General features: G+C 41.2%; 3 protein-coding genes and 3 long non-coding RNA genes across 16 annotated transcripts in view; 3 read left to right on the top strand and 3 right to left on the bottom strand.

The window, feature by feature from the left end:
- ARB2A (ARB2 cotranscriptional regulator A) overlaps positions 1 to 26,421 on the top strand; it is a 262,882-nt gene extending 236,461 nt beyond the window's left edge. For 6 of the 7 annotated variants that reach the window (XM_021541557.3, XM_021541554.3, XM_031507505.2 and 3 more), the window contains one exon: positions 24,315 to 26,421. In XM_021541557.3, the coding sequence (XP_021397232.1) occupies positions 24,315 to 24,457 (143 nt within the window). In that variant the 3' untranslated portion in view covers positions 24,458 to 26,421. The remainder of the gene's footprint in view (positions 1 to 24,314) is intronic. The other variant, XM_077790119.1, reaches the window with a different exon arrangement.
- Positions 26,422 to 39,147: 12,726 nt separating this feature from the next.
- Positions 39,148 to 59,975, bottom strand: NR2F1 (nuclear receptor subfamily 2 group F member 1). Of its 4 annotated transcripts, XM_077790091.1 has the most exons (6): positions 59,456 to 59,975; positions 55,862 to 56,389; positions 50,621 to 50,808; positions 41,516 to 41,640; positions 39,961 to 40,011; positions 39,148 to 39,351 (listed from the first exon to the last, which is right to left on the bottom strand). In XM_077790091.1, the coding sequence occupies exons 1-5, from the start codon at positions 59,904 to 59,906 to the stop codon at positions 39,984 to 39,986; spliced, it is 1,320 nt and encodes a 439-aa protein (XP_077646217.1). In that variant the 5' UTR covers positions 59,907 to 59,975; the 3' UTR covers positions 39,148 to 39,351; positions 39,961 to 39,983. The 4 variants fall into 4 exon arrangements, with proteins under 4 accessions (XP_077646217.1, XP_021397237.2, XP_021397236.2 ...); XM_021541562.2 differs by lacking the exons at positions 39,148 to 39,351; positions 39,961 to 40,011; positions 41,516 to 41,640 and adding an exon at positions 47,420 to 50,536; XM_021541561.2 differs by lacking the exons at positions 39,148 to 39,351; positions 39,961 to 40,011; positions 41,516 to 41,640 and having other exon boundaries at positions 47,420 to 50,808.
- Positions 59,976 to 60,450: 475 nt separating this feature from the next.
- LOC116184593 (uncharacterized) lies at positions 60,451 to 61,690 on the bottom strand. Its single transcript, XR_004149353.2, has 2 exons — positions 61,602 to 61,690; positions 60,451 to 61,294 (listed from the first exon to the last, which is right to left on the bottom strand). It is a non-coding gene; the product is annotated as an uncharacterized LOC116184593 (long non-coding RNA).
- Positions 61,691 to 62,857: 1,167 nt separating this feature from the next.
- LOC144248191 (uncharacterized) lies at positions 62,858 to 64,256 on the top strand. Its single transcript, XR_013341584.1, has 2 exons — positions 62,858 to 63,298; positions 63,595 to 64,256. It is a non-coding gene; the product is annotated as an uncharacterized LOC144248191 (long non-coding RNA).
- A 7-nt stretch (positions 64,257 to 64,263) lies between these two features.
- LOC116184592 (uncharacterized) lies at positions 64,264 to 133,574 on the top strand. The gene is made up of 5 exons (XM_077790426.1): positions 64,264 to 64,267; positions 64,312 to 64,525; positions 73,008 to 73,058; positions 91,122 to 91,258; positions 128,635 to 133,574. Exons 1-5 carry the CDS (start codon positions 64,264 to 64,266, stop codon positions 128,694 to 128,696), a joined length of 468 nt encoding a protein of 155 aa, XP_077646552.1. The 3' UTR covers positions 128,697 to 133,574.
- LOC144248192 (uncharacterized) lies at positions 65,602 to 71,657 on the bottom strand. Of its 2 annotated transcripts, XR_013341586.1 has the most exons (4): positions 71,579 to 71,657; positions 70,388 to 70,533; positions 69,821 to 69,912; positions 65,602 to 65,721 (listed from the first exon to the last, which is right to left on the bottom strand). It is a non-coding gene; the product is annotated as an uncharacterized LOC144248192 (long non-coding RNA). The 2 variants fall into 2 exon arrangements; XR_013341585.1 differs by lacking the exon at positions 71,579 to 71,657 and having other exon boundaries at positions 70,388 to 70,535.
- Positions 133,575 to 144,179: the final 10,605 nt, after the last annotated feature.

Raw genomic sequence — 144,179 nt, 5'->3', positions numbered from 1 at the left:
TAATATTTTTTCTTATTTTAAATAGCTGTATATTACGTGTTTGTTTGGTGCCTACAGTTATTAAGAGTCCTACAGTTATTAAGAGTTGCTTGGAGGATGGGCAGTGATGGCAGTTGCATCCCTACCTTTCTAATCTGCCCTGGCCCCTCCAAGCAAATGTTAGTACAAGTGACAGAAATGGAGACAAGACAGTGATCAATGGGGCTTAGGGAAATAGCATCAATGGTAGGGTGGGAAAAGACCAGGGAAAGGAAAATACGTCTTTCTGAAATCAGCTGCAAGCAAGAGTCACTGCCTCCAGAAAGCCTTCCTCAGGAATCTATCAGTGGAGGGGCCTAATCTGCTGATGCTGAGAAGGAAGCATTGTAGTGCTGGATTACCAAACTTCTGACATTTAATACAAGATTTTTACTGGTGGCAGTCTGCATCATCCTTTCCATTTCAAGAATGCAGAGAAAAATCTCTGCAATAGCAGAGTGGTTGTTACAGTGCACAAAAACTTGTCAGAAATAGGCATGTATAAAATGCCAAATCTAGCAATAAAACATCTGTCTTTGCTTTTTAGCAGTATGATGATTTTGGTGGTTTAATCTACAGAAATGCCTTTGAGATCTTGACTATTCGACGGAACTGTGCTGTACCATGCTTCACTGCTTTTCACTGTGGGAAAGAGTGTGAGTGGTGCCTGTGGACCAATAAAAGTTTCTCTTCATAATGAGATATAAGCTGAAGGCAAGCACTGCTTTATCTTTACAGATGACTTTCACACTGCAATGTTTGAGGCTGATTTTCATCACAAATCAAGTTTGTGGATTATTTTACCAGTGCTATTGCATACCCATGTCCAGTGTCTTGCAAGCCCAAAACAATCTGCATACCTTTTCAAAAGGCAGCTGCAGGACAGTGGAAATAAGACCTGAGGCATTGCACCTTATTAAAATGTAGGCTGAATTCCTTACAGATACCCACTCAGGTATCTTGTATAATCTTCTATCAGGATTGTATCTTGGCTTCAGTTTGTATGACATTGCATGTTTTAAATAGGACAAAGGCTCACTGCTGTCAGTCCTGTTTCAAGCCCAGTATTTATCTGCTTCTTTGCGGATGCCATTTTTTATCTGGTGTCCAGAAGAGCACACCTCTGCCAACACACCATTTCCCAATACATCACTCTTCGGCTTGCATGATGTCTGGAGAGACAAGCTCAGACCTGGATGCTTTTCCTCGCTGTGGTAGAGAAAAGGGACGTCTCTGGTGCCTGCTCTGACAAGAAAGTTGATTCATGTGTAAATTACCAGTTGCCCTTTATTTGCTTGGTCCATGGAGACACACACAGATAAAAGGCTCACTGGGTCAGAGCTGAGTGTGTGCTGGTTTCTCCCATGGCCACAATGACAGGGTTAGGGTTGTTGTCAAAGATTATCAGGCTCTCATGTCTTACCATTATTTACTTGCAGGGTAATACATAAAAATAAAATTTGGTACACAGGAGTCTTTTACAGCATTTCAGCCGCGTGTGCATTTTCAGGTGCATGATGTCATCACCATCGCCTTTCAATAGCAGGAGTTCTGCTGTCTATAAAGACAGGACAGCTGTCTTTATACTGAAATGCTTTGCTTTAAATACCTCTTCTACATAGAGAGGGAGCATGCCCCAGGCTTCTTCAGCCCTCTACAGGAGAAAAAAAAATAATTATTATCTGAGCAAAATCACTTCTAAAATCATATATAAAAAAGTAACAGAGGGAAGGTTGCAGCAATTTTGAACTGAAGCCCCTTTAGTGTGTGATTTTGCATGCTTGTAATTCCCAGTCACGGCATTGAACAGCTCTCAAATACTTGCAACACCCCGTGTTGTGTCTCATTTAATAACATAGTTATAATATATTTGTCTACTTTACAACTGTATTTGTATTGGCATATAAAGTGTGCAGCAGCTGGGAGCTGTGTGGGGGTGGCAGAAAGTTATTTGATCTACAAAATCAGTTACTTGTCACTCAGTTGCCTTTCACTGAAGCATAATAAAGAATCATTATGGGCCTATTAGGCAGTGCTGATGTAAATGTATTTTATGTGCCATTTTCAGATCAACAGTTAACCATACAAAAGTAAAGTTGTTAAGTACATCATTCTTTGTTTAAGAAGGCAAATCATAAATCAGGCAGAATATTAAGCTTATGAAATGTAAATTTGAGACCCCAAGGGTTTTATCTATTAGGTCAGCTTCAGATTAGGCATCAGGCCTATCCTTTGCTTCAATAGCAAGTAGACAAAGTTATCTGTGCTAGCTTTCTACTTTTGTGACAGTGTTATGAATGCCTCTTAAAAGGTTTTTGTGGGGGGAAAAAAGCAAACCTTTTAACATATTTTAAAAACCCTAGAAATTAAATGGCTCAGACTGGATTAGGAGAGTGAGGGTTTAACTTGTTGCGCATGCATTTTATATCTCCCATGAGAATTCTTTTGTTCTTCATTGTTATTAATGATATCCCATTTTTTTGTATAATATTGATGCTACTGGAATCACTTAACAGTTTTATTTGCCAGACAGAACCTGTCTAAAAAAAGAAAGTTGTTAATGCTAATATTTTGAAATTCTCCTCACATCCCTTGTTACTCTTTTAGTTACTGAAATTGCAATTTGAAAATCCTCACATTTCCAGAATCTGAGTTTCTTCTTGATCTTATTGATGAAGTTTGAAGCAGATATTTTCAAAGCCATCTGTATGAAAGTGCACTTTTTGGCGTCTTTCATGGATTACCAAGGCCAGGGTTAAAAAGGAAATCTGGAATAAGGTAAAAAGCCGTAGTTCACCATCTCATTTTGCTTTCTTCTGCACAAATTTCCAGTTCCATTTCATTGGTCTATCTGGGCATCTCCAGTGCCTGCTGCAGGTTTAGTGGTAAAACACAAGAAAGAATGTAGTACATCCTAGCATGTGTATGCTATCTGGGAAAGGAAAGGTTTGGTAACTTGGTTTAAGAGCTTAGTTGATAATACCCAAAATGGGCTGCTATGAGGAAATGGCAGGTTTAGTAGTAGTAGTTTATGTGGAGTGTTCAGCACTAGGAGATAGCAGGTAATGGAGATAGCAGTGAAAGCTACAGTTTGAATAAGTCCTGATTTAATTGGATAGATAAAAGCTGGGTTCTTAGCTGCAAGCCTACCTAGATGTGTAGTATCCTTAGTCCTAGTGTGATATAGCCTTACCAGTATAAAAGTGTATTTTCTGAAAGATATGTTGGTATCCTAGTCTCAAAAATACTTAGGAGAGTTAGTGGAAGGATATTTTTTCAGTAATACCAATGTGTTTGTATAGTAACAGAACTGAAATATTTGGCAGTTCTGTAAGTATACAAATATGCTTCATGTATGTAAGTATGGAGCATAGTACACAAATACAACATTTCCTTAATATAAGCAGCAACATTCTGTGGCAAATTTCCTAAGAATATATTTTATACGTCTGTGAAGATATTTACAAGATATAATTATATGACAAAAATATTTGAAGGTAGTGAACAGATTTGTTTATAGACATAGTCTTTTACTTACCAGGATAGCTGATCACAAATGTGGAATTCTTGCTTATATTGTGCCATAAACATGTGTTCTTATGCATATAGAACTATACATAACAACAAAGAGCAAATGTCATTGCTAAAGCTCAGTCTATGGCACGCATGGGCACTGTGTGTTAAAACATGGTGAATAAATGCTGCAGTGAACTTGGCCAGCTTTGTGTTTTGAGGGAGATCCTACATTGTCGTTATCTTGTGAAGCGAATTCACATGTTTGATGTAAAACTTTAGGTGAGGCAGACTTTCAGGTGCTTATTGTTCATTTGGGCCTGAGAACTGCATACGCAATGCCTGGTTTGTGTTTGCCAGTGTTGTGATTTATGAACACAAATCAGTTAATATGCTACAAATTATGTATGCAGTTAAACTGAGTGACATTTGAAAACTTGCATGCTATTTGCATGATATCTGATCTTACTGCATCAGGTCCTGCTGCCCAGAAAGAAGCTAAGAAGGTCATGGAACTGATGTGACGTTTGGCAAAATTCCCCCTTGAGTATGGGACGATTGCAAAGAAGAAATTTTTTGGTGCTTTCTGTCACATATTATTAATTGATGGCAAACAACTCTTGCGCAGCCACACACTTCTAAGCAACCTTATTTCACCTTCATGCAACTTAACAGCACAAAGAACAGTTTTGTTGTTTATTATTGTTTAGGGCAGGCACAAAAGCAACAACAAAAACTAAGATGAAGTCAGTATAACAGTAATTCTTATAGCTGTGCATCTCACTGTTTTCTGGATTACTTTGCAAATAATAAATCAAATTCCTCCTCAAGGTGACATGTCAGTAATTTCAAATTTGATTAGTTTTATATGAAGAATGTTGGTATATTTCTGTATGAATCTTTGATAGCTCTGCATACAACCTTTACATTTAGAATGCCCCTTTGTGACAGTGTGGCACACTGAAGTAATGTTAGCTACTTGCATCTATAAAATCATGGGGATTCTGGTTGGGGTATGGCTCAGCAAGCTTGACTTTGGCCTGTTCCTCCTAAAAGAATCTGAGAAATGTAATAACTGTTCAAGAATTTTGGTGTGTTTATTTTTAATATCATAAAAGGAAACAGGTGGGTCTAAAGGGGAATATTTACATCATGCAGTAACGTGACTCATAACTTCAAGCCTCCAGGTGATAGAGTCAAATCTCAAGTGATCCATAGGACATTTGATCCCTAGAGTTGTGAACCACGTCATGTGTAAGGCTGGTTTTAAGCTCTGCTACTTGATGTGCTTTATTTTTTTGTTGATGGGGCTTTGTGAAAGTGCCAGGTTTTCATCATTTCATAGCACAAGCTTGTTACAAATCATAAACATTCCTCTTAGCAAAAGTGCCACAGCAGAAATTTGTGTTGCTCCTTGCACAATGATCTATCTTTATCTTCTTTGAAAAGGCTGTAAGGGGGCCTGTATGGATTGCAAAGCTGGCAATTTTATGAAATGAAATACTTTTTTCCCCCAGGTATTTATCTTTAAAAAGTGAGAAGCTAAATTCTTTTAGTCTTGTTTTTATTCTGGCTTCAGATTCTTCACAGTATTATTCCCGTTCTTCATCCACATTAAGTAAAGATAGTCTTAAATTAGCGTATGTATCATGAGCCCTTTATAGAAAACTCACCATTACCTGCCTACTCCCTGAGAAGCCTGCCGATTAGTCTTCTATGCTAAATGATATCATTTAAATTTTGGAGGTAGATATTTTGAAGAGGAAGAATCTGAGAAACCCAAAAACATTAGTAAATCCCAGTAACTGTTGTTCAGCAAACTAATTCATGTCTTACGCACATTCCACATTATATAATGGGTTATCTGCTGAGTTTCTCACTTTAGAGAGTTAAACAGATGGGATATTGCTATTATAAGAAATAAATGTTTGGGCTAGTGCCCAGTTTGCATTCAAGAGAAAGGGAGTAGAAAAGTTCTTGTCCTGAAAATCAGACTAGTAATTGGAAAGTTTTGGGCAAATAATTGAGAGACTGATACACCAAAGCACTGACTGCTAGGGCATCTGCACATAGACTCTGTTGGAAGAGAGAGCACTTTTCTTCCCTTTTGTGTCAGGAAATTTATATTGTACTGGTAAGTGCATGGGTTAAGAGTCTGCTGGAATAAATCAACGTATTATAAAATTATGCCTTTTCAGAGCCACTAAGAACTGGGATTTTTGCATTACCAGTTTGTGTATTGTACAGAGCCAAGGTAGTGCATCCTGTGGTGCTAAGCAAAAGACCCTGCTGAGAGTAGATATAGCAACATCTGTCATTGCCAAGCCCGGGATGGATGTTGTGATATGGCACTAGTAAACAGAGCAACAAACAGTAGTTGGTAAATACTGGGCCAGATATGGATAAGAGTGTGCAACTTGTGTAGTGTTACCAAAATAATAACATGTTGCATGAGCAGTGTAATTGCCTTAAATATACTACTGAATATGAATGTTTATAAGGTGATTTCCTCTTAGAGTGTATTAATGCTTTCATAATTTGCCTGGCTTGTTACATATTTCATATGAGTATTAGGTATCTACTTTTGAAACAAAGCCTTCTATGATTTGACTGGATTTAGCAGATTTGCTGTATTTGAAATTGATCAATTAGATTAGCTGGGGGAGTAACTGATTCTGCTTGCTGCAGAGCAGCTCAGTCATCATTCATTCCTTTTTGTCTCATTCAAAGAATACTGTCATATTAGCACAGAAGTGTATGTGCTAGCAGCTGACACAAGGAAAAGAAACCATACATGGCTGTCATTCCAAAATAAGTAACTCATATATGTCATAGCACCATTTATCATATAAAGTTAAAATTTGGATGTTATGTTCTTTCCTATAAGTTAATTGTTAAAACTGCCATTGCGGATACTTTATCTGCCATTTATGATCTTTTGCATGATTCTTCATATAGTTTTTTCATTTACTCATTTTCTTTATCACTGTTCTGTTAACCAAATATCCAGAAAAAAATACAAAGTAACTGTTATCTAAAGCCACAGAAACAAACTGCAGAGATGAGTCTACAAATGCATGTGATGTGATTACAGAATAATATTGCTTTTAGTGGCCAGCCATTCTTAGCTCTAGCAATATATGAAACATTTAAACTTCTAATTGTCTAATTGAGTTATGCTACAGTGAAAGACCAGCTGAAGCTCATGCTGGAGCATAAGTAAGATACAAACATTTTGTACTTCACACTTTTGTACACCTACCTGTCCTTCAATCCTTCAAAACCAATTTGTCCCCTGCAGCAAGTGCAGCTCTGTAGATCCTTTCTTGTACTACTAGATTTGCAGGACCACAGTGCTTGTGCATCCTCCAGACTGAGCCAAACTGTGATTTCCCTTGGAATTGCTACATTCAGCCCATCACCAGTGTTACTCTGCTCTCTGCTAGTTTAGATGCTAATGCATCTGAGATTTTTGGTGGACTGTGGATCACCCTAAGAAAAAGTTGCGGGTAGGCTTGCAAAGTAATTTTTTTGTCTTAAATAAGGTTTATTTTTAACAGGTGGGAAAACAGAACAACAGACTGCTATGAAACAAAAGTCACCTCACTTATATTTTTGCAGCAGGGGATCCTGTTGGATCATAGAGTATCATTAAAGGACTCATGATGTCTTCACACTACTCTCAGTTATCATCTCGGGAAAGAATTAAATAATAGAAACATAAGGTTTTCAGTTGCCTTGTTGTGTGGCTTTCAAGTCCCTTCATGTGTACCTCATCTATTTTTCCATAACAAACCATTATTTCTGTATTACCTCTTATATGTGATCACAACTGCATAATGCAACTACACACTCAGATTAAAACAGCCGTTACCATGAGATACATTTATAAGAATGACCATTAGGGGACATTTTGCACTTCTTTGGCTGCTGGGAATTTAGGTGACCTGGAAACCTTCAATGTATGAGAAAGAGCCATGTCTTTCCACCAGCAGAGATTAGAGAGTCAGCTCAGCTGTGAGCTGCTTACAGTGAGACTCGTGTCTATAGATGCTCAAAAAATCCTCCTTGGAGCTTAGGGCTCTGTAAAGTTTTTCCTGTTAATGAGATTAATTCCTTATTGATACTTTCCAAAATAGCTGTTAGTCTTTACTTTAAACACCTGGAGGTTTTTATCCAAATGCTTACAATTTCTTTCACTGCCCTGTAATAGCCAATATACATTTCACAGCAATGTATTACAGGGGTTTCCCATATTCAAACTGTGTTACATTCTCCTTCATTTATTCATTGTACTGCATTGAAATTATTTCACATTTTGTTGCAAAAGCCTCATCTGTTTGGACCAGTTCTCTCTACTCCCAGGCAATAGCTGCAGGTCAACAGAGGCGTCTGGTGGAGAAATGCACAAGTGATCCTCAAGGGCAGCATAACACTGTCTGCAAGGTCAACACAAGCTGTACCAAAGCAGCGCCAGTAAGCACCATCCCCCTTCAGTTTTGCTTGAACCATTTTGACATTGACCAAAGTGAATGTCCTTAACTTGACTCTTCAGCGTGCATGCTTCAAATATTCTCCTATTACAGTTTTCTGTGTGAAATTTGTTTACTTCAACTGCAATAAGACTAAGAAAGGCAATTTTATCATGTGATGTTCTGTGGCTGCAGGTCAGTAGCAGAGGTGGAGATTTCAGACATGGAGTTTGAGCTCAGACACACGGCATGCTAAAGTGAGGTAAAGGTGCTGAGAGTATTAGTGCAATAGGTTGTCACCTTCTCAGTGACCCACAGCCAAGGGAGAATGAAGCAATGGCACTTTTGTCTTTGCCTGGAGAGACTTAGGCCCCCATAAGGCAGCTCTTACCTAGTCTGGAGAGTCATGAGAGTCATGTGCCACTGTGCCTCTCCTCCCCTCCATGTCTGCTCACCTGTCCCTGCTGTGTCCAGACTGTGCTGTCCCTCCAGTCTGTCTCCTAACCTCTCTTTGCAGCCAGTTCCCTGCTTTTCAAAATCTTTCCCTGTCCTGGAGGGGTGTTCACTTTTCTTGGTGTTCCTATGCCACTCTCTTTGATCTTTTTACACAGTCAACCTCATGCCTTGATCACTCATTCATCTACTACCCATGAACTAGTTCTCCTCTCTATTTACATTAGGCTGCTTTTTTTCCATTCTCCCCTTGTTCTGCCTGCGTTTGGAGCCCAGGATGGAGTGCTGTCTGCACCTAGTTCCTGTGCCTGATGCCACATTAGACTGCAACATCTGGGAGCAGCAGTGGCAAAAAAAAAAAGTCTCCCTTAACCCTGTCGACTCTGGGCTAACAGCATCTTTAGAGGAATCTTTGGCCACTTAGACTTGCAGATTCTGGGGACTCTGTGCTGAGCATATGCAAATTAGTTTTTACAAAGTCTTGTGACTAGGCAAAAAGCTGTCTGTTTTTTCATGGGAGTTACAAAAGGACACCAGTGACCTTACCTTCCAAATTTCAAACTGTGAAGAATACAGAGGAGCTACTCAGCAAAATTCTTTTAAGACCTTTTTTTTTTTTTTTTTTTTTTGTTTCATTTTTTATTCCTCCCAGCAGGGCCAAAATATGTTTTCCTTCAGTCTTATCCTGAAGTGACTAAATCCTCTCACTTGAAATGTAAAAAAATAATAATAATAATAATCAGCCTAAGGCAGAGACAGAACCTGGGAATTTTCATCCCAAATACTTAGCTTGGCAAAACTTATAAACAACTGAAAACAAGCTCTTCAAGCTCTTTTAAAGGGAACTGTTGAGATCCCAAACTACAGAGGACTTGCTTGCGTTATACACAAAAGTCCAATAGGAATTCCTCTGTGATCCATTTGGGATATGAAACTCAATTTTAAAGAATCTGCTTTTCATTTTTCAGAAACCCCCCTTAAGTAATGGATGTCATAAGGAAACATTTGATTTCAGTACTTCTCAGGCCATACCAAAGCTGTTGCAACTAGTTGATTTGTTAAGTATGTAACAGATTTATTTTATCAGTTTTCTTGTGGGATTTTGTGGAGTTTTTACTGAATCTCTTTTGTTGTGAAACATAATTTAAGTACTTGCATGCATTTTAGAAGTACAGCCCAGTCAGCATTGTACAAGTTAAACAGTAGGATTCCTTCATTGCGCATCCTTAGTATCTCCTGGGCAGAAAATATGAAAATGATACATGAGGTTATTCTTAATTTAGACCAGTAGCAAACTTGTTTCCTACCAGCATCCTTGCTCCTAGGCTTGCAGGGCAAATCCTACTGCTTCCACCTGTTGCTATGGTAGTAGATGGGATGTGCCGTTTCTACCACAAGTGGATTTACATGCCCCATTTATCTTCCTGTGAAAGAGCAGGAGCACCTTCTCAGTGTGCAGCATGGGGCAGGGTGTCCTTCACGCCAAGGCTCTGTGAAGGTTTCTGCAGCTGCAGAAAGTATGACCTTGGTGAGCAGGCTTCACTGCTCCTCTTGCACCTGCAGAGGAGCTGCTGTTGCAGTTCAGTTTTGCTGAAGACATTTTAGCATGGAATCAGGTTTGCCTTGGGGTGTGAGTTCTTTGCAATAAAAAGCAGTAAATCTTCTTGACCATACCCATTGCTCTCAGACCTTTCCTACCCATTCTCCCACTGCAGATGCTGAGATGCACAGACCTCGGCCTGGTATGAAGTTTCCTGAGCTGCTTGGCTGCTGCTTTTCCCCAGCTTCATAAAGGAGAGCAAACCCTACATTTACAGTGTCTTGTCCCCTCAGCCATCCTTCCTCAGAGGGAGTCTTGTAGGCTTTCAGTTTGTGTCTGAATGCAGGTCTGGAAGAGCAATTCTGAAACCCATGAGAATGTGGAGTATTTGCACTGTAAAACTTCATTTGGTTCCTGTGGAAAGTAACAATAATGGCTGGAGAGACATTGATGTGAAATGTTTGTCATTCCGGACCTGTAAAACATGATAAAACACATAGGAATTTTGTTGACTTCAAGGTCTTTGTTTTTTAGTCACTCATAGACTCTTCACAACAGAGTAAAAAAAAAAAAGTTTTCTTAGTTTAATATTGTGGTTGTAGTGTTTCCTTTATCCTCAGACTAACAGGAAATGTTCCAGCCACAGTACAAGTTTTCCTCAAGTATTCACATATCAGCTCCTCTCCTAACTCCCATGTACAAGATATAGTTTTTATGTTATCTTATTGCAGGATTTTATGAGCAGTACCTGTCAAACTTTAGGTATCTGTTCATATTGATATTGGTGTTATTTAGACGAATTTCAGCTTCTGCCTCAATCCTTGTTTTTACAATTAAGTTTTCTCTCTAATGTGTCAACACTTTGCTTTAAAATTGCTTGACAAAGTTCAACCTATGGTGGTTTAGACTAATTAAACCAAAATGGAGCAGTAAGTATTCAGACATATGCTCAGCCATCGACAAAAGAACTCTCAAATGTATTGAAGTGATTTCCTTCATGCTTTTTTTAATGTAGTATTTGTAGTTCAGCTGTGGGAATAACTAATAATTTTAATGCAAGATTACTAACTCCAGTTCAGTGATTCTGCAGAGAGAAACTACCTTGACAACTTCTTTTTATTTTGTTCTAATTTTATGAAAAAATCAAAAACTAAGGTTCTTGATGTAAGAAAAAGGAAATAATTTGAACCACTGAATTTTGAAACTCATTTAAATATTTAATCTCTCTTGCACTTCCAAATATACTTTTGTGTCATTTAACTGTTTCTAGTCCCAGTTCCCAACCTTCTTTCTAGATAGAAGAAAGGAGTTTTCTTTAGAACTACGAAATGTTTGGCAAAAAAACTCTACCATGACACAAGGGATTTTTCTTGATTTTTCCAGTCTGCAGCACTGGTTTTGCTGGAAAACTACACATGGAAAGATCAGTTACTAAATCAGGATTGAAGTGAAAATTGCATTTGCAAATACAAGGCAAATGCATTGATTTCTGTCTTTTGATGGGGGTTTGGGGGTTTATTTTTCCTCTGGCTGGTGGGAAAATCATAAATTGTTTCTTCAACATTGAAGTGACTGTGTCAGCTTGAAGATACAGCTTTGGAGTTACCTGTTGTAATCTTTTTTTAAAGGGTAGTAGTGAAGTTCCTGTTTTGAAATAAATATGGTCTCCCAAATGAAGCTTATTTAGTTAGTGCAGCATTTAAATGGAATGGTTAGAAACCTTACCATTCAGTAATTGGATGTTTAAAACTGGATTAGCATAAAAACTCTGGTTTTTGAGTTGTTTTGTGTCCTGATGTGTTTTCCTTGTGGCTGTAAAGCAGAACGTGATTTGCAGTTTCTCCAGGACAAAAAAACCCTATCTGTTCTAATTGCACTGACTGCTGGGTCTCACTGAGCTTTCTCTAGCCAGATGTCAGCAATGGGGTCCCACCAGTCACACAGGCAAACCCAAAATAAATATCTGCAGCTCTAAGGGATTTATTTGGTTGGAGTGTTTTTTTTTTCCTTACTGTGAACTTAGTATTTCCCTTCACATTCATCCCAGACTTTTGAGTTCTCCCTCCTAGTGTTGGCAGACCCACCTCCAACACTGATACTCATGTCTGACTCCCATAGACAGGGATGTCAGGAGAGCTGTTGGCAGAGGTCAGCACATGCCAGCACACAACATGCCTTCTCGTCTTATCTGCCTTTGGCTTCGCTCTGCCTGCACCTCACTTCACTGCCTCACCCACCTGATGCCTGTCTTGAATTCTGTGCCGCGTGACTGGCTTGCCGGCCTTGCATCCTGAGCATCACCCATGACTGATTTTGGGTGGTGCTGTTCAGAAGAGTTAGGAAGCAAGGCACATGTACTGTGCATTTCCAGTCAGAGCTTCCGTCTGCTGTAATATGGAGGGGGGTTAAGCAAGGAGTGAAATGTGGCTTTATGATCATTAATATCAAACAGTCCCTCTAGTGACATCTCTGAGGTTAAGTCACAGGAAGTGTAGTATTATTAAATGTAGCTAAATTCAGTGTAATTCACATCTGCAGAGCCTTTTTTGAATTAATGTTTAGTCTTAAATTGCCAGTTTCCATGCTATAGGGCCTTCATAGTATCCCACATTAAGTCTTGATATGTTATGAATTAGAGGGCAGAAGCCTAAAATCCAGGTAACATGCCAAAATCCCTCAAGATTCTTTGTAGTTCTGAGGCAAATATGCAATTAATTTCGTTTGCAACACTAAGCAGGGGTGGTACCCCTACAAAAAATTATTTCCTCCTTTATTTGCTCTCACAGCATAGGTGTGGAAATGGGGCCACTAGAGATCTCTTTTGCAAAACCATGTTTATGAGCCGTGTTGTTTGCCCAGTGCAGCTGATCCTTGCCACACACTTCACCTCATCAGGCTGTACTAGGTGCAGACCCTTATTGATTACCATGACTTGTCAGAGAGAAAAATCTTTGCACTTCAAATTTGGTATAAATTATAAATAGCATCTCCAAAGGCTGTGAGTCACACAAGTAGAACTCTTCTAAGACAGCCATATGTAAAACTGTTGTAGAGGTTATTAATTTTATGATTGCAGCACAGATGTATTTGACCCACAACAATGATCATAATCCATAAAACCCCACCATCTGTGTTCAGTCACCTGCCTTCTTCAAGAATGTTTATTAACAACACCCAGCAAATGTTATGCTAATAAAGGAAAGTTAACCCTTACTATAATGGTGTAAATTCACCGGAGAAACAGCACTACCTTCTCACCATTTTTCTCACTAGTACAGCTATGCAGACACCTGGAAGTAGATCATGTAAGTCCTAGATGCACAGGATGGGGGATGTAATATGTGTACATATATAGACAGCAGTCGGTGTAATGCGAACAAGAAAAATTTATATGGTATGGGTTAATCATAAATTACTTACTGCAAATGCACAAGGGTTATTCACACCTCAAATCTGCAAAGTTTTATTTATTTTTTCCAGAAATTTATTTATACTTATCATAACTACAATTTTATCAAACTTAAAATAATTTTTTATTTACTCCCAAAACATGATTTTTTAACTACACTTGTTACTTCTTGTTTGTGTTCTGGTGGCCCAGCTTCATCTCCCATGGCATTTTACAAGCTCAGATATCTTTCCCTTCCATTAAATCATTAAGAAAATGCCCTGGATTTCCCATGAAACTGTCATTCTCACCTAGGAGATAAATACCTCATTTCTCTGATACTGCAGAATAGGGCAACAGCATTTTCACAGATTTCACAGATCCTCTTTTTCTGCCCTCACCACTATATCTGGGTAGTAGGAGCATCCTGTATTCAGCTTTTTTAAATACTTGCCAAATACTTCTCTGACTTGCCAGTCAGACCTGAGACTTGGTTTTGCTGTTAAGACACAGGAAAACATGGAGAGGAATGATGTGTTTGATGCCAGCAGCTGGAAGACAAAGGTGTTTGTGAAAAGAAATTGGATGGGTGCACTAGCAATGAGGTAGAGGAGGTCTTCCTGAAACACCTGAAGCAAAGTCAGAAAAAGGCAGAAATTAGTTGGCCACAAGAACAGGACAGCTGGAATCAGTGTGTGGATGAGATGGAAAAAGATCAAGGCCAGGCACTGAGCATGAGTTTAAGGAGAGCTGCCAGGTGAGCAAGATATAGAAGAATTCAGAATTTGATTTCCTGAAGAAACTGGTGTTCTGGAGAAACAGGTGTCCCAGGTGGATGAAAAACAGGCAATGACTAGGAAGAGATCCATTTGAAATGAAGGCTTAGGAAGGAGATTAGAAGGCATTCCTGCCCCTGTGGCTTGGACACCTACTTAGCATTATGGGGCAGAGGGAGAGGGAGACATGGAAACACTCTATCTGCCTGAGACCCTTGGGAGTATTTTCACTGCCAAGCCTGATGTGTTTCTGAGCATGCCCAGAAGTTACATCATTATAAGGTGCAAACTTTAAGGTCAGGAGTTGAGGTGTTTGTGGAGCTTAGACTCCTCAGGGTGTGATGAGCAACTGAATTGGGATTTTCAGGATCGCATGGATTTAGGTTCTTCAGTTTCACCTCTCTCAATGTAAGGAGGTGAATCCTTTGTGGTAGGTGATGGCTCCTGAAGTTGGTGTTCAGCAAAAACAGGAAAACAGGTCAACAGCCCCATTTTAGCCCAACATTTGCTAACTCCATTTCCACCATCCTGCAGGAGCAGCCATTAGAAGGGGAGGACCAGGTACAGATGAAATTAGGTTTCCCACGGGACCAAATTGGCACTGTAGCAGTGGCATTTGAATTCTTGAGATTTTTTTCATCTTACCTGTCACAGGACAGGTAAGATGAAAAGACAAATCAAGGGGAAGTACCTTTTCTGTGACTGCTTCCAGACTAGGGAGAAGATGAATGGTGCCAATGGCACATTGGAGGAGTTTAATTTTGTTGAGTTAGGTTAGGTTGGGTTAGGTTGGGTTGGGTTGGAGCCAGAGTCAGTAGTCCCAAGATGAAACAGATGGCTTAGTGAATACCACTGTACCTATGAAAGTACTCTGGACTTGGGTTGACTGTAGTCTTTTGTCTACACAGATACAACAGGACAGTATAATCCAAGTGAAAAAATCAGGAGCAAAAAATGCTTTTGAACTATTTCCTATGTAGAAGATTATAAATATTTTCCACTGTGGGAAAGGAAAGTTAGTGTATTCGTTAAAGGCTTGCAAGGTATGAATTCAGATTTTCACTAAAATCATAAAAACACGCTGGGTGTTTGATGTATTTCATGCCCCATGCATGTTCATATTGCAGATTTTTCCTTAGACACAGACTCATTCCTGTCCCTCAAAAGACCTATGTCAGCATCCACACCAATCTTCAAGCTCTGCTTCTGGTGTGAAAGAACAGAAAATCATATTCTGCTGCTTTATTTTAAAGTTGCTTTAGTGTAATTTGTTCTTATGTTCAAAACTTCACAAATTGGCAAGTAGTAGTGTGTGCTTATCATGCTAGTGATTAAGAACCTTTTTACATCTTTAGTGGATGGGGTGTCTCTACTGTCATGTAACATGTTTTAAAGTTCTGCTGCCTTTCCTAGCTGCTCTTTGGTGCTGGCATTGCCATTTCCATGTTGCATTGACTCCTGTGTTTTTGGAAAGTGCAAAAACCATGTTGGTTTATGCGTATGCTGGTAGTACATCCAGATGTTTGATGGCATAATTACTATTTAGAAACAATCATAAAATATCATTACAAACAGGAGCTATTTTCTATGTAGCTGGTTGTTTCCCTTGTCCTGTTTCCCCAGTTCTGGTATCACTGATGAATTTTTTTAATTAGTAAAGTTCTCACAAGATAGCAAGAGTGTGTACTCTTCAGGTCTCTGTCTCATAAGCAGTAAAAAGCTGTGGGATTTTTGAATAAACTCAGATTTAAAAATCAGCCCTTGAGTATTTCAGATTAAAGTAACTTGCAGGAATTACTGTGGAATGTTTTAAATTAGTTGAAATATATTTTATAAAACCTATATGCTTGTTGACATCAGCAGCATTGCTGCATGAACAGAGTTCCTTCTGTGAGCTCAGCAGAGCTCAGGTCCATTCCTCATATTGGCTGAGCCACTTGATTTGCAAAAGCACAGTAATGATGACTTCTCCCTTACAAAACTCTGTTAGATGTGTCTTTGCAAAGCAATGAGGAGAAGGGGGTATAACTGACGGCTTGCATTATGCTGCAGCATATTAAGATCTGTCAGGTAAATTAGTATTTTTCAGGTTTATAACCTGTGGAAGCTATGAGGCTTGGAACAGTTGGTTTTCAGTGGTCTCATCCAAGAAGTCTTGTGGTTGTAATTTTTCTCATGAAGTGTTGAGTTCTGAGCAGGCCAAAACTTACTTTATTTAAAAGCCAATTTGCCTTTCTCCTAGTGGAGAAAAAGATGGTTTTCAAATGCTATCTACTTTATTTGTGCTCCTGCTTGCAATTTTATATCGATTTTTTTTTTCTTAATTCAAGATCAAAAAAATTCTTGAGTATTTAAAAAAATGTCTTACTAGTGTGTATTATTCAAATGCTTCAGAGCTGCTGTGAAATACCTTGCTAATACAATCAATTTTAGATGTTGCTTAAATAAAGCCAGTGAAGAGACAGGGCTGGATAGAAAGAAACTCAGGCAGTTACTTTGTCCATATTGGTTACTTAATTTGTCCATATTGCCCAGGGTTAGATCAGCTATACCCATAATATTCCTAAGACATGGTTGTCTGACCTTTTCTTAATTTCCATTGGTGAGGTCCTGCACCTTCCATTGGTATGTTCTTAGCCCAAAAATGTCTTCATAAGTTGTAACCTGAGTATCCCACCTCACATTCGTTAGGTAAGGAATTTTTATACTTGTCTTTCCATACAGTAAGGGTGAAGTTACAGGTATGAATAGATAGATGGAGCGATAGATAGATGATAGACAGAAAGTGTTGTTGATACACATACTATATAGATGGAGATAGATATATAAAGATTGCATAGAGATAGGGATAAAGATAGCAGTAGAAGGGTGAACACATTTATCAATATAAAAATAACTTAAAACCCTACTTACTTCTTTCTGCATGGTACACCATTTTAACATGAGTTTTAAAATCTATGGTTGCATAATATTGCATACATCTTTAACGGATCTCTTCTTCAAGGAAATGACTTGCTTTCCTGCAGAAATTTGTTGCATTGGAAATTGCTGCCTCTGAGAATGTTGTTCAGACACCATCTTTACCTTTTTTAATATATACTCAAAAGAAAATTGCTTGACTCTTGTGGACCAGAAAATTACATAACTTTTGGTAACCTGTGCTTGGGAGAGAAAGACTTCACAAGTTTCTCTTATTTGGCCAGTTCACATGTAGAGGAACAAATGACCTGTACTCATGGGACTGCCCTTAATATTAAAGGAAGATTAGTGGAAAACAATGATGGTCATGTTAGACTTCTATCTCTTTCCTGCTTTGCAGACCTTGCTTGCAATGAGCTTTTATGTGAATCTTTGCATCTTGTTGCTCAGAGGGCAAGAGGAATTTACTAATTTTTTTTTTTTTACTTTTCTTAACCACTTTCTTGGGAAGTTGGTGTGTTGTAAATAAGGAGTGGAAGAAAAACCAATTGCAAGTATGGGAGTCCAGAGATTATCTTTTTTCTTGGTAGGATGCTTGTTACTCTGTTTGCATCATCCTGCTAAAGATTATTGCAAACAATATGTGTCCAACAAAAGTAAGAACTGCTTTGTGTCACAGTAGATAATAAATAGTATGTGTAGTTTCTTTAGCATGTATGTTTCCAGCATTGCCATGATTATTCTTATATTGAGTCTTAACCAGTCCTTATTGTGTGTCTAAGCCCACTTAATAAGCTGTATTTCATATCTTCAAGTTGTTCTGTTTCTTCCCTCTTGGCTTCTCCAAAGAATTCATTTTTGTTTCAGATTATTATCATGTCCATGACTACACAGACTTCTTAGCCAAACTAAACACATCAAAGTTTGGGGATTGGTTTGAGGTTGGGGTTTTTTTATGTCCCCTCAGAAATTACTGCTTTCACTTCATTAATTGTTGTTTAACTTACATCTTAATTTTTAACCTTTCTTTACCATTGTGACATCTAGAAGTGCTTACGCAAAAACTCCTATGGTCATTGAATCTCAATGTTCTTGAGCTAATGGACTCATTCACAACTTTTCCTGAAGCTCTCATTTTCCTAGTCAGAACTATTGAGTGATTTTAGGCAAGATGTAATTTTTTTAATCTCCTTTTTCAGTAGCTCTACTGGGGATACTCTTGACAGCTTCTTCTGTTTTAGAGTTTGAGACCTGGATGTTTACATCAGTAGAACCAAAATAGTCAAAAAGACACAATAATTTCTTCCCATGCAGATCAACAGGATAAAGGAATTTTAAGAGAAAACTTGTAAATTAAAAGTAGTTAATGTCATACTTGATAATATCTGATGTACTTGAGAGCAAAAAAAATTGAAATTCCTGTTCAGAAATAGCTTTCTGATAAAGAAGCAATTTGTTAGCACAGAAAGATGGATGCAGAACAGGCAGGTAGCATCTCTTATTCACACCTAAGTGCATATTTAGACAGTATTGTTATATTCCTACAGTGTTACAGAATTGCAGAACTGAATACCTAAGAATTAAAGAAGTTCTTCAATGTGTGTGTGGATAATGTGACAAAGAAAGAAAGAAATTTCCATTGATTTATAACGTTTAGGAGAAAAAATCCTTTCTGAAAGGTCTGTCACACTTGTCTACGCCATCAGATGGAGTTGGCTTATCTGTTAATTTATGTGTAAAGGAGAAGTTAATTGCATTACTTTTCATGTTTAATAATGTTTAAAGTGTTCTTGTTCCTGGAAATGCCCACAAAAGTCTATATTTTAACCTCTGAGCCATTTGAATCAAGTTCTGATAAGACTGATTGCCTTTTAGATAGATAGCTTGAATCATAAATGTAAAAGCAACCTCTGCCACTGTCTGCAGACCAGATGGCTAAGCTATTCGCATTGGCATTTTGCAGCATGACAGAGCTGCAGTGTAGATCATGATCACAGGGAGCAAACTCTGCTGAGCAAGACCTTGTTGAAGAGCAGGAGAATTCTCCATCCCAATGGGGACTAAACCCCAAGGCGTGAAACACCCTTAATTCATTTTGAAGCCCGCACTATTTAGAGATGAGCTGTCACTTAGAGAAGCAGACCTCAGGTCAGCCCTGTGGCTAGTATCTTTGGAAAAGCTTTTCAACCTGGAAACTTTTCTCTGCAGAAATATTTCAGCACTAAGGCATGTATGAAGATCTCTCACAGCTTCTGTGCAGCAGGAAACCTTTGTCCCACACATCTTGTAAACGCTGCGGGGGGCCACTATTGTGCCATGCATCTTCAGAGCACCGCGGGAGGAGCCTTTTGTCTGACACAGTGGGCAGGCACTGTAGGAGGGCACCTTTGTCCTGCACAGCCAGTAACCGCTCTGCAAGAGTGAATTATGGTGATTGCAGAGTTCTTCTCTCTCCAGACACTCTGCTTTCAGTTGGAGGAATTTGTCAGCCTTGCTAGGTAAAGATCTGCTTTTTCTGAGTGGAAGTGAAAAGGGAAGACAGTGAAAGTGCCTTTGCGTGCATGTGTGCAAATGGCCATCAGGATCATTCATACAGTCATATTGTATGACCATCCCTACAAGCACCATTCCCAGTTTCAGTCTTTGCTTTTCCTCTTCCCTAGTTTTCCTACCCATTTAGGCTGCTCTTTTAATTATTATTTCTTTGTTCCTTATGTTTTTACTATCTCCTATTCACTATGCTACTCCTGTATTCAGTATCTATAGTCTCAGTATTCTTTCAGATGACTAATAACCACATTTAAAAGACTTGAGCCCAAATACCAATCCTTCTGGAGCTTCACAGGTATTCTTTCAACCCCATATTATTACTTATTATTTGTCATCTCAAATGCTTTAGCCACTTCTCCAAAAGTGTGCCAGCACCCATTTTCTAGAGTCTGAGACAATGTACAATGGGAGAGGCATAACTCGGCATCTTTGAGATGGAATGGGATAGGATGGGATGGGATGAAACGAGTCTGGACTCTGTAGAGATGAGATGTGTACTGCAGCTGCTGCTGGTGTTCATGCTGCTGGCAGCTAGAGCCAGCACAGGCCTGGCAGCACTCATTTGGGAGCTGCATTACTGCAGTTCTCAAGTGTTTGGGGACCCCTTGACTGGCATAAAGCAACTGATTTGCAAGTGAGAGGCAGGAGTGACCATAGCCCATTAGAGCACTGAGGGTCATAATCCATTTTAAGTGATTACATTGGTTCCCACTGCCTCAAGGTTGCCACACTGACCTATGTTGAAAACACAGCAGTGGATAAGTCTCTCACCTGCTGATTTTTGTTATTCAATGAAGTTTGGGTTTTATCTGTTCTTGTCAAATTTGAGTGTCTTGTGTCTGCTGTTATTCTAGAGGTACTTGTAGTTTTTTATAATGTTGATCTCTTTCTTTACTAGTATTCAGGCATGAATTTTATGTGTGGTAGTTAGTTTCAGTTAATCCTCTTTTTCTCAATTTAGAATTTTTTTTTCTTCTCATTCCCACCCTAGTCCTCTGGTGCCTACCTGATTGTACATGAATACTCAGAAATAATTGCCAGTAGTCCAGCAAGTTCATTAACTGATTCCCTGAAGACCCACATATGCATGTCATCCAGACCGATGATTTGGATATTAAATTTTTAAAAGTATTCCCTCACCTGATTTTTTGTATCTACAACAGTATTGGCAAGTCTTCATTATTTCTAATTATTTATCTCTTTGTGGCACTTGGTAAATTGATTCTGGAACTTGTTCACTGTTTTGCTGTCATTACTCATTTCACCTCACACATTATTGGTTCCACCATATCTTTGGAGCTCCTTTCCAATGATATTATGTACATGTTAAAATATATATTCATTTCTCTCTATATCTCTCCATGATGGCAAATGGGGGGCTAGTTTGCTTTTCAACATTTCTATCATTTATCTCTGTGGGGCTGGGACTAGGAGGGATTTATACTTTTTTTATATTTAGCCTTTGTATATTTTAGAGTATTTTAGCTGTTCCCACACTTAACAGGGTTTTTGTATCTTTTCCATGCAGCATGCTCCCAAGATTCTTCAAGAATTAATATCTGAAATCACTACACATTGTGTAACTGCCCATCAATTAATACAATGTATTGAATCGTGGTTTATCATCATGACTTTTGAAATTAGTGAGTACTAAGAATATATATCTTGGAGGACCTTGGCTTCAGAACAACTGGTTCTTATTGTCTGTCTCTTAAAAATTATTCTTTCTATCAAAAAATAGATGTCTGTTCATGCATTTAATTTAGGTCTCTGTACTACTAAATACACAATTGAGATTGCAGTCATCAATGATATTTTTCCTCTGGCAAAATTCTTACAGCCAAAATCTGTTGTCACCCTTATAATTCCAGTTGTTTCAGTTGAATTTTCCAAGCCTTTGGTATATAAATGATAAATGCACAGTGTGTGCAGTGTTAAATTTTTAGGGCTTTCCCTTTAGTAGCAGTTGAATGTGAATATGTAAGGGCAAAATTTGACCTTTAAAAATGACTGTAAAGGGCCATGGCAGAAACTTAGCAAGCTTTTCGTATTGCAATATTAATCAAGCAAAGAATCATCATAATCCTGGAAACTAAATATCCATTGTAGTGATTTTATCACTAGGGAAATTGTTCATCTGCCAGTAAGATTGCTACTAGGAAAAGGAAAATAGGGAGTGTTAAAATTGCTTTAGACTGCTGAATCATTGAATCCCTCTAGACTCAAAGCTTGAATTGTTTTTTGAGAAGAGTGGGTTGAGAGGAGTTGCCGCAGGAAAGCTGTAGGTTAATCAGTTTCAGTAACACTAGTGAATGTGAACATGATCTCACTTGGGGACATGAGGAAAGTGCATGGGAGAAGGCAGGATGAGGAAAGACACAGGGACACTTCAAAAACTTACTCTTCTTTTGTTTTGTCATTTGTTTTTTTTTTGTTTTGTTTTGGGGTTTTTTTGTTTGTTTTGTTTCTGGATTACCCTTTTACAGAGGAGGAAGGTTGTTGATGAAAAAGGAAGAAAGGGGGAAAAACCCCATAGTATTCACAGCCTATATTTTCATCCTAATCCAGTGGATATTAATGAGGACTATTATAATCAAGACAGAGAATGCAGACAGGCAGAAGTGAGAAAGATATGTTTGTGTGGGAGATGTCAGTGTAGGAACAAGAAAGTCACATGGAAAGATGTTTTGCCTTCAGGGCTCAAAGAGGTGTTCACCATATGCTGTCACACAGGCATGCAGGAAGGAGGTGAAAACCCTGTTGCAGGCATGTCCTTACAGTATGTTAGGACAGCCTGTCCTTCCATAAAATCAGCTTTGGTAGTTGACTTTTGTGTGCTTGGTAGCAGTGGGCAGTTATAGTATACCGAGCCTAGCAATAACCTCAGGGACGTGTCTGTTAGGCTGCAGATTTTGCTAGAAGGGAAGCTTTGTCCTTCTGCTGTGTTGGGCCACTTCTGTGTTTACCAGGTGGGGAACAAGTCTTGATAAGTATTGCTGTGAGGTGTCTTACAGGGGATGGGATAGGTGGTCTGTATTGAAAGCCACCTGCAGGATAGGGTCATAGAAACTTTTATGTTGGACGGGACCCTTGAGATCATAGAGTCCAATGCAACCCAGCACTGCCAAGTCCAACACTTGATAGGATGGACTGCGTCTCAGCAAAGATAATTTCTACAATGATGGGTGAATTTGAAGGTGGAAAGCATTTGTATAAAAGGAGCATGTGGGAAATTTCTGGAAGATGTCATGAATTGTCTCTGTACAGTGACTATGGAGAGGGAGAGGAAAATCTGTGTGTGCACATGATGTGGGTGCTCTTAGTACAAAAACATCTCTTTGTGTGAGAAGTAGTGTCTTTCCAGAGAGGGTTTTTTGGAGGATTGTTTTGCTTGTGTGATAGCTGCCTTTGAGGGAGCAGGGACATGCAATGTGGCAGGTAGTGCCTCCATCAAAGACTTTCTGAAAGGGATGGTGTGTGTGACCCACCAAGGATGCTTCATGGATGGATGCCTAGAGAGTCCTGACAGTGATGAGAAGCTGGTTTTGCAGCAAATGCCATGCCAGAGCAGCCATCCCATATCCCCAGTTACTGATGGCCACCCTATGTCCTGCAGGGACCATCATCCACCCTGGATTGCATCCCTCTCCACCTGCCAGGCTGAGGCCACTGTGTCCCTCATTGTTGTCACCCTCAGATTGTGATACTGTCACGGAACTGTTGCTAGGCAACAAATGTGGTTGCTGGGTCTCAACGAATAGCTGAAGGGGAAAGTGAAGTGTTGCACCATTGTAGAGTAACCATAGCAATGACCTACTATCACTGACTAAAGAATTATCATTAGCAATGTTAAAGTATCAAACAGAGGCCCAGGATCCAAAGACTATCAGGCAGCATCTCTGCATAATTGGGTTATCCAGGAAGGTCCCAACTCTTTCACACCCCTTGGCTCCTTATCTCCATTGTCTTGGTTTTGTTTTGGGGGTTGGTGGTGGGGGGAAGGAGGAGGGAGTGTGGTTGTTTAAATAAAGCAAATGTGTTTGGGAAGGCACTTGCAAAACAACAGAAGCATAAGCCAAAATAAAATACAGAGGTAAATCAGTGTGTACAGGGAAGATATAAACAGGAGTGGTTGACTTTACTGTCTCTCTATCATCTGTGGGAGCAGGTGCACAAAGGATGCCTTCATGATGCATGAGATGTGGTTCAGATCAAGTGTTCTCTTTCACTTGAAAACAGATATGCCAGGCTGAAAGCCATATAAAATGAAAAATAAAGAATACAAAGTAGGTCTGAAAAGCAAACACTTACTTTTTGCCAAGGTAGGCCAGATAGGTGAGGTGCTTCAATGAAGCTTTTTATTAGCAGTGTGGTTTGGAACCTTATTTTCCCAGATACGAGACATATTGAGGATCTCTGATTATGACGTGGGTGGCTGTGCATGTGCATATGTGTATGTTTGTGCATGTGTCTGTCTGCATGTGTGTGCAGTTGTTCTTGTCAGCTGCCCAGAGCTCAGCAGCAGGACAGCTCTGACCCTTCCCAGGCTCCCTCCAGACCAGCTGCAGCAGCTGGGTGTTTTCTGTGAGTTTTGAATTTTTGCATTTTACGAAGCATTTATCCTGTGAGCACCAAGCAAGTCACAGAACAACCCCTAGTCAAACTGTCACCTTTGTGTTTTGCAGGTACAGAACGCCATGAATTAACTTCTTGGAAGAGTTTTCCATCTGTTTTCAAGTTCTTCAGTGAGGCTGTAAAGGCGAAGAACAGCTTGGTGAAACCAACCCCAACACGGCGCTCCAACAGGATAAAATATGAAGAATTCTAAAAAGGGTGGAGGAAAAAAACCCACCACCACCAATGTAGTTGCTGCTTGTTTTCTGCAAGGAGTCTCCCAGCCCCTCATTAGATTGTTTTCTTCCTAGAGCACAGGGTCGTGATGTATACATCTAAATAGCGTTTTGCATTATTTCTAGATGAGTGCAACTGTCAAAGCAATATGGGTTCACTGGTTGTGCTTCCTGTGGGCTGTAACTTGGATTTTGTGCTGCCCATCAGTGTGCAGATTAAGGCTGACAGTGGTACTGCACACTGCAGCATGGTGCAACTCTAATTGCCCTGACATAGCCCTGCACCAAGCTGATGCCAAAATTTAAACGGCTTCATTGCAGTCTTATTGCCTGCAGGATATTTTGCAGCTTCCTTCTATTTTGAGACAGAACAAAATATGAATTACCCTTTTTTAAAAGACGGGCCTAACTCAAACGTATTAACCAGCCTATGATTTTACACCTAGAAGCCTTCTCTTTTTCTAGCACCAAGTGGAATTGACTTCTAACTCTCTCATTTTTCTGCTGGCAAGAGTGTCCAAGAAGTTTGGCCCAGAATTCTAGAAAGGCTCTATTGTTGAAGATATTTTCTCTTGCTAAATCAATGAGATTATGTGTAGATCTTCTCTTCCTTTGGAAAGCTCTACTTTAAAAAATGCCTATACATTAACAGGCTGGATCACACTGTGAAATATGACAGCAAAAAAAAAAAAAAAAAAAAAGACAAACTGCATATTTTTTGTTAATTTTTGAACACAAAAATGCTTCCATTTTCATATGCTGGGTTTGTAATGACTTGCCATCCCATGGTTATTCAATTTTCCCTAAACTCACAGTTCCCTACCCACTTTCCCAGTCTCTCTGACAAAGGCTGGCCAGCAGGGCACTCTGTATGGGGATTTCACACCATGCATAGGGAGTATGTGGCTGTAGCCATAACTGTTTTGTTAGGCATGTTTTCTCCACTAAAACTAAGGGAAAAGATGTGCTTGATAGCATGCACAGTGAGCAAGCACTCTAATTTTTGGTGTTTATAATACTAAATTAAAGTTGTCTTTTCTTTAATGGCCATGCCCACCTCACCACTAATGCTGTTAGTGGCAAGGAGGGGCCACTCAGACATGAATTTTGGACCCAATCCTGCCCTCTCCTCTTGCAATGTGTCCAATCCTACAGCTGGGGCCAGAAGTGGTGGTGGGGACCATTAAAATGAGACAATGCCAAAAACAGGGGCACCATCCTATGCCACGGACCAAAAGCAGAAGTCCTCATAGTGAGGTGTAAAGGGAAAAACAGCTGGGTTTGGGCCTAAATCCTCTATATGGGTGCTCACAGCACCCACAGAGTGCTTATATCCCTACCTGCTCATACTGGCAGCCAGACTTCACTTCCCCAACTGCTGCTTCCTGTCATTTCATTGCATTTGAGCTCTGCCCCTGGGGAAGGGTGCTTAGAGCAAACTCCTGGGGGGGCCACGCCTATGTGGAGGAAAGCGCAATATCTATGCCTGGCAGATTTTCTTCCTGGAGGGGAACCTGTGAAGAATCCATGTCCACCCCGGCCCCCTGGGCCCTGTGTGTTCAGGGCTAAGGCACGAGTTTACATGGTGTGGTTTGGTGTCCATGCTTCATCCTGCAGCCAGGGAAGGTGCAGAGACCAGGGAAGTTTGCACATGCACACACCAGACCTGCCATTCTGCATCTTTGTGGAGGTGAAATGGACTCTCTAGGGTGCGCAAATATTGGAAGAGCAGATCTATTTTTTAAATTGATGATGAGAAACAACCTACAAACATTTTTACTGTTAACACTGTTTTCTACAAAATTTTTCTTTACTGTGCCCTGGGCCCAGCTCACATAATCGCTCCTGTGGGGGGCTCTAGAGCAGTGGGGATCCTCACCACTGGTACTGCTCTGCTTGCAATGAACAAAAAATAAATATGTTCTCTTCTCTCTTTCTTGCACACTTTGTCCTTGCATTGAGCTCCACAGGAGCCATTGTCTCTGGTGGGTAGGGTTGGGGTTGTATGGGCAGCAGCTCCACCAGCCTCAGAATACATGCAAGGGCAGCAAGTGTGTTTGCAAACAGGACTCCATACAGTTGCAGGGTTGGGGCTGGAAGGTGTTAGGGGTGTGAGGATCATCTGTTCCATGGAGTAGGCTGCATGTCCAGCCCTGTGGCTCAGGCCACATGAGCATGGGCTTCTCTCTGCACACCCCACATCATCCTTGGAAGCCGTGTAGGCACCATCCTCTCCCCTTTAGCTCTTCAGAAACATGAAACTGTAAAATTACACCAAGAAAGGAGTTTTTTTGGAGAGGGCCTTTTGCAGGGGGCATAGGCTACAGATGGAGGAGGCAATATGTCCAGCCTCAGCTGCAGAGGGTACAGGGTCTGCAGAAAGAGATGGAGGTGTGGGAGCATCCCACCATGTGCCACTACATTAGTGTCACCATGGGAGGGTGACAGTGCAGCACACTAAGGAGGGATGAGTGTTGTTTTAGCCTATTCCTTTGGACTGATGTTTTTAAAGATACACACCACTAGCCTCTCAGGCCATAACGTCTTTAGGACACAGAGGTCTAGTGTCAGCCTTCTCCTGATATCTGACATGGTGCAACAGCCTCTGCCCTAGGTAGCCTTGGATCTACAAGTACAAAAGTGACCAGAGAAAGAAAAAAAAAAAAAAAAAAATCACAACAAACCCCCAAACCAAAAACAACAACAGAAAACCAACAAAACTGACCCTACAACAGGATCTAGGAAAACCCCAGCTCCGTGCTACCCAAAAGGTTCGCACACCATCGTGCGAGTCAAAATGCTGCCATTAAAGCCATGGACCAATAAAAGCAGTGCTTCATTGTCAAGAGCAGAGAGCAAGAAAGAAGTGTTCCTAGCAAGAAACAGCCAGCAGAGCCCCAAACAAAGTAGGGCTGTGTGGAAAAATAAAAAAGGAGGGGTTGAGGGTAAGCAAAGACATCCCTCATCTTCACTGTGCACTGGTTACAGTAACAGTTCTCACAGTGTGATTCTCCCAGGCTCAGAAGAAGCTGCTGCTTCTCGTGGAAATGTGCATTTTTCCTCTGTCTCTGAGAAACATCACTTATTGTGGATAGTGGAGTATTTTTCCCCTCCAGAAATTTCATTCAGAAGTACAAATGAAAAGTGTCACATCTAAAACCGCATGGAGCTACATATTGCACCATTCTCAAGTCAACCAAACCAAAAATAACCTGCCAAGAATGTGTACATCCATCGTACACCAGGGTAGAGCTGTCTTACAGAGTGGAAGGATGCATGTGTGTGTGTGTGTGACTGCATGCATTCATGGATATCTCGATCTCACAGGGATGTGTGTGTGTGTGTGCATGTGTGTGTGCGTCTGCATTATGTTGATGTACTCGACAAAGTGTGAAAAATGTACTTCTAGAAAAACTTGAAAGGAGATGTCATTTATCATTGTATCATCATAATACCACAAATTTCACTTTTCTGTTCCATTTTGGATTGCATGTGTTAGAGAGTACTTCACTAGATCAGTGACAGCGCTTTATTTGCATAATTATATGCTCTGGTCTGAAGAGAAAACTAACCCCCAAATTTCATGGGTCACCAAACTGCAACAATCAATGTTTTATCACATATGCTAAGCAAAACCGAAGGAGCTATATGAAGTTTCTTGTGGATTTTTTGCTCCTCAGAAAATTAAAGATGTGCCTCCTGAATAGATGCAAAATCTTTCCAAGCTCTTTGTAGCTGAATTCCATTTGAAGAGAAAACTAGAGATTAGCTCATAGATCTGGATTTCAAACCCCACTAGCATTCTTACTTCAAAGTGGATTCAGACAAGCAGCTTTACTGCATCTCTAAATTTTGCCATCCTAAGTAATGTCATTTAAATTGTGGCAATCAAAAAATTAAACTAAAAGAAAATAAGTTAGTCAAATGTAAAAAATAGAATCACCCCCTCTCTTATCAAGCCCATAATGACCAATGGGTTTTATTCCATTTATTCTGTGGAGTTTCATTGTTTCAGCTGGGTGCTATCCATGTATGAAGATATGGATATTTGGTATATGTAGAAAACCCTTTCCTGTGCTGCAGAATTTGTTCTGGTTTATCAGCTGCATAATAACCACACGCTCCAGTTAGGACATACATACTCCAAGTTTTCTTCTCAATCAAAATGCCTTATTATGAGGAGGAAAGAACCTGGGGATGGGAACTGACTGGCAGTGAAGATCCCCCATGTCCTCCTCTTTCATTCACACTAGTACTGCTGAAAAAGTTTAGCTCTTTTTTAAAATGAATTTAATACAAAATAATAAATAAAGTGCAATATAATGCAGTATAATAATTCACACAAAGTACAGGAGGACCTCTTAGAAGTGTTGATGAGCAGCACCTATCCCAGGGGACATGCCACCCACACTTCACTGCAAACAACCCAAAAAAAACCCCAAAATCTTCTCTGGGCTTCAAGATATAACTTTACTGGTAGAAGTTCTCATGGGTTGCTACCTTGCAGTTGGGTCCCTCTAAGCTTTTGGGAAGAATAAACTTTTATAAAGGGGCCTATTTCAAGTAACAAGATCTTTGGTGATCTGACCCCACGGAGAGCAGTGCCTGGGAAGGAAGGAGTGCGCGTTGTGTAGGTTAAGAACCTGGAGAGGGGCACTTCTGCTATCATATCAGAAACCTCTCCCCAAGAGCAAGCTTCAGAGTTCTCTGCCTCCCTACACCCACACTGTGCGGGAGAATAATCTTCCCACACTATCTGTACATTTTTTTTTTTTTCCTGACTTTAGCATCAACTCCAGAAGCCTTCTAGGGGGAAATGGGTTCCCAGCAAAGACTGGCACCTGAGAGGTTCAACTTCTCACATTTGACTCCTGAGTGATCTCCAAACACCTGCTCCAGGCAGACACCAGCTTTGTGCCACCTCCTTGCCTTGCAGGAAGAGCAGGAACAAGGTGAAACATGAGTGGAAAATAAAAACAGTGCTAAAACACAAGTCTCCTCACCACCCTTGTCTGACTGCTGGCATGGGGTTCTGTGGGATGCAGGGACAGGGTCTGCCGAACACTGGTTACTCTTGCCAGGGAGACCCAAAGAGAGAGAAGAGCACACTCTGAAGCATCTCTTACACCTCCCCACTGTCTGCATTCCTCCTCTGGAGTCAAGTAAATATGAATATTCACTGAGGATTGGTCTGCAGGCTGGTTTATCCTAATGGAGACAATAGCATCAGTTATTTCCCACTAAATTGCAGCACAGGAGAGAGCTGACCCCTCTGAGGAGAGGCCTAAATCACTCCTTTTGTTGTTTCCATTTGTCTTTGCTCATGCCCTACCTAATCCCCTAATGCCTGGTAAAGGGCTGTTTCAAGATTCTGCCTTCTTTTAAGATGCTATCTCTGCTACAATTACATAAGCTCATCTCCCCTCCTCCTGAGACCGCTTTATGCCTTCTCCCATATCAACTTGCTAAAAAATTGTTTTCTATAATAAAGCCCTTGATGTGGACGGTCCTCCATGTCTCCCCACAACATGCAGATACAAAAATAACATATTCCATAATAATGTGACCAGGCCTGTTTGCCTAACATCACCAGAAATTTGCAAATTTGCAAATACTGATCTGTCTGTTTGCAGTGAGCCAGGTGTTGCCAGTTTTGCCAATGGCTGAGGGTGATCTGCCTCTCACATATGTCTTGACAGGTGCTTCACATGTTGGTGGGGCATTTTGCTGTTTGGGGGTTTGGGCTTGTTTGGGGTTTTTTTGTATGGTGATGGCTACTTGGATTAAAAATCGTTTCCTTTGTACTTTCTCCCAATTTATCATGTATCTTCTGGGTTGGGGGCGGGGGCTGGAAAGGGGGGTGCAGAACTGTGAGCTGGGAGCACTGCATGTGTTTATTGCAGTGTTTCCCGTGGGCTCCCCACACCACTAAGAAGGTGCTGTGATCAAAGCCAAGACGGTTCCCGAGGAGCGGCGGCGCGGTGGGGCAGGCACCGAGGGACAGGGTGCCGTTCTTCCCAGAGTCCCGGAGTTCTGTCCCCGCTTTGCAGGTGGCGGCGGCGCCCGGCGGCTCTCGGGCGGGCGCAGCACCAAGGACAGCGCCCGCCCGGGGCTCGGGGGGTCCCCGCGCCCCCCGCCGCCCCTCACCGCCTCCAGGGAACGCGTGCTGCCGGGCAATGCTCCGCCACCGCTACCGCCTTCCAGGAGTGCCCAGACCGCCGCGCTCCGCCGGGGAGGTCCCGCGGGGCCCCTCGGGGAGGGATCGCGGAGCGGGACATCACGCCACTCCTCGGCCACTTGGCTGTCGTGACATACCTGCAGTCATGGGGCTGGTGCGGAGTAGTAATTCGCTCGCCTGCGAATTCCGGACAAAGGGGATAGGAATAAACGAGGAAAAAGTTAATTTCCCGGTTCACTTCTCCAGGGTGGTGAGCAGCAACCGGGGGTGCTGTGGCTGTGTCGGATCTGTGCCCCTCGACGGGGCCCATACCCCTCGCATAAGGTTTTCTCCACTCTTCCTTGTTCCAGGGAACAAGGAGCATCTCTCCCGCGGCCCTGGCGCAGCGCCCCGGGGTGCAGGGGTTCTCTGTGGAAGGGGGTGGTCATGGGCCCCCCGCAACTCCGTTTACACCACCCAGGGTAAGGTGGAGCGGCTGGGGACCGGGAATCCGTTTGCTCCGTGCATCCTCCCCGCAGCCCTGCGGCCGCTGCTGGCCGCCGTCCCTTTGTCGCTTTGGGGCTCCCCGGGGCTGATCTCGAGGTAGCCGCCAGCGCTCCCCCGGCCCGATACAAGCCTCCATCAACTCAGACCTGGGAGGAGGGCGTGGGGACTGCCCTCAGGGGCCAGGAACAGCGGCGGAGGCTCCAGCGGGTACCTGTGCTGCAAACGCGCTGCGGGAGGCTCTGGTTTGTTTTGGCTACACAAACCCCCTCCCACACTTCCAACAGCGCGGAGTCCTTCGCCCAGGAATTCTGATATAGAAGGAGACGCCTGCACCAAAGCCCTTCGCTACTCACCCGCGAAATATTTAGCAGCACTGAATATTCTCCTAGATTTCTTTTCTTTTCTTTCCTTTTCTTTCCTTTTCTTTTCTTCTCCCTTTCCTTTCCTTTCCTTTCCTTTCCTTTCCTTTCCTTTCCTTTCCTTTCCTTTCCTTTCCTTTCCTTTCCTTTCCTTTCCTTTCCTTTCCTTTCCTTTCCTTTCCTTTCCTTTCCTTTCCTTTCCTTTCCTTTCCTTTCCTTTCCTTTCCTTTCCTTTCCTTTCCTTTCCTTTCCTTTCCTTTCCTTTCCTTTCCTTTCCTTTCCCTCTCTCTTTTTTCTCCCTTCCTTCCTTCCTTCCTTCCTTCCTTCCTTCCTTCCTTCCTTCCTTCCTTCCTTCCTTCCTTCCTTCCTTCCTTCCTTCCTTCCTTCCTTCCTTCCTTCCTTCCTTCCTTCCTTCCTTCCTTCCTTCCTTCCTTCCTTCCTTCCTTCCTTCCTTCCTATTTTTGTTGTTATTATTACTTCATTATTGTTGTTGTTATTATTATTGCTATTGTTGCTTTTGTTATTGATATTAGTGTTATTTCTTTTTTAAGAATAGGTGGAAAGAGAGCTGTCTTCCATTCTATGCTGTGAAAAAAGGAGCCTCCATATCTCCAGCAAACCTAGAGTTATCTTGAGAGTTTTGCAAGCAAGTGCAACACTGAAGTTTCATTAAGTTCCACCCTAACTTTTTTGGTTTTTACCTTAACTGCTTGTATTTAGTTGTGTGGTTTTGGTGGTTTGTAGGATTAAAGTGTTGGGGGTGAATGGGTTTTTTAAAGATCTCTATTATTCTCTCTCTTCCTAGCACCACGTTCGCCCCTGGCTCTTATGCCAAGCCGATGGGGCAGGCGCCGCCGGCGCTCCTTCCGCGTTGCCCTGCCCTGCCCGCTCGCCCTTCGTGGCCGTGTCCATGGACCGGGTTTCACGTGGAGACCCCCGCACATTTGGCCGAGCTCTGCGGAAAGGACAGTGTACCTCGAACGCATTTCTGCCGGACCAGGCTTCACCTCTCCGGGGAGCACAGAAAGTTTCCTGTACAGGGCAAATGTATTTTATCTTCCCTTTTGGAGATTTTCTCCTGTCGCTGTCCCATTGTAAAAATGAACACATCTTCCCCACCCCTAGGAGGAATCTGGAGACACCCTCATCCTCTCTTCCCGTAACCCTTCGAAGTCGTTTAAAATCACTTTTTCTGTCTTTCGGCCATCTGTCAGTGTCACATCCACGCCGCCTCCTCGGGGTGAGGGGAGGCGGGAGGTGGATGGGGAGAGTCCCTGCGCGTTCCTGATCCCTGGCGGAGCTGAGGGTCCTCCCCTACACCTCGCTTACCTTGCCCGCCACCCCTTCCCCCTCGGCCCCACCACCAGTCCGGCTCTGGGGAGCTAGGAGTGACAGCGGACGGGGTTTGTCCTGTCGCCGGGTGGCGACACGAGGCGTCTGTTCGGAGGCTCCGAACACAGATCTCCCGTCCGAGGGGAGCAGTGGGGCCGTCTGCTCAGGGTGGAGTGAGAAGAGGAGACAAAGTGTGGAGGGGGGCTTAGAATGTAGCCTTCCTCCTGAAAGCTCACTAGTTAGTCACCGTAATCTCCCTCGTCAACGTAGGGGGCACTAGGTAACCTTGCCGTGAAGATTTTTGCGCTGCGGAAGAACGAGAAAGAAGGGAAAGAAAAACAAATCCAGACTCCTGTTGTGCTGGCAATATTTCGGGAAAAGGGGTGCTCGTCTTTCTGGCGTGACACCTCGCGATAAGGAGAGGGGGTGTGCCTTGGCCTCCGCGCACCGCCCGGCCGCGGCGGAGAGGCTGGGACGTGGGGCGAGTGGAGTGGAGAAGCTCCGAACCGTTCCTCTGCTAGCTCTTCCCTGAAACGAATACGTGGCCGAGCTTGGCTGGCGAGAAATTCAAAGCTCAAGACAGGCACAGCTTCGGTAGAAGGGCAATTGTCATGGTTTTCTTCCCAACTGGATTAAATTTAGAAGACTTAAAAAAAAAAATTAAGTTTTTTTAGGTTTTTTAATTTCGGAAAAATAGAAGGGATGGGTTAGCATGTAAGTAACTGGAGTTAGAACAAGAGCCAAGCTCTTCAGCATATAAATTCTCATTATCAGCTTTCAGCCTAGCAAAACTAGAGCCATTTGCTTGACTTAATCTGTAACATATGTTTGGAACAGTAGCAGATTGTGTGTGTGTGTGTGTGTGTTCGTGTGTGTGTGTCTCTGTGTGTGTATCCGTGTGTGCGTGCATGTGTGCATTCACGTGTGTGTGTGTGTGAGTGTGTGTGTGTGGTTTGGAAATTATCAAGTTGTAAATTTTCTGCCTGACGTTTTCAGCGCCTCCTATTTACAGCGTAACACATATCGAGAGAGAGAGAGTGAGACTCCACAAAGATCCCATGGTATCAAATCTGAATAATCCGACCCAGAATCACTAATAAACTTTATCAATTAGGCCACCCCAACTCCTTTGGATTCATCCCACTGAGAAAGGAGCTGCCACGTTCTGAGAAAATTAAACAAGCAATTCGGTAGCATCCCCATGCTTTATCTGCATGATTCAATGTTTACTATTACTTATGTACCATTTCTCCTCAAAGTATCACAGGGGTAATGCAAACTATAGAAGCCTCCCTGTTCGTTAACAATAATAACAGCAGTGACAGCGCCCATGATGATCCTGCAGAAGATCGTTTGTTTAAACTCTGATTCACTCTGCTAGCTTTATGTCCCACAACAACTTCTAAAACATCTGTCCTGCAGGAAAGTAATTTTTTCCGTACTGAAGTGACATTTATTCTTTAAATATAGGTTTATAACAGAGCCCGAACAAGATGAGAGGAGATTTTTGGGGAGTAATATACACACACATTCATATACACACATGCACACCGAATTTAGCATTATCAGTGTTTACCTTGGCTATTGACGCTTAAAAAAAAAAAAAAAAAAGTAATAAAAATTACATAGAATGGCTTAGAAAGATCCAAGGCCCGTGATTTTTTTTTTTTTTTTTTTTTAATCTGCGTTTGGAATGCATCATGATTGTGTGGATTGGTGAACGGCAGAGTGATACAGGGATAACCACAGAGGACATGTTGCTATTCCTGCCAAGCGAGTCCCCGAGACCCCCGAGAGCCGTGTGCCGGCAAGGCCCGAACGTGAGCGATGCCGGCCCGCGCCTTCCCCGCCGCGGTCCACAGCGGGACCGAGGGCGCGGCGCCCCGACGCGCCCGGCCCGCGCCGTCCCGCGGGCGCTCCGCGGGCGCGGCGGGGCGCGGGCGGAGCGCGGCGGTGCCGCGAAGCGCAGCGCCACCTGGGCTCCGCCGCGGGAAGCGGAGAGCGAGGGGCGCGGAGCGGCTGCGGGGGAAGCGCGGGGGATCGCCTCTTCGCCAGCGGAAGGGACGGCTCTGTTCTTCTTTTTTTAAATTACTTTTAATCGGTTCCGCGTGAACACTCCACGGGTGGTGGGTTTGTGCTCGTGGAGGGGAGAGCGACGCGCGCCTGCCTGTTCACACCCAGGACTCGTCAACCCCGAACGCACGAAAAAAAACTAGACAAAAAGCCAACTAACCAAGTAAACCACCAAAACTCCTCCTCGGTATTACCATGAGGAGCAAAGACTCAACCGGGGTGCGGGGCGAGTGCGCCCAAAGAGCCGAGGGGACTTGTCAAGGGGAACCGAATAGGCTGCTTTACATGTTACTTGATAGCAGCAGCAGTGCCTTGCTTGAAACTTAGAAACTCCAATGCCCTTATCTTCAGACAGACAAACAGGCGAACAAACTTTACCGGGTGTTTAGATCCTCCTCTCAAAGACAGCTAAACAAAGGCAGGGCGTATTAAGTGACCGCTGCAGCTCCCATCCCATCGAGTGTCACTTTTATTTCACACACGTATAGGTATCCCAGGGACAAAAACCTCTCAAACCAACCAACAAACAAATCGCTTCTACGTCGTGTTCGAATTATTTCTGCAAAATTATTCAAGTCGTGGGCGGCATGCAGACACCGAAGCATCGTCCTGCAAGCTGGACAGAGGGTTCCATTGCCGAGAAATCGCCACAAACCATTCACCCGAACCGTCTCTAGAGTGTTTGGAAGAAAATTACTAACACCAATGCACGCATCTGTGTAAAAATTTCTTTATTTTTAAGCCGTTTTAGAGGTTTACTCGATTATTTAAAAATCTTCTGTCATATTTCCTAATAGAAAACCATGCCGGTTTATCTACTGCAATTTGCTTTTTATTGGTCGGGGGTTTTAATATCTTATTGATTAATGATGCATCTATATCATTATGCTAGAATGTTACTGCAGGTCTCTAACTTACTTACTTTCTTTCTTTCTTTCTTTCTTTCTTTCTTTCTCTCTTTCTTTCTCTCTTTCTCTCTTTTTCTCTTTTTCTCCTTCCCTTTCTCTCTCTCTCTTTCTCTCTTTCTCTCTTTTTCTCTCCTGCTTCACTCCTTGTGTCTATCATACTTTCTCTCTTCCTTTTCCCGCTCCCCCTCTTCTTCTCCCGCTACCTCTCTCAGCATTTCTGAAAACAGAAAGCAGATGTGATTAGACAAGCGGCGCCCGGGGTCCCGTGGCTAGCAGGTGCACCCAATTTCTTCACACTCACTGTGAGCATTCTTAAAATGGAAAGTTATAACTGAAAAGCACAGATTCCTGCCCCTTTCGACCGCGGCCACCTGCATGCCGTGCAAGTGCGTCGTGGTGTGGAGATGAGGAAATTAGCACTTGGATAATAACAATTTGGGGCTATTTCGACAGGTCGTGATACTCAGTACAAGTACGAGTCAGCCGAGGGCTCCTCGCAGGCAATCTCTCATCTGCCGAACGAGGTGGGGTGTGTGTACTACCGGTGCCCCGCCGGGCTTACCCCGTCCCTCGGGTGTTCCCCACGACCCCCTTCCCAGCCGGCAGCGGTGAAGCGGCAGCCAGCGGGGAGGGAGACTTTTTCACCCGAGGGAGGGCTCGGCACCCGGGGTGTCCGGCTAAACCTCGCTGCTGAGGTTTGCCTAAACGTAAAACCTCCTCCGGGATAGCGAGCCCAGCTGTTATATTAACATTGATTTATTGCTTTTAAAAATAAATGTACACACACACCAACAGCACTCCGTTTTGTTTCCCCAGACTCAAGAATTTATTTCCGACTTGGTGCTCATCTGACAAAACAATGCCCTTTAATTTTGTTACATATCGATGAGAAAATCTGTCTAGTTTTTGGTTGAATTTATGGTTCTACTACTTGTGGAGACTTTTGTGATACAGCAAAACCCAAGGTCAGAAAATATACACAAAAATAACAGCTAGGCACAGAAGCAATTATCAATAAAAGAAACAACATCTAGTAGATGTTATTATCTAGAGTCCATATGCAGCCAGGATCACAATTAGAAAAAGGAAAAACCTTTGAAGCTTGAAGTGAGCAGGTAGTTTGCTTGGGGTTGTTTTTTCTTTCTGGTTTGGTTTGGTTTTGGCTTTTTGTGTTGGTTTTTTTGTGTGTGTGTATGTGGCTTTTTGTTGGTTTTTTTGGTTGGTTGGTTGGTTTTTGTTTGGGTTTGGTTTGGTTTGGGTTTGGTTTGGTTTGGTTTGGTTTGGTTTGGTTTGGTTTGGTTTGGTTTGGTTTGGTTTGGTTTGGTTTGGTTTGGTTTGGTTCGGTTTGGTTTGGTTTTTTTATGGTGATGACCGAGTCTTCGTTCATTTGTAGGAGTAAGAGATCTCTAGTAAACCACGGTTTTGCACTAATAAAGTCCGTGAAATGTTATCTACAGTTATTGAAGAGAAGAAATACAAGATTATCCATACCATGCTGCCTTACTTCTGTGCAGGTCCCAATTACCAAATATATCTGATGTCTGAACTCAGTGGAATTAGATTGAGCTTTGAAGCAGCTTTTCCGATACATTTCGGTTTTCTTTGGCAGTCTTTAAAACGCCACTTATTCTTTTCACTGATACACTGTGTTTATGTCCTCCATTTCACACTCTCATGGAAAAAAAAAGTTTTGACATCTTGGAGTTGGGTCAAAAATAGTATTTTTAAAAATCTGTGTATTGTATTTCTCATTCTTTCCTTCTAAGCACCCCGCCCCCCCCCCCCCCCCCCCCCACCTGGTGCTAATCTATTATTTTAAAGCAGGGGTTGTTTGCACTAACGAAAGCTCCTTCAGTGAGAGTGCAGACAGAGGGATACTCCAGCAGCATTAGGAAAGCAAAATAAGACGTCGACAGAGTGTAAACAAATCCTCTCCTCTCCTCTCCTCTCCTCTCCTCTCCTCTCCTCTCCTCTCCTCTCCTCTCCTCTCCTCTCCTCTCCTCTCCTCTCCTCTCCTCTCCTCTCCTCTCCTCTCCTCTCCTCTCCTCTCCTCTCCTCTCCTCTCCTCTCCTCTCCTCTCCTCTCCTCTCCTCTCCTCTCCTCTCCTCTCCTCTCCTCTCCTCTCCTCTCCTCTCCTCTCCTCTCCCCTCCCCTCCCCTCCCCTCCCCTCCCCTCCCCTTCCCTTCCCTCTCCTCTTGTCCCCCTTTCCCTTTCCTCTTTTCTCTCTCGGTTTTTTGGTTGTGTTCTAGACTCACTCACTGTCTGATGTATCAGAGAACCATCTAATAATCACTTTAGAGATGTTCAAATTAGGACACTCACTCTTTTTAAGCACTAAGTGAAGACGTGACAGGTTTTGTTATGGACGATAGTTAGACCTTTGTAAGAAACTCCCTTTCTTTTCCCGTAAATACACCACCTACAAATAAAGACCTCCTGTCTTAAAGGCGTGACTCTTCTCTATGTCTCTGTCCACATTCTGTGTACTGGCTCCGCATAAACTCAAACTGTGGGTCATTTAAATATTTTTTTGCAAATAGTTAGGGTTATGGGCAATTTGGTGCTGTATTTTCTTTTTCTGCAGAAATTGTACTATGCTTTTCCCTGCTGATCCTTACGTCCACATTTCCCTCGGTAGCAAAGAGACCTAATCAACCCACTAAAGAAGATAGCAGAGGATCTCTGCATATCACTAGAAACTCCCCTGCCCGTGTTAGCAGTGACTTTCTGGTCGGGCTCTGGAGCTAGAAAGGGGAGGAAAAGGACAGAAAACGGAAAGGGTTGGGGTGGGGCTGTTAGGAGAGAAAATTTTAAAAGCACCCTGGGACTCAGAAAGGGGCTGTTTCCTTAACACCCATGGGACAGGCCTGCCTGCTCTGCCCCGCCACGCACACGGGCATGTGGAAACGGGTACAGAGACCCTTTGGGGAGTTCAGAAATCACACCTCGTCCCCTACCAAAACTGGCTTCTGAGGCAGTCTAGGGTAGGACACGGGACTTGGGGGCCACTTAGAAGTTTCCCCCCCAAGACCTGTGTCAGGTAGTGGGGGTAGAATGGACTGGGATTTGATGTTACTATCATCGTGTCTTAAGCCCGTGCGGGTTCAGTCCCGAGATGCAGCTGCACACCCAGAGGTGCACCTCCCCTCCAGCCCGTCTGCCCCGGCTGGGGGTCGCCTTTTAGTGTTACCGCCCGTCCCCAGACTTGATAGGTTTTGTCATCTCAATTTTGAGGATGCAAGGAGAGTGGAAGCGCCTCGAAGCCCTTTCCAGGGGGGAAACAGTAGAGGTTCTTTGTGGGTGCAGAGAACATTTGTGACACACTCCGGCTCATCTGGCAATGGCTCTGGCCTTTTATTGCAGATAGAGTAAAGAGGCGTGGGTGCTTGCATCCCGATCCCCCTCTCCATACGAAGGACAAAGCTTGGTAAAATAGCCCGTGTGTGAGGATCGCCGGGAAGCACCGGCTGCGTTCCCTAGACAAAGGTGGAAGCTGAGGAAGGAGAAATGAGGGATCGCACCTTCTGGCATCTGGTCTGAAGAGAAGAGAAAGACGTGTTGAGGACGCTGGAGAATAAAATCTGAGTTGGAACATCAGATTTTTAAACACAGCATCCGAGGCCGTGCCTGTGCACATTTTCGTATTGATATGCAATTAAATGTCAGCAAATTCCTCTATAAATTATATCGTTGGGAATCCTTTAAGATTCAAAAATGCCTGAGGTTAAGTAGCTTTTAAAACGTCAGTTCTGAATTACTTATTCAATGAATGGCTACCTTCAATCTTAAACCCATTGTAAATATACTATACATATGGACTTCAGTTTATCTCTACATATTTCTTTTTAAAATGAGGGAAGCGTTCTTAAAAAGCTACTTGTAACACTTTATTTTAGGAAAACAGATGTTAACTTTTTTACATATCACTTTATGACCGAGTACATATGTAAATTGGAAAGCATCTAGAACGCCTCGATTATATGCTAAATGATTTTTAGTAGAGACATGTTATTCCTGGCACAACCAAGGTATATGCTACATCAATAAAATAAACATCTGTGATTTTGGCATGACAGGAAATAAATGTGAGTTCCTATAGAGTTACTATAAAAGCAGGGAAAGCGTTCGTGTAGAGGGAAACACACCTGCAAAGGACTACATCGGCTATTTACACAGTCACGATGAAACCAGGATCTCTGCCGTAGAGTAAAAAAAAAAAAAAAAAAAAAAGAGAGAGAGAGAGAAAAAAGGTCTCGGAATTCCAGGAGAAAAACGAACGCGACCCTGGATGTGCCTTTCTGATAACATATCCCAGGCAATGAAATAAAAGCCCTGGAATGTTTTCTACACAATGATTGCGCTCTCTCCCTCTCTCTCCTCTCTTAAAAGCAGAGTGTTTACCTCGCAGGAATATATTAGCCACAGTTTCCTCCTGTCAATATTTAAAAATTACCAGAGACTTCAAGGGACTGAATTTTTCCCTTTTCACAGCGAAATATCTGTGAGAGACGTTTGTGTTTGCAAGGAGTTTTACGAGGGGTCTGAGTACATGAGAGCAAGGCATAATAATTAACTGTATGCAATATTTATTGCCCTGTGATGTTTGTTATCATGCAGGCGAGTGCAGTCATTTGAGGTTTAACAAATATGAGAGTTATTGATCAAATATAATGAATAAATATGCATATGTTTTATTTATCTGTGCACACACAGGAGCATATCTGTATACACACAGGAGCATCTCGTTATTGAGAATGAGGAGAGCTGTCTGCCACTGCCCCTGCCTTCCTGTCCACCCTGCCTCTGTGCCAAGAGACTGCAGAGAAGTTGGGTTTGGGGTTTTTTTGTCATATAAAGTATCACAGATACGGGAAAAAAATAAAGGTCACCAATAAAATTGGTCTCATCATGGCGTATAATGGTAACAAAATGATGCTGAATAAAAACCAAAGATCTCACTGGCTGGGGCAGCATCGTCGCAAACCATCTGGTGCATATTAAAAGCAGTGCTGTAAATATTGCTGGAAACTAATGTGGTACCAGATCCTATAGGCGCAGGGGCCTGCCGAGCTTTTCATATGCTGGATGCGTGGATGGCGTGGCACACGGAGGGAAAGGTGTCGCATCGGCCAGGAGATCTTAGGGCATGATTTTGCATAATCCTGATGGAAGTTTGTCCCGACAGAGAGCGGAGGAGGCAAGGAAGGCAGAGGAAAGGCCTCTCTCCCCGTCCCGCTCGATCTGACGACGATAGGGTATGCAACTGCTGACGTCACTTCGCATCAGGACCGAGGAACAAACGTGACCCAGGCAGGAGATCATCTGTTTCTCATCACTTGGGAAGTTTTTCTCGCTTCCCTCCCACCCTTCTTCCCTCTCCCTTTCTGCCCTTTCCCTCCCTCTCCCCCTTTCTTTTTATCCCCTATATAAACCGGGGCAGGCCCCATCCCGATCCTCGCTCTCGTCCCATCCTCGCCCTCGTCCCCATCCCCGCTGCCGCCCGGGCTCCTCGCAGGGAAGGGACCGGAGGTCGAGGAGCACTCACACGCGGGGTGTCCGGCCCCTGCCCGCCCCCCTGGGCCTGGGTCTTCCCTTCCCCCCCCATTCCGATGCCATTGTTCGCGCTCGCAACCCAACTTTGGCTGCCGATTCAAAGCTCGGCACTCCCCTGGCTCCTGCATTGTACTGAGGGTCACTTACTCTTTTCTCGGAGTTAGGCTCTGTTCCTTAATCTCTCCTCTTCTCTGCTCCTCATGAGCTGTCGCGTTCTCCCCACGCACCCGAAGCTGCCAGAGAAGCTCGTCTTGGATAAACCTGCTGCTAATCTCGGCCCGATTCAACAAACACAGAAACAAAAAAATATCTCTCGTTCTCTTCTTCCCCACACACCTCCTTTTTTTTTTTTTTTCGTTTTCCCTCTTCCTCTTCTTTTCCTCTAGGCTTCATTCCCCTCAGAGCTCTGCTGCCTTTAATTATGGGAGATACATTTCTTCCCTGGGAGTCATTCATGTTTTTTAGGTGGAAATATGTTTCAGCTGAGTTATTTTTGTGCAGAGACCAGTGCCCTATATCCAGAGGCTTTGAGTGAAGTGCAGATTGAGACATATCGGGTTCCCTATAAAAGGATCATTTCTTGTGGGAGGTTGGACACGAAGTTTGGACTCGTGACTTGCATTCCTGAGAGACATGCATATTTTAAAACAACAAAGCAAGCTCGGAAGAAGGCTTAGAGGAGGGGAGGGGGGGAAATAAAAGAAAAAACTTCAAGAAGTTACTAAGTTACAAACATCTGTCAACATGGACCAATTTGTGTGGCTCTTAGGGGGGAAAAAAGTACCTGCTATTTTTTTTTTTAATCACTTCAGGGAGTCTCAGCTACTTGCTGGAAGTTGATGTGGCTCTCCAGACGCTAAGAAATGCAGTTTGGCTCAAAACTGGGAGCTTAAAGCGCTTTAGTGGCCTGTGAATTTAAATCTCAACTCCTTCTTTATTGGCTCTTTGCGTGGAGCTGGTTAAGCGTTTCAACGGATATCTCACCTCTCAAAAAGAACCCCAGGTGGGGGAAAGACAAAAGGAGAGCAAGTAGGGCGACTCGTGTGTTTGTTGAAGGAAGCCACTGGCGCACCCGATCCCGCAGTGCAGATAGAGGAAAAGTGAGAAAGCAAGGGGAAAAAGAGCAGCCCTGACTTCCCTGAGGGGAATAGGGATCCTAGGGGCCGCAGGAAGCACTTCAACATCCTAAGGAGAAGGAAGGGAAGGGAAAATTATATATATATATATATATATAAACTTGTGCGAAGGTGAACGGAGAGGTTGGCCGGAGGCAGCGGCAGGTGGGGTGGCAGCTTGTGGCCGGACACAGAGCGCGGAGCGCTGCACGCAGGGCTGCACGCTGCAGCGGTGCGGGCAGCGGATGCGCGGGGGTCTGGGCTGCTGCCGGCAGTTTGCAGACAAAAGAAGAAGGCCTAATGGTGAGCTGGATATCTCTGTTAGTTGTCAGCGCTGGTACACGGCTGCCGAGAAATGCTAATCAGCCCTCGCTGAGCGGGATGGAGTCTAGGCTGACTCCTGGCACACACACACATGCATTCAGGCTACTGCAGGGTCTCTGACACGCAGACATATGCATCTCACTCCTCAGTGGGGTCGACCGTGACCCCCACGCTTTGGTCTGGGCTTTGTTTAATCCAGCGGCGGTATGATCCACCTTAAACGTCATATACAGCAAGTACCTTCCTAAACAATATAATAGCATAGCTTACAGCCACCAACCCGCTTCTTCTTAGGAGCCTCTCCCCACCTGCTCTTCCCCCTTTCTTCCTTCTTTTTAACGACTGAGGGTATTTTACACCTGTACTTTTGGATTTGACCCGTTGCTTTAAGTTTGGTGGAAGGTTCTGAATGAGAGGAGATTATTATTGTATATCCAATGATTGATTATACAGCCATCATTGAAATTACTAACAGTAATCTTATGTCAGCCAGACACTCCAGCTTTGAAACATTACTCACATGGTCCTGATTTTACAAAATTTGGGCTAAAAAAAAGGCGAGAAGATATAATTTCCTCCTGAAAAATTGAATTTTTCTCCATATTACTAATTGTTGTCTTTCATCGCAATTACTTTTATAGACTGATTGGGCCCATTACATGTGGTGTCTTTGTATTTTCACTGAGACTACGTGGGTGCAAGAGAAGAGATCCTGACATCCCTCCTCAAGCCTTCTTCGGAATACCTCCACCACCCTCCTCCACACACCAGCTCTTGCATCCCAGTGACCATCAAAACTGCTCTAGCGAGAGTAGCCAGGGTCCCCACCTTTCTATGGCTTTGGCAGTGTCAGGGAGGGGTGTTTCTGGTCCTTTCTCACGGACAGAAAATGCAAATTTTTTCTTTTTTTAGGTGGCCGCACTTTACACTGGGACCGCCATGGAAAGATATCAGGCAGGGGTGCCTTCAATTAAAAAAGAATAGAGCGGTAGGTGACTGCATAGCATTGTCAGAGACGCCTTGGAAGAAACGGGAGGGAGGAAAAAAGGGCAGGAACTGTAAAGTGGGACCACCTTGGGAAGTGGTCACCTTTCCCATCTTTGCAGTTTCAGACTCGCTCCCCCGGCTATTTTGCGCTGAAGGTGCTCAGACAGGAGAAGGGGTGGGTACTGAAATGCTTAAAGGGAGCATTTAAACCCAGAGCCTTCAATGAAGGAAGAAAGAATGGGCGTGGAGGTGGAAAAAAAGTTGGAAAATGGATTCGCTGACAAGTAAGGATAATAAATGAGAGGCGCTTTCAGATAGATATCTCAGTCGTGAAATTGCACCCAGCTGGTTGTGTAAGCAAACAAATAGTTTCATGTTAGGGACTCTCGACTTGTGGCTTGATGAATAGAACACGACAGAGGTAAATGGCTCTTTAACTCATTTAGGAATAAAACTCTCTGGCTTCCTAAGTAAGAGACCTTGTGACGCCATGGATCCTGAGCAAGTACTTTAACAAGAGTTTTATTGGTTTCCACTTCTGCCCCCGGATCTCCCCTCTCGTTCACCTCCTCCTTCACACCTCTGTCCTTTTAATTTTTTAAAATTGTTTTACTTTTTTTTCCTTCTTCTTCCTTTCTTACATCCCTCCTTCTCGCTCTTGATTTCTCTCTCAATCTGTTTTTGTCTGTTTGCTTGTTTGTTTGTTTGTTCCCCTATTCCTTTTCAAAAGCCCCTCGTATGATAAATTCTCCCACATCATCAGCACCTGGAAACCCGGCAGGTTTGCAAGGTACCCGAACACAACAGGTCTGCCCTTGGCACCTTAGAGTTGTGGTTTTCGAAATGTATTTATTTTTTTATTATTACTGGGGAAATCACTTCGGAAAACTCATCCTCCCTCTCTCTGACCCGCTGCTGATTAAACAGGGAAGGGTGTCTAAAAAAAAAATCCCACATCAAAGTCAGTGGCTGTGAGGATAGAGAGAAAGCAAACCTTTTAAAACAAATATATAGACAGGTTTTGTGGAGGTCATGCAGTTTCAGAAATTAGTCCAAGAGATATAAAAGAAAGGGAACAAACGTGGGAAAGGGCGAGGTGACCCCAATTTCTGCCTGTCCCATTAAAACAGAGAGGAGAGAAGACTTATATATGGGTCTAAAAAATGGAGAGGAGAGGAGAGGAGAGGAGAGGAGAGGAGAGGAGAGGAGAGGAGAGGAGAGGAGAGGAGAGGAGAGGAGAGGAGAGGAGAGGAGAGGAGAGGAGAGGAGAGGAGAGGAGAGGAGAGGAGAGGAGAGGAGAGGAGAGGAGAGGAGAGGAGAGGAGAGGAGAGGAGAGGAGAGGAGAGGAGAGGAGAGGAGAGGAGAGGAGAGGAGAGGAGAGGAGAGGAGAGGAGAGGAGAGGAGAGGAGAGGAGAGGAGAGGAGAGGAGAGGAGAGGAGAGGAGAGGAGAGGAGAGGAGAGGGAGGGGAGGGGAGGGAAGGGAAGGGAAGGGAAGGGAAGGGAAGGGAAGGGAAGGGAAGGGAAGGGAAGGGAAGGGAAGGGAAGGGAAAATAATAAAAGAAAATAAAAGAAAATAAAAGAAAATAAAAGAAAATAAAAGAAAATAAAAGAAAATAAAAGAAAATAAAAGAAAATAAAATAAAAAAGGGAAAAGAAAAGAAAAGAAAAAAAGGGAAAAGAAAAGAAAAGAAAAAAAGGGAAAAGAAAAGAAAAGAAAAGAAAAGAAAAGAAAAAAAAGAAAAGAAAAGAAAAGAAAAGAAAAGAAAAGAAAAGAAAAGAAAAGAAAAGAAAAGAAAAGAAAAGAAAAGAAAAGAAAAGAAAAGAAAAGAGAAAAGAGAAAAGACCCGCTATTTCAAGACTTATAAACTAACTCTTTGAATAGTCAAAATGTCCCTTGAAACTGGAGGAAGCACGTCGACAGTGTCTGTAGCAGCCATGCACACGCGTTCACGGACACTCCCTGAGTATGGCTGCACGCAGGGACACTGCTGGAGGGACCGGCTGCAGCAAGCCCTGACATCCCTGTTCAGCCCTCCATCCCTCTGTCCATCTGTCGGAGAGTCCATCCAGGCCAGGCAGTGCCACCGTCCCTGCTAACCCTGCCTGCTCACAGCTGGTCGCATCTGCTGTCTGTTGAGAAGGCGACGTCTGGCTGCCACACCCCATAGCTAATGAGAAAAAACCAAACCGAACCAAGAAATCAAACAAGCACACTCCCCTCATAAAAACAAGCAACAAACAAAAAACCAAAACCAAACAAAAAAAATCCACAACAAACAAACAAATAAACAAACAAAACCCCCCCAAAATCCAGCAAAAACAAACAAACAAACAAACAAACAAAAAAAGAACAAAAAAACCAAACAAACAAACAAAAAAACCCCACCAAACCCGAAATCGAAAAACCCGCAACAAAACACCAGCAAAACCGGAGGTCCTAGTCATCCCCTTCTGTCAGATAAAAGACATTTCTGTCTTTGTGTAGGTAACCAACCAGCATCCTGCGAGTGAACCCACGCAGAATCCACCTTTTCTTGTATTACTTCTGCTGACACTTGCAGTGACCCCGAGCCAGATTTTCGTGCAAGAGCGTCCATTTGCCTCAGCACGAAAAGATTCTTTTTCATCTTGATCCGTCGATTTTATTGGTGGCGATGAGACAGGTCACTCGTGATGGAGTCCCATACCCACGCTCCCTCACCAGTTCTACTTTATTTCGACCGATACGGGGAAAGCGGGGGTTATCCTTTACCCCTACCCCTAGAGTGGGCTTGTCACCCTCCTCCTGCAGATGAAGGAGGTGGATGGAAGCCGAGCCACCCAAAAGGTGCCTCCCGGGGGCAAGGGCGTGTCGAGAAATCCCGGGAAAGGGGAAGCCGCAGCCCACGGCATTCAGGGACAGCAGGAGGAGGCGCACACACACAGAAACGACCCTTGCCTCGGCGCTACCCCTGCCACCGCCGGCAAGGCCCCCTCCTCCTCAGCTCGGGTTCAACCTACCACTTAGCAGCATTTCCAAATATTTATTCGATTAAATGTATAGAAAAGGCCTAATTGGGCGGTGGGAGGAGGCAAGCTAGTTAGCGAAGTGCTAAGAGGAGTGGGAAGGAGGGCTTTGTAACTGCTGTGCCCCGAGCAGGTTCCCTGCGCGAGGCTCGGGTGGGAGGGTCACCCCTCTCCCAAATCCCACCGACCCCCTGCTTCCTCCCCTCCAACCCCAGCTCAGCCTTTGAAGTGCTGCCACAGCTGCTGGTGAGCACGGAGGGGCCGCGGAGCCCTGCGCGGCGGGATGCAGGGATGCAGGGATGCGAGGGAACTCCCTGCCGACTCCGCCTCCTGAGGAGCTCGGGGAGCCGAGGAGCCTCCGGGGACAGCGCCCGCGCCCTTCGCAGCATCAAGGCAATGTAGATGGGGCTGGTTTTAAAGCAGTATATTGCAGATTACGAATAAGTCGGCAGAAACTTGCTGAGGGACCCCAGCCTTTTTTCCCCCCAGCAAATAGCACGCGATGACGCGATGATACAGTACTTTCAGGTGCCATATGAATGAAGCTGCAGAGCGGCAAAGGAAAACATCCACTGACACAACGCAGGTTGGGTAGTTAACACTTCAATGCACAATACCGTCTTATAAGCAAAGTTTAATAAGGGATTGAAACACTTCTTTCTAGGCACATACATGGAAATAAGTGCATCTCGTACACCTCCTCTACACCTGCAAGTTTCTCGGCAATCCGTGGGTTTTTATTATTCATAAATATGAAAATCAATTGAAAAATATCTACGAAAAGGTTTATCTGTTTTTATCAGTGGGATAACACTGTAATGAATTTATTTACATCCCATTGGAAGAAACCGAGACCTGTTTTTCTTTTCCAATATCCCCGTTTGATTTGTTTATTTTTAGGTAGAGAGGGGGCTGGTTTTTTTTATTTTGTTGGTTTGCTTTTTGTTGTTATTTTTGGTTTTGGGGTGTTTGTTTGTTTGTTTTGGTGGGTTTGGGTTTTTTGGGTTCGGGTTTTTTTTTTTTTTCTTTTTTTTTTAATTTGCCGTTGTTGTTTTTTTTTTTTTTTTTTTTTTTTTTTGTGTTTTTAACTGCTAATTCATCTGGGTCCCAAATCACCCATCCCACCATAAAGCAGTGCTGAAAATGTTTCTTTCAGCACCTCCCATGTCTGAGCATTCCCTCTTTCCCCCTGTTGAGAGCCCGGAGGGGCTCTGGACTGCCTCTCTCCAGGGAAGGCCCCGGGGAAGGGGCAGGAACAAAGCTCTCACTCATGCAGTGTCCAAGTGAGTGACAAAAGGGAGGATGTCTGTCTGTCTGTCGAACTCCCAAATCCCTGTTCTTCTGTGCTCAGGTCTGGAATTATCCAAATCCCCCCCTTCTCCCCAGCACCTATGAATACAGGCCGTTTCTCCATCTTGAATGGGGTGATGCCCCCATAGAGGATCTGCCCGTAATCTTGATTATCCAGCTACAACCGTCTACTGTATAGAGCTGTTCTCACCTCAGATCTGCTGCGCCTAGAATATTAAAAACCCCAAGCGAGTTGAATTGAAAAATCTTGCTAAAGAAAGAAAAAAAGGGGAAAAAAGAAAGAAAGAAAAAAAAAGGATGGGAGAGATTAAGAGAGAGAGAAGGAAGGAGAGAGAAGAGAGTATGGAAGATAGCAAATTAAAGGGAAAACACTGCCCATGTCTTCACAAACCAAAAAGTCTACCTCATCTAGGCTTGTTTGGAAGGCACAGGAGGTGTCTGTGTGAGGGGGACAATGTTATTTTTAAAGATCCAGCTTTATTAATACATTAAGAAAGAGCTCCCTTGGCAGTATGTTTTCTTACAGCTCTGCCTCAGATCCTATAAAACATTAATGCACTGAAAGCAGTTACAGAGATCTGCACCACCAGCTAGAAGCCTTTACCTTCAAAGGAGCTCCATTACAAAAACGATTTTTAATTTTCTGGGGAAAAAAAGACAAGCTGAAATGAAAAGGGGTTTTTGGCACAGAGCTCAGACCCTGGCAGTGGGTGGGCCATGGTGTGGGATGTCACAGCCTGTGTTTTTTGCATGGCCATGGCACATAAGCATACATGAAATGCACTAGCTCACCACCCAATAAGCAAGCATCCAGCTGGATTTCCGTATTAATGGAGTGGGAATACCCTCCACACACAGCAACTAGATTTGGGGAAAAAAATCAAGAGATCTGTTCTGGCTGACAGTAAGCAGAAGGCATGCACACTGGAGCACATACTGGGGTCTGTGAACCCTTGGAGTGGAAAAGAAGGTAAAACCAAAAAAGTCAGCCTGACGCCAAGCCCCCAGAAGCAGAAAGCCACCATGCCTGGAACAAACAGGACCCATGGCTGGGGATATGCCTCCTGCTGCACAGGTAGAGATGATGGCATATGGTGCCTTCAATCCATGCCCACGGTGTCTGAGAGTAAAAAGCAAGGTGTGAACTCAGCAGAAAATCCAGGTGATGGGAAAAGGTGTTTCAAAAAGGAGCAGGCCAGCCTGATAGGCCCATCAGCCTTGATGGAGAGTTTGTGGTGCGGTTCCCTTGAGGTGAGGTCACCTAAGGCATCACACTACAACTCCTGGTCCCTTTTTCTAGGCCTTGACAGCTCAGCCCTAAGCTTATACAGTCAAGTCCATTTTGGAACATCCTGTGGTTTGCACAACTTGGTTACCCCTCCCAAGTATTTTTTAAGTTCTCCTTTTTAGCACCAGTAAAGGAGTTAAAAATATAGGGAGATTTTTTGTTGTTATTATTTGTGTTTTTCTTTTTTTTTTTTTTTCTTTTTTTTTCTTTTTTTTTTAGTGAACTGTTGGCATGTTTCAAGCAACAAGACTCATGGGTTGTGGGGTGATAAGTTGGGTTTTTTTGCTAAATTCTTTTATTTTTTTAAATTCTCACTTCAATTTTAATTCTTGAAGAACAGCTTTGACAACATATATCGCACTCATTATAAGAAGCAAAGGGTTATATCAAAAATTATTAGTATAGAATCACAGGAAATCTGGTTTGGAACCAGAAAAAAAAAATACAAAACAGATATAGATACATAGACACAGGACAATTCTTTTATAATTATTTGGAAAATGTTATTTTCCCCTAATTCTCCTTTTTTTTTTCTTTATGCGCATATGATGTTTTTTAACTTTTACCAAAATCGAAAATAAAGACTAATATATTACAAAAGGAGTAACAATGTTCATGGTAAGTGTTTGCGCATGGAAATTTTGTTGTTGTTTGCTTGGTTTTGGGCTTTTTTTTTTTTTATTCTACACAAGGTTCAGTTCAGTTTCAATGCTTTTATGTTTTGTTGGTTTACTGTACAGCATATATCAACAACAGTCCACAATAAATCCTGGAAGATCCAGTATCCCCTTCAGGTTTGATTAATATCCCCTCAATACTCATTTTTTTTTGTCTCTTTTATTAATATTATTTATTTCTTTTTTCCTCCTCTTCAAAAGAAAAGAAAACAAAAAACCAAAATAGGCCAAAAAAAAAAAAAAAAAAAAAAAAAAAAAGCGAAACATCACAACCTCCACGGACGACAGGTCCGTCCTTCTCCCCGCCACGGCCACATCTGTGCTCCCACTGGCCCTTACTTTTGTTCAGTGTCCACCTCCCGGGCCCCCCCCGCACCCCGACTGCCCCTCGGTGCGAGCGCTCCCCTCTCCGCCGCTCCGCCGCCTCTCTGCCGGGGGTGCGGGATGGGCTCTAGGAGCACTGGATGGACATGTAAGGCCAGTTGAAGCTGCTCCCCGACAGTAGCATATCCCTGATGAGGGTTTCGATGGGGGTTTTACCTACCAAGCGGACGAAGAAGAGCTGCTCGATGACAGAGGAGGAGACGGTGCGCAGGGAGGGCAGCCGCAGCAGCAGCTTCCCGAAGCGGCTCGGCTGGTTGGGGTACTGGCTCCGCACGTACTCCTCTAGCGCGCACTGCGATTTCTCCTGGAGGCTCTCGATGTGCGCAGCATCCGATAGGCCGCAGGCGTCTGCCCACCGCACCGCACCCGCGGAGGCAGCCACAGAACGGCGGCAGGCGGGAGGAGAGTGCAGGAAGGAGGTGGAGGAGGAGGAGGAGGAGGAGGAGGAAGCGGGGGGGAAGATGGTTAGTGGCTGGGAAGCACACAGGGAAATTCCGCGAGGATGGGGGCCAGCCCAAAAGCGCAGCCCCCATCCCATCCCGTCCCATCCCGTCCCGTCCCATCCCATCCCGTCCCGTCCCATCCCATTCTATCCTATCCCATCCCATCCCATCCCACTCCATCCCGTCTCATCCCACTCCATCCCATGCCACCCCATCCCATCTCATCCCATCCCGTCCTATCCCATCCCATCCCATCCCACCCCATGCCACCCCATCCCACGCACCGCTGCCAAATAAATAACATGACCTTGCTCTGCCTCATCGCCAGTGTGGGTATTTTCACCCAGAATATGATGGGGTGCCAACACCCCACTCGTCCCAATCACACACATACACAAACCCCCACACTTTCTTTTCACATCCCCCCCACCGACACTCCGCGCTGTCGAGCGTGGTTTCTGCTCCAGGGAGCCCATCACCGGGATGCTGGAAACCTGGACCAGCCCCCTTAAATAACGCCGAGAGGAAGAAAAATAAGGTATTGGGGAAAATAATAATAATAATAATAATAATGATAATAATAATAAATAACAATAATAATAATAATAAGATAAGCAGAGCCGCACGTAAGCAGAGTGAGACACAAGGAGTTTGTTGACATGGCTGCACATCACAGAGAGGCAGCGACTGGGACCTGCAGCGACTGGCAGGGAGATGGCTGGGAGATGCCGTGTGGCAGGGGAGTCTCCTCTGCTCCTGCATCGCTGCCAGTGATCTCAAGTTTGCGATGTCTTTGTGGGCTTTACGATAAATCTGGTAGCAAAGGGTTAGGTTAGTCCCAGTTTGTGCTCAGCAGGCGTCTGTAGCTCTCAGACACAAAGCTGGGGAGAGCTGCAGTGGCTAAGCCTTGCCTAAATGAAACCAGAGAGACTCTTTCCTTATAGGTCTTTCTGGCACCCAAACGGTCAGAAACATACACCTTGCACCTTGCAGAACTACATGACCTGGGCAAAGGTGCACTAATCTGAGAGCAGAAACCCTTTACATCCACGTATTTGTATCTATATACATGATTCTGTTTATATAGATACAAGCAGAGAGAGGTACGGATGCATCTGTGCATTTGCGCACACACAGAGACACTTACAAGCACATATCCTATCTCATGGAACACATAACCGAAACCAGAGGATAATTGTGCACCAGCTGCTTGTGGAGGGACTTGCTCAGGAAACTACAGCCATGGCAAAGTGATGGGTATGCCCAGATGGTTGAAACCATCCACGTTGTTTCAGACATTCAGAATAGATATTAAAAACACCAAACCAAACAAATGACCAAAAAACCTAACCAAAAAACCAACCAACAAACCAAAAAACCCTCCAGCCATCAACATCAGAGCAAGGCGGTCAGCTAGCAGTGCAGGTTAACAGATCAAAGCCAGACTTTACTAATATAAACATCCATATATGAATTAGTTAATGGCCCACAAAAAGATATTATAAAAATGTGAATGTAGAGTTGTGACCCTGAAAAGACACAACAAATTAACAAATTATTCAAAGCTAAAAATAAAATAAAATCTGTTGCACAGGCATTTTGGAAGCTTAAGTATTCCCTTACCAAGAACTGACTTTATAAAGATTTCTGAACACCTTCATCTACAATACTATGGCCTCAAGCAAAAATACAAATAAAACAAGCCATAATTTAGGAACTTCTGAGAAGGAGAACCTTTGACCTGAGCTGTGGACTTAGCATCCCTCAGACACACTATTATCTGAGATAGGCTGCTCTGCTAATCCATACTCTACCTTTAATGCAATGATATTTTGCAACATCTAAAGCACCAGGTTGCAACATATATATCTATCAAAAGCTGGGGCCTGTTCTTGTTTGCAATACATATCAAAAACCACAGACCTGTTCATATGTTGATTGCCACAAATCAGATTCCATATTTACATATATCTTGCTATTTTACATGCATTATCTGCCCATTATGCATTAGGATCCTATTCAACTTCCAAACAATGCAATATGAAAGGGTCTTACTGACACCCTGGCAGAGCTTTTTTCTTTATGCCCCATATGTCATACCCTTAAGGTTAGTAAAATATTTATCAGACATTTACAATAAGTGCACCTATAAGTGCAGGTCACTGGACAATGTGGATGGCGAACCTGCTCTCTAAAAGGGCATCAGCCTGATATGTGTGTGTGTTTGAAAAATTGCCACGGATTTTGCCTTAGAACTCCAAAAACTCAGAATTTTCTCATGCCACAATATCTGTTGGTCTTAAACTATTTTAAATGGTCTGCCATATGCCTTCACTTGGATTTTATTTCACTGTCTTAAGTGGGGGTGGAAAGGCTCAATTCTCCCTTCAGAATAAGATTAAAAATAATAATAATTAAGGGATCCACAACTTGATTAGATTATGCAGCCCAGAGAGGTGCAATCCATGGGAGAAATAATGCAATCCATGTTTACTGAAGGTAAATTATTATTCCATCTCAGAAAGTGGGCTAATGTGAAAATCCTGTGTGTGCTTTGCGTTTTTATATGGCAGTGTGTCAATAAGGGAAAGCTCTATATTTCTTCTTGCAGTCCATGGAAAAGAAATTATGTAAATAAATAACCATTACTGTTCAACATACTCCAGCCTTCCCCTTTGTAGTGGTGGTAATGTATTTCATATTACATGTTCAGAAGAGTTTAGTGTTCAGAAAATAGGACGTAATCAGTTGGCATCTAACTAGAAATCAAAAGTTCTTATTGCGTTGCAAATAGATTTATTTGATTTATGTTATCTGTCTCTGTCTGTCTGCTCCTGGAAACATTTATTTATGACAATGAAAACGTAGATGAAGAAATTAATAATGCTAAAGCTTGGCAGCAGGGAGAAGGAGATGAGCGCATAGAGGAGGGTATAAGAGAGGAGGGTAAAGGCGGCAAGAAAGGAGCTGGTTTTGGGTTACTAAACAGCATTTGGATGGTGTCCAGAATTTTACAGAATAAATACATGCTCTCTGGGGTCCAAATATAGAAACCACAACAGGAAAAATCCATGCCAGTTTTAAATACTTAGTCCTTAGTGAAGGACTTTGGACAGTATGCCTAAAAATGTATTTTCTGTCATTTAAAGTTTGTTTAAAAGTTTGAGAAAGGTTTCTCATTAATTCCTTTCTGAATATGCAATGAAAAAAAGTTTAGTGAAAAGTGGAAATGCATGCATGGGGTAAGGAGTAGTGGATTACTCCTGACAGCAATATTTCTATTTTCTGAGATGCCCTGCGTGATCCTGCTCTGAAATAATATTATTGTTCCCTTCCTTCATTCTCCACTCCACTGTGGGAAGGGGCTTCTCCCCTCACAAATGTTATTACATTTGGTTTTATTATATGTAAATGAGGGGATCCTCTAAAGCCACTTACCCTTTTTCTAGCCAAGGTCAATTGTTTCAGAAGTAAAGGAGGAAAATTTTGGGGAACAGGGAGAGAGAAAAAGAAGGAAAAAAAAAAATTCCCTCAACTATGTCCCTGTCAGGGGCAACTTCCTTCACAGGGCCTTTGACGTGTGGAAGGGCTGAGGCACAGGCCAGGCATTTTCCCAGCTCTGCTTAGGAGGAATCTCTCCAAGTTGCGTCTAGGGAAAAAAAAAGGTTCTCCTTGACTGTGTGTGTTTATTGATGAGCTCCCTGAAACGAATGGGAAAGGAAAGTCCGGGAGTCTGCAGGCAGGCTGTGGAGTTAAATCACCCTGATAAATGCAGGCAGGTCTCTTTGTCACTCTTGAAAAACATGTTTCCATCAAGAAGACTTATTATGATAAAATACATTAAAATGTCGAGTTGGCTATTCAGTAAATCTTCCGTTTGTTTTAAGATTTGCACATTATCCTTTGCAAAGAAATATTCTCTCCAATGCTGCGAGACTGCATTTGCACTGGAAGTAAAAGGGGGCAGTCACAGTACATGTCTCTGACCACCCTGCATACAAATTAGATACTTCTGTCTAAATAAATTATCTGATGTTCAAATCGATATTAATACTACATTTGCTACATTACAATATAGTGCAAATTTAGGAGACATTTTAATACAATGTAAATACTATCTTTCGTGCTTGAAAGGCAGCAAATATTGATGGATTATGAACTGCTCAGTGTTAAACAAGGCCTTTGAACGATTTGCCATCTTTGTTCAGGAATGCTTTTAATTTTGCCTTGGTCTGGTTTTAAGTCACATTTATCAGAACTGTTTAGTTATTGCTAATTGGGAAAAGAGGGGAGAAGCTCATACAAGAGAGGAGCTAGGGGATGGGGAGAGGGGATATAAAATATGGAAAAGAAAAAAAAAAAGAAAAACAAGTTGGAAAGGTGGCAATTAGCCACATCGTGATGATAATTAGAATAATTTAAAAACTACACTGCCCAGACTCTTATCTTGCCTTGTTTCCATTTCCTATATTTCCTTCACATAGTTCCCCTTTGATGTTTATAAATTCTCCCTTGCAGGTTACAATAATAGTGTACATATTATATTCTTATAGGCTATGACCAGAGCACTTCAAAGGCAATGCTAATGCAACTTTCCTGCTAGTTAATTCAAACCATCTATCACAGGGAAAAATTGTTAACATGCATGTTTCCACCGCCTACACTTAATTTGATTTTGGTTTTTAGTATTATTTTTTTGGAGGGGCTGTGTGTTAAAGAGCCAGTATCAGTGGCAATGAGGATGATCCCTGGACTGGAGTGTATCCCCATCAGGTGCTATGCTTCCTTGACCTCCAGTCCCTTTCCTTTAAAAATTATTCTATTTAAATTTCCCCCTTATTTTCCTGCATGCAGTTTGGGATATTTTTTTCTTTTTTTCTTTTTTCTTTCTCTTTTTTTTTTTTTTTTTTTTTTTTTGTTCTCTCCAGACATCTCACATCCCCAACCCGTCCCCTCACCTGAGGTGAAGAGGACGATGGCTTTCAGGCAGCTGTATTCAGCCGAATCGACGTGCAGCGCCTTCAGCTTCTCCACCTGTTCCTGGAAGATGCGGATGTGGTCCATGAAGGCGACAACGCGGTCGGCCGACATGGGGGAGGCGTGGAGGCCGGCGGCGGCCAGGAGCGGGGCCACATGGAGGGGCATGGAACACTGGGCAGCATTGAGGACGAAGAGCTCGCTCCAGGTGAGCCGCAGCAAGGCCACCTGGTCGGTGATCTGCAGGTCGGGGAAGAAGGGAATATTGCGGGCCCACTCGACGGCGCTGAAGAGCAGACGGGCGGCCAGCTCGCAGATGTTCTCGATGCCCATGATGTTGTTGGGCTGCATGCACTGGCTGCCGTAGCGGGAGGTGGGGTAGGGCTCGGCCCGCAGCAGGAGGGAGATGTATCCCGAGAGATAGCAGTGCCCATTCAGAGGGTCGCCGTTGGTCAGGGCGTACTGGCCGGGGTTGGGTTGGGTGGGCGGCATTCTTCCTCGCTGAACCGCTGACAAAAAGAAGGAGAGAAGGAGAGGAAATGTGCATCCAGGAGGCTCGCAGGCATCGCCCCGGCGGCGCTGCCAACCAGCCGGAGACAATGCCGGGCTTCTTCCCCTCCCCGCCACCGCCTCGCCCCCGGCACACGCACAGGCACGGACAGACAGAGGCATGCGGAGTCGGGCAGCTGCCGCCGACCTGCATTGAGCCCCCCGCCCGGCCCCTGCATCGGCCCCGGCCCCGACCCCTGCTCAGGCAGCCTCAGCCCAGCGGCAGCCAAGCGCGTTCCACTCCCCCCACCCCCGACCACAATGCAGACAGGCTTCACAAAATAAACAGATTAAAAAGAAAGGGGGAAAAAAAAAAAAAAAAAAGCCAAGGCAAACAAGACAAATCCGCACACAACCCCCTCTTCCCCCCTCCCCTCTCGTAACAAAAGAAAGGCCCGCACGTAAAAAAAAAAAAAAAAAGGAAAAAAAAAAATCAAAGAAATCCTGCGGGTGGTGAGAAAGTAGAGTTAAAAATCACAGCCAACTGTAAAAAATATAGCCACGCTCTCTGGTGAATCGCAGCCTACTGCCCTTATACCGCTGAAATGCACAAGTAAATTGATGTATCCCTTTTTAAAATGAAATATTAAATAAAATAATTCATAAAACCAAATGCGTCCATATTCTTCAAAAAATACCTCGACGTTACCCTTCAAGCTGGAACAGGTCGCAGCGTTCCAGCTCCCCACTGCTAACTTTATCACACAGAACCAGCTTTCCATCGAGACCCCCCTCCCCCGCCCAGCAAAGTTTTCCCTGCTAAAAGGAAGAGAAAGGTTAAATATTATCAAGGGAAAGGGGGAAATAAAATAAAAATGTCCGAACTTACAATAGCCAAACATTCGTGGGAAAAAAAAGGGGACGGTGTAATTAATATCTTTGGTGAGCTGTTGCCACTGCAAAAGCCTGCAGTCAGCGTTGCACAGTGAATGCACAAGCTTGCAACTGCAAAAACACTGGATTCATTAACCATCTCCACACAGAGCGTAAGCATGCCTCGAGTCCCGAAAGCTGACCAAAGTTGGTTTTTTTTTTTTTTTTTTTTTTTTTTTTTTTTTTTTTTTTTCTTTAGTGTGTGCGTGTGTTTTATTCCTTCAGTGCCAGCGTTTGCAACCGCTTGCCATGTAAACAAATGTAACTTCAGGGGAAGATACGGCTACTCAGGCTTGTACCCTGCACACACAGACACCCCGCACAACCGCACACGTTTGCAGGCACACACCCGCACATGCAATCACTCATGTTTCCGGCGCGCCACATTTTTCTCAACTTTCTCTTTTCTTCCCCGACGAGCCCTCCTCCCACCCGGGCCAGATCTCTGTCCTGCTGCCCTTCAGCCTACCTCTCCCTCTTCAATCTACTTGTAAACTTGGCAGATATTTTTCATTTAACTGCATGCATAATTCTCACTTTTTTTTTTAATTTTTTCTCCTTCCTTTAAAAAAAAATTTGCTTGCCTCCACTCTCCTAGGTGCCTACCAACAGCCCCTGCAACTACCAATGAAGCCATCATATTTGTGAGCTCTTTCAGATCTGGAGCAGCCTAATTCAAATTCTTTTTCCGTGGCATATAAAATACAGTTTTAAAATCCCTGCTCTGCAAAATCACCTATTTTGCTGACGTGACATCTTTAGAACATCTTTAACGACAGTCACAGGGTAAACTTTAAACCGAGAGAACATGTTTCAAGGAGAAAGGAGGGCAGCAATTCTCCCTACACGAGGATGAGTCTGAACGCAAGGAAAACCACAGACAACTTTTGGAAAGAAGGAGAAAAAAAATCAGCAGAGCGCTTGGAAATAGTGGGGACCCCGTGCCAGATGCAGGCTGCGGATGCTGCTAAAATGAGAAGAACCGGTAAAGAGGTTATAAATCGAGATTTGTATGAAGACTTTAAGGAGAGGGTGGAGTTTGATGCAGAAATAAAATGAGCAGCGCACTTAAAAAAAAAAAAAAATGACAGAAGTACAGAAACACGGTTCAGTCACAAACTTTCCTTTGAATGCATGGAATGAAAACAAGGCCAAATCTCTCACAGAAGCACACTCCTGGGCACCGGGAAGCACATGGAAGCGAAGACAGAGTAGCACATTTCCTCCCCTTTTCTTTTTTTTTTTTTTTTTCCCTTTTCTCCCTTCTATCTTTTTCACACCCTTTCCTCTTTCTTTAATTACAAGTCTTTCATCTTTCTTTCGGGTAAAATGAGCCTGAGAGATGAATCTCAAATACCGAGAGGTATTGCAGGTTTAAAAAGAAATGATGGGGTGGAAAGGGGGTGGGGAGGGGGTGAGGGGGAAGGAAGCTGAATGGAGTCACATCTCGTACGGGAGAAAGATGTATCTCCCCCCACCCTCCGGTCTCATGCCAACAATAGACAAAACCACATCTAAAACACGCACACGCACACACGCATACACGCGCGAGCAGGGGGAAGTGGGGATAGCGGCTAAATGATAAATATTTAGCAAGCGATTGTAATAATAGTAGTAATAATAATAATAATAATAAATTCTCTGCACAATTATCAGGAAAGGGGAGAGTGTGGCAGTGCTGTAGAAGGGGGTGGGGAGGAGCGGGAGGGAGGGCAGGAGGCACACACCGAAAAGCAAAAGAAAACACCACCAACCACCATCGACAATAACAACAGAACCTGGTGCAAAGCTGCCAGATGGAGTGCAGGCAGAGGAAGAGATTGACATGTGCATGGAAATATATAGAGAGTCCTGGCTGGATTGCTACGGAGAGCTGTAAATATATATATATATATATATATATATATATATGCACATATATATATATGTGTGTGTGTATTTATTTTTACATATTTATATTTATATGTGTGTGTGTTTGCACGCCGCGCGTGTGCGCGCGCGCGTGTGTGTATAGCTATATGTATATGCATATAGGTGCGCGTGTGTGCGCGTACGGACAGGCAGACACAGACAGACGGAGAGCCCTCGCACACGCACGCCTGCACAGCCAAGGGGAGAGGGGAGCGATAGCATAGTAGTGAAGAAATATTCACCTTCCCGCCTCATGCCCACTTTGAGGCACTTCTTGAGGCGGCAGTACTGGCACTGGTTGCGGTGGTGCTGGTCGATGGGACAGTTCCTGTTGGCGCGGCATGTGTAAGTTAAGTTCCTGCGGACGCTCCTCTTGAAGAAACTTTTGCAGCCCTCGCAGGTGAACTGGCCGTAGTGCTTGCCGCTGGACTTGTCTCCGCACACCACGCATTCGATGTGCTGCTGGCTCTGCCCCGAGCCCTGCTGGCCCGCTCCCTTGTCTCCGGCCGTGCCCGGCGTGGAGGGGGGTCCCGGCTGGCTGGGGGTCTGCGGGGTGTGTGGGGTGGCCGAACTCCCCTGCTGCTGGGGCTGCTGCTCCCGGGCCGGCTGCGTCGCGGCCGGGTTGGGGCCGCTCGGAGTGCCCCCGGCCACGTCTTCCTGCGGATCTCGCCAGCTGCTAACTACCATTGCCATATCTCGGGCCCAAAAAAGTGCTGGGGAGCGGCGCGTCTCGCTGCGGGCTGCCGGGGAGTGAGGCGGGGGGCGGGGGGGTGGCGGCCGCCCGGGCGCCGGGGGCGAGCGGAGAGCGAGGGGACCCTTGCTGCCGCCTGCCTCCGCCTCTGCTGCCTCCGCCGCTGCCCTGCTGCCGCCGCCGCTGCTGCCGGCTGGAGCCGCTCCTGCCGTTTTCTTTATTTTATTTATTTTTCGCCGCCGAGAGCCCCCCTCCTCTCGCTCGCGCTCTTGCTAATTTTTTTTTTAGAGAGGGGGAGGGGGCGACGGAGGATTTTCTCTTTCTCTCTTCCCCCCCCCTTTCCTTTCCTTTTCCTCCCTTCCTTTTCCTTTCCTTTCCTTCCCTGCCCTTTCCAGCGCTCCCCCCTCTTTAAAATACCCCCGCCTGACCGCTTCTCCCCTCTGCTCCCGCTCTCCCCGGCTCTCACTGCCTCTCCTCGCCCTCCCCCCCCCCCCCCCCCCCCCCGCCGCCACTTCAAGTTGCAAAATCAGAAACGGCAAACAAGGCTGTCGGGAGAGGCATTCAGGAGAGTAACACGCCGGACACGCACACGCAGGCAGACACGCGCGCAGATGCCCGGCACACGGCTCCCCACTCGCGCACACGCACACACGCACGGGCACAGGCACACGCGGTCCGGGCGCTACGAGCGCGGAGGATGTGCAGGCATAGAGGAAGCCGCGGCGCCGCCGAGGAGGAGGAGGAGGAAAAGGAGGAGGAGGTGGAGGAGGAGGAGGGGAAGGAAGAGGAGGAGGAGGAGGTCGCCGCTCGCCGCTCGTCGCCGCCGGGGCTCGGCCGCCGCCGCTCCCGCGGAGGCTGCTGCCGCTGTCGCTGCCGCCGGTGCCGGTGTGGGCTCTCGGGGAGGCGGGAGGTCGAGAGAGGAGCCGCTCGTCGGCGATCAGAGTATGGAGGTGTCCGGGGGCCAGGTCCAGGGCAGTGCGCCGTCAGCCATTCAGGGCGGTGGAGCCGGGGAGCTCGGCGGAGGCGGGCAGGGAGCTGAGGCAGTTTGATCTCCTGTCGCGGCGGCAGGGAAGGAGGAGGAGGAGGTTGCCGGTCGCTGCTCTTTCTCTCCCGAGCTGCTCTCTCTCGCTCTCTGTCTCTCTCGCTCGCTCGCGCTCTCTCTCGCCTTTTTTTTTTTTTTTTTTTTTTTTTTTTTTTTTTTTTTAAATCGCAGAAAAAAAATCGGATGTGACTAAATTCGCAGAGGAGACGAATTCACGGCGAAGTGTAAAAATAGAGAACGGGAATAATAACGACACTTGCAGGAAAAAGAGAGATCCAAAGTAGGTCGGTAAATAAATCCTCTTCTCTTTCTTGCCGTTTCGGTGTTCTTCTGTGAGAGCGCACGATACTGGTTGCGAGGAAAAAAAAAAAGGAAGAAAATCGGTGGAAATAGTCCCAAAAAGATTCTTTTTGTTTGTTTGTTTAGTTGCTTAAAAAAAATATTTCGTGTAAAAACTCATCACCCAGAAAAGAAGCCCACCCCCAAAATTAAAAAATAGGCAAGAATGGTTAAAATAATAACGGTATTAAGATGTGAACGCGTTCTCTCTCTCTCCGGACTTTCCCCCTCCCCCCTGTTTCTCTCTCTCTCTCCTTTCCCCCTTTTTTCTTTCTTTCTTTCCGAGTTTGTTTTTTTTTTTTTTTTTCAGTTTCACCTCTCTCCTCTTCTCCTGCAGGAATGAAGCGAAAGACACAAGGAGGAAGGGTGGAAAAAAGAAGAAAAGGAAGGAGAAGAGGGAGATGAAGGGGGGGCACACAACTAATAGAATATGCAAGAAAGAGAAGGGGGGGGAGAGAGGGAGAGAGGGGGAGAGAGGGAGAGAGAGGGAGAGAGAGAGACCCAAAAAATGAATGCGTTTAAACGGTGAGCCTAGCGAAGCAATGTTTCCGAAAGGGGGATCTGCGCGAATGTCTGTATATAGTGAACTTTGACACTACTATTGAAACTGACACGTTTCTATGGAGATAGCTGCCTTATATGGAGCTCGTGTCAAGGACCCAAGAGAAGGGCTGCTGGCAACTGATAATCAAAGGCGACTGACTGGTCAGAGCCCTGAACTGGGGGGAGAGAAATTGGGAGGCTAAGGTTAGCCAAGCCTCCTTCACTCCATTGGTTACCCCCCAGCTCCCACCCCCTCCGCGCTTTTCTCTTTCTTTCTTTCTTTCTTTCTTTCTTTCTTTCTTTCTTTCTTTCTTTCTTTCTTTCTTTCTTTCTTTCTTTCTTTCTTTCTTTCTTTCTTTCTTTCTTTCTTTCTTTCTTTCTTTCTTTCTTTCTTTCTTTCTTTCTTTCTTTCTTTCTTTCTTTCTTTCTTTCTTTCTTTCTTTCTTTCTTTCTTTCTTTCTTTCTTTCTTTCTTTCTCTTTCTCTCTTTCTCCCTCTCTTTCTCCCTCTCTTTCTCTCTTTCTTCTCTTTCTCTTTCTCTTTCTCTTTCTCTTTCTCTTTCTCTTTCTCTTTCTCTTTCTCTTTCTCTTTCTCTTTCTCTTTCTCTTTCTCTTCTCCTTCTCCTTCTCCTTCTCCTTCTCCTTCTCCTTCTCTTTCTCCTTCTCTTCTATCTCTTAATTTTTAAAAATTTAAATTAAAAAAACATTCTCTGCTACCTACTGAATGGGATGGGGAAGGGAGGGGAGAAGGGGAGGGGGGAGGAAGGGAGGGAGAGAGGAGATTCTTCTGACAAGCACAGTTTACACTGAGATCCCCCTGTGCTGCTATTTACTTTGAGACCTGAGTAGTATGGGTCATCTATGGCCCCTCTACTCCCCACCTCCCCACCCCATCACACAGAGGAGGATGCATTGCGAAAGGTAGAAAGGTGCATATAAAAGGACACGATATGGGCTCCCTGTGAAAAGTTAGTGTGGGTTGGGGTTTTTTTGTGTTTGTTTTTTTCTTTTTTTTTTTTTTTGGGGGGGGGAATTTTTTTTTGGTCTTTTTTTCCCCACTACAGATCTGAAATAGGGATTTGCCTTCCACTTTCCCGTTGCAAAAGCCACTCCAGGGTTTTTAATGATGAGAAGGAAACACGCGCGCTGCACGGAGGAGCAGGCACCCGTATATGCACACCCCTGCACACACACGCGCTCGAGTCCACACACGTATTCAAATCCCCATATGTTCCCATCCCACTTAGGGCTATTTTTGCAGCCTGTCCCTCGCCCCTCACCCCCTCATTCCTCACCTAACATGTCCACCTGCAACCCCGCAGGGTTCCACGCTTCTCGCGGGGGTTTCACCCCTACCCTTTAATTTTATTTTGGGAGTGTGTGAGCAGTCACAACAACCCCAAACGGTCCTGCACGCAATGTCCTTCGCTTCATCCCCTCCCCAGGGTCTCCTGCTCTCCCTACGCAGGCGGGTGAGGAGGATGCGCGGGGGGGTGGTGGGCTGTCGGTCCCTCTCCTGCCCCTCGGCTCCCCTCCGCGGCCCGGCGCGGCTCCGGCCCCGGCGAGCAGGAATCGCTGGCTCCGGCTGCCATCTAGTGGGCACGGAGCCGTCGGCCCGGGGGAGCCCGGGAAGCCATTCCGCGGCCTTCCACCCCATCCCCGATTTAACAAAAAATGCATTTCTGCTTTTTTAAAAACAATTGTTTTCAATAGAAAACTAAACTGCGGAGAAGACCTTCTTCTTTTCAATTTCTGTCTCTCTCACAAGCCAGCCTTATCGGCAGCTTCCCTTTTGTCAGCGATCTGAAATTTGCCTTGGGTTCGAAAGACTGAATGTGACAAAGAAGAAGCAGACTGTAAAAACTGAACAGCTTCTCCCCGCAATAAAAAATCCCACCAAAACTAACACCCCAAGCCCCTCTACTCACCACTATATTTTTCTCTTACCTCCCATTAAAGTTTATAATCAGATTAGAATCTGGATGGAAGACCTACAGAAGGAAAGTGAATTAAATAGGTGACAGAAGTTTTATTGTTACTATTTATTTTTGTAAAGTGATGTTGCTTTAATTAAAAGTAGAGAGAAAAAACCAAGCCCCTCAGATTTGATGTATAGTGATCATTATATTTTTTTTTCTTTCCCTGTCAACTCTGAAATCTAAGGCTGGGAGCCTCCTGAAGAAAAGATTCCTTCATCATTTCTAAGATCAGAATAAACGCTTGATTTTGTCCCGAAATAATGAAGAGATTTTCAATGAGGCCCTTGGCCAAGCCGTCTCTGTTGTATGTTGCATTGATAAAAAGGATGTTATTGACTATGCAACAGTAGGCTTCTTTCCTCTCTCTCGCTCTTTCCAAATAAAGTCTCCGTCCTGTCTCTTGATCAGTGAAAAGGTGAAACGAATAAGATTAAACAGGACAAAAAAGCAAGCTCCGTATGTGTATCATCTAGATTTTACTCCCCAGACTGTGAAGAGACAGGGAGTAAAAGAGGCAGAGCAAAGCACGCGGGGGGGGGGGGGGGGGGGGGGAAGAGAGAGAGAGAGAGAGAGAGGGAGAGAGAGAGAGACAGAGGCAGAGACACAGACACAGACACAGACAGAAAGCCTGAGAGAAGGTGGACGGACCCAGCAGCCGCAGCCCAGCTCCTCCCGGACCGGGCACCCTGCCGACGGCCCTGACTCCCCGGGCCACCCCAGGCAAGTCGCCGCTTCCTTCCTCGGGTGGTTTCGGGACAGAGGGAGGGGAGTGAGGCCACGACACTTGGCAGGGAGACCTTTCCCAATCCTGCCCCCCCGGGCCACCTCCTCCCTTGGCGTCATTTGGGCATTCCGGCATTTGGGAGGAGTGAAAGGCACCCGGTCCTTATTCTGTCCGAGATTTTTTCTCCCTCCTCCTTTTCGTTCCCCTTTCCCCCTATAGAAACATGTGTGGGTATTTCCACTGCTCCCCTCCCCAGATAACGAGCGTGTCTCACAGAGGTGACCCACGCAGGCACCGATCTCAGGTCCCAGGACCAGCTGCAGCCGCAGGGCGCCGGGCTGGGGATGTGCAAGCATTCCAACGTTCTTCTCTTTCACCTGCTTTGTTTGTTATTTGATCACCTAATGAAAAGATCGATGGCAGCTTGTTTGTCTGGGTGATAGTGTCAACAGATTACAGGGGCAGTAATCAGATGTTTCCCAGCCGGGCTGGGCACAATTGTAATACAGAAGGAGCCTAAACATGCTCAGACTACGCTGGTCTGGGCAGCGGGGGTTGTGCGGTGGGGAGAAATTTTTTTCCTTCGTCTGGCTGGAAACGCTTGGTGGTTTTCATTCGCTCTGTGCTGAGGGAAAGCAATTTCTAAACGTGGTTTGAGAAATAACCGAGGGGTGAAGGGCTAGTGAAATTTGCAGGAGTCCCGAGTTAAACCCATCTCCGACGTCCTGTGGCTGTGCAGTAGCCTGTTAGGGAGGGGAGACGAGACTCTGGGCGCCCATCAATAAAAGTTTCGTGCCTGTGTTGACCAGGTTAAAGCACAGTTCAGGCGACGAGAGGCATTTCCTCTCCTCGACAAATTACAGGGATACTTTAAAATGGTCACAACTCACATTTAATTGGGAAATGAACTTTGATTCCGTTTTTAACCTCTGTGGATCTGGAATGTGTAAAGGAGGTGGAGCTGGGAACTTGGAGACTTAATTTTCCCTCTGTCATACTAGATGCTACTTTCCCCAGGCCAGGGTCCAAGGCTGGGATCTGAAGGTGGGAGAGTTTTGGGAGGCTTTAGGGGGTGGTTTTGGTTGTTTTTATTTGTTTGTTTTTTCCTCTCCGTTCTGTATCTCTCTTCTCCACCCCCGTCTCCTCCCTCGTGTAACACAACCCGGAATGGCACTGGTTCCTCTCTCGTCCCCTGCAGAAAGAAAAAGTTCTTCTGGAGATTAGTGGTGACAACTTTTACAGGCTGTTTCTGCCAGGGAGGGAGGTGGGTTGAGGGGTTATAGTATAATATAAAACCCAGTTGATGGTATTATTATTTTGAGCTCGGATACATAGCCTATGTTTTCCTAAACAAGTAAGTGCCTTCTTCAGCTGCCAAGCTCCACAAGGAACTACATAAATAAATAAATAAATAAAAAAAAAATATATACAGGCACGCACAGACACACACATTTAAAAAAGTACTCACACACACGGGGACGTACATACCTATATACACATATATATGCACACACCTACAGAGTGGGGTGAATGGAAGACAGTATGTGCACACTTACACAGGGTGAAGTGAACAGCTTTGACCTACAAAAAAAAATTCATTCTTGCATTCAATTTTTAGTACATTCGGTTGTCCTCAGTTCTGACCTGTGGGCACCTACAAGCTGTAAAACCGGAATGTTGTACTGGGGTTTCCCCCAGCACCACCGTCCTCCCTCGGCTGGGTTCTTCGGGTGACCTTTCTCCTGGGCCGGGCCTATTGCAAAGCAGATGTGAACGGTCAGACCTGGACAGTCTTCACTGTGCATCCCAGCCCTGCTGCTCCCCGGGCACCCCCCAGCCAGGCTGGGGATGGTAGTGCTGTTCCAGGCCTCCACAACTGGTGACACCAAGCCAGGCCTCATTTCCCATCAGCAATGCTGGGGCTTTTCCTCACAGCATTTGCCTCTCCATTTGTCTTTTTTCTCTCTTTCTTTTTTCCTTCCTTTTTCCTGCCTTCACCCAAGCCAGACCTGAAGGATAACTAAGTTTTTGAGGAACGCAACATATGGTGTGTGTGCGGGAGGTGGTGCTTCTGGATGAGCCGCGGTCACCTCCTGTCCTGGGCAGGTTGTCTCCGGTGAGTGGCATCACCGCGGGGAGATGTGAATAAGTGCGGCTAGCTCCTCCCGGGCGTTCTGTGCTGCTCGCACCCGCAGCTGTCCTGAAGGACGCACTCTGGGACGCTTTGTGCCAGCCCTGCTCGCTTTCTAAAGGAAGCCCGACGCCGAGGGTTTGCCCATCCCGCCCTAGACATTCCGGGTGGGTGTCTCCTAGCTCCTGGTATCCCTGTCACAGTCACCCTAGCCTGTCGGCCAGGACGTTTCATTACGTCCCACCGAAGGCGACTGGGCTTGGGAAACAAGGCCCTCCACCTTTCCCTGCTCAGCTCCCCCTCCGCCCGTCTGCCGCACATGCCTCGGGCCACGCCATCATGCATAACCTTCCTTATTTACTTATTAAAAAAACCCCAACAAAACCGCCACTCTTCGGAGCGTACTCTTTCCTCCCAGCTCTTCTGCGAAACATCATCTTGGGGTCACAGCTGACATCACCACGGTATCCAGAGCTGCTGCTCATCGTAGTGGGTCTGGCAACCCATGAGGTGTTGTGTGTCCCACCCCGCCGAGGTGTGCCCACTTTTCCTCGCCTTCCGCGTGTGTTTAACCCAGAGGCGCGACCGCCCTTCCCTTCCGCACACACCGCCTGCTTCCCTGGAATGATTTCAGAAGGGATTGGCAAAAAAGCAGTGTGAGAGCGGCCCTCGCAACTCCCCCCGCCACGCCCTCGAGAAAGCAACTGCCGTTCCCTCAGCTTCCTCGGCAGCGGGTCCGCGCCGAGCCGGGGTTTGTCATTTGTTAGCGCTCTAAAGTACCGGGCTCCAGTTCCAACCAGGAAGCAGGCACTCGTTATCCCTACAGAAACGCCTGAGCACCCAACAGTCAGCCTTTTTTCTCAAATTAAAAAAAGAAAAAAAAAATTTAAACCTGTGCCTAGAAGTAAAAACCGAACCAAAAGCAAAACTAAAAATCACAGAATCCCAAATAACAACCACACAACACAAAAAAGGTGTCTTTGAGAGAACGGGAGAGAAGGCACCCAAAGCGAAGGCCACTTTTCTAACAGCACAAAGAAACATAGCAATTCCCAAGTAGAGCTTCACGGACAGAAACTGATGACCTTTGGATGCAGATCAAACCTTCCTGTATAATGAAAATCTGCGAATAATTTTCAACACACTCATGAATCCAGGACCAAACATTTACATTCGGCACAAATAAAGCTACGGTGATCAGAGCGCTGAAGCCAAGAGAAACAAAATTTTACAAAAGCCACAAGCATAACGCTTTGCACTGAACAGCTCTGACTGTATTTTGTGCTTTCTGCTTCTGTTAGGGCTGAATTTGGTGTTTTTATGATTCTGAATTGGGCTGGAGATTTTGGCGAAAAGCTGACGTTTGGAAACGAGTGTGTAAAGTCGTGATATTGTCCTGACTACGCTGTCGATGGCAGTATATAATAATTTCCTTAACAGTTACCTGTCAGACATTCCATTTTTTTTTTCTAGCTGAGGGCATTAGTCAGTCAGGACTAGATTTGGGCTGAACTTTCCACAGACCAGAGACCGGCTCCAAGATGTTTAATTATTTTATGTCACTTTCTCCCCTGCATCCGAGATAAAACTGTGCAAAAGTATGTTTGCTGGGAAATACTCAGCAATGCTACAGTAGTAGCGATATAATCATATTTATTCATTAGAAATTGATCTGAGTAATAAACCTTAGCATTTCTATTGGAACTGTCAGGAGCAAGATATGTTTATTACGGCATATTCTGTCTGCGTGGGGAGGACGGGGGTGCGCTTTCAATAAAGTTTAAACGAAACAGAATAAACACAGTAGATCGCTCCAGCTCAATACAAAAGCTATAAATGACTGCTACATTTTCTTACCGCACAAAGGCTTTTGAATATTTAAAAAAATATATAATTCTTCACACGTTTCTAGGGGTTAAACCCAGACATATCCAACAGTGTCGTTAATAAGTTACACAAAATTGCCTGATCCTATCAAACGGGTCTAGAGTTATATGTTTTATTGTTAACCCCTTCCACCGAATCTTCTGAAGCTGAAAGGGAAAGGGCTTTTGTCCGAGTTGATCCTTGACTATTCTGGGGCTCAGGTTGGTGTGAAAGGGACGAGGAGGTCTCTTGAAATCTCCTTTTATCTACTCCTATTTTCTCTCTGGATCAGCAACTTTGAATAGAGACCATCTAATCGCTCGTAATGGAAAATGAAAAAAAAAAAAAAAAAGAAAACAACCCACAAGCCACCCAACAAAAACAACTGTATGTGTGCTCTGGGAGCTGCGAAAATGCTTTTGCGCTGGGCTGCCTGGCCGAAGGGGTGCGTGCCCTTGAGTGCGCCAGACGAGGACCAGCGTGAGCAGCCCTCTGTAGCTGAGTCCTGCTATGCGCGCACCCTGCGACTCGGCGGAGACACAGGCATGCCCTGTCCCTCCTCCCTTCGCCCCCGCGCCAGGGTGCTCCTGCCTGGGGCTAGGTGGTCTGGGGGTGGGGAGCGACCAGCATCTCAGACACCCCTTCCCGGTGCCCGAGCTGTGAGGACCTTTTTTGACGAGTGATGCTCGGAGTTGTAACACGGAGAGTCGATCAGACACTATTTTCCCTCTCACCCTCAGACTCCTGGATTTTCGTAATTTTCACTTATTGCGGATACCTGGACTGAAAGACAGTCCCGGCCGCTGGGAGTGGGTAACCCCAAGAAACATTCGCCCTGTGGCGGGTAACCAACTCCGCACATCGGTCAGGCACCGACGGAGGTGTGCGCAGGTTCCTGGGAATCCTCTTGCCAAAGGCTTGTGTTTCTGCTTTTTTTTTTTTTTTCCTTTTCTTTTTTTCTTTTTTTTTTTTTTTTTTTTTTTTGGATGCGTTAAGGAAAAAAAAATAGAGGTGGGTAAACTTGGGGAGCTCTGTCAAATAGAAAGTTTTCTTCTAGAGGCTCAATCCAGGGCACTATCTCTTCCTTTCTAGCAGCTCAGAAATTGGCGTTTCTTTCTCAGTTTGGGATGCTTTTGCTGTAAATTCCTTCATGTGACTACTTTGTTGCTAAGGTTACTAGTTCCCATCCCGACACACAAATCTTTTCCACTCCAGGAGCAGCTCAAGTCCTGGGCAGAAGTTATGGCTTAAGAGACTTACTTCAAACTCCTTGGAGTACCTCCCTGCTAAATACCTGCTTAAGTCTGGAGGTTCAAATGAAGTCCTCCTCCCGCCATCGTGTGTCACCTCCCTCCTTCTCTCTCGAGGTACGTTTTGCTGGAACTTCTGGTAAATAGATGGCGAGAAGAAACACAGTGCAATAAGGATTAAATTAAGTAGAAGAAATCCAGGCGGTGTATGTTTTGAAGCTCCGATGGGGCGTCAAACTGATGTTTAACACATTTTTTCCACTCACTGTGCACAAGTCCTCAGCCCCCATCGCCTTGTTTAATTTTTTCAGCCCCGAGGAGGCGGCAGTTGTGGGAGGTGGACAGAAAAAGGCTCCCTCGACCCACAGATCTTTCCCTATCCTCAAATGCCATAGGAAAGGGCAGGGAGACACCGTGTCCCCAGGCACGGCTGGGGACACGCACACATTCACATTCACACTCACAGACACTCACACAGACACAGAGGTAGAGCTCAGGTGGAAAATGTGGGGCTTTTTATGTGGGGCTTTTTTCTTTCTCTCTCTTTTTGTGTGTTTTTTTTTTTTTTTTTTTTTTTTTTTTTTTTTTTTTTCCTTAGCAGAATTACCCACCTCCTTCCTCCCCACTGCCTTCGCCTCTGTCTTGGTTGCACCGGTCAGGAAAATACAGTTTTACAGTTTTATCTCCTCGGCTCAGCAGAGTGGACAGGTGTTTGTACACGACTGAGCCCTCTAGCACTACTGAGAGAGTTGCTGTCCTACATGCAAAAGGAGAAAAAACCTTAACAAAACCCCCTCAGCCTCCCTCCCTACCTCCCCAAGAAGCCCCAGAGATGCTCTTCTCCTGAAAAAGTTAAGCGTGACTTAGTAAACATTTGTAAATGCAAATAGAAATGAATAAATAAACATCAAACCAGGTAGTTTGGGTGTAATAGTTTAGCAGGACTAATTGCAGACAATGAAGCTGAAATGACTTCTCCAATTACCTGCCGGTTGGAGCTTATTTGGAGGAACTGTCAGCTCTAGCGACGGATAATTGCTTTATTGCTCACAAAACTATCATCTATTTAGAACATATGTGCTAATTACTCTGGATGGGCGTCGGAAAAGAGACCATAAATCTATTAGCCCTTTAAAAAGTCTAAGAACAACCAAACTCCCTTCCTTGGACCTTAAGGGCAAGATTTTCGCCTGGATGGTACTCTTTCCATAAAATAAAATAAAAATAAAATATAAAATAAAATAAATTCAGCCATATATACATGTATATTTGCCAGAGTATATTTGCGACTTCACAGTGGGAGGGAAAATAAAGGATAGCATCTTTCTGTAGACCAAACTGGTGCAATAAATCACTGTCATAAAACCGATTTTCCTCTTTAGCCTTGCACTATTTTTCCCCCCAAAAAGATTAGTTTAAAAATCATTTAATTGGATTACTCTGGAAAATTAATCTCCTTTGGGCTCGCTAAGTTTGTGTACCAAATATCTGGAATTAATTCAGTGCCACAAAATGCATCTGCGACGCCTTTTGTTCAAAGTAGCTAAAAAAGGGACAGGTAGGGAAGGTAGCATTTCGCCGTACGCATTCATGTCCCCTCGCAGTTCTCTATGCATATTCATTGCTGTATGTGTCGCATTGTACCGCATAAAATTGCTATTGTAAAGGACATAAACAGAATTGTTTGCTGGACTGTGCTGTGGGTCAAGACACCAGTGAGGGGTGAGGAATTCAGGGGAAAAAAATAGAGAAAGGAAAAAGCTTTGGCAGCCCAAGTAGGCGTCGCGCACCGAGGGTCATACCCAGGTCGAAGCGGCTTTCCGTCGCTATCCGCCCCTGGCCGCTCCGCGGGTGCGCACTCCCTCCGCGCCGCTTCGAGCCACTCCGCCCCCCGCCCCTGCTCCTCTCCGCTTCTGCAGCTGGCCCCGGACCTGCGACGCTTTCGGAGCCGTCTGAGTGGAACTCCCCATCCAGGGCACCCGCTGGGAATCAATAGGATCCCTTAATTTTCAGCCCTATTTGAGTGTGAGCAGCACCCTCGCGAGGTGCCATTAATTGCGGGGGCGGTGGGGGGTTAGAGGCTTAATGACTTGTCAGGGGGGTGGTGGCGACTCAGTAACGCAATGTCTTCTTTTCCCCCGCCTTTTACAAGTGCGGGCTGTGTCGCTGCTAACAGAGCAATAAAGCTGGGTTCATCTATATATTTTCCCTTTTTTGTTTTCCCGGAAGCAAACGAACCTGTCGCTTGTTCCCGGTGGTTTATATGCAGATTGTGATACTGTACGGAGTCCTGGGGACCGAAGGGGCAGGGAGCCTTCCCGGGGAAAGAGTGTGGGAGGAGAGATGGTGAGCGAGGAAGCTCCTCCTGGGTGGAACAGGAGGCAGGTATCGCTTGTGCGAGTGTCTGTGCGTGTGAGCTGAGATTCAGGCTGGGCACGGGGTGGGCACGAAGCAGGCTGGAGGATGAGGCTGAGGAGTATGAGGGTGAGGATGAGGGTGAAGGTAGGTTTTTACCTCTTGAGCACTGGTCTAGCTCAGCGCCCTATAGAATAATCTCTCTGCCCAGACCCAAATCCCAGCCACTCTTGCACGCTTGTCACACTTCATAAGTTGTGTGTGGCATTTCCAAGTCAGCATTAAATTTTTAGTGTCAGCCGCTGGTGAGCTGTGAACCGCTGAGTGGGATTGTCTGCATTTAATAATGTGTGACACAAACACGCGTGGAATCACATGGAGGGAAAACATGCAGAGCAAGGTGAATGTCCCATGCTAGAGGCTGACGCTGGGGCATATAAAACGAGCCCAAGCCCCGAAATCCTGGAGACAGGTGAAATACCAGTTCTCACATGCAGCCAAACAACTTCCACCGCAACACGCGTGAGATCCTTACGTGGACGTGCATAAATAGATCCCTATTTCCAGAGAGAGTTTATGTACTTACTAAAGAGCCCTGTGGTCTGCAATGAATTAATTATTGCACCTCGGATCCCTGCTGACCATGCACCACCCTCGTGTTTCTTCCCATCGTGCACAGGTGAAAGTTTTTCAGCCCCGTGCTGTAGCTAAACAGATGATGACACGTTGAAAGACTCTTTATCCCTAATCACGTGATGTTAAATGAATCTTGAAGTCCCTTTTGAGACAAACGAATAATTCTCTCTCTTTCTCTCTCTCTTTTCTCCCTGTCTATCTGCCTGCACTGTGAACGTGCCCTGTGGAAAATATTTACAGTTTGGAGGACTCTAACCTTGATTTTCCAGCTTTGAGCTCCCTCTGGAAGCGGTAAGAGCAACTACTCCATTTTACTGTACATATTCCACTACCATGATGGGTCGCAGGTGTTGCAGTCGCTATTGTTCGCACCCCTTCTGCAGCCCCGCAGCCAGAGCCCAGAGATTGCACCGTCCCCCACATGCTGCTACGCACAGCCTCAGAGCTCGGGGTTTTCCCCTTGCTGAGTATGCATGGAGGTAGAGAGTGGCGAATTTGCGTCCTCACCCACCCCCCGCTTCTCGCCGCACTCCGGCCGCCCACTGGCCTCTCCCGTCTGTGCTCAGCATGGAGATTCTTACTTTCTCCCACGAGGGGAATAGATAGCTCATGCGTGGACAGGCATCTTTTTCAGTTTAATGTCAGGAGTGCCGAACGCCTAAAACAAGGCTGGAGGCAAAGTTCCCCGAGATAAACTGGAACTGCCCTTTAGCCCCAGGCTGGAGTGGAGGGAGGGTCAAGACAGTCACTGAAGGATACGAGGCAAAAACTAGGCAGAGACGACTGGCAAAACAACTCCTAAACAGGAAAATACCTAGAAACCTCGAGCCGTGCACATTTGACCAGAAAGCATTTAGGATGGTGACTTTTAATTTAGGCTGTGCAATGATCCTTTGGAGACGTTGTAAAGGGTGCATTTGTAACTGGCTACAAAAGTGAGGGGTGGAGGCAGGATCCTGTGCTATGCCGGAGCATCCCCGAATAACATTAAACTGTGTCATGAATCAGTGTCATCATGACGTATGACACACCACAAGGGATCATGATGAGTGACTGGCATAATAGACACAGATAGTGGACCAAAGTCTCCTTGACAATTCTTAGTCATATGTCTTGGGGGGATAGTTTTACATTCATGATCCGTTTATTTTGAGCCAATATAGGGAGAGAGACACATGAAGCACACGGTTAAATCTGTCTAAGTAGGATGAAGACAGGCTTAAATGGCACGCAGCGTTCCCGGGGAGAATCTGAAGAGGTCGCCGGTTTAGAAGCGAAACACATGGCAAAAACCCACCTGCTATTAGGCTCTACATAATTAAACAGTACGTCCCTGGTTTCTCCTGCCAGCCCAGGGAAGGGTTAGCTCACCCAGCGTATCTCCGTGCTCCTCCGTCAATAAACTGCGGAGCCCCTTAGGCAGCACGCATCGCCCGTACCGCGGGCTGATAATCTCCCGTCCTATCGCAAACAGGGATGCCGCTCGTGTTCTTTTCGTCACGCTTGGGCTTTGCTGCGGGCTGCTAAGCGCCGAGAGCTAGCAGGGGCAGATGGATAAGTCTTCTCCCTTCAGGTCTGCCGGGCAGGTGAAAGCACACCTGTAACAAACGCTTAGTCCGAGAAACGCCCCCGATATGCCTCTCACTACGAGCTGGAGAGCCCGAGTTGCTGGAGCTGCGGGTTTTCTTTTGTTTGCCAACTTCCCGAGCTACCAGGTGGAAATGACATTACTCTTTTTCCTCCCCCTCTCCTCCAAACTTACGTCTCCCTTTGGTGGTGTCTCCAGAAGGGCGAGAGGGCCCCAGTGACCCTTTGAAGGGGATCAGCACTCCGAACTCCGCCTGTCCTGGTTGGGAATGCTTGCCATCCCAGCGGAGATCACTGACAGGCTTCTTCCCGGGAGAGTAGGACCGCGAGGCTCCCTCTTCACACAGACCCTTCAGGAATACTGATAACCTCTAGAAATCTCCATAAGAGGCATTCCAATGGGCAAAATAAATGACATGCGCCCTGAAAATAAAAATAAGAGTACAAGAGTGGAATCCTCTTCAGCCTGGGCTACAGCCCCCCCCCCCCCCCCCCCCGCAAAAACCAACCAACCAAAAAATATCCCAACCTCCCCCCCACCAAAACTGATGGTCCAGATGCTAAGAAGTTTATTAAGTGTGTGAGTATCTAATGAAGGGAATAGCGACATTGTTAACAGAAAACATCTAATTAACAATGACTCCATTTGATTCGGAGGATGAAAAAGCCTTTTAAAATCAGTCCAGATTTACTGGCCTAAACACAGCAAATTTTTCAATATAGAGGTTGTACTAATTCTGCCTTCTTTCAAGATGTCATCTGAAAGGTAATAGGCTAGGTGAAGTAATGTAGTTACACTGTAGAAACTTTTGTTTTCCTTTCTTAGCAATTTAATTCGGTGCTTCTTCACTTTCTCAGGAACAGACTGACTCCATCAACGGCGATTTCCATGTTTAGACTCATGTCTGTTTGAAGCATTTAGGTTTCCCAATCTGCATTTCTCCCGACATCAGCAGTATCACTGGATCCTTACCTCATCAACCTTTTCAAAGTAGGGGAAAGTCGGAATAAAACATGAGTCCTAAAGTGTGCAAGGTAGAGAAGCCGACTTGGAAGTGGGCTATCAAAATTACCTTTTTGCCCTTAGCATGGGAAGAGCGAAAAATAAAATAAAGAAGTGCTCCTCCTGAGAGCGCCCCGGTGGCCGAATTTTCGGCAGATTAGCCATTTCACGAGTTTTCCGCTGATTTTCCAGCGTGTTGCCTGTCTCCCACCGCCTTCGGGGGGTCGCCCTGAGGGATGGGTGATGCTTCCGATCCTGTCCCACTTTCTAAACAGGTGTCACATTCACAGGAGGAGAAAAAAACAGCGAGGGTGGGGAAGTCGGACCGCGCTGCCACGACACGTGTGGTTTTGTTTTTGTTTTTGTTTTTGTTTTATTGAGGCGGCACCCGTGAGCGGCAGCAGGTGTCGCTCCCAGCAACCTCCCCCTCCATCTAAGAGGCGGGGGGAAGGTACACCTCTGGATAACACGAAGTGATTTTTAAGTACCTGTCGATGGCATCGACAATTCCGTATCTTTGCTCCGCATGCGTTTCTCTAAAAGGGGACCGGTAAAATAGTGAGAGGATGGAGGGGGACAGCGGGTCTAATTCTGCCCAGCCTCTCTGCCCTCACAACCGGTGACAATTGATGACGTGGATAGTGCCCTCAGCCCCCCCTCCGACCCTGCCCCACATGTATCCAATGGAGCTGAAAAGGCGGGTAAGGATCAGTGCACCTGGCGTCTGCACTTTGCAGCAGCATGAAGAAAAATATCTATAAAACTAAACAGGCAATCAGCTGAAATCTATCCTCTTTAAATAAACTGATTCCTTAGTATTTTCCCAGTATTGTTGTAAGTTGTTGTCTGTGATGTCCCCCAGGGCTCTTTCCTCTGCTCTCTGATTTTGTGTATAAAAGCACCTCTGAGTGATGGATTACTGTGTCATTGAAGCCTGCGAAGGATTAATTTGTTTCATTGATTTCTCTTTAGGCAGATTGCCAGAATTCTCTGCTTCCCACCTTTCTCTAGGACTTCAGCAGTAATAGACAGTAACAACCTAAGACAAATCAGCCCATTCTTGTAAAAATAGAAACACAAAATCCTGAAGTCCCAGGGAGGCTGTAAAGAAGTTTTTTCCTTTTGCTATAGACCCACTAATTCCTTAAGTGAGTCCATTTTCTCTCCTTTCACCACTTCCCTTTAAAAAAAAAGGTTATCATGTCCTGGTGGGAGTTGCTTAGTCTCATGAGCAATTTCAACAAGCAGTTAGATGTGAACAGTGAACATTTGATGTCACAGAGAAATGTTCTGTTCATGCTAAACAGCAGGGATAGGAATTACAGGAGGATTGCATAAACTTCAAGGTTCATTCTTTCTTAAAATCACCAGACCACCTACATCTAATCTATTTTCTATCCATCTACCTATCTGGGATATTGAAATAAAATGCAGTTTATGTCAGGTCCTGGAGTTGCTAGTCTGTGGGGGTAGATGGGTCTGCAATCTCCCAGATCAATTCATCTGCATGTTTTCAGGATCATCTGATAAAAAAAATCAGGCCTTGAAGTGTTGGGCTGTGGTGACAAAAGGGAGCTGGGCACTCCTTTTAGTGCAGATTGTGGAACCATGAGGGGAGAGAACGAGATCTGCTGCTGCTGCTACTCTGACTACAGCACTGCTCTTTTCAGACCTCCTTTACCTGCAGCAGAGTTGGTCAGCTGTGCTCTTCTGTTTGTTTCCACAATGCTTTCTAAATACTGTATTGATTTAGTCTTCACAAGTTAAACTTTAGGTGTTCCTAGTGCTATAGTAAAAAGTAATGTTACCACAGATTACTGTCTTTACTGCTTGGGCTTGTGGAAAGCTGTGTTATACAAACCCAGCACTTTTGGATATCATTGAGAGCAGAAAAATGTTAATTTTACCTCTGTATCTGACTTGTTATGAGTGTAGCTCAATGGCTACTTTCAAAGGGACAGTAAATTTATTGTATTGGATAGCAAGTCTGGGAAATTTTCAAGTTACAGCCCTGCTATTATTTTCCCCTGCTCTCTCAGAGGATGTTAGCCTACTACGTTCTTTTTAAATTTTCTGTAATTTCAGGTGAAATCCAAATACCAGTACTAGTGTCAAAGCATGATTTCCTTGTCATCCCACAAGAAAATATGCTTTGCCCGGCCTGTAATATTCTTGTGTTTTCTTGCATGAGACCCCTCTGTGGTCTGTCAAGTCTAACATACCCTTCTTTACCTGGCAGGTTTCAAAGGAACTTTAAAAGTAGTCATAAAGAGTTAATTCAGGTTTTCACTCCTGGGAATTCCTTGAAATCCCTGTTTTGTCTGGGGAAACACTGCAGTGTGGGTTAGCCTGCAGAAGGACAAGGGTGGCTGCCTCCATGCATGGCAGCCTGGGAAATGCTGATATCCTGGGGAATGCCGCAAACTTTCCTTCAAAGGCTTCTGTGGTGTAACAGGGACCCTCACTTTTCTCACTTAATACAGACCCTCTCTGCTGAGCATTCCCACTCCTGATAGTTTTTCACTGTCAAGTAACTTTGAAAATAAAGGCACAAAATGCAACAGTTCACATTCTTCCTGCTTGGATAGCCAAGCCCCAGGGAGGCTTGGCTCTCAGGGCAGCGTTTGTCTTGCTTGGAAGCTAATGCTCTCATTCCCTCTGCCCCTTTCTCCTTGCCAATCCTTTTCAGCTTACACAGGGGAATCCTTCTGCTCCTTTGCTAGGCAATAAGGAAAGTTATGCTCTTGATTAATAATGATAACAATATTCTTGGCTTGTAAAGTCTGAGTTAGGAACAGAGACAGATTTCCAACCCTATCCCTCCAGTTTGTAATAAAACAGGCAGAATCCATCACAGACCAAATTTAAAATGCTTAAGTCAAGCTCACATCCTTTCATCCCTTCAGAGCTGGAAACAGAGCCTGTTAGATTAGCAAACATTAACCTCTTGCATAGTTCTGAATGTAGGATTAATGCCTACTGAAGGGATAACTGTATGACCATGACACACACTAAACTATACATTAGGGCTGTCATTCTATTGATTGGGAGAAGTTTGCATGAAGAAGGACTCCCCACCAGGGAGAAAAACAGACTAGAGTGGGAAAAAGACACTCTATGATGCACCCACTCTATCTGCTAAGATGCTCTTTTAAAAACCTCAGTTGCCATTTCTGGCATTCACAGGGCAGATGTGCTGGAATCTGCATGCTTCACCCTGCAGTTCTGGTGCAGACAGACCACACAGGTTTTCAGATGTGACCCTAGGACTGGCTCATCTTTGGACATAACAGACCTCTGCCAATGCTGGATTTGCACATAAGTAGAGTTTTGCTTGGACTCTGCCCACATGGGGTTTTGTGGTCTTCTGGGACTCTAATTTGCTGTACTTATATATATATGCACATGTACTATATATATATATGCACACTATAGCACATATATATATATATATATATATATATATATATATATATATATATATTGTATATAATACTATATTCCCATTTAGCTAGTTTGGAAGAGACTGCTCCCAAAGACTTTTCTCCCTCACACCTAAGCTAAGGAAAAAGTGGAGTAAGCTAAGAAAAAGTGGAGAAGTAGTGATGAATACCATGTTTGTCAAACTTTCTTTTCATTAAAGTATGAAATCTTTGTGCTAAGAAAGCACAAGCTGATTGTTTCCTAGGGTTTGCTGGGTTAAATACAAACACTGGATTTACCTCTGATCACATCCAATTTTTGTGTCAGTCTCTTATAACATTGAATTCTACAGAAGCAACTGCAATTTCAGTGCATTTCTGAAAACAGACATTTTAAGGGCCCATCAAAACACTTTATTAGAGCAATCCTGAGGTCTCATCTGTCATTTAAAATTCATATTTATAGGGGACTCATGACAAAGGTGAGACCAGCTGTTTTAGAATTGAATCTTTTAGTCAAGGTAATTTTTGATTGCATTAAGTGCGCTGGCTCACAAGTTGTAAGAGTATTGGACTTGCTCTTAGTAGCGATGAAACCCTGCAGTTTTACAAGATGCAAATATTGGCCTTGGTCAGCCTGAATCATCAGATATAAAGAAAAACAAACCTGTGAGGAAGAGAAACAAAGACATCCCCTCTGATTGACACAATGAGGATTTGTGCCTTGCTGAGACAGGTCCATATATTTTGTAAAGGCAACTATAAGACCCTATAAGACTATAAGACCCAACTTCTGGAAAATATAAAAGATCTTGAATGGAAAGGTAAAATTGTAGCCAGAGTTCTGATAACTTTTTCCCTTGTAGCAGGGAGTAACTATTATTTTTTTCCCTGTAGCAGCCGGGAGTAACTTTTCTCCCCCTGCATTACTGAAGGCCATGCATCCATGGCTGTATGTGAACATAGGTAGGGAACTGCTGGGTACATGAAAGCTGGAAGTTAGGTACTACAGGGCATCAATTCTGCTGATATCAGCTCAACTCTAAGTCATTTAGCTCAAATAGCCAGGTGAAGGGTTAGAAAAAAATACGAGTGTATCGCAAGGTACCCAAAAACTGGACACCATTTTTTCTCTGGAAATATGTTCTTCCCAGCAAGTAATTTGATTTTTTCCTCCATTAAATGTATTTGTTTTAAATTCATCTAGAAATTCATAGAAATGGTTAACACTCATGCACTTCTGAACAGCATTTGGGAGTAGATCTCTTGCTTACCCATTTACCTCTCCTATTGTGAAGCTTTAAACCAGCAGCAGTAAAATTCACCTCCATGAATTAGGAGTTGCTATATTGCAGATCAAAATTTTGCTGTTTGCAGAAGCATGGAAAGAATACCATAATTTAATCTATTTGGTTAGAACTTAGCATTCAATGAATAACAAGTTTCTGCTTTTCCACAGAAAGTGTGAATTAAAACTTCAAATGAATGAGTACAACTTTCTTGCTTCGTATTTTACAGCCATTGCTGTATTGATAATTCATTTTTTCCAAGTGAGTAAAAAGTATGTGGCTTACCACACTAGCGCCTCATTACTAAGATCACAGGGAACATATTGAAAATGGTGGGATGTTAGATAGTTCTAGTGCTTTATGTAGCTATTAAAATTAGCTGCACCAGAACTTCTTTCAGTTTATACCATGTTAAAGGAAGTTAAAAAAAATGCAGTTATGGTTCTAATCAGCTTTTCAGCTCTACTGTATTCCACTATATCAAGAAGACCATCACTAATAAATCATAATTGTGTATTGGTAGAGATCATGGGTCTAGAAGGGAAGTATGATTTTTCTCATTCCAAAATTCACTGATTTTTAACATGCCAACCATTACACATATTCATGAGCTTGTGACTAGAAAATTATCCTTGTTAGACGTTCTTTTTAAAGAGCTCAACAGGAACTTTCTTGACTAACTGCTTTGGGACTCCTTCACCTAGAAACACTAACAGTGACATTAGTTGGAAAAATGCATAGGTTTAGTCCACACTGCACACTGCACCAACAATACCTTGACCTTGTGCACTTCATCATCTGTGGATTGTAAATAATTTTTGAAATTATTTTATCAGTTAGAAAATACATTAAAGTTAACTATGACACGTCTCAATCAAAACTGTGTTTTATCTTCTGAGTAATATTTTCATGTTTTTCCTTAACATTTGGATAGTAAAGAGAAAATTACCCAAGACTTTATGGTGTTTTTCAACTTTTCTAACTGAGTCAAAATTATCTTTCCAAAGTTGCCATTTTGGTTTTCAAATTTCTTTCTTCATCCATTGTCACAATGGCACCCTGTCTGGTCTGTGAGCATTTCCAGAGACTGGAATGCTATGGTTTCACTGGAAATAAAAAAATGTCCCAAAACATGAGTTTTGCTCATGGTTCAGTAGTAGTTTACATTTGATTTGATGCTGCCCATTAGGCATGACAACAGCTTTAGAGAAGGTTTCAAATGCATGCAGTGATCCCTTGCAATCATTATAAAATAACATAGGAATGCCTACAACAATAGGAACAGCACCATGGTTATAACTAATTTTAGCTAATTACATTCTGTTTTTCTAAACTCAAGTTTATTTCTAAGCTTGATCAAAACTTCCAGAAATAACTGTTTCTTTCCATTACCACTTTTTAGAGTGGGATAAGTTGTATTTCACTGCTTGATGAAGCCATCTCCATGTTCTCTGGTTTTTTTTTTTTTTTTTTAGAAATGACCTTTGAGTTCATAGGGAGGTGTAAGTCTCTCATGTAGATTATCAATAAAGTAAATTTTTTAAAATCCTCCTGGTTAAAATAACATCAAAATATATAATACATTAAAATTTATCACTTAACAATTAATTCTCACATGAAAAAGAATTTATATCAGTACAAATTGACAAGAGGCAATTGTCTGTCAATGGACTTGCTTTTAGGTAGGGAAAGAGGCCAAGAATAAAGCATCTCACAGCATGGGTGCACCAATCACTCAAAAATTGCTTGATTCAGTTGTCAGGATATTGAAAACATATATTTAGAAATGCATGAGATAACAAGGAATAGTACAGCAAACAAGGAATTAAAATTTCAATGTAAGAGAAACTGCAATTAAGGGATTTCCTAAGTAATTCTAGCTGCATGGCTCAGAAGTTTAGTTTTGCAGCAAAAGCCTGGAAGAGAAACTAAATATTAAAAAACTGCACTTCTGAATATGATTAACACATATTAAACTGCATCTTCAGCACAGTTTCATATTTAAGGTGGCTGTGTCTTGTTTCCATCTCTGTCTACAACTATCTATCTGATTCTGACGGTCTGTGGTAAAAATACAGATGTCATTTGGATGTCATTCTGTATTAAATAATCATACAATGAAAAGATGCTTCTCAGCCACAGAAAGATGGTAAAGCAGTTGCTCTTTAAAAAAAGCCACACTAAAGCCACACTAGATGAATTATGTAATTTCCATGGTTATAAAACAACTTGAGAAATTGTACTGTAACAATATGATATATGGTAGAATTGATTACTCCAAAAATCCTTTCAAGAGGAAAAATTGCTGGGGAGAGGGGGAAGGGAAAAGCTTTTTTTTCTGTTCAAGCTTCACTTCCTAAGGATTTAGCTTCTGTGGAGAAAAACCTCACATTCAGTTGTTACGTTGAGTGGTCATTCAATTTATTTATTAAATAGTCAAATATATTCTTTTCAGTATATATGAATAGTTTAATTTATTCTGCTGAAAGAGAGATAAGTATCAGAAATAGCAATAGAAGTCACATAATGAGATAAGAATACTAGAAAATCTGAGGATTTTAGTACAGTCCATTATTCATTCAATTCCTGGCAGCCTTTATGATTACAAATCATTTGATTGACTAACTAGACATTCTCAAAGTGAATTATGAATCAGGTTCATTTTTCCTGGTTGAGAGTTGGTACATGTTGTAACTCTTCCACTTTGTGATATATCAACCTCTTGTAACAGTAATAAGAGATATAATCAACTCCTTATTTCAGGACAAATAAATTGGCTTTTCAAAAATGAAATGTAGTTGCTAACATTTTTACAGTGTGAAATTTAATTTCTTCTGGCTATTCTCAGAGTGCAGTCTGGTCGATGACAGAGTTTTTGAATATTTGACTTTGCTAAAATTCTTTTAGGAGCCTCACACCCTCAGTCCAGGCATACTGATAGCCGTGGAAATTTGGTGCTGAGTCTAAGAGCAGTAAGTGGTCCCTTTACTTGTTGAAAACAAGCCTCAAACACTGAAAACCTGGCCCACAATTTGCTCTTTTGTGCCTGGCTCTAATCTCAGTTTGGGAATATGGAACAGTTTTAAAGATATTTAAGTTTACTTTGAAACACAAAAAAGGGAAAAAAAAAAAAAAAAAAAGAAGAATATCTTCTAAAGTGTACTTGACCCTCAATTCCTCTTTCATGAAAAGTCCCTCAGGCTTTTGTGGAAATTATGCAAAGGGAATGACTGGCAGGCTAGGGTAGGACTCATTTGTAGAACAAATGCACAATCAGATCACAAATCCCCCTGGAATAGGTTTAGTGAGAGGTGCATTTCACCTTCAAATGACTATAGGGAAAACAAAATTAAAAAAAAAGACTGCTCAAAATCTGTGAGAGTGAATGTCCAAGAAAATCACTATGAAGAGCATTCGTACCTTCCATCTGCATGGCAGATGTAGCCCATAGTGCTGGTTTGGCTTTCTGGGGTGTGGTGGTCTCTGGATCCTTATGTCCTAGTCAGCAAAAGCAGCTCCCAAGTGTGGTGATATTGTCTGGGGTACATGACAAAGTGTTGGGTCTGAGGGACAGGGTACACCATATCCTCTGGTACATGTGCTGAAACAATGCCTCTTCCCACATGGGTTTCTGTGCAACAACACCACCACAGGTCACAGCTTTGCAGGGAGGAGAGGATTTTTCTGTTTCTTAGGGAAGTTAGCCCAATGTTTGTGTGCTTATTTTAGTTCCAGTAAAGGGATAGGCTGATATTCAGTGGATTACCATTATTTGTAAAACAATTTCAAGGACTTAAATCCCCTCTGTTTCCCTTCTGAAACATAAAAGCACATCTCTAAAGCAAAACCTTTTGGGAGAAAAGATGTATTACCACTTTAGTTTTGGAAGGCCTTAATGTAATGTGGTGATTAGTTTTAGAAACAATGGTTACAGACTTCAGATTTCTTCTTTATTCATCTTTCTTTCTTTCTTTCTATCTAATTTCTGGCCTTCTAATAACCTTAATGAAATGATGAGTAGTTTAGAATATTATTAAATAGCTTTCATAGGATAAAAAATTTCTGATTACATCATGAGTACAGATTATTATATATTCCATTAATTTTAAAATTATGATTAAGAGGATAATACCAAAAAAGATGTTTGCAACAATTTTAACTAAGCTGTGTTAATTGAGTTAGGGGATAAGAAATGAGATTTAAAGGGTGAAAAATGACTGAAATCAAAGTCTTCATAGTTTTGAAATCAAGTGGATTACGAGAATGGTCAGAATGGAGGAGGTGGGGGGGTGGTGTCAAAATCTGAATGAGTGGTTTGAGTAGAAAATTCACTTACTTTTAGGCCATGTGTACTGCTTTTCACAAAAGTGATTTGCAATGGTGCCTGATGTCATGTGAAAGGTAAAAAATGCCTGCTAGTTATCAACAGGATACACGTTGCTCATTGTCAGGCAAAGGTATGCAACAAGAATGGACACAGAAAAGTCTGCTCAAAAGTTGTCACACCTGGCAGCTCTGCATCCACTAATGTGCAGAAGCACAGCAGATCAACCTCCAGCATGCCTGGGTTGGGATCACTGTCCAAAGTGGTGCATGGAGTGGCAGTGACTTTGTTGCCTTTCATTTAATATCTCAAATGTGGGCCACTGTTGTCCTGATCTGACATTTGTTTGTAACTACTATTTGTCAGCACAGCATGAATTTTTACCAGGCTATTTTACTTATTGCTCTGAAATACTAGTTGGTAGTTAAATGCCACTTTTCTCGTTACCATGCTCTTCTTGGTGGCCCTCTCCCAGATTCTCACCATTCAGAGGACTTTATATGCAATGTTCACACCTCTCCACTTGAACATAGCTCCAACCTATCTGGAAAAGGCAAGATTTTTTTACCTGTGCTCCTTCAACATTAACCAGAGAGTAAATGAGTAATCAGAGACACACACATGCTGGGAGAACTTCTGGAATCATCTGTACTTATGAAAATTACAGCACCCTTTGCAGTTTCCTTCTGGGGATGTGAGAGGAAACCAATACTCATGAAACAGACTTGGGAGAAGGACGACAGAAAAGCAAATGAAAAGCAAGATGCAGAACTTAAGTTACCAGTAAGGGATGATGGAGGCAATATGCCTTTGTTTAAAAGATTGACACAGGTAGCCTGTTAAGGACAGGCTAACTCATATGACCAATATCAGATTGGCTATCACATATCTCTTGCTTGCACATGGGTTCCTTACACTCAGTATGTGCTGCCTCCTTCTTTGGCATGTTTCAAAAATTTTATACTGATTCAGGGCATAAAGAGAAATCTAAACCATCATATGTCCCAATGAAGCTGGGGAAAGACTGATTACAAAACATCAGCTCTTGAACCCCAAAGAGAAAAGCACAAAATGAATTTGAATTTAACCAAGAATAATAAAATACTGTAATGACTGATGGAGACATTAGTATTGCAGGCTTAGTAATGTTGGTTGAGATTTAATATGTACCTCTTTCTTTCAAACTTTAATTAACAGCTTTAATTATTTAAAGAAACAAACAAACAAACAAACAGTGCATCCTTAAACACTACTAAAAAAAAATAAAGTCATCATTGATATTTGAAAACAGAAATAAAAAAGAACATATTGCATTCACACCAACTACATACCAAGCAGAATGTTAATAACATTAACCTTTACTCTATCAGATATTTTCAAGAAATACCACTATATTTTTTGCAATGGCTCATATCTGTCATTTAACTGACATGTGAACTTTTCTAAGTTTGCCAAATCACTGAGGCCTGAATACCATTCAGCAATGTTAATTTTGTTTTCCTATTCGAGCTTTTACACAATTATTCTCATGGCAGTCATTCTAGCCTTGAGTATAAATAATACTTCAAGTGGTTTGTTGATATCCAAAAAATGATGTGTATCTACATTAAGAGACTCTAGAATCTAATGGGAAAACCATGCATATTATTAAGCTGAAATGCCTGTTTCTTTCCTCCCAGATGGGAAGTAGTACAGGGTAGTGCCATGGCATATGCATTAATTTTATTCCTTCCGCAAATTTTAGCACATATTATTTTTGCAGATTTTGAATCTCTGCCTCCCACCCAGTATACAGGAGAGTTAAAAAGGAATTTGCTGCAGGGAAGATCTCAGCCTTAACAAGGGCCCTGGATAACTCTTAGGTGAGCTGAGGAAGAAGAGCATGGGAACAGTTCTGCTTTGGAAAAGAGTAAGAGAAAAAAATGAAAGTTTGATAGAAGGAAATCCCGAGGAGGATTAACAAGGGCAAAAAAGAGAGATAGAGAGTATACTATTTTCCTGGCTCCCACATTTCAATCTTACAGACTGGGTATGCTGGATCTGAAGGTTCTAGCATTAAATAAAGGGCACATTTAAAATCGGGATTACAACCAAAGAATAATGAAAAACACAAATCCCAATATCTGTTCATCAGTGTTGCTACCCAAATAAAACTTAGTCTGTAACAGATTTCTCCCTAAGTCTATGGATCTCTTGCAAATGATTTTCCACAGTTTCATATTACTTGCTTTTCAAAATTCCAGGACTTTTCTTAATTTTTCTTGCTTTTCAGTCCAAAGGGCCTTTTAATTTCCTCAGGATCTGAGAAAGTGAAAGCAGCACACTGTAATGCAAGCTGAATGTTTGTGTGGGAATAAGCTGTGTGGGAGCATTTTATAAAATTGTGACTGTTGGTGTTTGCAGATGTGCAAGCATAGAATGGCATCATCTCTAAAGACTGATGGTCTAAGGAAAGGTAGGGCAGTACAAAAAGACTGTTTATTTATCTCATCAGTATTTTTCTTTTTGCAGCTTTACTCTCTGGGTTCCTGTTAATTAATCTTGGTATGTGTTTGGACTTCACAACCTGTGCCTATCACTTACAAGGACTTTTAAGCTAACATCAGTTAATGGCTGCAGAATCTAGAGTGGGTGTTGAGTCTTGAGGGGAGCCCTGGGTAAACTTGCTCAGAGATGTGGGTTCAGAATGGTATTGTCCTTTCACGCTGGTTCAGCCAAAGGCTGCAATAAAGTAACTACTGTATTTAGATTAAGTTACTCTTGCTATTCCATAGTCATAGGAAAATGATATCTAGAGGTGAGCATAGGGATGGTGAAAAGGCATGTGCTCCACAGCCTACCATCAATGCAGCTCCTGGGAGAAGCCCAGCCTGCCACACATGCACGATGCAAGCTGGCTGCCTGTGCCTCTGCAGAACTACAGAGAGAGCCGTGGTCCTTTCCACTGTATAAAGGCTTTCTGAATTGATGAATTGATCTGTCTCCTGAATAAAAGGAGGTATTATGGCAGATAGGCACACACTGCTTGATTTGAGCATCACAGTGCCCAGCCAGATCTGTGTCAGCTACATAATATATTCTAAAAACACAGATCTGTTGGCCAAGCACAACAGTGCATACCTAGCTGCAAATCGACACAACATTTAATATTTTTAGTATCTGCTTAATCCATCTTAATTTTAATTTGATGCAATACCTTGGTCCTCTCTCTCTCCACTGAACAACTATGGTCAAAACATCTATATTTTAGACATCTGATTTAAGTGCTACCACTAGATGGGAAGAAGTCAGCCTTTATTTCTGTAGTCCTTTTTTTGTCTTTTTTTTTTTTCCTCTTCTGATCAGCACAGATGCAGTTTTCATCAGGATAACTTCTGTTGTGCTTGAATTCCTCTTTGTGTGGTTCCCAGCATTTCAGACAGGCACTGCAAGTATCACACCCTTCTCTGGTATGCTATTCCCATGGCAGAGAGAGATGGGTAATGTTTTCTGAGCTTCTTCCTCTATTTTTATTCTTCCTCTATTCCTCCTTTTCTATAGAGGATCAAAATGGATTATTTTCATCTTGACATGCAAATGCCTAGGCTGTGCCCTTGGCTGAGATCTCAGCATTGACTACATAAATGAAAGATATGGGAGCAGCAGAGTTTTAATATCGTATATGGAAGCGGCAGACTTATTTCTTAAGGAAAAAAAAAAGAGAAAAAGTTACTATAGTCCTTTGTGCCTTGCAAAAGAATTAAAAAAGCCTAATAAAAACATTTCCTCATGCACTACTGAATACTATATTCACATGCAGTCATTGGTCTGCACAGAGGCAAATGAACATTGTGTGCAGCTCGATATCTTATTGTTGTACTCAGATCTGCCTGTTTGCCATGCCAAAAGTATCAATGGGAGTAAAAGACACATGAATAATTTTACCAAGTCAGATTATACCTCCAAATATGAACATTTAATAACTGATGGAATTATAAAAGAAATAGGGAGGATTTCTAAGGCTGCTTGAGAAACACTTACAGAGATAAAAAGGTAAAATTCTTCACCCATTTTCACTCCACGCAATAGCAGTTAAGTAAATGAAATAACATGACCTGCAAATCAGTGCAGGATATGACTCTCAGAACACATCAATACACCATAAAATTCATCATGTGGTTTCATGTTAACATGAAAGAAATTGTGTCTGACCTCGAAAGCATGCACACTGGCTCACTGTTTCTAATTATTATAATATTCTTTTTCTGAAACTGCAGCAGCAAAACACTATCAAGAAACTGCCTCCTGGCTAACATTCTCAGCAAACCCTCATGGCTATTTATGCAAATGAGCAGCCCAACAAGTAAGTTGTTAGCCTAAATGAAAATTATAGCAGATAAAAATTTTCAGCCTGGGAACTGAGCTAACAAGGAAAAGAATTGCATGAAGCTGACAGCACAGTTTTGAACATTGGGAAAAATAAAGGAAAGCACAGCTACTGGAATTAACTCATGGGACTGAGGCAAACAGAAAAAGTCCACATCCATTGTTATGTTGCACATAGCTAATGAGTGCATATGCTTTAACACACTAAAACTCAAGACAGTGTTTATGGTAGGCAGTGAATTAAGCGTGGACTGACAATGTAGCAGCATGGTGCTACTGTTAATTGTCCTTGCTCTTTACTTCCCTTCAGGAAAAGTGTTTGGATGGGGTTAGGCAGCCTAGATGCATTCTTCAAAGCATTCCAGAGGAGTAAACAAGGTATTTGTAAGAGGCTGGGGAAGCACTCTGGCACAAGGTCCTAAGCTGGCTGAGTGGGGCGAGGAGTTGGAGGAGAAAGTTGATAAGCCATGCTGGGCTTGTTCTGCAATGTCCCTGGCTGCTGTTCAGACTAAGGTCTTGGACACAGCCCACTGACAGGCCTTCTGCCAGGAGATTTTTTGCTATAAGAGTTTTGCTTAGGTAGGATTTTATTAGTAAAAATTGTCTCAATCCTCCTTTTATAAAAATCTATCCCACCTTTCTCTTCTACCCCAGGACAGGGAATATTTTGTGTATATATCTGGGTGAAATGCACAAACAAATTCATTTCCCATGGATAATATATTCAGAGTGATTTGCTTTTCAGAGTCAGAAGCTCAAAATCATGAATTTATTATGCAAAGTAATAATTGCAAATTATATTGGCAAACTACATTCCAGAAAAAAAAGGGAGTATTAATATAACTAAAAGGATTTTAAAAATACTGGCTCTTAACTTGGGGCTACTACAGATATTTTAGGAGGTTGTATATCTCTGTTCCATGTAAACCACCAGAGGCAGTAGCTTTCATTTTAAAGGTCTGGTGAGATACTGCAATTAATGGGCCCATCTAACAGCATATGTTGTGCTTGTATTGAGTAGTAAGACATGGAAAAAAAAAGAAAGAAATGCTTAGTGCCATAAAAATTTGCATCTCTTTCTAGTTCATTTTTTAGTGCAAAGAAATGAAATATATCAGGGTCAGATCATGAAAGGATTTGACTCCAGTTTTTGGGTCAAGCTAGGCTATGCCTTTAGTGGGATAACTGGACAGCACATTTTGACTTTGTGGGTCTTAAAGAATCTGAAATGCCTCATTAACAATCCCTTGGAGAGATAGAACACTTCCCAAGGATGACTGGAACAGCCCAGCTGCTCCATGTGAAACTAGGGGCAGGTGGTTATCCCTCCTTCAAGATGCCCACATGTTCCCTGCCTGGCTTGGTCCTTTGTGGTTATCAGCAGAAAGGGGCACTGACAGCTGCCAGAGTCAAGATCTTTAATGCAGTGCTTATCAGCTAAAAGAGATTTATTTGTTCTCCTGGATCTGTATGTTATATTAGGAGTACTCACAGGATTAATTTGCAGTCGTGGTCTTCTTCACAAAAACCCCACAGCTCTCTGCTGCTATAGGAGCATTTTCCTCTCTGGCACACATGTTCCATTAGAAAGCATTCTGAAGTAGATAATGTTATGCAGGCTAGTTGAGATTTGTGGGTAGTTATGACAAAATTAAAGATAATGTCCTTGTAAACTTTACAAATAACGATTGCAGTACTTACGGTGTAATTTACAAATATGGACCATCAGAAAGTAGCAAAGCTTGTCAAGCTAAAACTTCAGTGATATTTTTATAATTTCATAAAATAATTATGACCTGAGTGCAAGGGTGGGATTCAGTGATTCAAGTGCTGTACAAGTTTGTTTCTGTCTCTGTCACACATGCTGGCTGCACTCTTGAGAGAGTATAGTGCTTCCCTTCCCATAAGGGACATGCTTGAGAATCATTTTCTGCTACCAGCCCAGGAGGAACTTATTCAGGTTGTGGTGTGAGAGTGCCCATGTAGCTAGGCTTCTAGGTCTAGGCTGCCAAATAAGGCATTTGAGGCATTTAAAACTTCACCTGGTTGTAGTTAAAGCCTTAAGGGATATGCCTTTATGAGGTGGGGAGAAGAGTGATAGCTGTGCAGCATTTTCAAGGGACTTTAAAGACTTAGGAGCTGTGAGAGTTTACAACCCACTGCAAGTAGAGAACAAACTATCTAACCCTTATTATCTTTTCTTATAGTGTGCCTTATTGATAGTGATTACCATAAAAGGGGTTTCACCTTGTTGAAGAAGGTAATTAAAAAAAATATGAATATGTAACTGAGATGTTTAGTGTGTAAATACTGAATTTGTTAAAATTATCCTTCACTGAACAGAAAACTATTTTGCTTTTCAAGCAGAGCAAGAGAGATCATGATTCACAGATCGTTTACACAGGCCCGAGACCAAGACCGACATGTCTTTGGACTGAAAAAGAGGAGCAGTCTGCAGCCTCCAGCCTTACCCAGCTGTGTTATCAATAGCACTTACAAAGGTAAGCCTGCTCCTCAGGTATCACAGCATAGTTCCTCCAAATGGAATCATACTGTAGTACAGTCTTGGTCTTTCCCATCAGGTGAGGACACAGACTGATAAACTCTTTCAAACATGTAGTAAATCTAGCTAAAAGCACAGTTAAAATTAGAAAAGGGAATTGGAGTTCAGCAGAACTCAACAAAGCTGAATAACTACTCAATTGAATCCAATTCTCTTGGTATTTGTAGACCTATTCTTGTGAGGAATAACTCACTGTTTTGGGAACTACTTTGGGTCATCCAAATCATGCTTGATGTGGCAGTGTTTTGATATGGTTTGGGAAGTTTCTGTCACTTTTTCATGTTAGTGAAATTACTATCATGACTGATGACCTCAATAGCAAAGAATGATGTGTTCTATATTTCTCCATCCACTGATACAAAGAAACTTTGCCATAAGGTTTAGAAATAAGTCTTGAAATACTAAAAATAGTTACAACTATAAATGAACATTGTGCTGAAGTGCATTGCTATTAGGCAAAGCTAACAACAGAGGCTCTAGTATGAGCTGAAGAGGCTCAGGTTAAAAACTATGTTGGTGGCTCCCAAATTGTGTCATAGCAATAATGCAAGAATGTAAAGCCAGGTCTGTATTTCCTTGCTAGGGTCTCAAGTCTGATTTTGAAGCTTCAGTTGGCCCTACTGCCTTGAAAACTACAGAATAGTTGGTTTTTACTCTATTTTAACCTTCAAAATGTTTGGCAGTCCAGAGTCCTTTTTCTGCTGGTGAAGGAGAGAGATCAACCCACCACTGTGTAAGAGAGGCAGGCTCTGGGTTGCTGACTTCTGAAGACACCAAGGTGACCTGGACTGAAGTGCATCCAAAGCTGATACCATGCAGGTGGCTCCAGCATGCAATCCACAGTGCTGAGTAAACTACACATTTCCTACCCTGCCCTTCATAACCTGTTCAAAACAGCAGAGAGAAGCATCTATTCACTCAGTAGACAAACAATCTCATGAGTGTAGATATTTTCAGCTGTTTTTTGTTTGTTTGTTTCTCATAAAACTGAGAAGGGAAATACTGTTTTCTGTTAAAATATTTTGGGAAGAGGGCAGAAAGTGATAGTGCCTGCCCTCTTCTTGTAGTGCAATAGCCCTATTGTCAGAGCTGTCACAGAGGAAGAGGAGACACGTGGGTCCCATTTCCCCTTCTGCCTTGAGCTGCTCAGACCCTTGTTTCCTGCCCTTTAGAGAAAAGGCTCTAGTCAACGGGAGGATTCAGTATTCACCAAGAAACCAGTGAGTGAAGATGAAAGGGAGCTCATGGCTTTAGGGGTCAGGGAATCCTTTCAGTTGCACTCTCTGCTCCCAGGATAATTTCTGTTTATTTAAAGACTGCCTCGTGTAAGCATACACAGCCTTGGGATGACACAGTGACATGGTTTCACTGTTTTCTGCTGACCCACATGACATGAACTGTGCCTTGCAAAAAATGTATGGAACACACATGTTTTTGTTGAATAGACATTGAAGATATTCAATTGACAGAAAAGAGTAAGAGGAATATAAAATAGCACTATTTGAGATAAGGAATTGTACTGAGAAGGTAAAACAGGTTCTTTGTTTATCCAATCAAGAAAATAAGTAGTAAGGAGAAAAAAATATAATCAAAGGAAGTTTTAATTTTCCTTCTCTCTCTCTTTTTTTTTTCCAAACAAAAACTGCAATTAACCTGTTGAACTAATTACTACTAGGTGTAACTTAGGCCAAGAGATTAGTAGGATCCAAAAAGGATTACACAAGTATATGCATAATGAAAATATCCATAAAGTACAATAGGTAGAATATTATCTCAAACCCTTTTAAAGAATAGCTTACATCTTTATACCAAGTGAATCCTATGTACCTCTGTCTAGTCAAGGACCTTGTGAAGCACTCCTCATTTTATCCAGGTCTGTACTTATCTTCCTTACAGAAAAAAACCCCAAACAGTAAAAGAAGTCAGCTAAATTACAATACACTCCTCTGCATTATTTCTGTTCCAGGGGAGCAGCTGTTTTATTGCTCAGATGGAACAGTGATTTTACAAATTTGTGTGATACTTATACTTCTTATATTAGCATTTTTACCTTATAACTAAAATTCAGCTCTGGTAAATAAAGGGAGAAGCATAATCTGACCACACAGCTAGGAATGAAATGTTGTAAGAGGAAATCCACAACAGTGGAAACATAATTTTCTATTATAGGTGTACTCCTACTTGCAACAGGAGTGAGCTGACAACAAAGGTCTTTGCAGAATAGCTTCCAATACCAATAATGCAGTGGGAGATATGGACAGCTATCAAATTCCCTGTGTGTCATTTCATACAGGCTGAGGATAAGCCTTTCCCCTGCACTCTGTTTTTAGGTGCACAATGATGCTTGGAAAATCAGAGAACATTTCAGGGTTGGGGTATTCTTCCTCCTCTTTCTGGACTTAGATATTTAGAAATTAATAAGTACAGGCAGATCTTAAAATAACTGTCAAGGTTTTATAATTGGTTTTAGTGTCTGGGAGGCCATAGAAGTTAAGGGAAGACTTAGTCTTGCATTATATTAAGTAAATAATTATTTACTGTCTGTAGTAAATGTCAAATCAGAATTTCATTTGAATTTATATAGTCTTTTCCCCTCTGATCTCTTTTTTGCTGGTCTCTTGAGCCATCTAAATTTTCCCATTCCTGAGGAAGGCTGCCCTTCTAGCCTCTTAATGTGACCCTAGAGGTGAGAAGACCAACTGGTTTTCTGTTTGCTGCTGAATATATTGTTTTATTGTTATGAAAATATAGAAAGGTCTTGCCTTGCTACCAGACTCACTATTTCACATTGTCAATTCCAGAGAAACAGTCCCACCCTAGTTATAGCCACCAGAAGGAGCTGAGCATCAAACACTGGATTCCTGAGTGTTCTTGTGTCCCCAGGTACTACTGAAGTTTTTGCAGTCCAAAGGTGTTCACTGCCTTAAGTGTCCAAGACTAAAGAAAGCTCTTTCTATCAATATAAATGTATCAGTTAAATTCAGTTGTGAATGATATTTAATAATTCCAGGGTCTCTTTACTCTTGTTTTATAATTTGTCACATTACTTTATTACTGTTTGCAAAAGTAACAAATGATATTGCAACAAGGATTCATTTGGGCAGATTAAACCTGCAGAGGGATTTCAAATGCAGGTTTTTGTTCTCTGGAATTAGACATCAGTACCCTGTGGAATTATTTCTGACATTTCATCCATCATACACTCAGAACAAACAAGCTGGTGATGATCTCTTCCTGCTCATAGAACAACTTTCACAAAACCTTCCCAACCTATTAGTGTCAGGAAATTGTGCTTGGAAAGTTCAGAGAAAAAAGAAAATTCTTCTGCATATGAAAGGCAGAAACCTTATAATGTGTCAATAACATGCATTGGGAGGTCTGTTCATATAGATACCTTTAGCTGGTGTAAATTGGAACGACATCACTGGTGTATGTATATTGATTTAGTTCAGTCCTGGAATTTTCACACAGGAGTGTCTAGATCTACAGCTGTCAGAATCTGGACCTGGTTCTAAAAGTAAAAAATGAAACTGGTATTAGGTAGAATGTAAGGTGGACTTCTTCTTTTCCTCTTTGTTTGAAAAAGTATATTCTGAAGCACATAAGTTTCCATTATAACCTCTTGCACTTTGCTATTTTCAGTCTTTTCTTGAATTTTTGAGCATGTATTTTAGTGGCCTAAGGTTTTCTTTCAGCCAGCTGTTTGGCCAAACATGGCCAAACTAGATTAACTGTATTACATAAATACATCAGTGAAAAAACTATGGGCTACCTCATAATTAGAGGATAATAACCTTTTAAACTCTATTAATTATATTTTTCCTATTAGATCTCAAATAGGTTTCCCATTCTGCATAGGACAGCAAGTATTTTTTTAATTACAAGAGGTTTTTATCCTCATCCTGCCTCCTCCTCTCCCCTGCTATAAAAGTGAATATAATGTGCTTAGATGTAATATGGTCTCACACTGAAATCTACAATCACGCCCCTAAACTAACAGAAAAGGTAAAATCAACAAAAGGGAGATTCTAGAAACAGAATGCCTGAGTCGATAAATGAGAACAAAGTTTTGAAAAGCATTGCAGAGGAGTAATATAAGATATTGCTGGTGTACTTCTTCATCATTGTTTTCCTTCACTAAAAGTTCTATCAGCTGGGGACAGTTACTCACGTGTTTGAAGCTGGGTCTAGTTTCTCTGAAATCAGATTCCTTATTCCCAAGACTCCATTCCACAGTGCTAGTACAAACATACATCAGCAGCTGCACAGCATATGAAAGAGTTAGCGAGGACCTAAAAAGCAATTACTCAATTTCAGATCTCTGTCCCTTAATTTCACTGAACAAATCTGAAGCTGGGGGAAACAAAGTCAAAGAAAGCAAAAAAGCATTTTGGAAGACTGAGCATCTCACCTAAGAAGTGAAACTCACCTAGTGCTTAACCTTGTAGGTAAGAAGTGCTGTTGTGAAGAATGATCGCTTTCCCACAAATAAAGCTTTAAAAAGTGCTTGGATCTTTGCTGATGAATACAGAGTGTGCTGGTGCACTGAGCTTGTGTCAGCCTTACTTCTGTCAGGGGCAAGCACAGTTCTGGCTTGGAAAACCGTGTGCAAGTTGATTTCACCTCTGATGGAATCCCCTTAGAGTTAGCAGGGTTGTGATGTGGATGAGTAGGGTAGAATAAAGTGAAGGAAAAAACTAAGTTCAAAATTCTCAGATTAGTTCCTGTGGCATTCACATAATTCTGTCTCTCAGGAAAAGCACAGAGAGGAGAAGAGAAAACAATCTTTATCTCTGCTCCTTTATTTTCTCCATGTGGAGTGTGGTATGGAGATTGTTTACCTGAAGTGATTGCTTGATTGGATTCTGGTGAAGGTTGTTTGTGTTCAGTGACCAATCCAGCTCTCAGTACTCGGACTCTCAGCAGAGAAGTCACGAGTTAGTTAGTTGATAGGGAAGTAAGAAGTATGTATGTAGAATAGGATAGTCTCTATTTAAATAGTATATTAATGTAATATAGTATAATTTTAATAAAGCTATCCTTTAGCCTTCTGATCTGGAGCCAGACATCATAATTTCTTCCCAGCTGGGACTGCCCTTTTTTACTATAACTTCCAAAATTAACTTATTTCTGTTGTAGTTGTTGTTACTGAGCCTAGATTTGTGCTGTTTTCTAGTGTGTGAAATACAAGCTATTGTAGACAGATACTGACATTTTGTACAAACAGGTGCACACTAATCCTGTGGCCTGAACTTTACAAATAAAGGCATTAACAAGTTTCTCCTACAATAAGCAATAGTGCAACCATGAGCCACCTTTGTTTTAAAGGTGTTGGTGTGTGCCAATAGAAGTGCTACACTGAATAATCTGAGAAAAAAGGAAAAAAACCCAAACCCATATAAGATACAATTTACCATAATGGGGAAGTCAGAAAGTTTCAGAACAACATCCTGATATTTTTATAATATTTTAGCTACTTAAGCTCAATCCTTCCTTGTGTTTTCCTATCTGAATATTTAAAATAAAGTCTGAAATGAGCAAGAGAGAGCTTCTCATGCATACAGTTAGATATGTCTATGCTGTGGATATAGGCCTTTGTAAATTTTAATAGAACAGTTGCCAGTTTCCCGCAGCTGTCACTGAAAGAAAAGCTGTGGGACTGTGGATAAAGAACCTTTACCCTTTTCTTCCTTTCCCTCAAAGCAGTGAGATTTACCCTAGGTAATCATCTGGGGTGAATCTCCCTCCTTGTCTCCTGCTGGTGGAGGTGGCCAATGTTACTGTGAGATATATCATTTGAACGCTGCCACTGATTTTCAGCCTGGCTCTTATCTATCATCCTTCATTAATGTACGTATAAGTGTATACAACCATTTAGGTGTCTCCTGTACTAACATTTCAGGAAATTTTGCCTCAGTAGGAACAAGTACTTCCCCACCAAAACAATTTGCTAATTTTACTATGAGCATAACACTTGTGAATGGGTCCATGAGCAGTTCTGGACCCAAGCATATAATCTTTATATGTGTCATATCTGTCTTTGTCCTGGAGATGTTTAATTTCTCTGAGAGTATATTTTTTTTGAGCTGGGACAGAAAGTAAGAGAAAAACATATCTGGGTGGGATGGCTTAGAAATATCAATGCCAGTTTTTTCATAAAAGAAATACCAATGCCAAGTTTTGTTATTTTAGACATTCACCCAAAACATCAGAGGATCAACCCTAATCTCTGAGTCACTAATAAAACTCCATCAGTGCAGAAGACAACACAAAACTTTTTGGTAGAGATGGGCTTGGATGTCAGCTTGAGTGAGATATGTATAGATCTGAATTGCTGCAGAACAGAGGCAGGAATCAGGGCTAAGGATTGCCCAAGATGCTTTAAAAGTAGGTTACTTTATTTATTTTTTTATCCCTCTAGACTTTTTCTGAAAATCTGGTTCTGCTTCTGAGACATTCACAAGCAAAAATTATGGAAGACATCTTAAACTGAGTACTTTGTAGCAGACAGCTCTTTTATGAATGACTTGAAATTTCTTTTCTGCCTGGAAAAAGTGAATTTTTTTTCAATCTTTATATTGGAGCTATAGAGCCTAAGGTGTGGCTCCTATGTGGTGGCAACAACTTTTTTGATTTATTCAAGCAGACACAAATGTCTGGAATAAAGAAATCTTAAATAACAGATGAAACTTGGTCACTTTGATTTCCAAAGTGGTTCTGAAGATAATGAGAGAATACAGCAACAAAGCAGTAGTCCTCTTCCCATACTGATCACATAATTAGGATGTGGACTTATATGCCAGACTTAATATCACTTTCTCGCACAAGGATGGAAGCTTAAAAAGGATCTGTGTTTCATGGTGACCCTTGAAGCCCGATTTCCTACATGAAGCAGAACACAGCATAGAAGTTAGGCCATCCCTCGCCTTGTATTTCTCAAACTGCTGTCTAGTTCTAAACTGTTTACAACTGCAAACTTTGAAAAAGGTTAACAGTTAAAAAAAAGGAGAGAAAGCAAGACACCTACAACACACTGCAATTGTCCTGTCCAGCATGAGAATCTCTTTTAAAGAATAAGGAGTTTGTTGGTTATGCAAACTGAAATGAAGACACCAACCTTTAATATCCATGAAGGTAAACAAATATTTCTAGATGACAGAAACTACATTTTAGACAGTGAAATTTGGGTGAGTTGAATCCCAAACATCTTTTACATCTAGATATTTAAATGAACAGTAAAAAACTGAAGTTCCTACTAAATAAAAAGAAAGTCTTATAATATTTTATAAAATGTATAAGTGTACGCAACTGATTAAATGTCTCCAGAGCTAAAATTTCAGTACCTGGTAGTACTCATGCATTTCTCAAAAGACATGAAGTTTCAAAAGGCTGTGATATAACTTCAGTTACAACAGTAGCTGAGAGACACAGCACAAGGTCTAGGCTGCAGATATCAGCTTCATCCTGTGTTTCTGAAAAGCCTTAAAAATGTACTGTCAAAGAATTAGGCTGGAGTACTAAGAACTCTAAGGAGAGATATTAGGCTGGACTTGATATACTAAGATTTGTCTCAAGAGAGATACTATACTCACTAGGATTCCTTCTAAGTTCTTTTGTGCATCTAGCTTGTTGTCAAAGGTTAATAATGTATGTTTAAATTTACTTTTGCCACATGCATATGCATTATGGAGTGAAAACCTGACTATTTCTACACATCAAGTTATACAACACTGCAATGGTCAATTATGGCAAAACTGGGCAAAACTGTGGCCCTGATACTGACAAGTGCAAATTTGATTTGATGCAAGTTGGGAAGGATTTTAAAGTAAAATTTGTAAATTTCTTCATTGGGCATCACGCCCTTTGTCTCAAGCTTCTAAGGTCATAAATACCTCATATCAACATGCTACCAAAAAGCTTATGGTAAATAAATAAATACTCAAAGTATTTAAAGTAAATAAATACTCAAGCTGTGTTGCCAAAATGATGCTTTTCTTACAAGAAAGATTAGCCTTTATCTGAAAGTCTATTGTGTGATTGCATCACACAGACCAGTTGATCACTTCACCAACCAGCACCATACACCACACAGAATTTAGAGTAAACTTCTCCTCTTTAACCTGCCCTGAGGCTCAGCTGGTGGTTGGCATTCTACACATCTGGTGACATCAACAAGGCTGACAGAAAAATATGTCAGTGATTACAACTTCTGCTTTGATTAATTGACTCTATAATTTGTCTCTTTGAAGGGGGTGGGGCGGGGGAACAGGACTATATAATTAATGTCTTTTGAAAGAACTGTATCTGAAGCAAGCAAAAATATTTTTCTAGATTAAACCATTACAACCTTTCCCTATACTAGCAGATTTTTTCTTAGCTCAAATTTGGTATCAGTAAAAAGGTATTAAAGTATTGACCTAAAATAAGTTGTGCTAGGGCTTGTTTGTGTGTTGTGCATTATGGAAAGTACTCCTCCATCAGAACAACCTACAAAAAAGGCTACATATCACAAATTATTGAGTTTCTGGCTTTCTAGGGTAATAAATTACCACTAGTAACTCACTGAATGTTTAGAGAGAGTTGCAAGCAACTCACAAATGTCCAACTATATTTTTTTTAAATTTAGCTTTTGAAAAATTGAATGGACAAAAAGACAACAAAAATTTTTAAGATGATAACTTAAGCTATATGAAGCACTGAATTATATTTAAATACATCCTAAGAACTGGGTGATCTTGCCTTATTCTTATCTGTATATAATTTTACCCAATAAGAAAATAATGTTCCTTTCTTATTATGGTTATAAGACTATGCTATTCACACTGATTGTCATGTATGAAAAATTCCAGCTCTATCTGATACCACAGTGACTATTAATTTCGTAATGGTGATCACCCTCTCATCCCATGACTGGAAAGAGAAACACAGAAGGATCACAAGACCCTGCATTAATAATGTACAATTTACATATATTCACATTCTACCATTGAATCAGAAATATTGTATTCTGCTTCCTTACTTTGCCATTTGCTTTGTGAAAGCCTTAAATATTAATTGGGGATCAGTATTATTTCTTGAGCTAGTGTTGACTTTTATAAATATTTCTTGCCAAGATATACTTTCTATAACACTGAGAAACAAGCATTAGGGATATCACTTCTGCAGTATATACAGACATAGAGTGGGAATCTACAATAAAAACACAGAGAAAATTATTGGTTTTCATTCCAGTTTTATGATCTTTCATCCACACATTGAAAGTGGGGATGCATCCTCTCTCCACCTGAAGCTAGCTACCTGAAAGATTGGCAGCTGCCTGCAGACCAGGCACACCTTGCACTTAGTACCAGGTGGGCAAGGTTTTAATCGTGGGTGTGGCGATAAAAAGCCTGGAAGGGCTCACATTTCATGCACTGACCTAGACAAACACAGTATCACACAACATCTTTGCTACAATCCAAGCTAGTTCCCTGATTCAACTTTTTCTACACACAGAATCACAATGGGTTCAAAGAGACCACAGCAGAGCAACTCATCCTACCTCCCTACTCAAGCAAGGTCCACCTGGAAAAAATAGCACAGGATTGTGTCCAGATGGTTGTGGAACATCTCCAGCGAGGGAGACTCCACATCCTCTCTGGACAATCTGTTCCAGTGGGTTGTCACCTGCATAGCAAAGAAATTTTTCCTCATGTTTAGGTGGAACTTTGTGTACATCAGTTTCTGTCTATTGCCTCTTGTTTTATTGGTTTGCACCTACACACATCTGTGATGTCCTTTCTCAGCTGCCTCTTCTCAAGGCCCAGCTCCCCCAGTCTTTTGTCTATGAGAACTCCTTCAGACCTCTGACCAACTTAGTAGCTCTCTGCTGGATGTGCTCCAGCAGCTCCATGCCTCTCTTGTACTCAGGGGCCCAGAACTGCTCACAGTACTCCAAATGCAGTGGCACCAGGGCTAAACAGAGGAGAAGGATAACCCCCCTCAACCTGCTGGCAATGTTCCTCCTAATACATTCCGGCATTCCTTTGGCCTTCTTGGCCACAAGGGCACACTGCTGGTTAACATACAGCTCTCTGACAGGATCCTTGGGTTCTTCTCCTCAGAGCTGCTTCCCAGCAGGTCAGCCTGTGCTGGTGCCTGGGGTTATCCATCCTCAGATGCAGGTAAATGCATTTACCCTTTTTGCATTTCAGAAAGCTCTTTGCCTATCTGCCCAGTCTGTAAAGGTCCTTCTGGAGGGCTGCACAACTCTTTGAGGCTTTGGCCACTCCCCTCAGCTTGGTATCGTCTACAAACTTACTGAGGAGGCATTTGCCCCTTCATCCAAGTCACTGACAAGTTAAACAGCACTGAACCCAGTAGAGAGCCCTGTGGAACACCTGTAGTGACAGGCCTCCAACTGTCACAACCTTCTGGAATCTGACTCAGGAATGCAACTCAGCCAGTTCTCAATCCAGCCTAAGTGTCCATTCGTCCACCCTATGCTTCTGGAGTTTTCTAATGAGGACGTTGGGAGAGACAGCCTTATAAGAGACAGGGCAGAAAATATCCACTTCACTCTCCTCATCTGTCGGGGTAATTCTTTAATTGTAGTAGGCAATCAGGTTGGTCAAGCATGATTTACCTTAGGTGAATCCTTGCTGACTACTCATGATCACATTTATGTCTTTCATGTTGGTAGACATGGCCTCCAGAATAGAGCACTCCATCTTCTTTCCAGGGATCAAGGTGAAGCTGACTGGATGGTAGCTCCCTTTGTTCTCTTTCTTGTTCATTTTCAAGACTGGAGTAATATTTGTTTACTTCCAGTCCTCAGGTACCTCTCCTCATCTCTATGACCACTCAAAGATGATCATGAGAGGCCTATTTATGATGTCTGCTAGCTCTGTCAGCACTCATGGATGCATCCTGACATGGCCTGTGGACTTGTGGATGTGAAATGTATTCAGGTGCTCTCTGACGCAATCCTCCTTCAGTGAAGGAAGGTCTTCCTCCTGACATTCCTACACCCTGGTCTCCTGGCTTAGAGATCCCTGGGGGCTGATGTTATTGGTGAAGACTGATGCAAAGAAGACATTCAATAACTCTACCTTCTCTGTGTCCTCTGTTACCAGAGTGCCCTCCATTTACTAATGGGGCCACGCCATCCTTTGTTTTCCTTTTGCTATTTATGTATTTGAAAAAGCTCTTTTTACCATCCTCGATATCCTAGGTTAGATGTAATAATAGATGAACTTCGGTCTTTCTAGACTCACTACAGCAGGGAAAGAGGGGTCCCTGAACATATTTTTCACACAGTACAGTCACAAACATAAATTGTTTACATGCTCCTGTGTCTTGATACATTGCTGAGTTTGGCCTTTTAGATATCTTGGGTTAATGCTTCCCCATCATCACAGCAAACTTCCATTTTGGGTTTACTTGCAAACAGGAAAAGAACTAAAATTAATTTAAAAATCCCTCTTAAAATCCGTCTTGACACAAGAGGACAAAAAGTTGTTCTCGGGAGTCCTGCGAACTGGTGTAAAAGGTTAAAGCTAGAGTTCCTCTCCAGTAAGTTATTCTTAGTAAATTTGAACTGTTCGTTGCACACATACATATATAGATGTCTTTATATATGATTTCTCCTTGTGAAAAGCATTCTGGCTTCTTAACAGGCATGCTTTCTCATTGTGAAAAGCATTCTGGCTACTTAACAGCATAAATTATACTGATTCTATATGATTCAAACTATAAAATATAAAATTATATCCCATTTTCAACATGTGAATACATGGGTTATGTGGAATTGAAAGATCAAACTGGAAAATCTTCATTCTCATTTATGAGTTATTTTTTTCCCATCCCACAGCCCCATTGGTTTCAGCTGGGCTGAGTAAGGTCTCATATAAGACCACATTCTGGCCTTGTTTTAAAACCACCTTAAGTCTCCAATCTTGCAATCTGGTCTGTGCAAAGACAGTCATGTTATGCCAGTGGGCTGTTTTCTGGTGTGGGAAGACATTTTATGGATCAAGGCCATAACAGTTAACTACCCAAACAAGAACATGACGAAACTTCACTGTAGCATTTAATCTGATGTTTTTGAGGTTATATTAACTCTTAACTTCAGAGATGTGCAGTGATTTTCCACCAAAAAAGTGTAATATTCTTGAAGTATTCTTACAGCTTTAAGATGACAAACATCACGCAAATGTTAGAGAATGGCAATGTAGTCACTTCTGTTAGTCTGAAGTCTACAGCAGGAAAATAGCAATGCCTGCAGAAAAGGTGATCCTTTCACGACACCCATTCCTCCAGTTGAATTTTTGCATGATTGTTTCCCTGCTGTCTTACACTGACATTTCCAATTTGCTTGTGAGCAATATGGGCATATGTTTTGGTTTGAAAGGACAGGTGTCTGCTAAGGAAGGCAGGAGTGTCTCTTGAAATGGAAAATTTAAACCTTCTCCCTCCAAATTGTTATGACTTTGAAATTAAGGGAGGGGTCTCAGGCAAAGATATGGGAGTAGGAATGGCAGTTCTTTATTAGGAAAAATAAAAATAAAAATGCAGTAAAACAAAACAACACTGGCAGAGTCCCATGGGTCAGGGTGCTGGTAGCAGTCCCATTAATGGTGGCTGCTCCTCCTGCAGTGACAGATGTGGTTATGTTGAAGCAGTGGTCCTGTTAGAAGGGTATAGCTCGCCTCTGAAGGTCCAGTGGTGGTGTAGATGGGCCTAGTCTTTCTCTGGGAATCCCATGGAAAAGGCTGCCTGTGGTGTTCTAATCTCAGATTATACCTAGGTAGGAATGCTTGGCTCCTCCCCCTGGGCAGAACATCTCACAATGGTATAATGTAATTATGTCAGTCATGCAGTGAGATGCAATGGCCCGTTAATAGAAGATGTCTCCTCAGAGGGAGGATGGGTCATGGAAGAGACAAAGAAAACTGGGCCACCTGATTTTAACAGGTGGCCCAGTTAACAGAAGATATCTTCCCCAGCTCTAACAGAATGCAATAGAATACACACCCCATGTCACATCTTGCATTTGCAACCTAAAAAAGTTTGAAAGGTCAATCAGTCACCCAAAAGGTTTAACAGACCACTAGACAGAAATGATATTTCTGTTGCAGTGAAACAGAGGTACCTACCTATTTTAGACAGCTTTGTAGTGCCCATCTGCTTTCACTGCTATCTATTTTAATACTAATAGTGATCAGAAATATGAGTACTCTCAAGAGGGTATTTTTCATAAACTTTCACTGGACTCTGACTGGCACATTCACATCTCTGCAGCACTTCAATGTGTTCTCTTCTTATAGATATATCAGTACTTAACTCCTTTAGTGAATGGCATACAGATAGATGGATGCGCCCACATGAACCATCAGTGTGCAGCCAGGTGTACATTACAAGTAGAAAAAACTGGGGCTTGACATGAATAAAAGTGTCCTATCATCTTGTATATTATTTGATCTTTAATGACTTTATCTGACCATTGGTTTTTTATGACATGAACACCACTGTAAGGTTTCTTGTTTACCGTTAAGCCCATATAATGAAGTTCCAATGCATTCATAGTTTCAATTTTTAAATATATCTTTCCTGAATAAAAGAAAAAATGGTGAAGGACCCAGAAGAAAAACTTTGCCTTTGGGCTTCAGAGTCTCTTGACTTGTAAAATAACACTGGTGGGCTACATGTCTACAGCTTCTCATCTGTGTTAGAACAAGACTCGAACATCTCAAATCTATGAAGAATTGTATTCTTTCTGTATCTCCTTAGCTCATGAAAAGTCATATTTCTGCCCAGAAAGGTGCAAGTGTTGAATAAAATTTTATTTCAGACAGTTTGAATCCAATCCATCACCTGATTTTGGATTGCCATTTTGATAATTATCAGGAGCCGCATAATGACTAGAAGGGCATCCCAGTAGGATTTATCCTTGCTGGAGAGGAGAGCTGCAGAAGTTAATCAAAACAGGTACAGCCCTTCTTACATGTTACTTCTTCTGCTCATCTCCCGTTCAGCATCTTTCTAATCTGTGCAAGTTCAGTACAGTATTCCTTATCTGTGCACTCACAATGATCTGAATACAGCTGTCAGCATCTTGATCAAGGCACAGCTCTAATTAGATTTTTCTGTTGTAATTGAAGGAAACATACTTCGAAAGTTGCTCCATGCCATAATTCAACTACCAACAGTATGTGATTTTGATGAAATTTCTGTTATGTTTAAAAAAGGATATATTTCTAGTTCAAGCTTTCACTTAGGAAAGACTTTTGGAGCAAAGGTGAAGACCAAAAGGCTTAGCCCAAAATGTAAGGGCATGAAAGTAAAGGAGAGAAAAATTTAAATACTTAAATATAGGAGCTTAAAATGGAAATTTGTGCTCCTTTTCAGCCATGGTTATTTTCTGTTCTAATCTACCTGTCTCTGTGAAACAGACAAAGGCAGATGTGTTATCAGTTTAAACTTGTTTTTGCAGCCAGACAAGAGGATATATTTAAGAAAATAATTACTGTATTAACAACAACAACAACAACAAAACAACAACAACAACAACAAAACAACAACAACAACAACAACAACAATAATAATAATCATCATTATCATCATCAAAATTAATACCGAGTACCAAAAATATGCAAAACAAATAGGGGTCATGATCAGGAACACTGAAATGTTAATATTCAATTAACAATAACAGAAGTGATGTGGGACAAAGTATGCAAATGATGAGTGTCTCAGGCCAAGTGTTCTCAATAGGAAAGTCATTAAGTAATTTGTTAAAACTGCCCACATGACTGTTTTTTCAGCTCATGAGAAAATCCATGTTAAAAATGTTTGCTGTTCTACCAGCAAAACCAAACATGTTTCATAATGCAAGCATTAAGAGGATGTATAACCTACACAGTATTCACAGCTAGGAAAATGATAAGGAGAGATGCTTGAGGAGAAAAAACTTGCTAACCAGAGGTTTTTACATGTGCCTCAGCACCCATGTCACATATGCTGATTTCTCAAGCAAACCTGTTGCCAACAGAAATTTTTTCTTGAACTGTAAAATTCATAGGATGTACTTGGCTTACATCAAGAACACAGCATTTATTCCCCACACAAACAGCTCTGTCTAGCTTAGCTGGATATAAACAGAAAGACTGCTTCACTCATTATTTATACAAAGATAGCTGCATTCTGAAGATTCATAGGAACTGGAAATTGGTCTACTTCTGATTTTTACTGTTCTTTTGATTTTCAGGGCTGTCAGACTACTGAAAATCATCTAGACCTTCATCTACACAAAGGTAATCCACAAGTGACTTTTCCCCCCTGGGAGTACTGATACTGCTTTTTTAGTAATAATAATCATAAAATATTGATATAAAGCACAATCTTTACTTGTACAAAGAATTTGTCTTCCAACCTGTCCAACCGGCTTTTGAGCCTACTTGTATGAGTAAAGAGTACACCATAGCCTAATGGCATAAACCTTGCTGCAGATGTTTGAAGAATATTCTGTAAGAAGAATATTCTTACGTATCTGGAATTGCATTACACTTATGTGTCCTGGCAAACAGTGGCTTTTTCAAAACAAAATTATTACTTTTATGAGTCAAGTAGAACTTATTCATAAGTGTTTTAGGATTCAAGTAAACTGATTTTTACATTATACACCTCCTTCTTTCCCCTTTTTCACCCACTGGTGGACCAAGCAGTTGAAATACTGAAACAAGCCTAGCAAGGAGAGTAAGAGGAAAAATATTTTCCTGGTGCTTTGCATGCTGTCATCCACATCGTCTCACTTGTTCATGAAATGCAGCCACAATAGGGAATATATGAAATAAGTTTCCAGCATTTTAAAGCAAAGCTTCAGTGGAAGGGGGTGAGAGAGGAAAGAATAGTGCAGCCAGTGGAAAAATAACTATCATTTTGGACAGGAAGAATACTGTGGATCTGCAGCCATCTAGGACTGTAAACCAAATCTTACCTATTTTAAGAACATTTAAAGGATTTGTGGGACTGGGTCTCAGTTTAGTCTCTGAGATTAACATTCCACTTGTGCAAAGTACCATGGAATTTTAATGAATAAAAGTAGCCACAGTTTCTGCTCTCTTCCTGAGACCTGTGTATTTGCTAATTTAGACACACATTTCACATGTGACTTCAGTGGTGCATACTGAGGCTGAGAAAAGTGGCATCTGTGAATCTTATATAGTCCTAGGTACACACATAAATGTTTCCCCACCTTAGATAATGAGATATTAAAGTACTACAATGAACACAAAAATCTAAGAGGCCAGTCCACTTTGATGTTTTGAGGGGTTTCTGAATTTAAAATAATGAAAAAAAATCAAGATATTATTTAAATTTCTGTTCTAAATGCATTACTATTTTTCCTTAGGAAATGAGTCTCTAGGACTCATTATTATTTTTGCACTTGTTTCAGGCCCTTTATGCTGGGTCGTCAAGGGGAGTTGGATATTTAATTCATTTTGGTAAAATCAAACAGACCTTTTTCAAGGTCTCTGTCTTAGCTAGTTCTTTTCTTTATTGCAGGTTTTCTGAATTATTTTTCCCTTTAAAATTTTCATTTAGAGTTGCAGGGACCCATCAGCACCAAAAAGTGAGAGGAGCTGGGTAAGGAACTTTTTGGTCTCATAATGACCATCCAAAAACCTTATTCTAGCCTGAGAATCAAGATGCTTGACCCAAATCTAAAATTTTCTGTAAATCATTTATGTGCCTTTAAGAAAACTGTTCAAAAAAGTTGTTTTTAGCCTTGAGATAAGGCATTGTGAGAAGTGTAGCAGATGCTTTGGGACAAAGTTTCAAGCCTTTTATTGACTTTTGCTTTGGACATAAATTAGGTAGCTGTCTGTATAAAATCTGGTTACACAGTCCTGAAAATCTGGCTGTATTCTTTTTGTTAATCAAAACTATACAATATGGTATTTTTTATTTCAGTAGCATGAAATATTTTGGATATTAGCTGCTTCTTAAAATGACTATAAATTTCAACAAATACCAAGAAAGACAACAGCTTCAAACAAAAGTGGAAACACCTCACCACAACACCCAAATCTTTACAGAGCATTTCACCCAACATTTCTGGAGTTTACTGCACTCTCTAGTGCAATTTCTGTAGCTATAAAAATCTGCTAATTGTCACTTAATGTCACAAGTTAGAGTAAATGCTTACATGCTGAATTTTAATATTTGTGTTTTTGTTGTAATTTAAAAGTAATGTAAAAAAAATGTTATAACCTGCTGGAGCACAGTCAAGTTTTAGTAAAATCTGGCTAGATGACATATTCTCTTCATATGGGTGGGCGCACCCATCACTGGAACCAGCTGCTGGGTCTTGAACAGGAAAAGAAGAAGCTGGTAAGAGGCAGACCCTGTATAGAGGGGGTATAGTGATTTTTCTTATGCCAATCTCCTCCTTTACATAATGGGTCAGGTGTGAAAACTCCACTCTGGGAGAGCACAGGAAGTTCAAAGTAGCCTGAAGGTATCCATGCCTTTTGATGGACCATAGTTGACTCAATTATGCTGATAAGAGAGGCATCTGTAATGTCTTAAACAATTGAAGACTCCTGAAGTGTTCTATAATCCACAGCATTGCATCATTCAGGGTGAAACTTCCCACCCTGAGGAGGTACCCAGGCATTCCCACCTGGGATATAAAAGTGAATATAAACACAGTGGATTCCAATGTTTTGTAGGCTTTCTCCATTCCTGACAGATCAAGCCAGTGACGATCACTTCAACCAACATACATCAAAATTGCAACAACAAAGTCTCCTTTCAGCATTCAACAGGTGGTAACTCTATACCTTTCTAGTTTCCTTTTTCCTATTTTTCCTATTTCTACTTCACATTTATTTTTAAATAAAAATCCATTCTATTGACTTTGGCATATGGTCTTGTTTGCAATAACCAGATCTTAACACTATATAATTACCTTTTAAGTCAATTACTCTGTTGTTTCTCCTTATGACTCTATTCTCCTCAAATTATATCAGCTGAGTTTTTCATTATTATTTTCCAAATAAGAAAAAAGCCAAATGAAAAAACAAGAGCAAAGTTCACAGGCAAAGATTCTAGTCTTCTGCAGAGTTCTCTGTATGTGAGCATATTCAAGATAGCATACTTATTGATGTAGGGGTTGCTACTTTTTATGATGCCTAGTTAGTAAAGTCAGTAGCAGTAAAGCCTTGGACTTGGTAGAAAGAAGTCAGTTGCGCATTTGAAACCTTAATTTTGTGGCTATAAACAACCACATCACATTCCAGCAAAAACAATGGGGTTGTTTTCAGCACTGCTCTACCAAGGAGGTATGTATTTTATTTTATTCTTGTATATACAATTAAAATAATGCCAATCACAGAATTCTGCCCTGCATTCACTTCTGAAACAGACCATGGGGGATGCCACTTAAAAGTGAAAGTCCTGCCCTTCCTTGGGCCAAATAATGAAAGAAAAGGCTAGCAGTGCAGCAGACTTCTCATTAAAACTCATCAGACTTCTATTAAAATTTTGAATTTATTGACTAATTACTAAAGCTTGCCCCAGTGTGCAATTAAAAAAAAAGATGTCACAAGCAGTCTTTTTTCCTTCTGTGTGGAAATGATGGAAGTATTACCTTTGTCCTAGTTTTGGCCAGAACCTGGAGGTTATTCTATACCACCTCACAGAGTTGCTGGGGCCAGGGTGAAGTGACTCTCTGGCTTCCAAGAAGGGCATAGTTTCTGATTGAAAAGAAGTGGTGGCATTGTCTGCCATTGTTCATTTCCTAGGAGCCCTTGGTGAGAATTTTTGGAAGTGAATCACCCTTTCTTTTACATACTTTTGTTGTTAATATTGTTGTTACTGTCCATTTTCTTATCTCAGTGCTGTTTGCAATAAACTCAATCAGTGATCTTCACCTTTTGTGCATCCAACTCTCAACTCCATCCTGCTGGAGCAGGAGTGATCTAGTGACATATGGTTTGGGAGAGTCTTGATGAGGATGCTGAATTAGGGAGTACCATTCCTAAACCATGACAACCTTTCATCAGGCAAGTAGTAAGGAATTGCATACATGGAGTACAGGCAGGTTCTCTTCTTGCTGTAGAGGATTTCCACCAGTGCCTGTGTTCTTGTTGAGTAATAATGAGATACCATAATGAAACAGTAGAAGATGCATGTCAGATGGTTCTCCAATAACATTAGGAAAAAAAGCAGCTGATGTATGGGATATTGAAGGCAGATTAAGTTGTTAATGCATATTAGTATATTCTTAATTTCCTTTTAATTGAAAAAGACATATTGACTTTAATTAAAACCATTTCACAGGAACTGTCAATTAGCACATGTCAAACTAGTTAATTCAGAACAGAATTATTTTAATTAGGGTCTGCTTTCCTTTAACTGTGGGGCCAATGAAATCAGCTTTTCCTTATCAAGAATTTAAATGTCTCAAAGAAATACAATACAAATCTCTAAAAACCCTTATCTATTATTAGAAGCCCATATGGATAACATTAAAATGATGGTGCTGGCATTGTTCATGCCACAGACATCAGAGTTTCCTTTATGACTGTTTAAAAAAAAAAAGAAAAAGATGGCTTTGAAGAAAGACTATTTTAGATACACAGATTTATCCTACATTAAAGAGATTACAAAATTTATGACATGGATACTCACATTTAAATTATTTAATATGTCTGCTTAAATAAATGGGCCTACTCAAACCTCTTGTATGTTCTGTGAGCCAAAGACATATAAAACATTTTCAAAGCATTCAGCATGCAGTTCTTCCCTTAAATGAACTATAATAAAAAGGAGAAAAGAGACTAGATTTTTTATTTTTTGGACAACAGCATCATTGTTAACTTTCATTGCATATGATTTAACAGTGATTGCTAATCCAGTGGCTGTGAACATCAGTGTGCTAATGTCATCTCAGTTACCAAATAGTATATAGTCCGTGTCTTGACTTTCAGATACTTTCTGTATATATCTCTAGCTTGCTGATGGGTCTCCACATCTTGGCTGATGTACTGATGAAAGGACCTTCTCCATGGTTTCTGAGAATCTCCATGCGTGACATCTGTAATGCTGGTCACATCCCTTCAGGAGTAAGAACAGCTGAGAAAAATATAACAAATCATAAAAGGAATAAGTGCAAAACTTAGACTTAGTCTAATCATACAGGGTTTAGCCACTGTTTTACTGACCTCTGTCAACATAGGATTACAGAGATTTATGAAAGGAATACTTAATAACTGAACTGTGGATTCTAAAGAGGATTATCTGTTAAGATATTTCATGTATCCTGATGGTTTGTTGAATATATTAGGAAGCTGATTATGGGCCTAACTCAACAGTAAAAGAAGAATCATTCTTCCAAAATTAAGTATAACTGGTGTGCATTAAAATTTAATGTGTCCTAGAACTATACTTTGCCTAGGATCCTTACCCATACCAATTTTCCCCCCAGGGCAACTCTCTGGTAAGGGGTGGGTGTAGAGCTGTAGGAGCGTCATGTGTTAAAATCTGTGTTGAGGATTCTACAAAACCTTGAAAAATGGATGAACTTTTACTTAGATGATTTGCAAAACCAAAATACTGTGCCCCAGGAGTCCTTCATCTCAAGCAAGAGGCTGTGTAGAGATGTTACATCACTGCCTAGTCTCCTGTGTAAAGTGTGCCCTGAGTATAACTAACAACTGTAGTTCTACTTTTAAATGTGACTGTAGATTGGTAACATAACACCCTAATATTTATTCATTAATTCCATTGTGGTCCACATTAAATTTGTGCTCTTCAAGTTAAATGCTTACCATAATTTAGAACCCATTCAGCTGATCTAAGTCACTTTGACACTGAATTGTGTATTTCAACTTCTTTTATAACACAGCAGAAACAGTGTTTTGCATTTGGATCATCTTTGGTTCATTTGGTTCAAAATGGCAATTAGCAATAACTTTACTTTTAAAATCACTTCTACATCGGCTGTGCATGGGAAGTAGGGTTATGTTCACCAGAAGGGTTGTAAAACTGTGGGTGACTGCCTTTATTGCTCTGTTATACTGAACTTCAAACTGTAAAAATATTTGAACATTTTAAATAGTAAGAAATTCTAAGATTATGGTGAAATTATTGATGTAGCTCATACATCATGGCAGGAACAATGGTGAAACAATTTTATGAAGGGAAAATAATATACCGAACCCTCACACAAAGCTAGCTACAAAAGGAATTAAAAGCAGAAGATCCTCACTGTAAATATACCAAAGCCTATTATGTGCCATGCTGTCAAAGTAGTGCAAAGTATTCTTTTTTTTTTGGCAATTAATACTAAGGTGATTCATTTCTTAGCAGCAGCCCTAATATTTACACCCCTATGGATCTCATGACTTAGTAGCAAGCTTTGACTTCAATTAAACCTGTCAGTTTCTGATAGCAAAAAATCATTACAGAACTTCAAAAGCACTTGAACTGCAGCAAGATCTTTACGATTATCTGTATCTTTCTGCCTTTGTTGGCTCCTTGATCTTCTGTGGCAGCCCCAGCCTCTCTGTCAACTTTGTTCTGTAAGAAGTTGAACCTTAAAGCTATTAAATATATATATATATAAATATATAAAAATATATATATATATATATGAAAATGCTTCAGTATACAATAGATTTCACCCAGTCTGACATTCTTTTTGGGATAAATGATTAAAAAAAATTGCCCATGTGAGTCATATACTGTTCATGTATTGTTCATGAATCAAATGAAGATCCATTTAAAAATTACAAACATTACAGAAATTTAATAGCTTTTAAACAGATTATTTAATTTACTGTAGTTCTGATTTCCAATCATTTTATGCAAACAGCTATGGCAGAACTATTCCAGAAAAGGGAGTAACTTTCTGATTGAACTAATTTCTTGATGGATTTAAGAAATATTTTAGAAGTGAGAATTTCTCAATTATGTATTTGTCCTTCAGAGCACGACCAAAGAGGGCATAAAAATGCAATCCTACAACCCCAGAAGAAAGCACAAAGAGTTTGGAGGATTCATTCCATTCCTACAATCACAGTGAATAAAGCCTTATACGCATGCAGAGTAGAAAAGATGATTTGTTCTGACTAGTGTATAGATCACTTCCTCAGGAGCCTCTGGTCCCTACAACTTGCCTTGCCTGGCACTTCCTTCTATTCCAAGGAGGACTTCGATTCATGACAGCTGGGCTCATGTTAAACCATGATAGCAACTGGTTAGCAGCACCCAAAAATGGAGCCCCCACCCATTCAACTGTGAGAGTTTCTTGCTCAGTCTTCTAGGCTGATGTCTTTTTTTTGCTATTGTTTTGAAGCACAAGCCAGATTCTTTTCAAAAATCACTGTCTTTTGGACATCTGTGTCTTCTCTTGACTATTTTTGCAGAAATCAATCTTTGTGTTTATCAATAAAAACGGCATGGTCAAAAAATAATGCTAAGGCACCCAATGCATACCTAATTATTTACAATGTTGTTTATTAGTTGTAAACAAAATGAGGCTTTCTCATAATTTTGAACAAGGGACCTATGGACCACCAGCAGTTCACTGATCATAGATGAGGAGCCTCTGGCTTTGCTCCCACTGTGTCTGTGAGCATATTCTTTTGTCATATTGCCTCACACTGCAGCAATATTACCTAATACTTTATTAAACAATTCTACAAGCATAACTAAAGCATTTGAGTTCTTAACATATATTTAAGAAGGTTTAGAGTCCGCATATTGTATTTTTCAGTGAATTCATAAAATTATGCCAACATGAGCACATCTAATGATGAAAATGTTGCATCTGTTTCCCTATTATCCCATAAAATAACAGTGTATTTTTATTTATATGAGTAGTTTTACATAAAAACATTTTACCAAAACCCCATTCATTTAGGAAATACATAAACACAATGAGCTTAATAAAATAAAGTGTTTTAAAACATATTTTAGTGATTATAAAATGAAGAGAAATTAAAAAAAAGTCCTAAACTGCTTTTATTTCTTCCTCATGATGAGAAAGAAATATAGGTTATCATCTGGCATATTATTTGTCATGTGGCAGTGAAGTGAAATTTGTGCCTCACACCATGTATTCTTTACATGATGAAAATGAGTATAATTTAATTTTTTTATTTGAAGGTTCTGTCTGGGTACATTGGCTACCAATTTTATTTTTATTGCAGCGTATGGATAGCTAAGTCACATATCCTTATGTTAATGCAGAGTATATAGGAAAGGAAAGGGAAAGTATAATTTTTGTTGTTGCTTTTGTAATTTGAAATTTCCATAGTGTCTATGCACATTGGCTACCATTTTATTTTTACTGCACTGCACTGATAGCAATGTCACTTATAATTAACACCAGGGTAGGGAAAAAAATTGGAAAACCAGATTTTGCCCCCTGCTTCTGCTATGAACATTGTTTGAAATTTTTGTATTGTGTGAATAGCATTTCCAGGGGGTGGTGGATATACTGAAAGATCTTACCTGCATTGCAAGCGATGTATAATGGTATATGTGTTTGTTTTGCTCCATAAGAGAGTGGATAGAAAATATACCGCTACTCACATTTCTTATCAGTGGGATACAAGTTGGTTCACTATCTAGGAACAGTTAATGTAGAAACACAGTTTCCCAGGAAAACTGGAATAATAACAAAAATTTATTTCCCCAAATCAGTATATTTTATTAAAGTGCTTATCTCATGCCTCCCAAAATAACTTCTGTGTCCACCTCACCTCACTGTCTTTTAGCTTCAGAGCAGAGAATGTGACACCCTCCTTAGGATATGTAGGGGGTACTCTGTAGCTGTGGTGGATTAATTCCTCATCAATGACTTGTATAAACAACAATCACCAGGATGGACATGGCACCCACCTACATGGGGAGGACCAGACAAGCTGCATGACTGGCCTCTTTTCCATGATGTGTCATTTTACAAGTTAGCACAAACAGCAGGTAGGAGTATGGCCCTTGGATTAATTTTGGGAAGACTGTGCCTTTTTATGGTGGATTATTGTGAGCAGTTGTCTCAGTTTTGGAGAGCAAAAGAGGTCAGCTTGTTTTACATTAAAATGTATTAGAATTTGTGTATCATATGCAATACTGCCTCTTTATCCTTGACCTTTGAAGCAACTGTATTGTGGTAGTGTAAACTGACTTTAATTTTTAAGGAGCCACCTTGGACAGACAGAAATAGGGCTGTCAACAGAAGATGGCAAGCTCCATTACAGTCCATCTATAGCTTGGGTAGTTCTACTAGTCTGAGATAGATTGTTGCAGCTTGCACCTTGCTCTTTAGGCAGAATACCACAAGCTGGTCAAAAATGCTACTGAAAAGACTGGAAGGCATGTCCTTGAAGAGCAGCTGAGCACTCTGGGTTTATTTAGTTTGGAGAAAAGGGGGCTGAGGTGTGAGGTCATTGCTGTCTACAACTTTCTGAGCAAGGGAACTGGAAAGGGAGGTGCTGATTTCTTCCTGGAATCCAGCAGGATGTGTGGGAATGGTTCAACCTGTTTCAGGGAAGCTTGCTATTAGGATGCATTTTTAATTGAAAGGGTGGCCAGACACTGGGAATAGAGGGATGCCCCAAATCTGTCAATGTTTAAGAGGCATTTAGATTATGTGCTGAATAACATGCTTTAACTTGTTATTTAGGTAAATAACTTCAATTAGCCCCTCCCCTCCCCTCCCCTCCCCTCCCCTCCCCTCCCCTCCCCTCCCCTCCCCTCCCCTCCCCTCCCCTCCCCTCCCCTCCCCTCCCCTCCCCTCCCCTCCCCTCCCCTCCCCTCCCCTCCCCTCCCCTCCCCTCCCCTCCCCTCCCCTCCCCTCCCCTCCCCTCCCCTCCCCTCCCCTCCCCTTCATTCCCCTTCCCGGCAAATTTTAACTAATTTCTAAAGACCTCCATGCGTTTTTATTTGTGTTTTCTATTTTCCTTTAGGCTGTAATGGAAGTTCTTTGTTTTGTACTGGCACCTACCAGAATATTTTTAAGTTATGAAAAACATACTTATCTCAGGACTCCACAAATGAACTATGACATTTTCCCCCTCTCTAGTTTTTTATTAAGCTCAGGGGACTAATTCCCTATTGTTCTGCACCTTGCGTAGGTCTTATGTGTCAAATGGGTGTGAAATGCTGGCTAAAGCTACAAATATATCTTTGGCTGATTAACTTGAACTTTGGGATCACACCCCAGAAATTTGTGTCCAAATCTTACATCCAGTGTGGGCTGAGCCTGTTCAGATGGCAGGTGATATCACAGGTATTAATAAGCCACTTTCTCTTCCACTATTATTTTTTTAACAAAATGCTGGTTTAATTTCTAAAGAATATTTCTTCACTCTACTCCTTGCTTTTTATTTTTTGACAGCCACCATGAACACTGGCAGGAGGCTGACAATCAAAAGTAATAGCAGGAAAAATTGATTTTCCTCCACATGTTGAATACACTGCCAAAACCCCTTTGCAATCCACTTGCAGTCTGCAGACTTGTTGTTACAGAGAAACCAAAGCTAAATAACCAATGATGGATATTTTTATATGCTAAAAATAAAACAGCCCAGAAGACAAAAAAACAGTTTTAAAATCATAATCAAACTTACAGTAATAATAGAAATTATGTATTACTTTCTGTGATAAACTTTCTCCATGAAATATTATTCTTTCTCTGGAATAACTGTAATGGATGGTGATAGATGCTGGTACTCAAATATAGTTTTTTTTTTTCTGTCAGAAACTTATCCTTAGGGTGTTCTAGTTAGCAACTCCTTTGATGTTATGTTATATTATCAACCCACACCTCTCATCTCAGAGACTCTTCAATGGAGTGTGTACTTCTTGAATAAAAACTTCTTGTACAATCTTCAGAATAAAATAATTCTTGCTTCTAATTTGATCATTTGACCTGTTAGCCGAGATAAAAAGAGTGCCCTTTCTTTACAAATAGGAAAAACCAAATACCATAGCTTATGAACATTATCATGGTCTGGCAAAGTCAATTTTGTATGAAGCACAATGTTGAATAGTAAGTGTCTTAGTAACAGCAGGAAAAGAGATTTTTTTTGAATACTCTGTTTACCACAGTCACCTACTTATCTCTCACTCAGGCAATACTACATTGAAAGGAAATTTCTGTGAATTGGAGAAATAAGGATTTGATCACATGTAGAAAGATAATTTTCCTATTTTCCTATTTTGGGAACTTATGCACTGATTAAAAAAGCAATTATAGCAGATTAGCTGTAAGATTATTACAATAATTGTCTGATATTCTATATAATTAAGTTATATTTAATAGTTGTTATGAGATTAAGACACAAATATATATCTATGTTAAAGAAATATCTTCAAAATTCATTTGTAAGAAAGCTGTATTAAACCAAATATTGAGATGGGATCATTTTATGTCTAATATATCTAACAGCAAAGAAGAAATTGCTGACTAAGACAGTGGAGAGAGAAATATTGGTGTCATCACTGTCTCTTTGCAATCACTTCCCCAAATGTTTATACATGTAGGCACTGACTAAAAATCACTTAAAATGCTATTAGAGCTTTTGCTGATTGTTTACTATGTTTGACTTGCTTATCTAAATACTTTAAACTAGTGCATTGTTTGAAACTATCTTGCAACAGGTGAGTTTAAAGGCTAGTTTAAAACTTGTGTGTTGATTACAAATGAGCAGAATAATTCTAGATTATTTCAAAATTTATGTAAAAATGACTGTAGCAGAGTACCCTAAAGCATCTGACTATTTATACCCAAATTTTAAAATAATAAATATATAATAATTAACCAGTAATTTTGCAATAGATAATTTCTCTCTACATTTAAATGCATTTAATAGTGGAAATCTTCAGGCTAGCTAGTAATGGAAGACAAACAAATGTTTAGTGAAAAAAAATAAAGAGAATGCATGCTGGTACCCCTTTGAAAGCAACTTTCAATCTGAAAGCACTATTAACACACTTGATCTGTCATGATGGGTACCAGAATATGATTTTACAAAAATTAAAAGAAATTATTATTGGAATGGACCAGAAATTCAACAAAAAATATTTGATAAGGGTTATATTTCTGGACATCTAGTACAAGCAATTATTGGTAATAATAAATTTTCTTTCATTGATGACTATCAGAGATATTAAAATGGTGTTTGGTAGTCTGTGGACCATGTGTCATTTTCCTGGTATGCCAAAGAAGTTCAAATACAATTATTTGGGAAGAACATTATTACATTTCTGCCTTAGATTTATGGTTGTATTCATAATAGGAACTGGTTTCATGTTGTGCCATCAAGTGACTTTGTGTATTACCCAACAGCTTTCTTCCTGCCAATCCAAAGCTAGGCCCAGAAGGAAAAACTGCTCACTGACCCACATACTACTCTCTTGCTCTCAAAACATTAACATCAGAGCATTTGTTGTAGGACATCACAACTAGATATGGAGAAATTTTTGTAGCAGAACGAGATGCTAAGGAATGATCTGCAGATTTCCATGGGGTTGTCTCCTGTTCATGGTTGGTGTGTAACTTGCTGTCTGCAGATGGAAGTTACTTCCCATTAATAATTGATGTTGCAATACATCCTAGTCTGTTTTAGTGGCAGATAGTGTTGCTTAATTTAAAGAACACTGCTAAGATCTTAATAGCTATTGGTTTTGATGAGCAGAAACCAGGCTAACACTGGCCTCTCTTTTTTTCAGAAACACTTGAAAAACAACTACTGCCATGATCAGAAAGTAGCAATCCCTTTCCACAAATTCAGTTTGTCCATAACCTTGTGACATAGACCATAAATATCCTTATATTTCACGCACTTGAACAATTAATGTGAACAGGATATATAATATTTACTTTGCCAAAACCCAATGTGCTATATGGTGACTGGCAGCCAGTCCCCAGTGGTGTCCCTCAGGGGTCTGTGCTGGGACCAGTTCTATTTAATATTTTTATAGATGACATGGATGAGTGCATAGAGTCCTTCAATAGTAAATTTTGCAGAGGACACTAAGCTGGGAGCTTGTGTTGATCTGTTGGAAGGAAGGAGGGCTCTGCAGAGAGATTTGAATCAGTTGGATGGATGGGCAAAGTCCAACAGAATGAAGTTTAATAAATCTAAGTGCTGAGTTCTGCATTTTGGACACAAAAATCCCCTACAGCATTACAGGCTGGGGACAGCATGGCTGGACAGAATTCAGGTGGAAAGGGACCTGGAGGTGCTGGTTGACAGCCAGCTGAACATGAGCCAGCAGTGTGCCCTGGTGGCCAAGAAGGCCAAGGGCATCCTGGCCTGTATCAGGAATTGTGTGATCAGCAGGAGCAGGGAGGTCATTCTTCCCCTGCACTCGGCACTGGTGAGACCACATCTCGAGTGCTGTGTCCAGTTCTGAGCCCTCCGTTTGGGAAGGATGTTGAGATGCTTGAGCACATCCAGAGGAGGCAACAAGGCTGGTGAGGGGCCTGGAACACAAGCCCTGTGAGGAACGTTTGAAGGAGCTGGGGTTGTTCAGTCTGAAGAAGAGGAGGCTTAGGGTGACCTTATTGCTCTCTACAGCTTCCTGAAGGGAGGTCGCAGACAGGTGGGGGTCGGTCTCTTGCACCGGGCAGCAACTGACAGAACAAGAGGACACAGTCTCAAGCTACATCAGGGAAGGTACAGGTTGGATATAGGAAAAATTTTTTTACTGAAAGAATAATAAAATACTGGAATTGTCTTCCTAGGGAGGTGGTGGAATCACAATCTCTGGATATGTTTAAATAAAGACTGGACTTGGTACTTGGTGCTATAGTCTAGTTGTGGTGTTAGGGCATAGGTTGGACTTGATGATCTTAGAGGCTTCTTCCAACCTCATTATTCTGTGATTCTGTGATTCTATGAGCAACCCATCTATTAGCAAAGGGTTAATTTCCTACTCCACGTGAGATCCAGACTGTATGCCTAGCTGACTTACTTGCAATGACACTACACTGTGGCAGCAAGGAAAATATTAATCAGTTGGCACTGGGGCTGCTACTGCAAAATTTACACCAGAGAAAAAAATTTAGAGGAGGCTGAGATCTGGATAACGGAAAAGCTCATATGATTTTCTGCACCAGACTATGGAGTTTAGAAATGAAAAAATATTTAAAAGGAAGCTACTTTTTGTTTTTGAAAATTATTCTTAGTGAGTTTATTGAATATGTTTTATTTGCACAGATGATTAATATGATAATAATAGTAAATTGCTAAAAGAATGTGTCCGAAAACACTAAATCAGAAAATACTTACTGGACCAAATAATTTTTTGCCTGCTTTATACCTAAAATCCACATACCCTATAGGAATATAAGACAGAATAACAGCTAGGTCACTTTATTTTAAACAAATTTATCTTTGGTCTTTGAAAACTGGCAAAGATATCTTATCTGATGACTTGGATGTTTTAATTTTTAAGTAATATAATGAAGAGTGTTCATGACAGGGTAGAAAACCAACTGGTGTATTTAAGAAAATACCAAGATTTTTTACATGCTTCAATGTTACCACAATTTCTTGCTGAAGATTTATGGAAAGAAAAAAAAAGATTAAATTCATAGAGTATCGAACTCTGTCTTTTGCCTTCCAAATGCAATGATGCTGATTTGCATTTTAAAAAAAAAATAAATTGTTAAACAATAAGAATAGGCAAGCCATTTCCATTACTGGAAATGTCCATTTAAGTTTTAAAACCTTTATTCAGCATGTAACTTCTTCTATGAGAAACTTTTATCCTGGTTGAACAATCCCCAATTCTTTCATCTTGTCTTCATAGGAGAGGTGTTTCAGGCCTTGTGGATTCCCTTGTATTTGCTTCAATAGGTCCAAATTCTTACACTGGGAGCCCTCAGAGCCCAGTGCAGCACTTTAGGTGTGGATTCATTAGAGCAGAGTAGAGGAGCAGAATCACCTCCCTTGACCTGCTGGCCAGAGTGCTCTTGATGCAGCCTGGGATATGTGCTGGGACATGTCCAACCTTCCTTCCATCAGTATGCACAAATCCTTCTTGTAAGACCTGCTCTCAGTTCTCTCATCCCCCTGACTGTATTGGTTCTAGGGGTTGCCCCAATCTAGGGGCAGGACCTTGCACTTGGTCTTGTTGAATGAGATATATTTTCTAGAATCCCACTTCTTGAGCTTGTCCAAGTCTCTCTGGATGGCATTTTGTCCTTCAGACAGATTGGATTTATGTCATCAAAATATGAGTGCGAACAATGAAACAGGAAAGAAATACATAGTCAATAGACTTCAAATTATTATATGGATCTCCACAGATATAATTAGGACTACTTAATCTCATTTGGCTCTACCTTTCAAAGAAGTTTGAGTTTCTAGTGAAATGAAGGCCATTCATGTTGGATAAGTTACCCATAACTCCTTTGCCTTCATGTTTCTCCTAAAGCAGTTGTAAAAAGATGCTAATTTTTTTTCATAGGAATTTAGAAAAGCACAAAACTAAAGTGGGCCTCAAAAATATGAAAAAACTTTGGATTTGATACTCTGCCAAGTAACAGAAATAGATGAGAGCATACACTGACAGACTCGGAGCAGTTAGGACTGAAAGATTAAATAAGATGTGAGAAATCAAAATAATCAGAGATCTTTGGGAACAGATATAATATTATTACTTTAATTACCAATGCAAATGGTACACATGTAGACAATATCATGCTAAAGAGAGGGGATAGACAGGTTGAATGTTGAATTTCTCTGTTCCTTTATTTCTTCCTTTCTCTACTTCATTAATCCCCATGTCAAAGGAGTACAATTTTTGTCCATACATTTCACTGGAGTTTTATCAAACGAATAGGGATTCTGCAAAATAATCTGTGATCATAATTGTATCTTGTATCATAATTCAGTGGACAACGATTTCAAAAAAGAAAGTTCCAAAACTATCCCTGTATTTTCTTTTTCATATTTTATGGTGGTTGTGATTAAAGACTTTAAATCAATACCAGTTGCCACACAAGAGTGTCTGACAAACTATTGTCATTTTCTCCTATAAGATAGATACATCAGGATAAATATTTCAATGTCAAAGCCAGTATTTCTTTTTCCTCCATGAGTACTGTTAAAAGACTTCAAATATTTATAGATTTTTAATTAAATATTATTGTCAACACTTATCAATATTCAGAACTTAAATTTCTCTCAGCAAATTAGTTCCCCCAGTGTTTTTTTTTTTTTTTTGTTTTTAAATTCTATTCTATGGTCACATTTCAGAGGAAATAAAAATGTGGACTTAACAGACTGATGCATGTCATGAAAATGAAGCAATTTAAGAGATACAGCAATAGCAAGTTACCAGGACTGAATGATCTCCCCTCAGAATTCTGACAATAGAAATTTATTAATTATAGTATGTATAGATGGGTATTTATCTTTTCTCTATAAGATAGTAATAATAATATAAAACCACCCCCATCACAGACTGAAAGGCATTAATACTGCTAATTTCAGTGTTTTGAGTTTAAGGATTAGTGTGAAAATTCAGACAAATTCTGGTGCTGGTAAAGCTGTTGAATTGTCCTAAAGATGATAAAAATGCAGGACTTGAAGGAGTATAACCTGAAAGGACTAAAACAATGCCTCTTCTGTAAAGAGGAGCTGAATTAGAGCAAATCAGGTAAAATTAAGAAAGGAATAAAAACCCCTGGATTTTGCAAAATCTTATTGAGACACAATGTGCCACTGTCTAATTCTTTGTGCCAGTGGTGTTACTTCTCCAGTTGGGAGAAAACATTTAACATCGTGGAAAAATGGAACAGTTAGTCCCTTTGCTTCTCATGGATTCAGCTAAATCATTCATTTGTGGTCATCCAAATTTTGGTCTACTTTCTTGCTCTTTCAGTCAATCAAATGGAATTTTTAATGTGTCCAGTAATCCCTATGCCTAGGCTTTACCTATTAAAGCACAAGTAAGCACAAAAGTGATGCAGGGCACTGGTTAACGGTGACTTTCTCTCATACATATGTAAAAAGCTTGTCAAATACACCTCTGCCTAATGAGAAAGCACAAATGTTCTGACAAGCAACAGCAACAAATTAAAAAAATAGTCACTATCCTGTCAAATAATGTTTGTATATCAAGGATCTTGAATACAAAGCATATTTATCAACAATCACATTTTGAGTAGAATTCACATGAATGTAACACCTTCTCTCTCTAAGGTTTTGAGTGAGGCATATTAAAGCAGATCATACAACTTACTTATCCCAGGAACAGAGGTTCTTTTTCAAAAGCTGTCAGCTTGCTGACAGATATGATGAACTTCAGTCTTGTAAAACATTTAATCAGACTTGTTCCAATAGCTTCAGTCCAAGGAGGGTTACTGTTTTCTTTAGAAAAATGTACATAATTGAGGAACGATGAATACATGCATAACTTGAATGCAAGTAATTATCTATGACATTTTTTATTTGTAATGAATAGATACTAGTCCATAACAGGCTTAAGGGAAATGTAAGCAGTATACGGAAATGTGTTTAATACAAGGCTATTTGCCAAAGGTCTGTGCACCATTCATTCAACTTTAAGAAACTTTTGAAAATATAGGTTGCACTTGCAAACTTACATGTATGGAGAGCTGGCAAGCTGCCTAGTTTGTACTTAAAGGATTGTCATCCTTGGAAAAATAAATTTCTCCAAATAGACAAAAATCAGTATTTCCATGTTTCACTGCAATCAAATGATAAGGCTGACAATTTAATGGCTCAACACATAAAATACATGTGGATAATTAGTTATTTTAATTATCAGAATTACAAATTCCTCTGTTTTCAAACATTGTATACATATGACAGATATATTTAAAAGTTCTACTAGATGCCTCCCCATCCGTAATCTTTAGTGATTTCTCTTAAGCTGTGAAATAATTTTTTTCCCAAATGCATGATTTTATAATTAACGGGGAAAAAAAATCCAATCCTGCACTGCAATCAGATTTTTAAACCTTTGTGTTAATGTCCTGTTTTATTAAATTTGATGTATATTTCATAGGCTGCTTGCCTGTTAAATGTATGTGGAAATGTGCTGGCATTCCAGCTGAAGAGATCTTTATGAGTGAGAAAATGCTCAAGGCTTTTTCAAAGTAGGTGCTGAACATATGTTTCTCTTCTTTGACTCTAGAAGATGCTAACAGCTCTTCCAGCAGACAGGTATCACAAGGTTAAAGGCTAGCAGAGCTGTGCACCTTCAGGATCTGACTGTCAGCAAAGGAGATGAATAGTTTCTCAAAACTAATAAGGAAAATGACAGCAATGATAAGAAGCAGAAGGACCTGACAACAAAAGAAAAAGAAAGGAAAAAAAAAAAAAGAACCAGCATAAAATGAATTCTGGGTAGTACAACACCTGGCAGAGCTGATTTTAATATCTGGCAGGTTGAGTTCACTAATCTTTGCTATTCATATTGATGTGATACTTCATAGAGTTTTAGAGATTATCTATTAAGACATGCAGTAATGTTGTTACAACATGGGAACAAGTTTTCTAGCACCTGCCATTCATTCTCCATGATAAAAATTGATATGATCTTTTTGAAATGCCTAACAGATAATTACTCTCAACACTCAATAAGAAAACAACATCTTTAGAGTGTCCTTTATCTTTAAAAAATTTTAAAAAGTAGACTAAAACTCACACCAACATTGTCTCCCCCTCTCTTTTGGTTCTTTGATTACTTGGAGCCTTGTAATCAAACTAAGCTTAGTTTCAGGACCCTTGGGGCAGTATCTCTTAGTTCTCTGTCAGGCTGCGTTGGAAAACAATCAATCTTGTTCTTGCGCTGGCTTGGTAGAAGTGCCACAACACATGGAGTGCGCTGCTTTGCTCTTTCTCTGAAGCTTCGATGACAAAAGTTTTTATCAGAAGCTGACTGTATTTAGGATTATGAATATGCAATGACTCTCATTAGTATTGAAGCACAGGAACACGGTCTGACATCCCTTGCCACTTTTAGCTGCTGCAGAGTTGTCTAATGAATTGTCTTGCTCTTTCACTCTCACAGTCTTTGTTGTTATGGCCCAGTTTGAGAATACTATTGATGGCAAAAAATTAATTGCCAAAACCCACTCTTGATTTTGTTAAACAGTTTTGAGTCAATGCTTAAATTGTCAAAACAGAAAATCATTAAACTCTACAGGATACAAATCCATCAAAAGTGGAGAGAATATGCATGTCTGCATGCATAGCCATAAACAAGCATAAAACTGTATGGCACAGGTATGCATCCAGTCTTGCAACTGTACTTATACATAAAACCAGATGTGTATGTATCAGTGATGTGTTTCAGAAGCCTAATGTCCTGATGATTTCTTTTATTTTTCCAGTAAAAATAAATGGAGATAATAGAAAGTTTTTCAAATGAGCTTGACTCTGATACATTGCTACTTCATCAACTGTTTTATTCACTTCCTTATCCCATTGGAAATATGCCAAGTACCTTTCAGCTCATCTGCAATCTGTTTGAATAAGTTATTGATAAAGACAGTTCCAAAAAGTGATTAAGATATATGGCTTGATTTGTTGTATTTGAGGAGGTGTGTAGGCTTTCAGAAACAAGTGAAAATGACCCTTTCCCCCCAACTGGTTAAATTAAGTATTTTTTCCCCTCTTAATCTAAAATTTCTTCTGACATAAAATAAGCTTAAATGGTTCTACAGATTGTGAAGGGTAAAGTGACTTGAAACAGCTAATTCAAAAAAGCTTAAGCAGCGTTCTGAAATGTATGTGTGTACTGTAAATAATAAAGGATAGGAAGTTCTCCCAGTAAGATGTCAGTCCTCTGAAGCTCTATATCCATTTAATCAGTAATGGAAATGGTCCCAGTGCAAGAAAAGAGGATCTCTTTAATTTTTACTGTGATTTTTTGGCATTGTTGCTCTAACACAAGCTTGGTTTACCTCTTAATCCAGCCTCAGAACTGTCTGTTCTTATCAGCTGGATTAGAAAATAATGAACATCTACATCTTGTGAGTATCAAATACAAAAGCAGTTTAAAATAAATACAGTTCTGACAAAATTGGCTCAAGTACCATACATCAAACACTTGTTACCTCTCTTTGCCTTAGTGACTGCACATGACTAAGAAAGAGTGAGTGATAAAATCTGAAGAAAGATGAAACCAATCTGGACCTTTTTAAAGATCATCAATCATTCTGCACAGCCATGATATTATTATTTCCAGTAAGCCTTGTTCTCCCATTTTATGGACATCTTAAGTCTCCCACCCCAGAACCAATACTACCATGGGAAATCATTTTTATGGGCAGCATCTCAATGTGGGCCAATCAGATCTAATCACATAACAAGCTACTGAATAATTCAATGTTCTCTGTAATTTTGCATTCTTCCTGCACTTTGCTGTCACTACAGGGTTTTAAAAGTATGGATTTTTACAATATTTATTAAGAAGATAACCATTTGCAGAAATTTTTCTTTCTCTATGTATTTCAATAATCATCTTTCCCTTAGATGGTTGCAGTGTATACACTACTGTACACAGAATATTTTTTATAAAATAATAACAATACACAATGTGGTACTCAGCTTTAAACTCTCCCAGTTTTTAATATACCAAATGTAAGGACAACAATAGCAAAACAATTGTGTTCAAACATAAAATATTCATATTTACGGAGCAAACTATAACCAGCATGTCTCTTAGCTGTTGCTATGAATACAGGGCTTACATTGTATGTGAAAATATTTCAGTTTTAATTGCAAATCTGTGCAGAGATGATTTGGGGTCTGTAATTAGCACATAAATTTCAGGCTTTGCAACTGCTGTGAAAACACACATTATTTATGGAACTATTATCTAAATATAATTCAGTGTTTTTTGCTTTCAATAACTACTGTAAAAGTCTGATTTAATAAAATGTGAAAAATTTCCCATCTCTTGCACTTCTGTTCACATTATGGAGCGTTCATTCCTCTGCACTGCCATTTCCCACTCAATCTGCCATGGACTTTGCTTTTATCCACACTTGACTCACACCTCAGGGAGATTTCTTCATAGCCATAAAATGCCTTGCACTTAATTTGTTTAAAATGAAAGCCTGGATTATTCAAATAGGTCTGAACTGCACAAACAGAGTAGTTTATGTGGCCTCCATCCTCATGCTTTTCATCATGGCTAGAAGCAGGAATAAACATGAAGTGTAGTCTAAGCTTGGTTTAAGCTTTTGTGTGCAGATTTCCAGTTATCCAGAGAAAGTTAATGGAAGGATGAAGTGTTGCCTTGTTATCACCTGCTTATTGTGAACTTCAGGCTCAACCACTTCTAGCTCCCATCAGTGTAGGGCACAACCAGTGCAAAATTTTCTTCTTCCTTGCCAGAAATCCCATTCATTTTCAAAACAGGTTACTCACAAAACCTGTTTTACAGCAATTGTTTCAGAGACCTTTCACTGTTCTTGAGTTTAAAAGTGTATTTTTAAGTCTCATGGAACTGAACATTTTTCTTGCCAGCTTTGTGCTTGTCTCTAGGTTCAGGACTGGAGCTACAGATAAAGAGACTGGGCACCACAGTGCCAGGTTTAATAGTAAAACAGAGCTTGCAGTAACAACAATGACAAAGTCCATAAATCACATCAGAATGTGACACATCTGAATTTTTCTCTCCTCCAAATTTTTTCCCCATATCTTTTTGGGTCTCTGTGTATATAGTTTTGCTCTCTTGGAAGGAAAATACTTGCCCACTTTCTGTCTGCTTCCAAACTACAAGATGGCTTTCTGTCTCTGGCTGCACCAGCACCTCTTTTCAATGGCAACCTCAACAGTCACTGCAGTAATATTCAGAATAATGATCACTAACAGGGCTGCCTTGCTTCTCCCAGGGCTGCCTGCTCTTACAGTCTGTATCTGCAGGAGCATCACCCAGGCCACTCACAGGGTGGGTTGAAAGCTGTATCTGTGCCAGAAATGTGCAATTTTTTTTGCATGGGGCTACCAGGATTTTTTGGGAGCAATTCCTTTTCGTATGTCTGTCCAGTTGCTGGCACTGGAGACAGGAGGAGCTCTGGATGGCATACACCAGCATAATTTTATATTTGGACAGTGAAATCAATGTAATGGTGCATATGCTCTACTAAGTTAAAAAGAGTAATTGAAAGATAAAGTGTGAAGCCATTGAAAGCTGTACATTAAAGTTCCAGCATTATTACTACCATTAAAATTTAAAGTGACAGAAGCCCAATTATGAACAGTTATTATATAAAATTAAGGTTTTTTTTGTCTTTGTAAAGCCCTCATTTCTGCTTTGCCACAGGATCTGTCTTCACGGCTTCTGGTGTCAGCAGGATCCTGAGCCTCCTGATGAGGAATGGATGAAAAGGGCAGAAAGGCTTGAAGCCTAATGGGGAATGGCAAAGCAGAATCTGTCAAGTGGTTTAGCCTGCTCTCGTGGTAATATTAGACAAAGCTTCAGTACCTGAAAGAGACTCCAAACCTGCCTTTGAAACTGAAAATGGCATCTGCGGGCCAAGAAGACAGCGAGTACATTTTTAGGAAGATAAAAAAGGATGGGTGAGACAGGAAAATTTTCTGACAGACAAGTGAGTTAATAATTGTTGTGTTTGCTTTCTTCACAGTTTTGGTGCTGTTTCTTTCCACAATAAACCTTAGCATTCAGTATACCTCACAAGACTGTCTGCTCAAATAAAAAAAAATTCTTCTGTATCTTTCTTTGGCTGGTACTATATGGACTACTTCAGATCAATACGTTATACCATCTTTAAAACGTCACAAACAATGTGCTTCCATTGGTGTATTGGTATATTTTCATTGCAACGGTATATATTGGTATTTTTGTATATTACCAACATATTGGTGTATTTTTCTTAATGTCTGGCATGATGAGAGGCCATGAAGGCCTGAGCTTTCTCATGAGAAGGAAGTTGCTATTTTCTGGGAACAGGGAAAATTTTAATACAGAATGTCTTTGAAAAATATCAGAGTTGTACAGTCTTTCACACTAGGATTTCCAAAATTGAAAGTGGCATTTGGCCCAATGGTAGCAGAACTGTAATCTAAAAATTCAGGAAAGTAGACCTGTCCATATATCAGCCACCCACCATTCAATGTGCAACAATTCAGTTCAGTTTGAATTCTTTTACATTATCAACATAATTCCAGACACAGAACAATGAATCTAGTTTTCAGATAAGATTAGTGACACCTGAATAATGTGGAAAATCCCTAAGTAAATGCCCAGATAGAAGGGAAATCAGAGCACTTTTCAAATCTGACAGAATCAATTATTTCTCCTTACGAGTGATATCAGAATTTTAGAGTATTTTTCCTAGCTACCTGTCAAGCAGCTGTACATAAGATTGTGACATATCATTCTCACCTTCAGCAATGTTGCTGAAGGAATATGAGATACTTTCCATACACTAATCATCATCAGCCCAAACAGTTTTCATTTTTAATCCTACATTTAATCAAAATGGAAGTGATCAGAAGAAAATATCAGAGAAATTGTTCAGACCACACTTGAGAACATTCATCAAGAGGGGTGTAAAGTAGAGGCAAAAGGATGTTCGCTTTGAAGGTACTTCTGGGGCAGGGCATAAAATGACTTCAAGAGCAGAAGATACAAATACACCTTACCAGCTCACCCTTTCTGATGGTCATAAGTATCTGTGCTACAAAAGAAAGCTACAAAACATTGCAGGGAGACAAACTAGTGACGAAGTCAAGCTTTTACCTGCCTATTCCCCAGAGCAGAAATTAAAGCTACCAGTGGAAAAGGTTTTTAATTTTCGACTGGTAGGCCAATTGTCAGCAGTTGCTTTCCACAATACTGGCAAGCTCAGTATGTGGTGTTTATGCACTACTTTGAATATTTGAAGTGGGACACTGTGCAGCAGCTAGAGGACAGCATCCGTCTGTGCTCAGTACTGTACAAATACTGGATCAACACATCAAGACATCTCTGTGTCTAGGAGATTACAATGAAGGAAACTGACTGGAGATTTTTCATTGTCCTGTTAAGGACAAATTAGCAGTGATGCTGAATCCTAGAGGAAAAATTCATCACTTATGTCACTCCAACTGTACCTGTATGCTTATATGCATATGTATGTTGTTCTGAGCTTGACCTAGCCTGGGCTGGCCTTGCACATGAAGGAAAGAATCACCATATGTCATCACCAAAGAGGTTGCTCCCAGCACCGTCCTTGCAGCTGGCTGGATACTGGGACTAAGTAACCTTTGGGATTCAGTCCAAAGCTTTCCTGCAAAAAGAGGTGAAGGCTCAGCCCAAAAAAGGCTATTTAATGTTGATTTAGCAATAATGGTGAAATCATTCAAGGAGGGAAACATGATCTATGCAGATGGACAATGCAGTGTGTAAAGCTGTGATCTGCCATCAGATTGCGAGAAAAAGAATTATCTTATGCACTGTAGATACTCTTCACCTGCTTTAATTTTTAATAGAAATGTTCCTCTTCAAGTGCTATGAGCAATACAAGTTTAATGTGAACTTAGAGGACCATGCAACAAAAGTATAATTGACTCACTATGATCACTCTTTGGATATTTTTTTCCTTTTTCTTAAGTCATAATATTTCATTCTTAATGGAATCAGAAAATGACAGAGAGCTGGAATCTGACATAGCTGTCAACTAGTGTGAATTCAACCTAGTAGCCAATATTGAAATTTGGTTTAAATTGCTGCATAAGTAATTGTAGATCAGAGTATTGGAATCAAAGAGCCATGGTAAGACATAAACCACCTGCAGGTCATAGGCAAAAGGAAACAGAAATAGTGTTTACAGAGGTCAAAGGTTTACATTTTTAAGTATCACTGTATTGGGAAACAGAGGTCACTTTTTATGTTTGTGGCATTTCTCTGTAAAAGCTGAGTTTGTTTTACATGCAGGTTTGGTATCTTTCCACTAACTAGTCTTACAACTGAAAAGCCAAATAAACATTATTTACATTGAACATTTGAACTGTTGGCCTGATACTGACACTCTTTTTAAGCCCAAAGTAGCTTACTTTCATCTTCTCTCTGCTTGTGCTGCTTTACCCCATCAGTAGTAAGCAATGAGGAAAGCTGCAACATCCTGTAGCGACTATAACACATCCTCCCTTTAATTACAGATTTATGTAGTATGTCAAAGCCCATCATCTGAATGGGTAAGATTGAATTCCATGACTGCTGAATTGGACATGCTTTGAATTGAAATAAAAGTGGCGAGGTGGCTGTGCTTATTAGGGGCTCCTAGTAGAAGTCTTGGTGCCTTATGGAAAGGTACTGTTACTGCCTGTGTTGTTTTCTGGAGGTTAAAACTGTGAAAACAGATGAGAAACAATATTTGCTCTATCAACCAGACTAAAGTTAATAAATCTAATGTAACTGGGAAAAGAACATCACAATTTAAAAAAATGTGGCCCAGTCCCAGTTTTAGGGAGTAGATGAGGGGCGATGAAGTCATCACATCCTCACACAGGAAAATTAACAATGTTATATATTGCATATAAAGCTCCCAAACACATTATTTTTCTCTTAAAAAGATCTCAGACCCAGAAGCTCTCCTATCGCTTTGAACTTGTAATTTCTCTTTCTGACCAAAGTTTGTAGTCAGAAAAGACAGAACAAATTTAGTATTTTTTACATCTTTTTTCAAAGAAGGATGGCTTCACAGCTGTTTCTTGATCCTGATTAAATGCATAGGAAGAGTATAACTTGCTAATTTTGGGTATTAGTCCTTACCTACAACAGTGTGAAACAGAAAAGGAAGGGATCTGCTTAGTCACAGTCTGGATCTGTTGTTCTATTTTCAGTTTTAGTAACAACGTTTTGTTATTCTTGCTAATGACATTAATTTCTTTTCTGTATTTCACTGTATTTCACCTTAAAACAATTATAGTAATTTTCCATTACAAAATAATTGTAGAAATACTAACTTATGCAAAGTGTTTTGAGATCTCTTAGGAAAGGAGGTATAGAAAAGGAAATCTGTACAAGAAGATAGCTGGCAAGAAACACCAGCTTATGGTACCACCACCACCACCTGTGATGCCATCATCTCACAGTACACTCTTTCTCCTTTCAATTAACACATCTTAGCTCATACCTTATCAAAATATTTGCACATATGCAAATGTGAACATGGGCCTAAGAACTTTCATCAAGGGAAAATGTTTCCTTGTGGAGAAAACTTATTAACAGTCAAAGCAGTGATGGAATCAGCACTTGGGGCAACTCCAAAACCACCTACTCAATCTCACAAGGAAGAGAGTTAGACACAGATCCTGGCGGCATAATTAGTATTTCCTCTGGTCTGGCTCTTGTTATTTCTGTTCACATCTATTGAAAGAAAAAAAAAAGTTTTAAAGCTGTGATTGTGTTCCCCAGCAAAGCTGAATTCCATTTTGCAGGAGATTTTAATTTCTCTTATATCCACTACCAGGCTGACAAAATCAGATGACAACTACTAATTTCTATTTCCCTCTGTTGACATCACCAGCAGATAGAAATGTGGGAAAGCTGCTTACATCATTCAATTCAATTACATCATTCAATTCAATTGATATGCTGGTGATGTCCCTTGCCTGAAGAATGTGCGTAACTATGTATGTTTGCTTCTCACTGTCCTTTCAGCTAAGGATTGGAGAGGAGACTGGAAAGAAAGGAAATTTTTAACCTTTTCTTCTACTTCCTTCTTTCTGTGCCTGATATTCTTTTCTGCCTGATATATAGAAAAATAGGGTGTGTGCCATATTGTGAGTAATAAAAAGGTCTGTATATAGGAGATAAGCAGGCAGACACTAATAATATTTTGAGTTTGTTTTGTGTATGCTTCTTCTTGGCCCTACTCCTCCCTTCATTCTTTAGTTTGTAGAAGCATGCAACTCAAAAAGAGCACAGCCAGGCTCCCAGTGCATATGGTGTAGAAGAGAATGAAGGACTAATCATTAAAACACCTTTCATTTAGTAGTATCTACATTAGGAATACCTCGCTAGGCACACTGACAACGACATTATCAGGCACAAAAGAAATGTACACAAATCCACTTCAGTTTGGCCCTAATTTCTGAGCATTAAGTGTGTATTAAAGGCTCAGAAAAGTCCTCCCTTAAACTTAATTAAGAAAGGACACAAGACAAAGTTTTATAAATATAAGAAGATGTTGTTGCTGATGAACTGATTTTGAATTTTGCATATTTGATTTACACCAATAAAGAGGAAGAGACACATGCTGCTTTCATTGTAGCATTGGTATCATACCCTCCACTTCTCCAGATATAAAAGGTATCTAGGCTGTTTTTTGTAAACATATAGGTGGGCAGTATTTGTGCTGATATTTTGCTGTATGACAATTACATGAGGGGCAGCTTCTAGCTGCTGATGGGGCATTGCTACATATATCAGCTCTATCCATGCATGGCTCTCACTGGAGGAAGGAAGAAGCATCAGAGGGTCTCTGAAGAGAAACCTAGGCATGGGAGCATCCTTGCTCAATGTGTTTAGAGGGTTTTTTCAGCTTTTATTAAGGTTTTATCACAAACTTAATCATATAGCTTGGTAGTATCAGGCCCTTGTTTTATTGCAATAGTGGAAACCTTGAGTTAATAACAATAGTGGAAACCTTAAATTAAATTGTCAGATATAGTGAAAGTAGGACAGAACTCTCCATAGACACCCAACTGAAGGTAGCACTGAGGACTGCAACCATACACTGCAAGGTGGACACACAATGGGGAAAAGGAAAGACAAGTTCTTCATCCCTCACTCTCTCAACTCACCACCCTGCATAACCTCCCACAGCTTGAAGCAAGACATGAAAGTCAGCATTTCGCACCCTCCAACAGCTTTGACATGACAGGTATGGTATTTTCTTACCCACAGGATTGCCAAGGAAATCCGCCCTAGCAAAAGTGCAAAAGTTTTCGGTATAAGGAGGTGGGGTGCAAAAACTGGCTTCTAGGCAAGGGTTGAAATTACTCAATCTGAAACAAAATGTAAAGCAATTATTGCCTGGAAAAAAAAATCATACTAACATTTAGAAGCCACAGTGATAGTATCTGTCCCTTTCCAGGCTGACATAAGCAGCCTTGATGTCATTATAAAATAATTTTATTTTTGTTTGTTTGATATTTAGGATATCCTTTATTTGGATGTGGGGGGTAGCAGGATGGATTGCCTTATCTTCAGCTTTTATGCTGAGAAATAATTGCCACCCCAGAAAGGTAATTACATACACCATTGTTTATATGCATAATAGGCCTGGAAAAGCATGTTCTACAGATAGAAAAAATAAAAGAAAATCCTGCTTTCACATCAGGGTGGAACACTATGCAAAGTGACAGATTGCCACAAATAGCATTCAAACCCTTGCACAGTAGTGGTTGATTTTTCTTCTGGGGAAGAGGGGGAAGGGATGAAGGCCATGGAATAGGATGGGAAGGGGAAAAAAAAAGGAAGACAATTGTGTCCAACAGCCATAGTAAAATTCACAGTGGTTTTTTACTGTCTTGATTGCTGCTAAATGGACCTGATCTTTAAGTTGTTTTTAAAAGTCACTGCCTCAAAGGGACATTTTCTGTTGCCATCTTGTGCAAATACCACTTCTTCTAAAGTGGCCTTAATTTGAATTGCTTTGAAAGCAGACCAGATAATCTGCTAGAATATGTTGTGGCATGATGCATCTCCTCTTTGTGCCCTTAGTACCACATAGAAAGTGAATTTAGCCCAGAAAAGGACAACTAGTCTCTTTTCCCCCTCCCATCATAATATAATGAAAGAATAAAACAGTGTTCTGTGATGTCACACCCATTTCAGATTTTTTAAAATGAAAAATATATATTTCTTCAAAATATTGAAAGTTTCAGAGCTGAAGAAAGAAAAGAAATGCATATGTATTTCAATATTGAACCAAGCATTGTTAGATGCTGAAGCAATTCATAGCAAGGCTATTCTCTGTGGCAGTGTCCAGCAAATTGCATGAGCTGCTTGTTAGGCTTGACAAGAGTGTTTTACCTAACAAAGGCCTCAACAGCTCAGAGCAGCAGAGGAATGTCAAAATGAGCACATTTCACACACAGATGTGTGACCATTATAGTCTATAAGAAGATGCATGGGGTAGAGGGAAGAGGCTGGATGCTGGGAAGGCTAACAGTTAGCAGTAGGGACATGGCCCTACTGACCACATTTAATCAACCTTTCTGTAAACAATTCAACATTTTCATTGTTCTCTAAAAACTAATAAAGACAAACAAGCACTTTTCATTCATCTTGAAGTAATTTTCTGTCAGGTTTGAGCCCCTTGTGGCTTACAGCTTGTGCATTGCTAGCTGTGTGATACAACAACTATTTCAATTTATTTTACAAACTCTGGCCATTCACATGTCAGTTAGTGCTCACCAAGCCAGCATCTGAAATTGTGCAGTTAACGAGTTTTACAACATTTCTATCAAGAGAAACTGTTTAGCATAACTGACTCTTAAGGAGTTATTATACCTCTAAAAATCCATTTTAAGGGGCATTATTTAAATAAAATAGAAAAACGGTTCACTGCCTTTTAAAGGGGCTACAAAAAAAGTCCATCAGATCCAGTGCAGTAATCCTCAGCTTAAAGCACTCTTGAGAGCACTTCTGGGAATTATCAACATAATGAAATGTTTTGTGAAATGTCCAGATAGATTCCTCTACTCAACAATTTTACTGCACTATATTTATTTTCCCTTTAATTTTTAAAGAACTGAATACTTTTTTGAGGTGATGATACTACATTGTTAGATTAACTGAATGCATTTTTGTCGAGGCTGTAGTATAACTGAGGGATTCAGTCTGTCTACAATCTATGTACATTTGCACAGCAAAAAAAGAGTCAAGCCCTTTATGTTATTATCAGCTCTAAAAGGGTTAAATCACAATGAGGCTTATGCAGATTTGCATTTCTCTTGTAGCACATTTTTCTTATACTTAACAAGTTTCTTATCCAGTGGCATGTACAAAATACTATATTGAAAATAAGTCTTAAATTGATCAAAAGAGCTCATAAAAATAAAATTTGTTCTGAACTGCTGTGAAATGGAGAAATTTTATGAATTTTAACTTAATAGATATATTTTAACTGTAACAACTAATGAACCAGAATTACTAATACCTGGAGTTCACAATGGTAAAAACACTGTAGCATTTACATGAATCAATCTTATCTTAAACCACCTAATGGAGTGAACTCCATGTTTACGATGCAAATTGGTTACCATTCCTGCCTAAAATGAGCAGTGGTAAGAGAAAAATTATATTATGGTACCATGAGAGCTACAGTAGGCACAGAATGCAGGTGCACACAGATAGAGGCAACACATATGCAAGGTTTTACCTGGTGTTATTTCTTCAGTAGGACAACAAATATCGTAAAGGGTTTTGAGGGGAAGCTGTATGAGGAGCAGCTGAGGTCACTGTGTCTGTTCAGCCTGGAGAAGAGGAGACTGAGGGGAGACCTAATCTTGGTCTACAACTGTGTCAGGGAAAGAGGAGCAGCAGGAACTGATCTCTTCTCTATGATGACCTGGGGCAGGACCCAGGAAATAGTCTGAAGTTGTGTCAGAGGAGGTTTAAGTTGGATATTATAAAAAAGTTCTTCACCCAGAAGATGACTGGGGACTGGAACAGGGTCCTCAGGGAAGTGTTCACATCACTACGCCTAACAGAGTTCAAGAGGCCTCACAAAGTTCAAGAAGGACAATCCTCTTGGGCACATGGTGTGACACTGGGGAATGGTTTTGTGCAGGGCCAGAAGCTGGACTTGATGAGCCTGATGGTCCCTTACAACTCAATATATTCTGTGATTCTGGGATCAGTTTTATCTAGTTCCATTAAAAACCTCAGTATTATGTGTCAGCCAGAAAAAAATTGACTCTTCAGAGTTTTTATACTCATTCTAAGACAGAGACTAACACCATCACACCTTGCGATCTTTTAACAGACACCCGGTAACTTTCATGCACAAGACACCTAGACAATAATTTGTGGTCTTGGTGCCCTCTCAGAGAAAAGGTATAACCTTTCCTGAGGGTATAAGCTTTTCACAATCACTGTAGGCAGTACTACAGTAGTAGTGCCAAAGAAGCTGTCTCAGAATCTACCGAGACAGAAATGCATGTAGTATGACATCCAGACTGGAAAACCTATGATTGAGCAACTATACTAAGTGAGCTAATGGACACTTTCCTAGTAGCTGAGCTACAGCTCAGTTTTGTAAGATGTCAGATATTTGGGCACTGTCTGTACTTATTAAGTTTTAAGCAGTCACTTGCAGAGCTGGCTAAAGCAGTGGGCTTTTTTATGACTGAAATCTTTATTGGAGTAGTTTCATGCTCCTTAGCACTCTGCTTAATGCCTTGGTATATCAAAACACATAAAGCAGGAGAAAAAGGAGAGGGTTTTAAAAATATGCTCAAATTTATGTTATAATCAGTGGAAAACTTAACTACATTTAACTACATTTAAACTTAACTACATTCAAAAAATGTAAAATTAGTATGAGCGGTTGTACTTCTGAAAGGTACAGAGAGATGAAAGCCATCAGCTTCCCAGGTACTAAAAATTTTGGATGGTGAAACTTTGAAAGAACCCACTGTATAAAAAAAAATTGTATTCGGGTCTAGAGAGAAAACCAAGGAGCAACAGACCAGAAGTGAATTTTGTAAGACTGATCACACAGGCAAAACAATGGAAGGAACAAAAGAATGAGCTGAACTTAATTCCAGTGACACTTTATGATTGTACACATTCACACTTAGTTGTTAGCTTTCTGCACGGTCAACCAGTAGATGCTGCAGCAGGAGCACTAAAGGTCTGCTGGAAAAAGGTAGAAACAGGCCATTAGGATACTCTTCACAGTCCTCCCATATTTATAGGATATGACTTCTCTTTACAAACTCCACTTCCTTCTGCTTCTTGGCCTTAAGAGAGTTTTTATAGGAAATTCAGAGCTGTATCATCAATCAAAAGCAACAGCAGGAGGCCTGAAATGAAAAAAAGGATGTGTAAGACCTCTTCTGCTGTGTGCTGAGGAGATATGTAAGAGGAAAATTCTTAAGTGGATAGGAGGTGGCTTGACTGCAGTCGTGTATTTTTGCACAGTTAATTACTGTAATGTTTTCCCCATTAGTTTAACTGGTATGGCAGCAATATTTCTTTGTGACCTGATTATTTATACATAATGTTGACCAAAATGGAAGGAAATATTTTTTGACCATGCACAGACATTTTTTGTTCTGGAGTGAGGGTCTCTTGCTTTTGGGGAAACATCTATGTAAAGCAACCAAAAAAAAAAAAAAAAAAGAAAAAAGATGAGTTTTAGGTATGATAGATTTATTTGTAGCAAATGAAAAGTCTGTAGCTGATTTTTTGTGTGTCAAAGACTTGATGTTTGCTTCACTTAGTTTTCATTTGTTCATACAGGTTCAACTTGCCCAGGACTTGCTCCATTTTTCTATTTTCTAAAAGGACTTGTTTTGCCTCTGCATGTAACATGCACATCTAATTTACAGGACACTCTAATAGGTCTTGGAGATATACAGACTTGAAAGGGTCTAAGCTGGGATGCAGACAATGTTTGACTATTCCTTCCTGCATGCCTGTGTGGGGCAAAGTCCCTACAAATGAGCTGTGGGTGGGAAGCACCTGGTTCATTAATTATTTTACTGAGAACTAGCTTGGCTATCCTTCAGCCCACACTGAAGTCTACTGAAGTTTGGATATCTCAAAGCTCTAAAATATGAGATAATATTATTATTTGAATCCTGTATCTATAGGAACAGCCATTCTTTTGGTACATATTCCTCTGCACTGCTGGGCTAGCTGTTTTCTGTTCTATTCCCAGAAAAACACTTCCATTATAAAGAATGCCAGTCAGGGGGCATGGTCAGTAGAAAGCTGCATAAGTGTGCTCTACCTCTCTAGGGAAGCTGTTGTTCTTGTTAAGCCTTTTCCCCTTCAGAGAAGGTTTGTGAATGTTTTGCAACACCATGACTGAATTAAAAGAATAATGTTAATGACAAGCAGAATTATTGAGACACCATAATTTAGGCTTAGGTAGATAAGTTGTCTAATTATTTTAAAACATTAAATATCATAAAGAAATAACCCAAATCTGAACACATGCAACAAAGCTGATACTGTGTAGTGAAGAAGACATTTATATTCACAGTTTCTGTCCCTAAATTGGTGACAATCTAAATGCCAAAATCCTTCACATTAAGTGGAGCTATGTATCAGGATAATGAGATACAAGCCCACATCAGTGTGGTACCATGACTAATAATATCAACAAGCTTTGTTTTAAATAATTCTGACCTTTGATAGGGAGAAGTAAAACATGATGAAGAAAAAGTGGAAAAATTGCATTAAAAAATCAAACATTTTCTTTCAGCTAGTCTTTTATATAAAGCTGGGTGACTTAGGCTGGATTTCCCTGACCTTTTGGGACATGATGATAGAGTTATTTGCCATGAGTCCAAAATTTCATTCACAGACTTTTAAGTCTGATTGATATACTAATCTCTGTAAGAGCTGGACATGCAGCCGACTTCTATTACACCCACAGATGTATACAAAAATTAAGACATTACAGCAAGATTAGCCTTTGTTGTTTTTTTTTTACCCCGGCTTCCAAGAAACAGAGCTTTTTTTGGTCATGGAAAGACTATGCACATATCCAAGTAAGTTTGAACTCATTAGTTAATTGCAGCCGATTTTCTAAGGGAATGGAAGGGATTGTGAATCTAACAGCAGAGCAAGAAACTCTGCACCGTATCTCACAGTGATCAGGTATATTCAAATGACACATGTGGCAGGTTCTTTCCTATCCTATTGACTTATTAATATCAATGCAAATTTCCAGGTATACTCCCATTTGTTTCTGAATAATTTCTAAATCAGTCATTTTGCCCATGGTCACTTTACTTTCTCTTCCTCTCTTCAGCCAAGTCAAGCATGGTTAAACAAAAAGACTAGTTTCAGCCTCATGCTATCAGTTGCTGTAGAATGCAAGATTAAGCTTGAATTCACAAATAATCTTGCTAAATCATAGGCATGGTGATCTGCTTACTTTTAAAAGGATGAGGTAAATGGATATATAATTCTCCATACTTCTGTAAGCAGCTGCACCAATCACAGACAGCAGAAATTATTTGTGATTACCACTCAATAAAAAAAAGTTCATGAATACAACCTACCACAACAGGCTGTTGGAACTTCTTGAAAACACCTTATAAAAATACCAAAAAAAAGCGCAGTGGATTCTACATTACAGAATGAAGAGGCGGATGAGAAGAAGACAGAAGAAGAAGAAGAAGGAAAAAAAGAAGCAGCAGCATTGGAGTCTACGTTGAGAACATGGAAGATGGAACTTGGGAAAAGATAAACACTGCAGTTAACACAAAATGTGCAGACAAATGTTAGGGAAACTTCTCCGAGATGCAATGATGCCTGGTACAAACCTTCCTCTGCCATCAACTGCTTTTGGGTGATTGGATTGGATTGGACATACATGGGGCAGTCCTGGAGTGGGGTCAGCCCTGTGTAATTGCCCTGTTTTTTGGCGTAATTGCATTTGAAAGGCAAAAAAGTAGGCCTTTCAAAAATAGAGAAAAAACTGCCCCTTCAAATGGTAGTACAGAGATCTGTGACACAGGACTGTCTTAAAAGTGACCTGCCCAGTTGTCTTGGGTATATACTACAGCTGTACATTTAACTACTCACAGATGCAAGATATGCTACAAATTTATCACACCACATGGTTCTGTGATGCTGTAAGTACTTATTAATGTAAGTTGTTCTAAATGACCTCTCAAAGAAATAGGACTAATTTTCTTAAACATTTTGATGTTATACACAACACTGTAGTGCTGCATATGTATAAAGTGTGCATCCATTTGCCTGACTTATTTTACATTTATTTTGTTAAAATGATATGAATGCTTCATGTAGCCTCTTAAATAAATATATTCTGGCTTTATACTAATTTATAAACTTGATTAATATATTAAATTTTGCTAGATTTATATATATATATGCTCTTATTAAGTTTATAAAATGATAAATTAATTTTAAAATGGCAGTTTTACTACTGTATCTTCTGTTGAATTTAAGACAGTGCAGAAGATAGTATACATCTAAAAAGTCAAGGGGTAGCAACCAAATGAGTATCCATTACTGAATAACCCTTTTTAAAAATCACAGCTGGTATTCTAATTGTCTCTGTGTTAGATGCTAGATATTGTTAAATATTGTTTACCACAGAATAGGTTCACTCAGGATGTAAAAGGTGAATGTGCGTCTTTCTCAAAGTCCCATGCAATAATTCCTATACCAACTCTGAAAATGGAACTAATATGTCAATGATTACAATTACAAAGAAGTTAAATATTACAGCTAATTTTTTCACTGAAATATAATCCAGGGATTAGCAACAATGGCAAATCTGTTTTATTTGCATTTAATTTGTACCTTCACACTATTATCTCCCATGTTTTAGTTTCAGGAAATGTGGTTCAGGCTATTATAACCACATTTCATGCTGCAGTTGCACTGTTTGAGCTCTGTGCTAGGAAATGACTTAAAAAATAAAGCTAGCATACTTTATTTTAATTATATTAGAGCTGTGTCTAAGTGCAAAAAAATAGTACAGCATATATTTAATATGGAGCATGGATTAACAGTTTTATGAGACATAAAATCTATTTTCTATTTACAAATCAGTTATATATCTTTCAACAAAACAAATGCCTATAGTGTAAAAATGAATAAGGAGAACATCAAACTAGCAATCATGTAAGCAGTAAATAACATCTTAATTGGCCTGGAATGCTGGAGCTTGATTTTTTTGGAATTAGGTTTATTTATTGATCTATATGGCATATTTATCTTTCCAGTGATTTGTACAAGTCTATACTCTTTCCTCAATATTAGATCCATGTATGGCTTTATACTGCAAATGCCATTTTGTGAAATAGCTAAGTAGGAGAAGAATCGTTGCTTATAGAAAAGCCATCCATTTAAAAACTTTCACTGAGGCAAGAATAACTTCACAGTTTTTACACTTTGTCTTCTGATAAAAAGAAGGAGGCAGAGGGAAGGGGAAGAAATGCTGCTATTATGCAGTTGCCACCCAATGAATGCTTCAACAGTCCTTTACTCTTCGCTGGTTTGGCAGTGACAAGAAAACAAGGAAGGATCCCATGTGCATTCGGAAATGTCTTTTAAATGCTCCTGCCTATGTTCCTCTCATCAGATGCAAGACTAGCAGGCAGAAATGGGTATGGTGGGCTTTATACATGGTTTGCAATCTCTGGTTCTTCTCAGGAGTTTTTGTGCAGATTTGTCCTTTACATCCACACTGTATTTCAAGTCACACAGCACTTCACCCCATGCTTTGCACACCATGCAGTTGAGAACAGGCAAATTCAAACTTCCTCCACCATGGTGTCTGCTGTTTCTTCTTGCTGAAACATAGGTGTCTGCTAAGTCGATACACTAGAGGAAGAGGGAAATTTATCAATGACTCTCTTCTTTCTTATAAAAATATAGCTGAAAATGTCACTGTGGAGATACTGGTCTGTTGCTTTGCTTAGGATTGTAAAACTCTTGTCCTTAAAACTGCTTCTGCTGTTGATGGTGGAAAAAAATTTACAAATAGCAATTTTGCAACTTTCCATCTTTTGCTTTTATGAAAGTGGTGATATAAACATGGAAAAGATTGTGCTCTGATACCTGTCATTACTCTAGTATAACCTTAGCTGTCTGGAAATGAGCTAATTAAATTTTTGGTGTGTCTTTTAGAGAATACATTTGCATTTGACATAATTAGTGGTAGGCAGATCCAGCTATATCCAGGGGGAATCTCAAGACAACTGCTTTGCTGACTATTAGTGCTTAATTTCTGAATGTCAAATCCCACACATCTTAATTTCTAGAGAATAAGCTCAATTGAACTTGCTCCCCAGTTATGCAAAAACTGTTCAGATAAAACCAAGTGGACACGAATGTAATGAATGTGGTTATTAAATTGTTTCAATTGAAAGAACCCTATTCTTATACCATCATAATGGGAACAATTTATCCCCACTGATCAGCCTGTCTCTTTTTCCTGAGCTCTCTTTGATCTTGAAGCATATTGCAGTGGTGTGTCCTATTGAAAAGAAAAACTGGGGCAATTTTAATGCTTTTGTACCTTACCAGTGCTCTATTTTTCGTTGTTTAAAAATAGCTGTTAATTATAAGTGCAGTTTAAATGTCTCAAGTGACCCAGAAATGCAGGTTGGAATGAGACAGATTGTGTGTCTCATATAAAACAGATGTACTTTCACAGAGCATCCTGAATTCAGCCCTCAATATGTAACCTTCTTTAAGGTTATTTCAGTCAGGTATTGAGCTTGTCTAGCTTTTAGATATAAAATCTCACACATTTTGAACAGTGAAGACAAAACTTCATCTGTATTTACCTCAAGAAGAAAAAAACTCTTTTTCTGTGTGGGTGTATTTTGCCAGTGGTGGCTGATGGGATGAGGGCATTTCCCTTCAACTCCAGAGACTCAGGAGACTGTATACCTTATTTAATCTCCACCTCTTCTGCCTCTTAATGTAATAAACCTCATAACCCTTAAAGAACATTTAGTGGTAATAAACTTTCAGGAGATCATCTTATTTTGACTGGATTAAGCACTGCACAAGTACCAGCCATACCTTGCAGATATAAAATTTCAAGCCTCTGTGTTTTGAGATGCTCAAAGTAATTTTTTATTTTCTCTTCTACCAAAAAATTAAATTTAATTTCTTTCTGTGAT

The sequence above is a fragment of the Lonchura striata genome, chromosome Z, assembly GCF_046129695.1.
Source record: "Lonchura striata isolate bLonStr1 chromosome Z, bLonStr1.mat, whole genome shotgun sequence".
Taxonomy (NCBI): domain Eukaryota; kingdom Metazoa; phylum Chordata; class Aves; order Passeriformes; family Estrildidae; genus Lonchura; species Lonchura striata.
Note: the sequence above shows the minus strand (reverse complement) of the source record. Positions and strands in the feature narration are given on the sequence as shown.

Coding starts and splice junctions, on each gene's coding strand:
- NR2F1 (XM_077790091.1), bottom strand. CDS start 59,906: ATGGCAATGGTAGTTAGCAGCTGGCGAGATCCGCAGGAAGACGTGGCC. Junction 56,390..59,455: donor AGTGGGCATGAGGCGGGAAG/GTGAATATTTCT, acceptor TCTTTTTGTCAG/CGGTTCAGCGAGGAAGAATG. Junction 40,012..41,515: donor AGCCTAACTCCGAGAAAAGA/GTAAGTGACCCT, acceptor ACTCTACGGCAG/AGATCCTGGTTTCATCGTGA.
- LOC116184592 (XM_077790426.1), top strand. Junction 73,059..91,121: donor TTGAGCTCCCTCTGGAAGCG/GTAAGAGCAACT, acceptor TTGCTTTTCAAG/CAGAGCAAGAGAGATCATGA. Junction 91,259..128,634: donor TATCAATAGCACTTACAAAG/GTAAGCCTGCTC, acceptor GCTTTGCCACAG/GATCTGTCTTCACGGCTTCT.